Below are 144179 nucleotides of genomic sequence, written 5' to 3'. Positions count from 1 at the left end.
TCCTTCGGATCCTTTCAGATCCCATAAGGACACACAGCTTTGAAAGTGACCTTGGTCCCTCCATGTAACCCCTGTAGAAAAGTATTCACAGATTTATTTTGCAGTACAACAAAGTATGCAGACTGGTTTAATAAATCAGTTAATATGCTGTTATTGTAGAGCAGCTTACTAAGCCATCTATCATAGTTGGATGTTATCCAGAGACATCTTTAGTGTAAATTAACACGTTGGGCGAGGAGACTGTCGTTTCAACGGGAGATTTCGTTTTATGGTTATGTTCTCAAATGCTGCAGACACATGGTCCTCTAGGGTGATGGTGGACCGATGTGATTCCAGACACTCTTCTAATGGGGGCCATTACAACCCACACTGCAGGATCTATTCATTTTTTATGAGAGGGGTAGATCTGTCGGCGCCTCATATTGGTGAAAGTCATCATGTTCGTACAGGATTCAGTAAGCTGCAAGCTTTAAGCATTGTTCAGCGTTTTGGGCCGATGGATCATGAAGTCGGATCTGGGACTTGCATGAAGTTTGAGTACATTTACACAAGTACTGTACTTTTACATAGCCTACTTTGATTTGAGATGGAACTACCATACTTTTGACTCCACTACAATTATTTGACAGTTTTGTTATTAAAAAGGCTACCTGACAAATTAAGGTTTTATACGAGGATCTTAAAACACAATAGGCACTGTTAAAGATCACCATTATATAAAACAGTTAAAATTAGCTTCACCTAATCCAAATACAATGGCAAAAGGATACTTACACGTTAAAGCATCAGACATAATAGTCTTATGATTTAAGCTAATTCCCTCATGGGAACTACTTTCTTGCAAGATGAGTAGGGCCTATTTTTACTTTTGATGCTTTAAAAGGGGAAACCTCTTAAATTAATAATGGCCATAATGTCATTTCCATGGCCTATTAAAGTTGAATCAATATTCGTGAACATGATCTTCTCTCTTTCAAAGCCAGAAAGCAGAGAAGGAAGTCTTAAATTGTGATGTCATCAAGTATTAGGTCTGAAGCGGCTCCATAGATAGACAATAAATGCTGTATAGGACTGATTTTGATCACAGAATGTTTGTTTTAATTTCAATTCCAGAATGAGCTTTAATCTATTATAGTGTTCAAAGTTCTATCAAATAAACTATCCCTGTATCCTCAGAACAATTAACTGGCTGCTCTTGTGTTATCTTTACCATATTTCCAATTCATTGTTTATGCAGCATTTTCAGACCTGCATAATGAAATCCCAAATGTTTGCTATAGTGCTGTAGTTTTTGAATTTGGTAGATAGTTGTTCATGTTTACATATACAGTATTTATATTTAAGGATCTCAATCCTCCCTCAACCACTGCGGAATGATGACTATTATACTGTAGATTTCTCACTCTCCTATGGTCATTCCCCCTAAATGTACATAATTCCTTAATCAAACAAGATTGATATTATGGCTCTGCATAAAACATGCATTGTTCCGAGTGGGGGTTGTTTTATTTGGGGTCACAATAAAACCACCCGCACTCGTGTCCTCTTGGGCAGGAAAGTTCAGGTAAAGTTGAAAGAGGTTTAATTTAACACGACATCTATTGCACGTCTGTCTGTCCTGGGAGAGGGAATTCTCCCCCATTAACTTTGGGGTTTTCTTTAAAGGTTTTTTTCCTGTCCAATTTGAGGGTCCAAGGACAGAGGATGTCATATTTGTAATCATTCTGTACATACTGGTCCACTGAGACAAATGTAAAATGTGTGATATTCTGCATAAATAAACCTTGATTGATTGATTGATTGATTGAAAGTGACAATCTCAGATGCTGTGGAGCAGCAATGTGGGTTTCATTAGACTGTTAATGACCATACGTAATGATGTAAGAGTATTCATGATTCCCATCAGTGCTCCAACAGACACTGATGCTGCTCCTCCACTCATATCGACCATATAACAGCAGACAGGTCTTCCTCAGTGGAGGGGGGGGCACCTGCTGTCCCGCGTTGCACTGGCTGTGATGAGAGTAGCATACATTAAAAGTGTACAGCTGGAAGGAAAGGCAGACCTGTAACACCTGATCGGACTTATAATATTAGCACGCACGGGAGACGCAACACGTCCATTAGGCTTCTTTCCATCCCGGGAGACCCCAAAATGATCTCGTCTTGTTTGCCAGGCGGCGGCAGGATAACGTGCAGGACCACTGGCACCCTTTTGTCGGCGTGTCTGGTCTCCGCTTGTCATGCTCTCCGCACCTGCGGGGAGGTCCAGTGCGGCGATGGCCACCAGTGCTGTCCGCCCATCGCCAACGGGAACGGCAGTGCCAACTCCGCGGTGCGCTGCTGCAAGCTCCCTATCCACATATTCTTCGACAACGTAGGTTGGTTCACGCGGAAGCTGTCCGGCATCCTCATCCTGTTGCTGCTATTCGCCATGGGCTACTTCATTCAGAGGATCATCTGCCCGCGGCCCCGCCGGCCTCCGCACAATGACCGCAGCGAGGAGCCCTCCCTCTTTCACGGGCACGCATCGGCGTCCCAGGACTCCCTGCTGGACCGGTACCCCGAGTACAGCCTCGGGGACTTTGCCTCTCCGAATCTGCCAGCATACGACGAGGTCAAATATTTGCCCACGTATGAGGAAAGCATGCAGGAGATGCACAGAGACCGGTCCGACGATAACTTGCTGTCTGAAAACGAGAGTATCGGGCAGGGCAGAGAGAGAGCGGCGGGACCGAGAGCCGCGGAGCAGAGGCGGGAAGTCCTCGAGGAGGCTGCACCGCAACACAGCCCGAGGACATCCCGGAACTCTGTCTGAGCCCGGGCAAAGCTCTACAGACAATATAGCTCTCTTATTTTAATATTATCAGGGTAATTATCTTGCAGAGATATAAACTCAAGTGCAATTATAATCCTGAATGTTAAGAATAAAGAAGAAGGCTGAGAAAATGTACGTGTTTTGTAAGATTATGGCGGATTTATCGCCTTTTGTATGCAAATGACCGCCTGGGTTAAGTAAAGGGGATTATGAAGAAAGCGAAGGCGGCTGAAATTGAAGGTCTCTGTGGCAGGGACAGCTAATTTGGCTCCGGTACAATCGCATTAAGATTGACTTCAACACCTTCATTTTAAGCAGCACTGTGAGACGGTTTTATTCTTATGTCAAATTCTCGGCCTTTCTTACTCTTAATGTTAAATGTTCTGCTGAACCCGAAAGACCTGGTTTTCTTTTATATATTCTTTATTGAATGTGCAACCAAAAGGAATAATATTTAGATTTGTATTTCCCACCATACCCTGGAATGTGTGCTGAAGTAGGGAGTGAGGGGATGAATATCAATTTTAATACTTTCTGCAGTTTTCCTTATCAGCAAGCTTTAGAGCCATTTAATTTAAAATATTTCATCAGCATGAAAGCAATATTTTCCTCAAACTGCCTCACACACATGCACATTCACACAGTTCAGAGGGAAATGATAGATGAGTATTTTATCAGTGACCTGAGCCATGTCGCCTACAGCAAGATCATGATCTAGTCACAGCAGAAAAGTGCAATTTTTTTTAAATGCTCTGATGCTGTGAACCATGTGTCCGCTGCTACATATTAGTATCACCTAGGTTCTAAATGAGTAAAGCTATGGCAAATATTACAGCCGGCATGTGATATGGTGTAAGCTTCCAAAGTTGTGTTTTAATGTTAGCAAGTCAAACAAGGTCACAACTGCTGCCCCAAGCAGAACTAACACCCTACAGCTCAGACCAAACGAAGGAAAAGACAGATGAGATCTATCAGAGACAGGAGGCAGTCCATTCTTTGTTCTGGTAAAGTGGACTGAGAATACCATATCAATTTGTATGTTAACTTAAATGTGTTACTGTTACCTGCTGGTTTGCATCATGAAATGAAAATGAAATGTAATGCATCACTGTCTAATAAGAAAATATATTTTTGGGGTTCTGGAAAATTGAAAACCAAACTGACACCACACACACCTCATTACATCAAGCTAAATGGCCTGTTTACCAAGATTAAAGTTTGAAGGGTGTATTTAACTTTCCATTAAAATGCCTCATTATTGTATATTGAAAAAGCTCCTTTGTCATTGTCACTTTAATTTGACATGTGTGAATGGTCACATTTGTCTTTCGTTCTCTCAAACACAGACTTGAAAAACATTAGTACATTTCATGTCCCAGGCCAAACAAGTAGAAGTCAAGTCAATTACAATCAGACATTGTAAAACAAATGACGTAAACATTATATTCTCATCCTTAAACAATAATCAAAATAGTTGCAAATTCATTTATTCTAACTTCAGTTACATAAAACAAAATGTTTCGACCGAGGGCAAATATATACACCAACTTATTTACCTAAGTGCTGTTAGTATATAAACTGTGAAGCTTTATTAACCTATACTTTCTTTAATGTTCCTTTAACTGTGAATCACTGCGTTTAAAGCAACCAGTCACCTTATGAAATCTGCCATCAGAAAGACAAATGCATATTGTTTGGAGAGTGTAATAACTGACATTTTATCAAAGCACTCTTCTTCACCAATAAACTTCAATTTTGGCCAAGTTTAGCTATTCAAATACAGAGAAAGTTGCTGCTAAAGCATTTTTATCCGTGGTCTTCACAATTAGAGACCTTGAGCTTCTCTAATGCTCCCGACACTAGAAGTCTGAGTGGGATTGTGGTGGCGTGAGTAATCTGACACTGCCAGACCATGATGGCAAAGCCAATAGTGAACACTGATGGATTTCCTTTCCCGAGGGATATTTGTGGGTGGCTGCAGTTTGCACTTAAAAGCATAAATCCATGCCTAAAGCCCACAAATGGGTAGATCAGGTGGAGTATGTGACTTTAAGATGCATAAAGCCATATGCAAGTCCTATACTCAAACCATAAAAGGTGTGAATTTTGCACTTCAGGATGTCCTTGGAGCTATCGCAGTTCATTATGAACTAAACTGTAAAAGTGGGTTGAGGAGCAGAGGGCATGTCTCCTACAGTTCCCAGCATGAGACTTGAATCAGATATTGTACAGCTGGGACATCAACTGGCAGAGGAGAGGACAGTGATATATTTGGTTTTCTATTCCTTAAATCAAAACATATACTGCACGCACAAACATACTGAGCGACACTGACAGAGACACAGGGAAAAATACACAGGGCACAAGCAACATTGAAAACTGCGTCAGGGAGTCACTGGACCAAAGAACGGATCAACTATGAAGGTCAAATCAATGAGCATTAACCTCCTCATGAATATTATCCACTAAGTGTATTTTGTAGGTGAGCTTCATTGTTTGGCCATCAATCTAATTTCGGAGAACTTGCAAGTCATTGTACATGGATATACAGCTCAGTGGTTTAATACAAGTATAATATCTGTTTATGTTTTTGTTCTGTGTAGTTTCAAAGATATGAAATGCGGTAAAAGTCTATTTACTGTTCAGTAAATAGCACAGAGTCAAAAGTGTAAAGATTGGAAATCTAATTGGACCATTTTATTCCTAATTTACAGTTGAGGCTAAGAATGTTCATTTAGAATTGTATTCTATTTTAATGAATTCATTACCAAAATGCAAAAGAAATCGTAGTCATGCGAGGATGTATAAATACAACACATTGTTCATTTCTATTTTTCAGTGTGTGTGGCCTCTCACATGGTAATGCAAGTGAAATCTGACTCCCCGCTGATAAGTCCTTTCATAAATTAATGTTGTTTGGCCCGGAGGAGTAGGTTTATCACACAGTGAGTAGGCTTCCAAAGAAAGCGGATGGAGGGAGTAAAATATGAAGAAGAAAGTGAGTCAGAGAGAAACTTGGGCGATAAGCAGCCAAAAGTACACAGTGCTGATAAAAAAAGAAACAGCAAGAGAGAATAACCCATTGATAGATTTTCCTACATCTACCGTTTTCTCTGATGTTTTACGAGTGGCCACTCACATTTCCAGGCAATAGGACGATCAATTTCTACCACGTCGGCGCGCATCAGGGGGATATGGTTGAGCAGTTTTTTTTCGGAAAGCCCTTAGACCAGATCTTCTCCCTCATTCGTCCCTCCTGAGCGGCTAGAGGAGATGGATAGGCTATAATGGTCCGCTGATGTACTGGCCTCCTGCCAACCAGGGGGCTGAGCTTCATGCCATCACTTGGTTTCACACCTCAGCAGAAAAGGAAATACAAGAATAACTCAAAGAGAAGAACATACTGTAGATGTATTGAACTCTAAAACACACATGTACCCAGAAATACCTTGTGGGTGAAGCTGAAAAAAACACTTCAAAGATACTCTATGATCTCTGTATAAAAATCCAGTGAAGCATCAAGACATTAAAAGGGTATGAAAAATAGAGAAAGAGCAAGGTAAAAGAGGGTCATTCGGCGAAAGGTATACATTATTTCTATCAGTTTTATTTACTGAACTCTTTTTAGTGTTTACATGAGGCAAAATGTTGAATATATAAATTGTAAAAATATCTATCCATATAAAAACACACAATCAATCAATCATACATCACTGAAAAAACAAAGCAATACATCTTTGCATGACTGAGCACATCAAGTAATTCTCGACAACTGTAAAAGATAACATTCAGATTTGAACTTGACACACTGAAATCACTCTGAAGCTGATATGACGGAAAGGCCATTATGTTGTAGTATGTGCGAAGTGTATATACTCTTATCAGAAGTCAAAATCATCCACCCGGCGGTAACAGAATGCCAATGTTTTACATTACACAGCACAACCCACAAGATTTTAGTGTAAGAGCCAAAGTCAACAATATATTCATCAGAGCAATTCTAATCTTCACATCTCCAAATGATCTTGAAGTTAATGCACTTGTAACTTATCGTAGCCATGTTATGCAAGTAGAATTTTAGAAGAAAGGTCCACTGAACATTAACGTCGTGAGGCCACGCTGCTCCTCACAGAGGTGTTAGCAGCCTTCTCTCTCTCATTAGACAACTCCATCTCTATCTTCGCCTGGACTTTCTCCCAGTCCACCTCAACCTGGCAGAAATACAAGAATAGGAGAAGTAAGACACAGTACTGCATTTTGCTTTCATCAGTATAGGATCAAAACGAAAGGATGCTATTTAATTCCATTATATAATAAGACGGGTTCACACTGGACGCCTGAAAAGTGTGGTGTGTGTATAGTTTTTTTTTCCTCCTGATCATTTAATAATGCTCCACCAAAATAAACAGAGTTCGGCAGCTAACAGCAACAACTTCTAGATTTTTCGTCATTTCTGGCTAACATCCGCCGGTTTTTCCAATATGACAGCAGTGAAAAAGGCTGAAGTGATATTGAATTTTGTATCCCCTCAGAGTTAAAAGAGTGTATAAGTATAAAAAGCTGATAACACTTGAACAGCTGTAACAGTGGCTTCCAGTGTGATTAATGAATTAATGCAGTGCAGTGCTGTCCTCACTTACCCCTTCAGAGTACTGCAGGAATCTCTTGTTGGTCTCCTTCCTGCCAAATTTCTGTAGGAACTTTCCTCTATAGGCCAGCACCGTGTCAACATGGGTCTTGTGTTTCACTGCCAGCTCCAGTGCCCTGGACACAAGATGAAAAGAAGATGAAGATACACATTCAACCATCCTGCAAGGACAAACTCTCACTTAAACCTTCTATAGAAGAGACAGCCTTAAGAGGCTAAGAAAAAGCATCCTCCTAAAGACTTAAAATGTCCCTCTCCTAACACCTATACCTTCACACACAGATTCCGTAAATCCCTGAGCTGTACCTCTCCCAGTTGAAAAGGTCGATGTTGACTCGTATGGCCTGATAGATGAGACCAGCTTGTAACAATGTGGCCTCCGCCTCCTGGACCTGACCACTGAACATCAGCATGTGGGCCAAAGATGACTCCTTAGATGGCTGCTCCTTTATAAAGTTGATGTACTGCACCCTAGGTAGCTGAAAGAAGAGAGGTTGGGGGTACTTATGTTTGAGAACCTGGTTAAAAACAAGGTGTGTTCGACTGATATAGCCATTAACTAATTTGCTTACCTCTCCGATGGCAGCATAAGCCATCTCCGCTGTGGTCAACTCCCTGTGGGCCATCGCCATTCCAGCAAGACACGCCCACAATGACTGATCCTAAAGATGGGGGGAGCAAAGGTAGTGAGCATCTTTAAAACAGAAAATCTCACCATCTGAGAGAATGACCTGAAGACACATTGTTCTAAATGTTTCCCTTATTTATTGATGAACATATGTATATACCATTAATTATTTCTTATTGGTAAAGACTCCCTTGTAAACAGAGTGTTAGGAGCACAGCTTAAGGTGAGTGACAAAGTGACAGAAACTGGTTAGCTATTTTTGCCGGACTCTATATATTATATTAACATGTGACTCTTATTAAACTGTGTGCTAAATGTTTTTTTTAAATGCAAAATCATTTTCTAGCTAGCAATGATTACAAATACTATGCAAAGCATGATGGGGATAGCAGATTCAAAATAGTTAAAGGTTTGTGTATTAATGTGTGTATTACTGTGTGTGTGTGTGTGTGTGTGTGTGTGTGTGTGTGTGTGTAGTCTATGATTCTGCTTTATAGCCCCTATTATATCCTTTTGGCAGGCCTCATTGTAGTCATGCTCCAAGCCATTAGGAAAACATGCATGACACACAGAAAACCGACATAAACAAAGATGTCTGCCATTTACAACATCAATGAAGGTAAACAAATGTGTCACCACTTTTATTCCGGGCAGCTGCATTCATTCAAATGAAGCCTTAACCACCAATTGCCCAACAACAGTTGAGCAAACTTCACACTGGAGTCACCACTCTGTAAGCCTCCCTTTAATTACTGTCCATCACTATGACAAACGATTGAATCAGAAAAAACTACCCCTGGAAAAACAAACACATAACACTGTCAACCACAGCCTGACGTCAGAAACTTCATGCAAAAAGTTGACAACTTTTACCAAATCTTTCGTTGGTGTACATGTGTCAGATTTGTCATCTTGTGTATGTCACGTCTGTCTGTTTGTATACGGCTCTAAACTATTACGCGTGTCAACTCCTATCAGTTCAGGGCTTACTGGCAATGACTGTGATTCTGGGAAAAGCTGTGCTGCCACCAAACTCTTACCAGAAGTCAAGGAGGGGGGGGGGGGGGGGGGGTGCCTCTCTCTGTCCCTTTAGTCCCGCCCTCCTTTTGCTACGAGCAGTCAATTTCTCCTGAGGTTGTGGTTATTGCATCATCGCTAAAGCAAAGACCCAGTCCAACACAGCATTCAGCGCGCACACGCGTGCGAGTTTACACATGCATAGTGAAGCGTGTATTTATGAGTGAGGTCTATGGGGGCTAAATCCGGTAAATGGTGTCACCAGGCTAATTGAAGGCTAATTAAAGCCTGCTGGTCTGGGCCCATAAACCTGTCTACTACCTCCTCATTTCGGACTCTGTCTCACTCTCTTTCATACATACATGTGTGTGTGCGTGTGACACACACACACACCACAAAAACCTGGACTGTGTCACACTATGTCAAAGTCAATTATATAGGTAAAAATGCTTAACAGAAGTAATGTGTTTATTAATGCTAGGAAGAAAAGCTTGCTGTTATTGCTGTCCGGGTCAGAACCAAGCACACAGAAGCTTCTTTTAGCTTTTATCTTCCACAGATCTGGAGCAAACTTTCTCAACATCTGAGTTCTGCCGCAACACTGAGTTATTTCAAATCAAGGCCTAGAAATCTTGTCCGTCTACCACTGCTTTCCAGAGGTCATTTAACTATGATTTATTATTACACTCGTGCAGCATCATCCGTATCATCTCTTTTATGAACTGTCTTTTTTGTTTTATTTATTATGTGTTAATGCTTATGTAAAGCATTTTGAATTGCCTTTGTGTCTGAAATGTGGTTTATAAATAAACTAAACTTAACCTTATTTTTGTTTGGGTATCTACCATCTAAAGAGACATTTCAAATGGGTATACAGGAACAAAGAAGATGTAAGAAAACAATTTCTTCACAGGGACAATAAGCACACATCACCAGCATTGATGATGAAGATGATATCTAAAAATAAAACATTAATATCATCTTAATAATACACATAAGATTGTGAAAAAAAATCTAAAGAATGTTTACACTTTTGTCATAGGTTTAAGTTATGGGTACAGACTACATACACTTGTATTCTAAGTGTAACTTCTTGGCCAAAAAAGGGAGAAAAACATAAATAAACAAAGTTAAAGATGAATTTGAGTGACAGCATTGACCAGAGGCCTGTACGACGAAGCCGGTTCAACATAACCTGGAAATGTTTGAGTTACCCGGTTTACCTAATCCAAAACAAACGTGCTCTCGCCAAGCGGTCCTACGACGCTGGTTATCAACTCGTTAACTCAAGCCAGCTTTGCCCCATCTAGATAGGTGCGCGTTCACATGAAAGGGATTATATTTGGAGCATTCGACCAATCACAAACATGGACAAGTGCACTGACAGCGCAGCGCGTCATACTTCATGAATGAAAAGTCAACTATAATATTAGACAAATATGAAGACGTTAAACTTTAAACATCTATGACTTAAACACTTTATCGAGGATAAAAGCCACATAGCTGCACCTGCAAGGTGAATACAGCTGGTAAAAGAAAAAGTGTTTGAATGCGTACATTAACAGGTTTATGATATCACTAAGACACGATCTGACTTTAATTACATTTGACTCAAGTGTTTCGTCAACTTAATGTGTTGCTTAAAATAATACTTCTGCATACAGTATGTGACACTGAGTGTTGCACGGCCAGATACGGCTCAAGAAGCTGACTCAGATAAGGAAATAGGCCTATATGATTGTGATGATGTGATATGATGTGATATGAATGATAATGTCGTCTGCACTCACAGTGCCGCGGACTGTACGTAATGTTACTTTGATCCGGTTACTTATGTTGTGGCAAATATTTAAGTAAGCTTTCTTAATGCTAATGTTATAATAGTCAGATTACTATGAAGATGGGAGGTGATATTCTATAAATGTTCACGTTCACACAGTCGGGGATTTTTGACGGCCGTCTTTCCTGCAACGGCAGTTTAAACTGTATTTCCTTTCTCCTGTCATATGACTTGATCGCTTTAAACTCCGCACACTGAGCTCTGATTGGTCAGCAGGCGGTGCTTTCACTGACTTGATCTCTTAGCCTGGAACCTAACCTGCTCCGAACCAGGTTAGCCGCTCAGCATAAGTTACCATGGAGATCTAGCCCGCTAAGAAGTGAACCAGCGTTGTAGGACCGGAAACCCAGAGTTTTTCCTGAAGTTAGCTCGCTAAGCGAAAATCCGGCTTCGTCGTACAGGCCTCTGGACAATGACCTGGAAAAACGTTCAAAGTGTTCCCCTATATTCCAATTTACTACATTTATTGTTCGACATATGTATATACTATTAACAATTTCTTATTGGTAAAAACTCCCTTGTAAACAGAGTGTTGGGAGCACAGCTTATGGTGAGTGACAAAGTGACAGAAACTGGTAAGCTCTTTTTTATTTTGAGTATTTTGAGAATTTGAATGACAGCATTATATTGTTGTTTTTTATTCAAATGTGCTATGGATATTGCGATAAGATCTTTGTTTTGAATTATTTTTGCCGTGAGAATTGTGTAATGAAAATCTGATATTGCAGACCCTTACACTGTGTTGGTTTCTTACCTTTGCGAAGCGGCAGAGGCGCAGAGCATCCTCCCAGCGGGCGGAGGCACTGTATTCATGCAGGAGGGCTGGGTAGGGGGGTATATTGCTGTACACCAGTGATCCGTCTCCTTGGCGTAACGTCACCTTGGTGCCAACATAGCTCAGAATGTGGGGAGCACGGCTGAACTCACTTTGACAGGGACAAACACACACGCACACTTCAAAGTTAGAACAAATTCATGTAACCACATCCTCAGAGTTTTGCTGTCAAACGGAAAAAAACAGCAAGGAAAACTCTCAGTGTTTGCCTGCTTGTAAGAAGTGTTAGTAGGCGTGAGAAAAAAGTATGAATGCTCATGTTGGAGAAAAAGACTGATTGTTCAATAAAACACACCGGTTAATGTAATATATTATAAACAAGTTAACATTTATCATGAGGAGAATGATGAGTTCTGCCAAGAATAAGTGTGAAAATACAACAATCAACCTTTTGACCAGTTTCCATACGTGTGAATGCGTGTGTGTCAGAATTTCTGTTAGAGAGAGCAATTTGTGGCAGCCCACCACATATACAATTGTGCTGTTCTGATTATTTGACATAATGACAGTGCTGCTTTTGTAACTTGCACTGTGCTTGGTCCAAACTCCCTTCAATCTCAGATATCCTAAAAACCTAGACACATTCCTTGAAGTGGAGACTTTGTATTTATTTATTAGCCCACTTGATATCTGGTGTTCCCCATTTGTTCATAATATGAAAACAAACTCTTAATGACTGCCATGATAAAGTCGGCCTGTAGAACACCAAAAGTAAAATGTTGAAAAAATAAACTGAAAAACATCAAATCAAATTGAGGTTGTGTGAACATAAGCAACTACTTTAACCACTGGATTGGCGCAAAACATAAATGAAAACAAAACTGTGCAACCAAAGGTTCAGCGTAATGGAGCAGAGAAGTAGTGCAGGCAGGCTTTAGCACCTCCCGTAATGGTTGAAGCTGCTGGAAGAAAAAAGTGCCTGAATCAGAATGTGTTGTACCTTGTGGAATAAGGTGGGCGGTGCAAGAAAGCTGCTTCTATCTCTCTTCTTAGTAGCTATTTTGTGACACATTTTACTCTCTGGTGAAAAGTGTTGGCCGTTTTCAGTTAAAATCCAGTACATAAGTGAGGGATAGGGATGTCTACCTGCCATCCTTTATGAGTAGAGTTTTTGGCAGCAGTTCCTTGTCAGTGAAGACAACACTCGGGTAGTACCACACTGTCAACTGGTTGTCCTGGATACCACACAGGATGTTAGCAGCATCGTTCCATGCCATGCTGTGCACCATGCTGCCTACAGGACAGAGCACACACAACATGTGCATCCAGTGTTAGCAGCACTTGTGGGTAGAAACAAAGAGTCCCTACACATTTGCCACATTAGTTTCCTCCTCCCCGTCTCACCAAGTTTGCAGATTTTGGTTTCTCGCCCAAGATGACGCACAGAGGTCACGTAAAGGTCACGGTTCTTGTCTATAAGGGCAATCTTCCTTTCATTGGATGGGCCACTCTGGTCCAGAGCTATTTCCACCACCTCCAGCTGCATATCAATAAAGACACAAACAAGCACAAAGGTAAGAGGGAGTGAATGATGACAACAAAAGATCAGGAGAAGGGAAAAGGGCCCTTCAACAGCCCTTCTGCAACGTGTGTGAGCGTGTGTGTATCAGAATGAGAGGGAAGGAGTGAGAGTGTGTGTGTGTTTGGTCAGAGCCAGCTGGCTTCGGAGCTGTGTCTTGGAGCTGTGGAACTTCTGGCAGACAAAGCCACGCTGACAAACAGTAACTACTGCTACCTCCACTTCTTTTCCTTTCCTTCTCTTCTAATTATTTTCTTTTTTTGTCTATTTCCCTCTCAGTTTGAATCCAAAACCCTTCCCCCATTCTCTTACTGTGTCTTTATTGTCTCTCTCCCTTCTGAATATGGGTTAGTATACTTTAAAGCACAGACACTCACTCTGAAAATACTGCTTATACTCAGCTATATCTAGTTGGATGAAATGTGGCTTGTTAAATGATCAGGGCTAACAAATAAATGGTCACTACCTTTAGCTAAAGCTTTAAGGTTGAGGGCAAAAAGTCGGCATCATCAACAGTTGGAAAAGAAAGAAAAGAAAGAACAACTTCAATCTCAAAGTACAGGTTGGGTCTGGCAAGTATTAAACTACAAGATGTAGGGGTAAATGCTAATGATGGCTACATCAATATACAAATTGTACTACTTATTACAATTTCTCAAACCTAGTGAACACAGGCCTACATTTTTCAAGGGTTCATTTGGGCTTACAACACCACATCTACTACAGAGAGTGACACAAAAAAACATCTGGTGCAAAATTAAATTCTGCTCGAACTGGTTTACTGTGTGTTGCAGTTGCTGTGCAAACGTATCAGTTTCATGGCACAAGTTATTAATACTTATATTCTTAACAAACTACTTGATATTTGGTGTGATGAATCTGATTGCCAAACTTATAATAAATCCTCGCATTCACCCAACTGTGGAACATATAATAATTATGTATTGATTATAACATTTGAAATAATTAGCTTGTCACACAATAATGAGTCATAGCTAACTGGGCTTTGTGTCGTGTAACTAACCAAATGAGTCTCCAGTATGCATGTAGAAATATCTTGACTGGCAACAATCTGCTTCTGTCATGCCATGCTATCGTTTTCACTAATTGTAACACATAGAAAACAATGCCAACACATTCAGATATCCACAGTGATTTTGATAACAGTAACATGACCAGCTGATCCTGGGGTTGTGCCCCTATTTTCTTCCAGCATTGTCAATCCTTCATTCTTCATGTTGAATGACGGAACTGGTAAGGTATAAATCCAGGCGAAACTTGATCACAGACAGAAAATTAACTGACATAATGGAGCACATTCAGTGTAGACAGTGAGTTAAAAAAAAACATAACATAAAGTGTAATATATGGGCAAAGGATTCCCCACCTTGTGAGTCAGGGGCTTGCCATCGCCAAGGGCTTTCCCGCTCAGAGCGTCAAAGAGAAGAATGACTGGTGAGTCAAAAGGAAAGGAGAACATTGTTAAAGCAAAGTACAGGATTGTGTGGAATCATAACGGTGACAGAGGTTCTTCCCTCACCTTTTTCATCACTCTTGTCTCTGATGCCGATTGTGTCGTAACTCAGTGAAACACCCTGGGCATTTAGGATGTCAGCTCTCATACCAGGGAACTTGGGGGATGATATTAATCGACCCTCATAGGAAAATACATACAAGCCTGCTCCATCCACTAGCAGAAGATGTCTGGGTGTAGGAGACCGGAGGATACAGAAGATGAGAGCAAAGTAAGTGTACTGTATATATCAATATATCACTTTATATGTGGGATAGTGGGATGGCATTAGCAGGGAAGAAGGGTACCCTGTAAGGAGATATGATGGATGTAAAATAATGAAAGGGTCAAGAGTCTATAACAGCTAATAGACTTTCACAAGCAGGTAATGGAGACATGTTATGCACATTAACAAAGCATTGACTGACTTGACTCGGCAAGACTCATGTAACTCAACTGTGAATTCAGAATGGCCAGTAATCTGTTTAGCTCTATGCTGAGTGTCAGGGACCTAGCACTGGAGTATTGCACAAGAGCTACTCCATATTCATCTAATTTCCCCCAGTGGTTTCACTCCCAGCCTTATTGTTTGACATGGCTGGCTAATCGAGAGCACAGACCCGGTGTGTGTGTGGTTGTGTGTGTGTGTGCTTGATGAGTGGTCAATGTGAAGCAATGAAGCATTAGAGAAGCTGTTAGACGATCCAACAGTCTGTTCCCCCTCTTGTTGCTCGGCTCCTGGAATCGAGACACTCACTTCTCTGCTTGCAGGATGAGGCTCACTGTTCCCTCCTTCAGGTCAAAGATGAGCGGAGTGTTCCAGTTTCTTGAGCTGGCAGAAATACACAGAACAAACAGCACACGTCAAAATCTGTAAAAACGTACTTCTAAGATGAAAGTTCTACATCTGGCATACGTGCAGAGGCGGAAAGGCCACAGAAACATGACCAGGTAAAGAAAGTAAAAGATTAGAATTAAAGACAACTCAAAGGAAATGTCATAAAGCATGAAGAGTGCAGTGATAGAAAAGAACGGACAAAAATGACAAATAAAGAAATTAATTAGAAAAAAGGGCAGGGGCTGTCTGCGTTCTTAATCCTACCATATCCATTATGTTTAAACGTAAAAAGACAACTCAAATGAACCTGCAAAAACATACACAGAGGTCTGATAACATTACCCAAGAAGACAGACTTTAGTGATGTGGTTGTTGTTTTGTTCCCCATCAAGACTCCTTAGTTTTCCCGTGTTTTTTTAATTATTTAACCACATTTTAGGTTTAAAAATTGGAAGCTTATCAAGTTGTAGTACATGGCGTGGGATCTTAGTATATTTCGGTTACATTTGTAGGAAATCAACAAGATTTGGTCAATAGATATAGCATTTCTTTCCCAAATATCTGGTGTGTGATGGAACATCTAAAATCAGACATAAGAATTTTCAACAGGAGAGCTTCAGGCGAAAAGGAGAAGTAGGCTACTGACTTGTAGACATAGCACTGGAGGGAAGTGGCCACCACCAGGTGACCGTATGCAAGAGAGGTTTTGATGACTCGATCCCGAAACTCAAGCACATCCACCGCATCGTTCATCACATTCCTCACCTGAGGGAAACAGAAGCAAAGAAAAGACAGAGGGCGAAAAGTTCAGTAAAAAAAAGAGTTCTGTACAAGAGTACAAATTAATACATCTGACAAATTACAGAAGAGGCGTACACTTTTACATTTTTCTCTAAACAAACACTTAAAATCTGAACATGCAACAAACTGGCTTCACTAACTGAATGGAGTGTATTAATTCTTTATTTATACAGGAAACAGTCTAGTACGTCGTAGTTTGCGTAGGGCATGTGGTCAGATAAAAGCAGTTTTGACTGTTTGAGGTGTGTGCATGCAGTGGTCGGTACTCTTTTTTTCACCTGCATAGATAAATACTTCCCTCCGGCCATCTCTGTGAATGAATGAAAAGGCCTTTTCCAGCACCAGGTGAAAGGTGGGGTTATTTTTACAGCTTTACAAATCTTCCTCCTCTGCTCCTTCCAGCAAGCCAAATTTAAATGCAACACAACCAGGAATAAAAAAACATTTGACCGCAAGGTGGTAAATTTAGCTGGCTGTTTCACAAACCACTGGCAGATGTGCACTTTAGAAAAAAAAGGACTACGAGGAGAAGAAGGGGAGGAGGGAGACAGAAAAGCGTCTGCAACTCTGAAAATAAACAGCTGATGAACAAACTTTATTTAGTTTACACACACTGCACTTGGTAAAAAAAAGGTCTATGGCAAATGAGTGCACATGTATGTAGGCAACCATACACAGCAAGTGCGTGTCCTTGTTTCAGTAGGTCTGCTTGTGTATACCTGTCTGAAAATCATCCAAGTGTGTATATATGCACATTCGGGTGTGTTAACCACATGTAAACGCTACCTTGAGGTTAGCATTGGTTTAAACAGTAGAGAACGGTGGAGTGAGAGAGGCAGCTAGACAGGCTGGTCATTGTCATCGCAGCGCTGCACACTGGGAGGGTCCTACTTCAATATACAGCCACAACGAGTCAAAATCTAGGAAGCATTTGGGTTCTCTACATGGCATGTTCACTCACTCTCCCTGGCCTCACAGTGCTTTCAATTCTCTTGTTATGTAGAAAGAACTCTGGTAATGTTTGAGAATCCTTTATCTTTTCCCACAGACATGCTGGTTTTCATTTGTTGAAAAACCCTCATAGGCAGCTTTAACATGTTAAACAACAACTCTCTTTTAATTGTTCCAGCATGACTCTTTTGTAAATGCATAAAACTGTGCCACTTGTTAAGCTGAGATTTACTTAAACTTGTATTTCTCTCCTTTCTTCTGTTTCCTAGGATACATCCAAACTTAGCAATAGCAGGAGTCACTCAATTCTGAGACAAGACAATTTACTATTTAGTTTGAAGCAGAAATGTGGATTGTGCGTGGCTCATTGTATACCTGCATGGTTCTCCTCTTTGTAAGGGTGATCACAAAATTCTTCCACTCCCAATGCTGCTCCACCACATGGGCAAAGATGACATGCCCGTTGCCGCAGGCCCCGGCCAGCTGGGTGCCGTCTGCAGACCAGGCCAAGCTGAACACACTGCCTGTGTTGGGCTTCTCCAATGCATAGGACCACTGGAGGGAGGGGGAGAGAAAAGGAATAGATGGGAGATAGAGAACAATATAGTCAATGGCTACAGATATTTATTTACAATTGTAATGATTACCTGCGGGGCAGCTTAGGAACTGGAAACAATGAGGATTTTTGGGGAAGAGAAGCGGTGTGTCAGGCGTCAAGTATGAGTGAGTGCATATGCATATAATGTAAACTCTGCAAGAAAGACAGGGGCCCAGTCAGTCAGTCACTGAGCTGTGATGAACTGTGAGACACTGAAGTAGCGCTCGGGCCTGCCAAGTCCAGCACTCGCGCTCGTAAACATATACTCTGCTATCCTCATTTATTACATACACGGGGGGCAGGGATACAGGGAAGGAGCGTGAGGGTTTATATACGAGCCCCCAAACTGAAGCCAAACGCTGATTAACAAGACCTCTCCCTTCTCTTTATAAGAAAATGCTTGAAAGAGATAGAGCTTTGGGGAGGGGACTCAAAGTTCCAAAGGGAGTTGCTTTTCTCCATGTAGGCTCTGCTGTGTCAGCAAGACTCTGCTCTGTTGATGACTATTAGATTGTGAAAGACACATCTAAGGGACATCTAAAGTGTCTTTTACTCATAGTAACCCGTAAACTACTGGCATAAACTCTCAGACACAGCTAGAATTGATCAATATTCACAGATGCTCTAAATGTAGCAGTCCTGGGCCTTTTTCACACAAGCCATGGGAAAGATGAAATAGATGTGGCCAGTTAGGGTCCAGCAGATGGCGATAATGCAACACTTATGGATGCAAACCGTCAGAAAAATCAGCAGAAGAAGAAGACGCTAGGACAAGTCCCTGCAGACATGTACACAGCAGAACATTACATTTTTCTGAAAAAAAAGGTGTGTTTGGCAAAAAAAATAACTGTGTGACAAATAACCATCTGCTAAATATTAGCTTAAATTCGAAATAGTAAGCATATCACATATTCAAATATGATCTGCAATCAGTTTGCATGTCAGTTGGACGTCCTTTATTCGTTTGTCCCTGCAATGTAACTGCTTTCATTCACAACACAGCTGTACTGGCTTTTGTCTTTTTTCTTGATTTGGGAACTTGACTGTACGAATTTCCCGAAAAAATTATCCCTGCTGCTATTCACACATGACCCCATGCAGGAATGAGGTGCAAAAACATTCATGCAGTTTGATCCAACACAAATCAGTTGAGACAGTCTCGATCCACCAGCAGTTTAACGTTTTCCAAAAAGCAGAGTGTGGTACACTTCATATTTTTTTATCTCCTCCAAATATCATTTACACTGTGCACACCTGGAATCTTTCTGTTATATCTTGAATACTGCTGACTGTCTCACAAAAGACCCATCTCCAACAAACAGACCCATCAACATCTGACAGCCGACCCCAGCCCTCTGACCTCACTCTTGCTTAAAACCCAAGTGGCTGACTGATCTGAGTCAGCTGTGATCTTGCACACAAATACATGCATTCACACTGCAAACTGCTTACGAAGGGAGAAAAGGGCTAATGTTAGCCTAGCGCTGCCTGCGATTGAGGGGCAAGCGTGGTGCAGCAGGCCAAGTGCTGTGGTGGAGTTTGGAGAAAAGGCCCTCAGTGTGTTCGCTGCCTCATACACATGCAGCTGCAAGATGTGAGCTGTGGTGTGAGGTAACAGTCGGCAGGCTGCAGGTTACATGCCGCTGCTTGGATCCCTCTCCCTCTTCCTGGTCTGTCTGTTTGTCTTCCTTATGCCCACGCCATTCAGATGGTTTTGGTCAGCACCCTCCCAGCAGTTAAAGTCATATCAGGAACTTAAATAGTTGGAGGGTAAAATTAGGCCAGTACAGCTATGTGGACAAGAAACAGATACAAGTCAAATGAATTTCTATTTACCTTTGTTTCCCTCAAAAGGATTCAGCTCCACGCTTCTATCCGCTAACAGGAACAAGCGTGCCTTAATCTTTTTAATATTTATTCTTTATATGTCGATTACTTGAGAGATCTCGTCTTTTTTTCAGCTAAAGTCTTGAGATGGCTCGCTTCGTGTTAAGGCACCCCGGGGGGACAGGAGAGGGGGGATGAAGGAGAGAGGGATAGATAGATGGAGAGATGCAGCTGAATGTATACACCAGACTGTAATGAAGCAGGACATATGATATCAGCCCAAGGAGCACTGCTGGATTCATGCTTACCTAATGCTTTTAACACATTGAGCCATTTGACTCATTCTAGAGCCAGCCGGCAAGCCAGCAAGTGAGAATGGGTGTGGTGTGTGTGTGTGGGAAGGGGGGGGGGGGGGGGGGTGGTGGGGGGGGGGGTGGGGGGGGGGGGGGGGGGGGGGGGGGGGGGGGGGTGTGGTTGGTTAGTCGGGGGGGTGGGGTTTGTTGTTGTTTGTTTGTGGTTGGTGGTGGAGTGTCTTTTTCATTGAGCACCCATAAACTCTGTGGTATGTGTGTCTAAGAGATGAGATGAAGATAGTGTAATTGCACATCAGAGGAATTAATGTGTGTGCAAGACGACAGGAAAAATTGAACGTTGTTACCCCCCTCTGGTGAGTGTCCAATGTCTGTTTTGAAGGTGTGCATGTGTGTCAAAGGATTGAATTAGTTCAATTGAATTGATCCCATGGCCTGTCAAGAGTTGTCAGTCGATGTCTGAGTTTAGGACACAGTGGGATTACTGAATTTCCTTTTCAAGAAAAGCTTGCAGATACAAAATCTCTGCGTCTCTCCCCTCCATGAGCTACTTGAGGTTAGAGGTTCTGAAAGCTGGCTGCCTAACACGAAAGGAGAAAAAGTGCATCAAGAAGTTCTTCAAAGAGAAAAGAAAGAAAACAAAAAGAAACATAGAAAATGTAAACGTAGGACTGGCACAATGTAGTTACTTTGCGTACCCTCAGTGGGTTGAACTTTTTAAACATTTAACTCTATAATTAATTTTTTTTTTTGAGTCGCACAAACACAATTAAAGATTGCATTGAGACCAAATAACTAACTTTTGTTGTAACATAAATATAAATACTGATCAATCACAACACCTGTATTGTATCATTTCTAAAATGCTTATTTTTTACACTAATCCAAACTAGTGTTGGAGAAGGTTTGATGCTGGGGAAAAATTGCTGGTTGGGTTGATAATGCACTATTACTAAGACAGGAGGAATGTAGGCGAAAGCAAAAGGAGAGAGCAGCAGGGGGGGGGGGCATTCAATCAGTGGAGGTAGATTCAGCAACTGGTTTTGAAGCAGATAAAAGGGGTGGAGCTCTACTGTATACAGAGAAAGCTACTGGACAAGGCGGTAAGGTTATTTCAAATGTGTGCAGAGAGATATAGGTAATAGACAGCGAAACAAAAGAGTAAGCAGACATGCAGAAACAGTCTATAAGGGCCAAAATGAAAAGTAAGGGGGGGTCTGTAGCAGTTGGGTCTGGGCCTTCTTCTAGCTGGAGTCCACTCTCTGGTCACTGAACCCTGTCTGTTCATAATGGGCAGCATTGTGGCCGGAGAGAAGGTGGCAGACATGACGTGTAGTTCTCAGCTGAGCTCTGTGGGAGAGAGGGGGAGACCCCTCAAGCGTACAATGAGCTTATACACGCAGACTATGTACACATAGCAGCAATGTATGGCTGTGCATGGAAGTTCTAGGTGAATTAAACACACACAAACCCACACATGTACTTGTGTCAAAGAACAAGGCTGGTCATGTAACATTTGTGATGATCACTTTGAGCACCAAGCAGAACGCCCACACATGCATCCTGTGTGTGTTGACATGTGTGTGTTAATGTGACTCAGACACACAGACGTAAGTTGCATGTAGGTGACAAACTCTGGAGGGCTGAACTGGTAAAAATGACCTGGTGGGATGCTGCCAGAATATTTAATAACGCTGCTCCACCATCCTTCACCATATTTGGCTGGTGTTGCTATCTGGCTCTCTTTTGTTTCAGTGGGACCCCCAAGTGATGGTCCACAGACCCTGACTTTAAGCATGCATCCCACCATGAGCCCACACAGACATGGGGACAGCTCTGCAGGCAGCGGCACATTTGCACACACACACACATATGCATGCACGCACGAAAGAAACACAGCCAATCTCCGAACACACTGCCTCTTTAGAGCCTCTTTAAGGAGTGTGCTTGCCCTCTCCCCCTCCTCCCTACCTCCTGCTCAATCTCTCTGAATTTCTCGACATATGTTTACCATTAAGACTGGCAGGTGTTGTGTGCCTGCCCCTTCTCTCTATTGTTGCCCTGCAGCCGCAGCCAACATGGGGAGGCCTGCAAAAAGGTTACGTAAAAATATAGTAAAACGTTAGCTCAAAAGCAAGGACAATGTGACTCCCTCAAAATAAATACAGCGGATATATATCCCACACGTGTTTCTAAAAGGTACCCTCTGCCTCTATAGCATACAACTAACTCTGCCCTTTTACATTTTCAATTGTTTTGTGGCCCTTTTACTCTTCCTTTTAAAATCACAAGACAATTAAAGTGATATTAGACTGGAGTATTCCCTGTAGGCTTGAAAGGCGGCTGCTGAAAGTCAAAAGTTTGGGTTTTCCACAGAACAGCAGCTGTGTTCAACTTGAATTAAGTCACAGGCATTCCAATAATGACAACATGGCAGAAAGAAAGTATAACAATGTAAAGGTATCAAGTTTGCTTTCATGGTGAGCTTTTCTTTTGGTTGTCACAAGCATAGTATTTAGCCAACTACATAGATGCTGTGTGTTTGGTCATATTTAGCCAAAATATGAGCGTTGGAACATATTGCACATGCGGCTGGATAGTTCAGATTTGGATTTGCTGCTGGAGTAGTTTGAGAAGTTTGTATGGACCTTTTGATACGTTTTCTAATGTTTTAATTATTCAAATCTATCATAACTGACATGATGGGGAACACAGTCGATTGACTTCTTGTTTAACCTTCACCTTTAAAGCAGACAGGGTGTAAATATTTGATATAAATGATTTCATTGGAACAAGAATTTAACGCTATCAAACCCCCTTATTTAGCCGGAATACTGACTAAAATAATACACAGAACAAGCCAATGCTAACGTGAAAACAAAGCACTGAAAAAGTTACAAGCACACAGAGTGAATACTCTAGAAACAAAGTCAAAGGAGAAAAATAAAGTTTGTATCAGTGCCATTACCCCTTCCCCCTCTCTCTATCTGCACTACCTGAAACACTGCTCTGGTCTTCATGGCCCGGGCTGAGGGGAGTGGGGGTGGGCGGGGGTGCAGTTTGGGCCAGGGAAAGGGTTAATGACACATGTCTGAACTAATGGCTCCCAGTGGAGCTATCTGCTGATTCAGCCCCATTACTTCACAAGCATTAAATATGTCTGCCCTGACCGCTCTCTGCTCCCCCCCAGCCCTAATGCAAGTCAACAACATGCTAATCAGAGGGGGTGCATGAGATTTCCAGACTTTCTATGCTTTTCTAGCCCTACGTCTGACACTTCTGTCACACTGAAGCAAGCATCTTTGAAAAACTTGCACCAGCCATTAGTGTTAATGGGTCAACCCGAGTCTGTGACCCTGCTAAAAACCTGCATTTTATGCAGCTGCAACACAAGTACTGTACTGGCCCTATATTTAGTACACACACGGTACTATAGAGTACATGTTGTAGAAATGATCCTGCACTTAATATGGACTGTGGGCTGTAGATCTATCTGATTCCCCACCTCTTCATTGCAACAATTGTCTTAACATGATTGTCAACTGTATGTGACATGAGTCATGACATTACATTACAAACAAATTGATAATCTACACTGTAATGCCTGTCATTAAAATCTCAAATGCAAAAATATAATTGTGTCCGAAAATGTTAATGACATCCAAACATGACAGTTACCCACAGTGTTATCAATGGTCACAAGTGAACTGGTAAAATGACCTGGTGGGATGCTGCCAGAATATTTAATAACGCTGCTCTACCATCCTTCACCGTATTTGGCTGGTGTTACTATCTGGCTCTCTTTTGTTTCAGTGGGACCCCTAAGTGATGATCCACAGACCCTTGCTTGTGTCAGTAACTTTTAATGACATGACAGTTACCCACAGTGTTATGAATTGTCACGAGTGAGTAAAACATGTTCGACATCTTAGATCACATGAATACTCCAAGTAAAGTTTCTCGACAAAGCAGAACAAATTATAAAAACGTCTAAATGATGCTTGAATGCTGAATGACCCTTCGTACAAAGAAGGAAATTGCATAAATCTGGTAAAAAAAAAAGGTGAAAACTTTGTACATTACGTTGCAATCAGGGTGCAAAAAATAGCTAGTGAGTGATCGAATTTTACCAGCCACTCAATAGATTGTGGCTTTTTTTTTTTTGCCATGACATGACTTATTTCATTAATAGATAACAGATATTACCACGAAAAGCCACCATTTTGTTCAAGCCTATAGCACTGTGTTCACTTTGTACATTGGTGGCAGGAGGACTACCTTAGCTGGTCTATCACTGAGCTAGTGGGAGCCAACCTAGTCCAGAGTAAACTGTCTTACATAAATCAGAACAGATGGCAGACTCTCCTCAAAGCCAGCTGGCTTCAGTTTGCCTGTGTGTGTGTGTGTGTGTGTGTGTGTGTGTGTGTGTGTGTGTGTGTGTGTGTGTGTGTGTGTGTGTGTGTGTGTGTGTGTGTGTGTGTGTGTGTGTGTGTGTGTGTGTGTGTGTGTGTGTGTGTGTGTGTGTGTGTGTGTTGTGCGTGTGCAGGACCTGGCAGCGCAGGTACAGAGTGTAACTCCCTGCACATAATAAACACAACACACATGTCTGAGTGTAACGGACACTTGACATATACAGGCACGTACCTTGCCATAAACATACACTGTCCATGTATGAAAATGCTGACACAAATCTACTCTTCACTCTACTCTCCCATTCCTAAACCAATTATGTACGATTATGTAAGTGAAACTAAAAACAAAGCCATTTGTTTTGAGGAGAGGAGGAGGAGGCAGTTTATGATGAGGGTTCATCAATCTCTCAGCAGATTAGGAGGCCTTGTAAATGTCAGTTTGCAGTGACCCCTCCATGGGGGATGGGGCTGACTGTTGGTATAAGAACGAAATGGGCTTATGTCCAGGACAGGTCAGACCTGTATGTGTGGAAACTCTTCTAGCTCAGAATTGCCTTTTAAAAGAGAATACACAATTCAAATCTGCACACACAGATTTGATGATGTTGCTATGAGCCAAACTACTTTCAAACTATGTGTTTGTTAAACTATGGAGATTCAGTTTTACTTAGCTGCCAAACATCTATGAATCGTTATGCCACATTGCAATGCAGTATTACATTACTCACTATCAAAACAAGTGTGCACATAATGGTGATGTTCTATTATAAAAATTATAATTGCAAGATAAATAATAATAATAATAATAATAATAATAATAATAATAATAATAACAACAATACGGTTACAACAGTACTGTGTATTTGTGTGGCTCAAGGTTTCCACACAATCTGTCCTCTCAGCTGGTCGTGTCTCTTTACGTTGCAGATCTGTTTCCTCATGTGATTGTGTAAAATGATGTATGTATGCATGCACTGATGTACAGTGCAAGAGGGAATTTTTGTTCTTATTACATAGTTATGGCCTGTAACACAACAACGATTTACATTTCCAACTGTTAAAGTACCCAATATGCACTAAGTGAAGTTACGAGCACAGTGCTTTCTCTGCCTGCTGCACAATAAACCATTTGCATTCCCTGACTCTGCAGTTACACACAACAACTATAGCTATCGTATAAGCCCATTTCTAAATATAGGCCAGTGAGAGGAGCTCTGCAAATCTCTGTATTCAAATACCCACTTGGCTCGGCTAGAGAGATACAGAGGCCTGGGACGAGTGCAGAGTGGCACAAGTTGGAGCTTTGGCAGTGCAGGGAAAAATGGAGAGAGGGAGAGAGAGAGAGGGGAGCAAGACAAACTAGAAGATAGTGAGCGAGAGAGAGAGAGAGAGAGAGGAAGAGAGAGAGAGAGAGAGAGAGAGAGAGAGAGAGAGAGAGAGAGAGAGAGAGAGAGAGAGAGAGAGAGAGAGAGAGAGAGAGTAATGATCTACACATGGTTTCATGCTGGAGCCTCAACATAGTAACCATAGACACATGCTGGGGCCTCCTGGGACTCATCAGCAGGACACAGCTGTGAGCTGGACAGCAGAATTATATTAGCACCAACTATGCACACATGCGCTAACACACACAATCATGTACACACACAAACACACATGCACAAACACATGCCTGATGGCAGGTACAAATTAAATATACTGGAGTACTCAGATGATCGAAAGGCTTTCATACAGGTAGAAAGAATTGATGAATTGTAACCAATAGACCGGGACAACTTTCTATTGAATCCCCCCCACACAAAGACAGTGCCAAGCACAACTCAATCCTTCAAGGGTTCATGATACGCCCGTTGATAACAACTAGGCTGAACTTTATCCGTACACCTTGGCTGGTCTTCTGTACTCACTGAAACCACGCATGGCCATGAATACTGGTTTCATAGTACTTAAACAAACACAGGTATCCACATAGCCATACAAACACATACATTAAGCTAAGTGCATACATGCGTATATGTGATGACAAGTCCATTACTTCTCTGTGGAGGCAAACATATATATCAAATTATACTATATGAAGCCAGTCAATAAATTAGTCAACGTCAAAGCGCAGCACCATTATGATCTGTGTGGAAGCCAGCAGAAGGGGGGAGGAACCCCAGGGTGAAGCCAAAATGAAACCCTTTCAAATCATCCTTTTCTGGATCTCGGTCCATTGCCTCCAGCCCAGCCTTACTCCTCAATAACAGCCCTTAATGAACTCTGGGTTGGCAGTAAAGCTACAAGTGATACCCCAGTTACACACATGCTCTGTGTACGCTCATTTGTGTGCACAATCAAAGCCCTTTTTTTATGCTATTTTATCCCCATTTTCTGCTTCTTTCTCTCGATGAGTGTGACATGTTTGTCTAGCTTGTGGAGGCAGTGATTTAGTGCTGCTGAGAATGATGACTCTGCCAGAGGAGCTGGCAGGGCACTGTCTCACTGTCATATAGTTACTCCAGCGTTTTGGGGGGAGGCAAGGATGGAGGGGTGGAGAAGTAAAGGGAAAAAAAGGGAGAGGGACAAGAGCACAGTGAGAGAGAAAGAAGGAAAGAGGGAGGATTGAGGGAAGGAGAAACCACCGTCTTTTATGGAGACCAATCCTCCAAGCCTCACTGCCTAGGCCAACTTTACAGGATATATTGGACAGTTCCACACTACCCCGCCCCCCACCCCTCCAACTGCTCTCTTTTCTCAGCTCTTTTTCATGCTCCCCTCCTTTTTGGTTTCCAACAAGGCAAGCCTTTAGCCGAACTCTAGAGAGGTGTAAAAGTATTACCATGTCAACAAGTGCCTTTTACTCTAACCCACTCTACGAACACAAGCACCGGCTTACACACACATGAGCTTGCACAAAAAAAAAAAAATGGGGTCGATCATCTGCAAGAAGGACATTAGTATACAGTGTTCCGTAGAGTGTGCCAGAATAAGTTCAGCAACACAGAACACCAAAGCCTGTTCGGCACAAAGGACCTGGAATACAAAGGAGAAACCATTATCCCCACATTCTGGAGGGAAACTAATGAGCTCCTTGGGATGATAGATTAAGTCTCCATGTAAGCACTGCATCTTACAGTCATATGCTGTCCACACTCCTAACTACGCTTCAACAGGCCTGGAAAGCTCCTCAAAATGTGTTCAAACGGAACCAGTAAGAGTATTCCTATAAAAACAAGAGCGAGGCAGATCGGTCTGAAGGGTGAGATCGAGCTATGGCTCTTTGCGAAACTTGTGGTCTCTTTCTACCAGTTCGCAGTGTATGGAGGGAGCGGGCTTACGACAGAGAGGGAGCAGAAAGGAAGAGCGCAGAGAGCAAGAAATAGCATGCAAAAGCACAGATTTGTAAGGGGAAGGAGGGGTGAAGCAAGTGGAGAGAGAGAGAGGAGTAGCCCTGCCCAGTTGCCTGGGGAGAAAACTGCTCTGCTGCTGACTCAGGACTCTCTTTGTTTGACTTTACTCTTGCTCTCTCTCTTTCTCTTTCTCCCTCGCTGACACACTCACGCTCTAAAAGTTTCTCGTTTTTTCAAACACTCAGTCACCATCTTTTCTCATGCGCACATGCTCTTTTGTTTGCCAGATGCATGCCAATAATTGCTTTTTGACTATTTGTTCATATTTTCTCCTGTGTGTTATTAACCATGCCTTTTCCTTCCTTTGCTGCGTCACTTTTCTCCATCTGAACTATACTGCACAACTTCACCTTCTCATGTGATGAAAGCAGATAAAGCCTTGCCACTATAAATCCACATTGTTTTTTTTTGCCGTTTCATGCTTCACTAACAGTGGTTCACGATCAGGACCAGAGCCCTGGGCCGTTTTATTCTTTTCCAGCAGTGGCAATTTCCAGATGTTGGCGGGCCGGTTGTTGGCAGCATGTTGCCAGCACAGGCTCAGGTATATACTCCCAAATGATAGAGGGGGAAACCGGTAAAAGGACTCATTGAGAAGACAGGGAAGCCTGGAGTCGGGCAATTAGAAGATGGCATGTCATAGGGGATGAAAGTCTACAGCAGAAAAAGAACAAGACCATCAGACTAATGGATAGCCAAGAGTGATAGACTCTCTACGAGAAAATAATAGTTGGCAGCAAAAAGGATGGCTGACAAAGATCCTATAGAGAATGAGGCTGCCCGTTAAAGAGAGGAAAGGGAGGAGGAAGAAACATGGAGAGGGAGAGGAGCGATGGTGATTCCAGCTGGACGTGGACCCATTCCCAGAGTGGCAATGCTGAGCAAGGCTCACACAGACCCTAAAGGGACCCCCCCGGACTCACCCAGAAGAAAAAGGGAGGTAAAGAGGGCCTCGGGGAAGGCAGAAGTGAAAGTGAGCCAAGAGGGGGGAGCACTGATAAGCACGAGGTAGTCCAACACACCCTGACAGAGGGAGGAGGGAGGCATGGGGGAGGAAAGATAGAGTGGGATTTACACATTACGCTTTACAAAGGAAAATCTGCTTATATATCATTGAAAAAGAGGAAATGTTGAAAAGTTGCTCAATCTCCCACTTACATTCAAACAGAATAGCTGTTTGCTAGCACACTCGTGATATAGATAGATAGACATTTATTTTCCAAAGAAGGTGGAGCTTGCAAAAAACCACAGCTAAAAATAATAAATCATTGGTTGTCATGGTTGAGGGCCATTTGACAATTGTATTAAATAACAGACAGTAACCACACGTTTCACGGTTTCACACTTCTACAAACCCAGCTATGGAAACAAATTATGCCATTATTTCCTTTAACTTCGATACCTTCATTTACTCATCTCCTAAAACATAGGGAGGGTGACATATGACATCACATTGTGGAGAAAAAAACTGCAAGCATGAAGACTCCAAGGAATTAGACATTTGAGTTTTTTTACATGTCAAGAGCTTCAGTAAGAAAAAGGGCTCAGCCGAGGCCAACATTAAAACCATCTGATGATTCTTACTAGGTTTCTTATTGTTTATATAAACTACAAATCGAGAAGTAGAAAAAAGAGGCTCAGAGAGAAAAGGGATATTCGGGATATGTACACTGACTTATCGGTAAAGCAGATCAGAAGAGGGAGGGGAGGAGTAATTGCTAAGTTAAATGAGGCCTGGGTCTAAGGCCATGTTCAAATTGACATTCAATTGAATGATAAATAAAAAAGTTAAACCAGGCAAGGTTCTGCCACAACGCAATGTGATGTCATGTGGAAAGGCGCTGTGGTGGACTGCCTCACTTTAACACAAGGCTGTTTTTGGTTTGAATGCCCGCTAAGTCCCGAATGAGCGTCAAACCAAAAGGAAGGATGGTGAAATAAATATGAAATTGGACTAGATTAGAAGATTCTGCTCTGCTTATGTGAGCAAAACACCCACGCTTTGATCCTTTCTTGGGACCACGTTCTGCAGTTTATCCCTCCTGTAATACAAGTAGAATTGAATCTTCATTTAATATTAAAGTGTCTGAACTCTGAACTATTGACAATAAATCTGCAGAACTTCAGTTACATCATTAACATGATATCTTATTCGCCCCGTTTGAGTTTACAAAAAGAACGTATATTGTGCCGGATTTAGAAATGCAAAACCAAGCAGCATTGCATTTTTGTATACGATTACGAGCATGGCCTTACAGTGGAGAGAAAAAAAAACAAGCGCAGTGAAAAAGGGGGGAGGAAGGGGAGGCGCGGTGAAAGAAGCGAGAGGGTGCTCGCCTGGCACAATGAGTCCTACTTGTTAGCCAGTGACAGTGTCAGGGATCGTGACAGAGTCCAGACGCTAGACACCAGCTGCAGCGCCTCGTAAATAGACTGCTGTCTCGCAGGCACATTTGCACGGCAATGGTTGCACACACACACGCACACACACACACACAGATACACACACACAGGCATGTGGGCACATGCATATACTATGGCAGGCACACAGACAGACACTGACTTATTGTCTATCCCAAATCTTGTAAAAGGGACAGTGAACCTCTTTGTGTCTTGTGTCCTGTTAAAGCTCATGTGCAGAGAAAAAGTACTCCACACACAGGAACTCCAAACTCTCAACAAAACGCTATGAAAATAATTAAATATTTCTTAATAATTCACTATGGTATTCAAATATGACTAAATGTTGATTCTCTATGGATAAACTAAACAGAACAAACTTAGTGTTCAGTCAATGTGTGGCCTGCTAAAAATCTTTTTCCCAGTTCTTTTTGCCTGGATGTAAAGTTTTTGTGTGGGTGCAAGTTGTGTTCCGCCTCCCTCCACGGTGATAATTAGGGGTGTAACAAACTACATCTGCCCTGTGGTGCGTGGAGGAAAGAAATGCTGAAGAAAAAAAGAAAAAGAGATTAGGAGCGAGTTGAGAGTTTAAGGGGGAGAGGAGAGCCGAGCTGGACGGGAGGTGAAGGGGTTAAATGCGCGGGACTGATCCTGCTGAGCCAGCAGCAATACGTTAAAGTGCAAGGTTTCATTGTAGCAGATACAGAATGAAACTCCTTCCCATTAGTCACGCGAGTAACTGAAAAGACTCTTCGTACTGCTTAACCCTTTCTGCACCACGACAAAACCACAGCAACAACACAGGTGAAGCCCCTCTAATTGGGTAATGGCTTCTGTGTTTGTGTGTAAACTCACAAGCTCAATGGGATTACGGTAATTACAGGGACCAAGTGTGCACACGAATGCAAATAAAACATTCTCTAACTTGATGCACGAGAGGGAGTGTATGTCTGAATTTGCACATAAGGTTTTCACTTTTACCCCCCCATCCTCTTGTTGAGCAAGCCTCCCACGCCATGCTACAGAACACTCAGTCTCTGGGGGGCTTAGGGAGGAGAAGGCGAGCATACCCTTTCTCTACTTGGAGCAAGGCAGAACCATAATCATCATAATTATCATCATGATGATCACACTGTCCTAACCAAGACATACCACAGCAAAGCAAGTGGTGCACTGACAAAACAATGGAACAAACCAACCACGTAAACAAACTCATAATGCGAGGCTGTAAGGTGAATCGGGTCATTAGAAAAAATAAAGGAGCAAGTTGTACTGAGTTCTTCCTGTTTAGTTTTTATAGCACACTTTTTTACATTTGTTTACACAAAATGGAAACAAGCTGTCTTCATTTTAATGATTTAATCAGCTCAAGGCTATAGTCTGGTAATTTTCCCAAAGACAATGAAATCCCTGGATCAGGATATTAAAAGTAACGGTAAAGGATTTCCCCAGTCTTTTAATTGGATCTCCATACTACACATTATATTAATGTAACCTATCAAAAACACACACAAATGACTCCTCTGGAGGATATAAATGTGTTGACTCAGACCTCTATCCAGTCCAGTTTTTTTCAGCTCTCCAAAATAAAATAAAAGCCATTTGAACCTAATGAAATCAAAATGGAGCATGAAATGCTTGGTGATCAGCACACAAAACCCGGCCCTGGCTCTTTGTTTTCATTACAACAGGTCTGAAATGGCAATGCACTGACAGCTCCACATAAACTCAAAGAAGCCCTAAATGTCCCATGAGGGCAGAGCGAGGAGCTATTAACATTGTTCCTGGCAAAAAGCTCAGCAATAATAAAACAACTCTTACTATTCCTCATTCTCTCCTTTCTTCTTTCATTACAACTCGGGTTACCATTAGCACCAGGTAACAAGAACATGTGGAAAGCAGCTTAATGTTGTTTGAGAGTAACAGTGATATAGAAGGCCTGCAAAGAGCTACACAATATAAACCGTACTGCACTGGAAACATACCTCAGATATTGTGTGGTTCAGAAAAAAGACTTAACTGACTGCAAAGCATATTGGCAGATGAGAGAATTACAATATACAAAACAGAGAATTGCAATATATGCAGAACTTTCCAGAAAGTTATAAAATGGACACACCACCTCCTCCTAACCTAAAGGCGGAGGGGTGTATGAGGGGTGGCAAGGGTTTCCAAAGAAATTCAACCATCCAACAGGCTGATCTGACAGAGTGTATGGCCCCTTAAACCTGCATCTGCACAACTGACGAGAAGAACTTTTACCAAAATGGAAACACATACAACTGAAATGATGCCACCTTAGATGGTATAAAAATTGACATCACCATTTTGACAGTCCTCGTTCAAGTGAGTAAGACCGCGGAAGACTAATTGTTTCTGTTAATACAAGAGCACTTGTGTGTACTTATTTATATACAGTATGTAATAGTTTATACTGACAATGCCTAACGCCCTACTGTATGAGGGGACACAATTTAGAAATAAGGTTTATATATATATAATACACTTTTTTCTTACTCCAGTCTTGTCACAGAGCCGCAGGGTGTTGAAGGAGCCCACAGCGAACACCTCTCCATCTGGAGCCCAGGACAAAGAGGTGACTGGGTAGTCATGAGACGACGAGGAGTAAAGCACACGGCCAAAGCTGTCCCACACCTGATAAGGGAGTATATGGTTTGAAAAAGTAAAAAAAAAAAACATTTAACACACCCACAACACATCTTAAAATAATATAAACGCAAACACTGCCCACCTTATATTTGCAGTCTTCTCCACCTGACAGTATGAGGTCATTAACTGAATTCCAGTCCACCTTCAGAACAACCCCATCATGGGCCTTCCACTAAAGGGAGGAGAGAGAGAATGTTATTTCAACACAACATAAGGATGCTATGCATACATAACTTCTCACTTATGTTGAAGAGCAGTGGGGAGCAATGAAACCCTCTAATTTTACCGAGTCGAAAAACTTAAGATGAGCAGGATAAGCTCCAGAGAGAGTAGCATTATTGTTGTTCTTAGACTATGTGCCTTTCTTGTTCCTGTTCCCTTTCCATGCTTACGCTCTATAATTTATTTATAGTACCTTACTTGCTCATTTGATTCTTCAAAAGGAAATCCACGTGAACACATGCATTTGTTTGTTGTGTGTTTCTATGTCTTTGTAAGAGATTGCAGAGATCAAAGAAGATCCTTTGGAGAGTCCAGTTTGTCTCAACCCTATCTTATCAGATACCCAAACCAGGTCATTCTTAACCCATGTTAACCCATTTAAAATAAAGCCAACAAAGGTTGAACTAGCATCACTGGATGTGATGTGTGTGCTTGTACGAGAGAGCAAAAGGTTTAAAAGAAGCACAGAGACCCTCAACTTAAGCGCTTTGAGCACAAGGAAAAACGCTATATAAATAACATGTACTATTATTATTATTATTATTATATAAGGTCCCAGGAGGTGTCCAGAATCAAAAATAATAATTTAAAAATGTATATGTGAACAAGGAAAATCCTCACTGGTGTTCCAGGTTGTCAGTGCTGCCCCCTCTCTAGTACAACAGCACTCAAAGATCATAGATAATTTGTCTTTATTTTCTTTAATTTAGCCTTTGTAATACAAATCAATAAACCTCAAGTGTAATTTACAAAGACCTGGAAATAGGTAAAGGGTCCAGTGATGTCAGGTACTCAGGCAGGTAAAGTTATTGCTATACAAACGCGAGATTAAAAACAAGTTTCAGTAACATGGTTATATTCTAAAACCCTGACGTATAAAATCTTAAGTGAACAATTACTTAAGTCACATATCTATACCTCTTGAGAGAATACATTAAACAAATAGTGTACCTGTATGACTTTGGCACTGGGTTGCAAAGGCTTGATGACTAGCTGCCTCCCTGAGGTGTAGAGGATTCTGTCTGAGTCTGGACCCCAGGCCACAGAATACACAGGAGACCCTGAAAGATGCAAAGACAGAAGATTAACAGGGGATTCAATTGTGTGTTACTCAAACCAAGAGCAATAGATTGTGCTTCCACACACAAGGACTTTTGACTCTTCCTCAATGTAATATTTAAAAGATGAAAAAAGAAAACTGTGTGAGTATGAATATCTCCCTCCCTCTTTGACAAACTAGGAGCTGGTATGAACAACAGCTAGGGGGTACAGCAGTGCTAATTCCTCCTCAGAAGGTATCATATTCCCTCAGAGATCTCACCTCATTCAGCCGGATGGAGCGGCACTTAGCTTGCAGGCACACCAGCTGAGAAAACCTGTCTAACCTCTACAGTATAAGCCCAAACGAGGGGAAAGTGTGTGTATGAGTGTGTGTGTATGAGTTGAGTTGTGGCTATGTGCGTGTGGAGGGGAGAGGGCTTGACATTTAACCCCACTCCAGGTGCATGTGGTTTCTCACAAATGCCAACTGGTCACATGATCTGACAAAGGCGATGAGAGGGGTTGAGGCAAGTTGCTTTCTCCTCCCTCTTGCATTTCGAACTTCATCCTACAGCGCGCTCTCTCTCTCTCTCTTCAAATGGGTCATCCTGCTGCTCGATCTCTCTCTCTCTCTCTCTCGTATCTCTGATCTCTCTGCTCTCTCTGTCTCTCTCTCTCTCTCTCTCTCTCTCTCTCTCTCTCTCTCTCTCTCTCTCTCTCTCTCTCTCTCTCTCTCTCTCTCTCTCTTCAAATGGGTCATACTACCCAAGAAGAACAGCCTTCTCCTATGGTGTGTGTGTGTGTGTGTGTGTGTATATGGTGGTGAAGGCTCTGAGGAGAAGCAACACCTGCAGTGATCCGAGTGCCATGTGGAGTATGGAGTGCAACTGTGCCAATTCTACTATATCCAGGTGCTTTACAAAGCCTGTAGGTCTGCAGCTCATTCTCTAAACAACCAGCTAAGGAAACTGTTCCTAAATTCTGGGGCTGAATTGCTTTGCCCCAGCCAGGTTTTCCACAGCATCCGTCATTCAGTAGGAGTGTGCCATCCATTTCCCCAGAAGCCAAATTTCATTCACCCCCCCCCAACCCCCATCTCTTTTTCGGTCCCACAACAGAGAAAAACATTTAATAAGTCAAGCTGCATGATGAATCAATTAATAAGTACGCCATCTGTGAGGAGAACGCTGGATAGAGAAATGTATCATTAGGAGTCTTTTTTTATGGCTTTTAATAAAACTCTACTCCTATAAAAGCTTTGCAACGTCCTGGTGCTTTTTATAATAAAAAAAACAACAACATGGAGCTTTTGGTTGAACCGAGCACAGTTACGTTCTAATAGACTCAGCATGTACACACTGCACACAATCCAACAGCCAAGGAGAGGATTAAAAAAGCATTTCCTCCTTGAATGTCATTTTACCTTGAGTTTAATACAGAAGAAAATCTTGCAGAAAGCTCAGGGAGTGTGCTAATAACCCCGGCACGCGTGCATGTGAGGTGCCCATGTATGCAAAAATCACAGATAGACTTTTACAATGAAAGAAAAATATCAGTACAACATTTAAAATAACAGTATATTACAATCTGAGAACACATAAGGAGAAGGCTCCCCTGATTCACGTGTATACAACTGAAGTTCTGTGCGCCTGCTCCTCTCGTCAAGTGTCTGATTTTTGCTCTTATTCTCTCGATCACAAGATGCACTGAGCCAGAAGGTCCTAAGGCAATCAGTAGTACTATGTGCGTGTGTATGTAAGAGATACAGAGAGGCAGACAGACAGGCTGTAATTGTTGTTGGGCTATGTTGTGTTGTGTTTACTAAATGCCTGCAGCTGGTTGGTCAGAGCTTCACATGGCTTCTGATGCTGGCTGGCAGCTGTTGTGGATGTGACCTGCTTTAAAGTGTATTGGTCTAAACTCAGATTGGCTTTTTCTTCCACTGTCATTCAAATGATGAATTATAAATCATCTCTTATACCTTTAAGACTTACTTGGAGTTGTCAGTCTTGCAAGTATTGTAAAAGACGGGCATCAGAAGACATTTTGTTGACAACACAGTGCAGAGGATGCAAGCATAACAATTATGTGCTAAGCTTTGTGAATTAATTTTTGGGTTAGCGATTTTAAAAAGTGGTTAGGTGAATATGATTAATTACGGAGAGTAGTTTCACCCAAGCACTTGATACATACATTTTTTAAATCAGAAAAAGGAAAGGTCTTTAGCCTTGCCTTGGCTGGCCAGTGTTGAGCGTAGCATCCCACTTTTTGACCAGATCTTGATCTGCCCATCTTCTCCAGCTGAATAATAAGATACAGAAAGAGATATAAAGATTTTGTTTTCTTTCTTTTTGATGAATTCACAAACATTATATTTCAAGTAAAAGTTATAGCATATGTGTTATAAGCTTATTAAACCAATGTTTTTTTTTAAATCCAAATGAATATATGTATATCCCTGTAGTCTTTACCTGTAATAAGAGCAGTGCCATCATAGTTCCATCTTCCAGCCAAAACCGCTCCTTTGTGAGCTTCAACACTCTTCTCAACGCGCCCTATTTTCGAGGTGAGGTGGAACTTCCCTGTGAAGAGGCAGAACAGGCTTATATAAATATTCTATGCGTGATTTGGATGTTAGCAGTCAATAATTCAGGAATATTAACATCTGCGTTATACTCTAGCTACTATGTGGCTGCTGTTTACATAGACTATGTTTCCATAAGTCTGATTGGTTCAGGCTGCTGCATCAAGCAATGGCACAAACTGTTTGTAAATGATCAAACTAGGACTGTATAGTCCAGGACTTTAAATAAATATACAAGTGTTAATCCCTTAAAGAAAATAAGCAACAAAGCTTAATTTTCCCCTCTCAGATCATCTTAAAACATATAGCATATATGACAGCTTAAGGGTTTTAGTTGGTTGAAATGGGGCAATTTTGTATTTGCTAGACAAGAAGGGTGATCAGGCATGGAGACAGTTATTGAAAACGCTAGCCTAACATATATTTTGTGGCAGTGTGTATTAAAAAAATCTGAATGTTCTATGTAATTTCTGGTGGCCTAAAACTGCAAATCAGCATGCTGCAGCTCTCTCCCACTGCTAAATTTGGACATGCCAACAAACGTGGATGTTACTGGTCCAGCAGGTAGTGAGTATAACAGGAAAGTACAGCTGTACTTAAAGTCTCTTTTGAATGAATGACATATTAAAAAGATTTACTCACATATGCACTGACTCAGTCTCATATTTGAGTGGTCATAACATTGTCTGTGCAATGCTTCTGTTTTTGCATTGATCGTTTGCTTGTTGTTCTAAAATGTGTTTTTTGTATGATAACTTGAAGTTAAAATGTATTAACCCCTTGCTCTTTTATTTCTATTTATATAGGGTTGGTTGCAACATTCCTGATGATACATTTGTTGGAAATCATAATAACACCACATTCAGTTCAACGGGGTTAAAGTGAATGAGACTGTTGTTCCAAACAGACAGCCCAGCAATATCCTTCATGCTAAATGATTCAGCTTTAGGACAGCCTGGTACTATTCACCACAATATCCTTTCTGAAAAAAATCAGTCATGCAATCATGCTTTGCCATGAGAAAATATTAGGCAAACTAAACACTTAAGTTTACTTATTATTTTGATGTTTAGAATTTGATGTGATGTTGAATATTCTGTTTCTGAGAATATAAGATTACACACAAAATGTGAAACTAAATCCAAATGTTGTCAAAATGTGAAACTAAATCCAATTTCCCCCCGCAAAAAAACAATAGCTAATTTATATTGTATACTGTTAGAAGGTAAAAAGCAAAAGTAAGTTGCAAAAGTGAATCTTAACAGAGTGTTCACTACTCCTTTGTCTGGCAAAGAAAATTGCTGCTTCAGTCTGTGGGTGTGTTTATGCAACCCTACACTGCCATTAGTGTTGTGACCTCACATTGCCTGCCATAAAAGAACATCCATATCATGTGTGTTTATATCTAATATAGGCTGAAGAGAAATAAGAGGCCATGTGGATGCCATGACACAAACACTCTGTTGCCAAGTTTGGCATTACACATATAAAGATGAAAAACAAAAATTCACTTTTAGTGATTTGACATTGAATATCAATAAAAACTACAGCTGGTTGTAGTATTTCACTCTTTAGTGCAATACTACAATCCTCTTTTGAAGTTAAATCATGGAAATAAATATGCTTGTATGCATTATTAAACTGGTGGAGGCTATTTAATTAAACTACAAGGAAAAACTCCTGAGTCATCACACTTTTCTAATGATCAAGGAAGACCCTGGGTGTTAACTCAGAATAAAAATCAGGCTGAACAAACTCTGTAACCATTAATTATGTTTAGTTACATTAGTTCATTTAACATTTGATGACTACATTCAACATAAAGTTGTCTAACTAATTTTGCACTGACCCTTCTCGTGGGGCTGCTACTAAATAAACAACTTGTGAAACAAAACTGACTTTGATTTTATGAATACACTCAGAAACAAATCTTTGAAGCATGCTGGTCTGGTTGTAGAGATAAAATAAACTTGCCATCAGTGCTGGTAAGGACAAAGATCTCAGACTGGTTCTGTTTCTTGCCACCAACGGTCTTAGGGAACCAGTGTAGATCAATGGGGTAAATGTCATCTGGCAATTTGACAACTAGATTGGTCTCACTGGTCAGCAGGGTCCACTTAAGTATCTGATGGTCCTCACTGCATGAGTACAGCTCATCTGCTGAGGTCCAGCCAACACAACTCACAAGTTCCTTATGTGATCTGCTGTTAAGGAAAGTGTTAGAAAGGTAGGCATATGTATTTGTAATTGGTCATTCGAAATCCCATGGTTGCTTTTGCAATAAGTAGGGACTTTTGAAAATAGAATAAACAAGTTCTAGATTTAGCAGAAGTTAGGTGCTAGGTCGACCCCAACAATACAAGGCTTAAATGACTACACTTGTAAATATAATAATACTTACTGTGGGATATATATAAACGAATTGTGATTCTGATAACACGTATAGTGGTAACACTTTCAACGTGTTGACGTTGAGTTATTTGAACTGTACAGAAACGCAATGTAAGGTTGGTAAACGACATCGTAAAAAGGATATGTTTGGGTTCCTGTAGCAACGATGTTTTCAATCTCATGGTGGATGTTTGCTCTGTTGATCCCTAAACGAACAAGACATTGTCAGTTAGTGAACGCCCTCTCGTATAAAACCTCTTTATAACACAACAATGTCAAAAACAGAAAGAAACAACATAAACATTCAATCCAAAACATTGAACCGTACCCTTAATATATGGCGACTTAGCTGTTAGCATGCTCTGGTAGCTCTCTGTAACGGTGGATGAAACAAGCGTCTGCAGTTGCTACGGTCCCTGCCACCGTTGCTAACGTGAATCCTCAGATGTCCCAGAGCCTTGCCTGCTACTTGAATGCTAAAGTTAACTTGATTTTCTGCTTATAACGGACATCCTTCTGTCGTTACCGACTTTAGTTATGGGACAGCCAGCAATGTATGCGTATCACTTGGTCCAGCAAATATGCATGAACAGTTAATAAAGTATACAGAAAGCCTATCCATCACTTATTAGCAATTCCTCGCTCAAGCTATCCATGCTAACTGCTGGTAGCCATGTAAAATGGGTCATGAGCGTCATAAGCAGCTAGTTGAAACGCAAGTTATCGCGAGAGTTGTGTCATCGAAAACAGATATTTCGAATGATTTACCAGTATAAATGGCACATTTTAAATGAATGTTCGTAATGGCACTCAATAAAATGAAATAAAAATAACACAACTCGTCCATCGATCGAATAATACTTCCTCGAATGTAAAACTGTTCCTCTGGGCGGGACTTTGTTCTATTGTAACCAGGCAACCGTTTGGACACGTAGAAACTTTACGCTTTGAATATATGATAATAATCTTACTCAATATACCATTGTGAAAAGCAAATAGTTACTTTCTGCGTTTTCCAGTTTTGTAATTTGTTTCGTCTTGTTATTGTTTGTTTGGAGCGAGGCGGAGTTGGCTTCGTCCCCTTTTTTGAATTTCGTGTTTTTTTTCCCCCTGCCCTTTGAACGTTCCATGGTGCCTTGCGTCAGTTTGTAACGAATCTGGTTCGACAGCACAGTTTAGGCGCCATTTACAAGTTAGAGTTTTCAAGTAGGAGAGCGACTCGGAATGACACGGGCTATATTTTGTGGATTATATTAGCCGATTTTGGATGAACGAATACTTTTTCCGATTACGTGATTTGGGTCAGAAAGGAAGACTATTGACAGACCGTGCTTTTATCGTGGAAGGTATATTGAAACACTTTAGCTGAGAGTAAGTGAATGACTGGGTTCCGTCTATTTGCTGAAACGCATAACTAGCTCCCAACCTTAGTTAACATTAACAACACGATACGTTTCAACATTAGCTCAGATTAAAAACGTAATGACTAACAATACTGCGGTATGTAACGCGAAGTGGTCTCTTTTTTGCCTTTTATTACATTTAACGCAAGACGTGCCTTGTTGTAGTCACACACGCCCCTGGCTGAAACATAACTTTTCTAAGCTAACGTTAATGTTGCTATGCTAAACGTTAAACTGCAGAAATACTTTTGGCTGCTTAAAGTCAACCACTTTAGCGTTTGGCAATGTTATTTATGCGAATACCATATCAATTCGCCCCTTTCAATTGCGATACGGTTCACATTGAGTACAGTATACTTTACAGTGTTTCGGTAACGTTACACATCCAAGACGAAGATACGTTTGATAGTCAAAGTTTGCTATTTCATTAGCATGCTGCATTGTTTCACATCTGATAGTTAGCTACAGCTGCTAACGTTACGTTAACATTAGCCAAATCAGCGCATTAACGTGGCAAAGTTAACAATAAATACGTTTATCCTGTGGCCGAGCAAGCGTTACTAAAGTACTTATCTGCATAGGTACATGTAGTTATAACGTCAACGTAACAGTTACGTTATATTGACGTTACATTCGTTCTTTGAATGAGTTAGCGAGTTAGGTTGGTCCGTGTGCACCTCCGCCCCCAACATAACAGTGGGGGGGATTACATTTGATATTGGTGTCAGTTTAAGCTCTTCGTTTAATTTAGGACGTTGCGTCTTAACCACCGGGTAGTGAGCCAGTTTAGCTAAAGTAATAACCATACAACATAGAAAAGGTTGTGCACTTTGGGAAGAAAATGTAGCTATTTGCATATTAACAGGGTTTTCCTGTTAGCGTTACGTTAACAATATTTTCCGTTTTTCCCATCATTGCAAGGGTCATTATTCGTTCAACTTTGTGACGCAGAAATGAAAAACCTACATTTGATGCAGAGGGGTACTGAAACGAATCTGTCAAAGCATAGGAAGTTATTCATTTGTAATGTTTGCTGTTAGAATATCATCTAATTTGTTACAATCATCAGGCAGTTGTCAGCCTGATCTCTTTACTGATATTATCAGGGTGATATCCTTTTTTTAATCACACGGTCAGGTTATACACATGATTATTCATGTTGTTACTGTATGTTTTGATGTAAGTAAAAGAGGGAGCGAGAAAAAAAATCAAGCTATGGTCCAATTAAAAATATATACCGACTAACAGTTGGATAGGGAGGCAGGGGGATCTGACTGTGGAAATGATTAAAGCCTGGTAGCTGCGTGTGACCGACTAAAAGTGGAGTTGGGAGATTGACAGGCACAAAAACCACTCATGGATAATCCTTCTTTTTTTTACCAATGACCCCTTTAGATTTAAAATCATGCCATCTAAAACGGCAAAGAGCTCAACTGCCTCCTCCAAGTCAAAAGGGAAAGGGTCGCAGCCCCGGGATGACTCCGAAGACGAGCTGGATGTACCCCCTCCACAGACCAAGTCCAATGGCCAAGAGGAGGCACCGCCGACAACTGGCAAGTAACAAAGGCTGTTTTGGTGTCTGTGAATCTAAATAAGTTGTGTTCACTCAATGGCGTTGCGTGTACTGCCGTTCTGTTAGTGGCCAATTGCCACAGCTGTGAAGCATTTTTTCTTACTTAAATCTCAACACGTAGTTATAATGGCTGATCATTTTTTAAATAAAGTGTCAGTCATCAATACTTGTCTTATGATTTTTGAGATGATTTTAATATCGTCGAGTTTACTTCTTCCCCGGATCTTCTCAACAAACGAGGTAAATTATATCGGGTTATGGAGGGTTTTATGTTGTAGATCAAAAGTATGTTTTACGTTTTTCTTATAACTTATAACTTGCAATTTGTAAAATAAATGGTATGACAAGATTTAGATACATAACGGCATTAAGTGATGTGTGTATTCTTTGGAATACGTTGAAATTGTTCACTGTGTGTCTGACTGCATGCATTTAATTTAAAAACATCGACCCCTCAGCTTGTTTATGCTTATGTGAGCACAATAGATTTTGGACAGGTCGTTGTGGCTTGGTGTGATGGCAACGTAATCGGTTTAACGTTATACATTATTATAAATAAATAAAACGATTGCCTCCCTGCGTTTGGCGTGCAGTTCAGCATGAGTGAATGTGTAACGTTGATGATAGAAATGTGGAATTGACTTATTTATTATCGACGAAATGAATGTGGCGCATCTACGTTCTCGTATGAACGCTTCTCTTGAAGAGCGTTTGTATTTTAAAGTGGGTTTGTTCATAAGCGGCCATGGTCTTTTTTCTTTTATGGCTTGGCTCTTGTTTTCAGAACAAAGAAAAAATAACGCCTGTCAACTTTCTCGGAGTGTCTGTTTGACTGCGGTTGTAACTTGCTGCCTGTGTTTTGTTTGTTTGTTTTTTTGGCTCCTCCACCCCTCCCCCACGCGCCACTGTCCCCCACCTGAAACGACACGCACAGGGGAATAAAAATTGTACTTTTTCTGTGCCACAGATGCGTCTCAGGGGGAAGCTGCCGAGGCGGCTGATAATCGGAGTTTGGAGGAGATTCTCGGCAGCATCCCTCCACCCCCGCCCCCAGCGATGACCAATGAACCGGGCGCTCCACGCCTGATGATAACGCATTTAGTTAATCGCAACTTTAAATCTTACTCAGGAGAGCAGATTCTGGGGCCTTTTCACAAGGTATGACCAAACATGGTTACAAATGTCATCCCATTGTGGGAAATACTTTGTTAATGTGTTGTTTTAAGCTCCCAGATTTACCATCATTCTAGTGTTTCTCAATTTTATTTAAATTGTCATATTGCACAACTATACTGCCTGTGTACATGTTGTCTGGAAATACATACAAAATAAATAAATAATTGTTTATACTACATTATAACATTTAATTGAGTTAAAAAAAAAAATAGGTAGGAAAAGTCACATTCCTCCATTTTGATTTAGTGAGTGTATCGTGCAAGGGGTAGTGATGTGCTGACATATCCCATAAATTATATATGTTGTTAAACTTTGTCTTTTGACCATTTTCTGATCCCCCTGTGCGCTGCGAAAATAAGTGTATTAAAGTAAATCTTCACTACACCCTTTTGAAAAACATTCACTATCACAAACTAACTATGTTTAAATTGTAACGTATAGCCTGTATGACATTTACAGTATTTACTTGTGGCTGCAGTATATTTTTATATAATTGATTTACCTGTTTTTTTCTCTCCCCCACCTTTCTCTCAGCGCTTTTCCTGCATCATTGGTCCAAATGGGAGTGGGAAGTCCAATGTGATAGATTCAATGCTCTTTGTGTTTGGATACAGAGCTCAAAAAATCAGATCAAAAAAGCTCTCGGTGCTGATTCACAGCTCTGATCAACATAAGGATGTGCAAAGCTGTACTGTGGAAGTCCATTTTCAAAAGATAATTGATAAGGTATATATCTGTCACACAGATGTAAATTACACTCACTCTGTATCAATTTAGGAGAGAACACAATTCATTTGGCCTGGGGGGGGTGAAAATTCATATTTCCTTGTAGTTAGATGTTGTTTTTTTGTATTATATTTTGTTACTCCTTGATCATGATATAATATTGCCACACAATGATCAGACCCCTGATTAAACCGAGACTCAAAGCAGTCATGAAAGTTCCAACTGCCACCTACACATGTCATAGTCAATTCACAAAGGGGCTAGGATTGAGTCCTCTATCTTTGAAAACTTTTTAAACGTTCAATACAGTAGCTAAGCTGTATTTATTTGATGGTACTGTGAATTTCAATAACATGGGTGTTAGTTATGACCATTTATTATTAGCATTGGATCACACATTAGTTAACCTTGTCAACATTCCTGACAAAGGTGTAATGAATTCAAAGTTAAAAAAAAATCTAAATTTGATCTGCCACAGGGAGTGTTAGTTTTGTCTTGACCCCTGTAACATTTCTGATTTTTCTCATTTTCTAAGCCTTTCTTTATGGTTAAGCAGTTCCGATTAAATTAAAAATCAAATTACTAAACTGATGCTAGATTTCTATACATTCTGCTGACTTTACAATCTGCTCTTTTTTTTAATTAAAATTATTGTTAGATGTGATGTAGACAATTTAGATTATTTGACCTGTTCTTTAAATTATTACTTTTTTAGCCAAATAATCGATGTGTTTGCAATGCGTTTATAATCTCATTGTATCTGACACATTTTGAAAATGTGGTACATGTGGTACACTGGATATAATACACTACACTGATGTGGTTTAACCTGTAATTGTATCTGCCCTAGATCTGTTTTGTGCTTTTTAAACAAGCCTTTTTGTTGATTGTTTTTAATATTGAGTGTTTTTGTCTCACCACTCTCAGTGGATTTGCCAGTATTAGGGGCATGATCATTTTATGAGTAGAGCTGTTAGAGTTTCTCCTCAAACTGTTCTGCACTAAGCTGCTCTCTGTCTTTTGCTCCCCCCCCTCTGAGCCAGGAAGGAGATGACTACGAAGTCATCCCCAACAGCAAGTTCTATGTTCCAGGACGGCCAACAAAGACAACTCCTCAGCCTATCATATCGGTGACAAAAAAACCACATTCAAAGAAGTGGGGGTTTTACTCCGAAGCCATGGCATTGACCTCGACCACAACAGATTTCTGATCTTACAGGTAATTGTGCTTTTATTTTTATTTGTCTTTAACTCTGCTTTTTTATTCTTGCTCTGACCATCCCATTCTGTCAGAGATGTTCTGCTCTTCCTTCTTTGCCCATTTCACAGTCCTCTGTGGGTCAAATGTTTCATGGTGACCTTACAGCCATGCCTGTCTGCGGGGATAACCTGTTGCCCTGGAATTGGAAAGGAGAGGATGTGCTCTCTAAGAGTCCTTAGACTGCTATAGCAGCGCATCATGGTTTGAAACAGTGTGGAAAAGGTGCGAACCATTATTTGCTGCTTTAGAATTTTAAGGAATAAATTCAATTGTACCCATATATGGACCGGTTTGTGAGTGGCTGTATTTGAAAATGAACTCTGGTTTTGTAGTGGGGGAGCCTTTTTATGGGTTTTGCGTTCCAGTGGGTACAGGTTGGACGACCTCCTTCCCCCCCCCCCCCCCCCCCCCCTTCCCATGTACCTGCCACGCTTTAGCAGCACGTAAATATTGGCGTGTGAGACCCCAACCCCAATATTGGCAGTGCTGCTTCAGTGTGGCTGGATCAAACACCCTCCATTACCAAGACTTTTATTGGTTCAACATTTTGTTTATTTTTTACCTCCATGGCAAATGTACTGCATTCCTGTTTATTTTGTATTATTTGTGTTTTTAGATGATTTTGAACATTTGATTTAGCATTGTGTTGCTGAGTTTGTACCAGTTCTCTTGTTGCATCCCTTTCCCTCCTGATTGTATTACATGTGTAACCTACCCATTATTACTGATTAACCCATGGCTTATGGGGTGATGCAATAGGTCGGAACAAAACAAAAAGGCTGATCTAATCTTGGTTGTCCCATTTCTTACATTTTATTTTATTATTTTTGCTGTGTGCGTTGTAGTTTAATGTGAACACTTGGTGTCTACTATCCTCTTGTTTATGGTTAGGTTGATTACATGTGTTCTGCTTGACTTTGTTCTATGTAGATTTGTGTTTGTGTGTGTGCATGTCTACTCTCCCTGTTAGATGTTCAGCTCTCTGTCCATGACATGATTGCATGAGTATTGGAAGAGGCTTTAGCTTTTCTCCAAAGTCACTTTTCCAGGCCTCTGGCTAAGAGGAAGCTGTCTGTTCACTGGTGAGAGCAGAGGTTGACGTGGGAACTCCCCTACCTCTGCTGGCTTCTCTTTTCTTTCATACATAAGTTGTACCCGAGCTGCTTTTTTTCTATACCTATAAAGGATATATCATTTTGGAATAAGATGTTTCTATATTTGCAGTTAACATCAAATATTTAACGTAGATATAGTTTTATTCAAAGCCATCATGCTTAAAAATAACATGTTCAGACCAGTATGATTACTCCTTAGAGCTTTGCCTAACTCGGTGACAACTAGAATACACTGTGGGAAATTAACCCACGGTGCAGATAAAAGAAGTCCGCAATCCTAAAAAGGTGGGGAAAAAGAAAAGTGTGTAATGAGCCATAATTATTGGTGGGGTTGGGATAATGTGTAAATAAGCATTTTCATGGTATACTTGTTTTATCTAATTGAACCATATCTATTATTTTTAACATTTTTTTTTAATTATTTTAATTTGATGTCCTCTTTTTATTTAGCTCAGTGTAATATTTGTGTTTTTTGCGGAGAGCCATCGTGTTCTCAAACTGTACATGACTGTGTATCTGCCATTGTGTGTGTGTAGCAGATATAAAAAAAAATTGAAGTATAGAGGTCTAAATTCAATTGACCACTTCTTAATAGTCTAATACAATATTATTTAATTATAAGAGTGTTTTATTAGAACTCTTGGCTCCATGTTGAAATGAAAGTATATTTTTCCTTGTGATCTGGACTGTATTTAGGGTGAGGTGGAGCAGATAGCCATGATGAAGCCCAAAGGTCAGACGCAGCATGACGAGGGCATGCTGGAGTACCTGGAGGACATCATCGGGTCCTGCCGCCTCAAGCAGCCCATCCTGACCCTGGCCCACGGCATCGAGCTGCTCAATGAGCAGAGGGGAGAGAAGGTGACACTCACACACCATCTGCTCACACACTCATGAGATAACAAACTTGACTTCCTGTGTCTGGACTTCATATGCTGTGCCTTTTATACAGTAGAGGTTTAAATGTGCATAGTTTGTAAGCTTTTTATGCAAATATCAGGGATGAAAATAAATGTTTTTTAATAGTTGTGTACTGTGAAATGTAAGATAACTTGGTCTTTGGTTTGGCAGACTGCCCAAGACATGATTCATCATGTTTCACAAAAGACACACACACTTGAACACACATACATTGATGAAAGTTGTGCTATATTAGTATTTCAACATATGTATTTTCATTTTGTCCAAGTCAGACGATACTCGAGTGATTAGAAACAAATGAATGCTATTGTAGCTCTTATCAAAATATTTATGTGGGATCAGAATGATGGAGATGCTATAAAACATTAATTCTGTATGTTTTAATTAGTCTAATGCATATTATTTTCTGTCTATAAATGTTATTACAGTTTTGTCACATGATATTAAGTACAGCAATATGTTTACTGTCCTAGCTTAACCGAGTGAAGCTGGTGGAAAAGGAGAAGAATGCGTTGGAGGGAGAAAAGAACAAAGCTGTGGAGTTCCTCACCCTGGAGAACGACATCTTCAAACACAAGAGTCGGCTCTGCCAGTATTATGTGTGAGTGCACCAGCAACATGTCCCTGTTTTCTCCAAGACTAATTCAAAAAGAAAACATCCTCATTACATTTCAATGTTACCCTAGCATAGGAATGGCATTGTTATCCTCTCATTCTGAGCCTCACAGGGGCAACACGACCCTTCTCTGGGGTCAGATGCCGGTTTCTTTGGTTTATGTGTAAACTACTACGTTTTACTCACCTTTTCTCCGGATCTCTCTTTGCCATCAGCAATGATCTGCAGAAGCGTGTTTTGGATAAAGATCAGGAGAAGCAGAAGATCATGGAGGACACCAAGGAACTCACTGAGAAGAATGCAAAGATATCAGAGGAAATGGAGAAAATGAACCAGGAGCTCAAAAATGTAGAAAAGTAAGAAATGTTTGTGCTTCCCCTCTAACCAATGTAACATGCTTCAAAGGTTACAATCTGTTGGACTCATCCAATCATTTGGTGGTGGTCGTCAGTTTCTCTCTTTCCCTGTCCAGTTTGGATTCAGGAAAGCTGTTGCGTATGTGTCCTAAATTGTTTTGTTCTGTTAGGAGTTGGCCCTATTCATATTATTTATCATCATTCTTATTGTTTTATAATGGAAACATTTCTGCATTCATATTATTTTAATTGTAGTATTTCAAGACATTTTCTCCATGATTGACTAAAGTGAAATTGCTGTTTCTCCACCAGGAAACAAAATAAGCTGAACAAGTACATAGAGAATCGGAAGGAGAAGTTCACCCAGCTGGACCTGCAGGACGTTGAAGTGCGTGAGAAAATCAAACACTCCAAGAGCAAGAGCAAGAAACTGCAGAAGCAGCTGGAAAAGGACAAAGAAAAGGTATGTTGCTCTTTAGAAGGTGCTCCACTACAGGCTGTTAAAGGACTTCATTCCACTTGGTATCACCGTGTGCTACTCTGCAATAGTGATTACTCCACTTTCTCACAGGTTTCCCACTGTCGCATGATATGTCAGGAGAGCATAATTGTTGCCATTTCCTCCTAATTTACAATGCATAACCATAAACAAACACATGGTTGTACTAAATCAAGGCAAGCTAGAACCAGCGGGATGACACTCCAGTGTTGCTCTGTTTATTCTGTACCGCGGCCAAGAAAGAAACATGGGCACTAAAAATACAATTTCCCGTTTCTTATAAAAAAAACAAGGGGATGTTGTTTTGAAGCCTGGAGAGAAATACATTCATTTCAGTCCTTACAGGAACCTTCATGTATTGCAGCATTTAACAACATTGTAACTTGTTCTTCTGAGTCTAACTCACTGGAGCAAACATTAACAAGTAGGTTAGGAAGGTTTTTATTTTTCACATTTTCCCCCTCTCTAATTTCAGAGGCTCGTGTTTAACTGCACAGACAGAACAGCGTGCTGTTTATTTTTGTATTGTTCATTATTTGTTGTCTGTATTTCAGTATTTTAAGAGATATTAGCCATAATTAATGTGGGATCTAAAGTGATTCATTTCTTAAATGTAAAGAATTTAATGTTTCTGGATCATTGTGAAAATGAAGCCTTGTTTAAGTTTCAAAGATAATGTTAATTTGTGTAACAATGTATCAGGCTGTGTAGTGTTTTAATCAAAGTGCCTGGCTAATGGGAGAGTGACAGTTTCCAGAGAAAGAACTGACGTCATTCTGCCTGAAAGCTACACAAAGCAAGGGTTAAATACATTCACAGATATTTCTCTTTACCTATGTAACAAAACAAATATGTTTTCTCAGTTGCAAAATTGTGTCCAGGCCTTGCTTTATTTTTTCCTCTCCTTGGACAAAGGGAAACCCCCTGGATTTCTTCTAGATTATTTGTCATTATGCATTAAATAAACTCTTCAATAAATTGTAAATCCAATGTAATGGCAGGAAGGACAATGTGCCGTAAAGTAGCCACTAGAGGGCTTGAAGTTTGATAGCCAACTCGTGCTCTGTTTCACTTTTAATGGTGGACTAATGTTTCTCTTGCACACTTACTGAGCCTTTTCTAGAGAATTCTGTTGTAAATGTAGGTCTAGCTTCCCATCTCCTTCTCTGCTCTTTCTCTGCTCCACCTACATGGCCGTGCTCTGGAAACATGTTGGGCAGAGGCAGGCCGGGCTCCGGGGAGCAGTGTTCTGCTGTGTGGTACTCAACTATGGCCAGGCTTGTGTAACACTCCCAGCCGCCACACTCACATTTCACCCGCAGTTAACCCTACAAAACACACACAGCACTCCGCCTTGCCTGGTTTCAGCTCTGCCACGCGGCTTACTGTTGTGCCGGTCCCAACCAGGGCCTGCTCAGTAGGGCTGTGCATCTTCACTGGTCTCACTATTCGATTCGATTACGATTATCCTGTCAACGATTCGATTCAATTCGATATCCCGATGCATCACGATTCATACCAATGCGTTGCATCCTCAATTTTCTATATTACTGCACATGGCTTATTTTTCATCAATGCATACATGCAGTAAATACATATGAACTCTCTTTTTATTATTTAGAAAGTGCTTCAGAAATCAATAACATAAATGTCTTGACATTAATTTATAAACCAAAATAAATTAATTGTATATGTCTAGCCTCCCTATATCTGTGTGTGAAGTTGTTCCATCCTCAAAAACAAAAAACTAATGCTTCTGCAGTCTAGCTGCAGCTTCTAGCAACGGTCTTCTGTTAAAAAAAGGACACTGAATATCCTGAATGTGGCATCACACACAGGACTTGAGTCTGAACACAGCAGACAACAGGAGTATTTACAATAGCATATACAAACAAAAATACTGCATGTGGGTGCACACTTACATTCTCTGTCTTACTGTTACATACATCCCATGAATGTATGAGATTAAGTTAGCTTCATTATATCTCAATCAGTGATTAAGTGAATAATAAAGTTTCTATCGGGTCACTATCAGCCTGTCACTCATTATTTTCAGGGAGGGGGCGGGGTTTGGAGGAACGGAGAGGAGACGGTGATCGCGGAAGCTTTTTTCCTCCTGCCTTCACAAACTTTACACACGTGTATATAATAATAATATCGTCTGAAAATTGCTAGAGGACATTCATACTCTGCAATCTAAGACTTAATTAAATCCACCAAAAACCTGACATGATTGTAACGCGATTCTTTTTGAAAAACATAAATCCTTGTGTCTCTGAGCCGCAGCGACACGGAGTGATTCAGAGCGGGTCCTTCTGCTGTTGGTTCTGGACTGGTGTTCTTGTGTTGGTGGATAAAGCAGACTGCTCCGTGTTTGGTGCCGCTGTCACGTCTGTTCCCTGATCTCTGCGTCACCGACCGATTTGATATTAAAGTGACAGAAAAAAAAAAACATAGTAAAGCCGCGGCCGGAAAATCAGGAAGCAACGTTACTACGCTATAATCGGTTATCTTCCGTCACTGCATCGAGACCGAATCGTCCGCATCGCAATGCATCGTAGAAACGATTATTTTCATACCTCTACTGCTCAGTCCGGAGTGTGTGTTTATAGTTGATTACAGTTGGCCTGCTTCTGAATGTGTAGCTCTCACAGATAGCGTATTCAATCAATTCACTTTATAACTCTTGTCTTCCCTGATCCCTTAATCTCGTCATCTAATTTCAGACTTAAAGGGCTATCCCTCTGTGGTCGCTCCAAGTGTGTTTTGATGAGTTATGTCCTCAGGTTGAACTCAGACAGGTGTTGTAGCCTCTGTTGCTTAGACTCCAGAGTCTGACACATCTCATCTGTTTGTGTCTGCAGCTGGAGGAAGTGCGCGGGGTGCCTGCCAGCAGTGAAAAGGCCATCTCTGAGGCAACCGCTCGCAAGGAGGAGATGGAAAAGCAGAAAGTGAAAGAAGAGAAAAAACTTGAGGAGGTGATGGAGAGTCTGAAGGAAGAGACCAGCGGCTTGCAACAGGACAAAGAGGTGTGTGTATTAATCATGGTGTTAGTTTGTTGCATGCTTCGTTTCACTCTAGATAGTAAACTCTGCGCTATAACTGTAAAAACGTATTTGTCTTCAAACCTTAAATCTGCTCTTCCTGTGTTCTCCAGACCAAAGAGAAGGAGCTGATGGAGCTCAGCAAGGCTGTGAATGAGACCCGGTCTCGTATGGACCTGGCTCAGTCGGAGCTCGCCATCTACCTGAGCCGCCACAACACGGCGCTGACTCAGCTCAACACGGCCAAGCAGACGCTGCAGACGACCTCTGACACGCTGCGGGAGCGCCGCGCCGCCATCAAGGACCTGGAAGTGAAAATCCCTCAGAAAGAACAGGAGCTCAAGAAGGTAAAACCAACATAGTTATTATAGTTAGGCAGCATTATATGGGCCGGTTCGCATCTAGGCCAGTCTAGGCTTACTATTTCTATTGACTACTGCTGCCACACGTATGGCGCCATTTGTTTAAGCTTTTGTTTAATTGCTTCTTTCTTTTTTTCTCTACAGGACGGGGAAGCGCTGGAGCAGCTGATGAAGACGGATAATGAGACCAGGGAAGTGGTGAGGGAAATGAGGCAGAAGGTGGACGAAGCCAAGAGCTCTCTGACCTCCAACCGCAGCCGAGGAAGAGTCCTGGACGCCCTCATGCAGCAGAAGAAGAGTGGCAAAATCCCTGGCATCTTCGGAAGATTGGTAAAAATAAAAAAAAGTTTGGTTTCTAGTTATTGTGAGCTCAAAACATTTGAATGAAATGTAAGCATTGGATGTTGTCTCATCATTTATTTGTGTGCTTGCAGGGAGACCTGGGAGCCATAGAGGAGAAGTACGATGTGGCCATTTCCTCTAGTTGTGGCGCCCTGGACAACATCGTGGTGGATACCATCGATACCGCCCAGAAATGTGTGATGTTCCTTAAAGAGCAGAACATCGGCTTTGCAACCTTCATTGGTCTGGACAAGGTAAAGATCAATACATTTTGACTTGATTAGCCGATCAAGACAGTAGTTCGGGGTTTCTGATTAAACATAACATCTCCTCATACCTCCTCATTTCCTCCCCCAGATGAAGGTGTGGGAGAGAAACATGGCTCCCATCCGCACTCCAGAGGAAACCCCTCGTCTCTTCGACATGGTGCGTGTGAAGGAGGAGAGTGTGCGGACAGCTTTCTACTTCGCCCTGAGGGACACCCTGGTGGCCCAGGACATGGAGCAGGCCACCAGGATGGCCTTCCAGAAGGACAAGCGTTGGAGGGTGGTCACCCTGAAGGGACAGATCATCGAGATGGCTGGTGGGTGCCCCCCCCACTTCTCCTGTCACAACTTTGTTTTGGTTAATCATTCTCTAGCTAGTTCTTAGTGAAGATTATACTTTCTTCTGTTATTTATTTGTCTAAATCTCCCTGTGGGGTATGTGCTTCACAGGAACCATGACTGGAGGAGGAAGAGCGATGAAGGGCAGGATGGGCTCCTCTCTCGGTACCGAGGTCTCTCAGGAGGAGGTGAGAGTGCATCCTACTTCCTGAGTGGACCAAATTCAAAGTGATGCATGTTAGCTGCTACTTTCACTTTTTCAAGACGGGAGAAGATTAAAAAAAAAAGTTTTGGATTGAATTATAATAACAAGAAACCGTTTTGTCACAATTATGTACATTCGAACTTGTTGATAGTGACGTCTGATACATTGAAGTCTACATTTAACCTACAGAGCCTTCTGTGCAAATGCTTTACTTAATATACTTTTTGTACCAAGGCATGCTCACATTTAATTCTCTCTTATTCTGCTACATAAGATGCAATACAACAACTCAAAAAGCAGATTAGATGTAATCAAATCTAGTTCAATGCAAGTAAAACATGAACATCATTTACATGAACTGATAATACAAGTGACACTTTTGCTGGAATGAAGTTGAATCTATTGGTGCGGTCAGTCTTCCTGACATGTGACTCTAACCCAGAGCTGCGGAGGCAAAGTTGAAGATATGAAGTTCCCAGAATCCCAGAGCTGGGATATGACTCCCTTTATTCTCACAACTCCAAGTGGGTGAAGCAAGTTTGATAAATAACTCCTGATTGAAGTTTTACTTTAAGAATGTTTCCTGGAAGTAGTTCCTAGATGCTGGATGAAAATTGAACTTGTCGTCTTAATGAAGATTTTCTTTCTTCTTCTTTGTGTGCAGCTTGACCGTATGGAGAGCCAGCTGACGGAGAAAGTGTCAAAGCTGCAGAACTGCCAGGAGAAAAGGCTGCAGCTGGAGGAGAGCGTGCAGCGGCTGAGGACTCTGCTCCGAGACATGAAGAACACTCTGGAGAAATACTCCAACAGCATGACCGTACGCACACACACATCTTTCTTTTCATTCACTGGCAATGTCTCTCAATTTGATGTTGTATTTTTAAAATAAGCCCTACTATTAATAGCCCAAAATGAAATTGTTAAAGTATATGTGACCCGCTCTATCGAAATCAGTCGGAAGTCGCAACGGCTCATTTCAAAATAAACGTGGATTTGCGTAAGAAATTAGTTTTTCGGGCTTCGGGAGAAAGCTATGAATCTCCTCTTTCCAACAGTGTATACAACTCAAAATGTGTCTTCGGGTCAATGCGACTGATTTCGATAGAGCAAGTCACATATTTGCTTTTTGCTCTTAGCACGACAGTGTCCCTGACATGCATATGTCCTTCTCTCCTTCCTTCAGAGTCTGGCTGATCAGGAAACTCACCTGAAGCTTCAGATGAAGGAGCTGGAGGCCAACGTGCTGGCTGCTGCCCCCGACAAGGCCAGACAGAAACAGCTGGAGAAGAGCCTGGCCGCCTTCAAGAAAGGTGGAGCTCTTCTCTAAACTGTAGAGAGACATATTATTATCAACCTACTGATTATTTCCTGCTAGTCTGAGTTGCAATTTGTGGAAAAGCTGTCCCTCTACATAATGAAATGGTGACAAAAGGTTCATATTGAGTTGTGGTTTTTAGTTCTAATATCTAAATGCCAGTCATATTTATGAAAATGGTATTAATGTTTATTCCTCTGTGTATTGTGATCAGACCTTGCATATTGAAATAATACCCTCCTCTCTGTTCTGCCCCTCTTTCTCTCCTTCAGACTTTGACGCAGCGTCCAGTAAGGCTGGGAAGGTGGAGACGGAGGTGAAGCGGCTCCACACCCTCATCGTAGACATCAACAGCCACAAGCTGAAGGCGCAGCAGGACAAGCTGGACAAGATCAACAAGGAGTTAGACGACTGCTCCTCCATCATCACCAAGGCTAAGGTGGCCATAAAGACCGCCGACCGGTGAGGACATCATGGCTTTAGGTCTTTCACTTACACTTCTTTCCAAGTCCAATGGATCAACTGAAATATCTTGAATTCCCCTGGTGGTTCATTGAAGTTGCTTATTATGTGAGACAAGGAAGTAACTCTAGTGTTATGTTTAATATAGATTTATTAGTGAATCATCCATTATAAGTAGGCGGCCGATCGATCGGAGCATCCCTAATAAGTAGCATTAGCTTACAGGAACACTCAGCGACTCCTCTCCTCTTATAGTTGTCTAGAATAGGCATCTAGTCGTCAGTATCTGAAGCTGTAACACAAAGATTGATGCTGTGGTCAAAAGGAGATACTGACGCCTGCATGCGAGGTGTTTTTGTTCCGCTGAAGAAGCTGTTCAGAACACAGCGTAACTTAGAGGCCGAGACGCCAAGGCTTCCTGTGTGAGCGCTCTTCTTCCTTCATGTGTTCAGACTGGCAGTGAGGGAACTGCTGCAGATGTTTTCTCTTCGCACAAACATTGCCGTTGTAGCAATAACTGCCCTGTGAAGTTTAACGGAGTCCTAAGAGAACTTTTTTTTAACTGGAGAAGCATTTTGAAGTTATAGATCTCAGGTCTGAAAAAGGTTTGAATCTTTCAGGAGCTTTGCTGCTTCAGTGCAAGAAGATCTTTCTGATGTTGTGGCGCACACCTTTCTAACATAGTAGTGTTCGAATGTTGGCATTGCCTTGTAACCGTACTATCATTTCCCTAGCCCTCATTTAGCAAAATACACCTGAACTGTTATCATTATTATTTTCAGTTTTTCACAGACACATAGTAACCAGTCTGACAGAGGCTAATACCGTCTCCCTTTGCTCTCCTGTCCCCTCTGCAGCAACCTGAAGAAGTGTGAGGAGAGCGTGAGCCGGGTGCAGAAGGAGCTGGAGGACAACGACAAGTCCATGGCAGAGCTCACTGAGCAGCTGAAGAAGCTGGAGGACGAGGCGGGGGACGTGATGAAGGCCTGCCAGGAGGCCGAGGTTAGACCCCCTTATTCACTATTCCTGCTCCCAGAGACACTCAGGACATCATAAACATGGTCTCTTCTAACTGTAGGTTACAAAAGTGCCTTGTAAATTGAAAATTGAAGAAACTAAGTGAGTAAGGAATGAAGAGTACATTGAATAGTCCTTTCCATCAGAAGTCACAGTGATTAAATCCACAATCCCTATTACAGTTTGACATGAAGTGAAATGAGTAGTTCAAGGTGTTGCGGTCCTGATTTGAATGAGGGGAAACCTGATCATTCGGGACACTTTCTGGAATAAATAATAGTATTTATTTGAAAGTGATATTGTTTATTGCCCTGCAGGCGGTGCTCCCCGAGGTGCAGGAGCAGTACCAGGCGGTGGTGAAGGAGATCAAGGTGCTGCAGCAGCAGGAGCACGCCATGCAGCAGGAGTCTCTGAGCGTGCGGCTGCAAATCGAGCAGATCGACACCACCATCACCGAGCAGAACAACAAGATCAAGCACTGGCAGAAAGAGGTGGGGGGGGGGTCATTGTGATTATAACTTCATACTCAGAGTGAGAGCTGAGCCCTGCCATGTTACTGAGAATTGGTCCAATGGGGGGGGGGGGGTTTAAACAACCAATAAGGGGCTCTGCTTTTATATTGCAATGTGAGCATTGTTATACTCCTAATATGCCCACAATGAATGGTAAACATTTTGAAGTTCCTCATATCTTTTAGTTTTTTCTAAAATGAAGGGCGGATTTAGGTATTAGCTTATTTATTGTCTGGTTGGAAGAAATATTTTGTGTGTTGAATTTTAATCTTGGATATCATTTTCCAGGCCACCAAGCTGTCCCTTCATACGGTGGAGGGCCAGCCCGCAGAGGAGCTTCCTGTTCTCACCTCGGCTCAACTGGAAGAAATCCCCAATCCCAGCGTCATCATCAACAAGATGTTCCCCTTGGAGACCAAGTGTGCTCAAATAAAGCCGAACCTCGGGGCCATCGCGGAGTACAAGAAGAAGGTATGCAAACATTTGAACATTAACAACAGACATCCTGTTGTCTAACCCCAGCAGAGGTTCACATGTGCTCATAATAAACCCAACAACTACATTTGAATTGTGAATGAAAGTCATTTATTGACTTTATTGTTCTTAACTTCCAAAGTTCAGGTGAGTTGTGGTGATGTTTCTGAAGTCCTGTTCAGAGATGTATTGACAAAGGAAACGGTGTGCCTGTGTTCAGGAGGATCTGTACCTGCAGCGCGTGGCTCAGCTGGACCAGATCACCACGGAGAGGGACCGCTTCAAACACGGCTACGAGGACCTGAGGAAACAGCGCCTCAACGAGTTCATGACCGGGTTCAACATCATCACCAACAAGCTGAAGGAGAACTACCAGATGCTCACACTGGGTGGCGACGCAGAGCTGGAGCTCGTCGACAGCTTGGACCCCTTCTCTGAGGGGATCATGTTCAGGTGGGAGGACAGATGCACTGACGGAAGACCAAAGACACCTTTTGGTTATTACCTTTCTGTACATCGATTCTGACCTTCTGTTTGAGCTGTGGTGTTCTGTCTCTCCGTCCAGTGTGCGTCCTCCAAAGAAGAGCTGGAAGAAGATCTTTAACCTGTCAGGAGGAGAGAAGACCCTCAGCTCGTTGGCGCTGGTGTTCGCTCTGCACCACTACAAACCCACCCCCCTCTACTTCATGGACGAGATCGATGCTGCGCTCGATTTCAAGAACGTCTCCATCGTGGCCTGTTACATTTATGTGAGTATGGATGTGTGTTAGGAGATAAAAGTACATTTTTAGTAGGGATGTAGTGGATTAGCAAGTCGGGATGCACTTCCGTAGTTCAGTGATGCTTCAACAATGAAACATGTTAGCCAGCTCATTCAGAACTGTGGAGCTAATCTCTGCGGTGGTGTCCCCCTGGTTTGATGGAGGTCAGAGAAAAGTGCCTGCTTTTAGGAGCGCAAACACAATTCACCACGAGGCAGTTAACTATCGGACTCTAAGAAGTCCTATTCACTTCCTGCTTCAGTGTACGATCTGACGGAACCTCTGCAGCAGTTGTATGCTCTAAAGCAGTCTCAATCTCTCTATATCAATACTTTTTCTCTTTTCTGTCGTGTCCGTGCAGGAGCAAACAAAGAACGCTCAGTTCATCATCATCTCGCTGAGGAACAACATGTTCGAGATCGCTGACCGTCTCATCGGCATCTACAAAACTCACAACACCACCAAGAGCGTGGGAATCAACCCCAAGACCATCGTGTTCAAAGAGCACGACGCAGTCACGGCCTAACCCTCACGCTTATTCTCCCTGTTTTACTTTCCTTCTTCCACACCATGTACATATTACATCTTTTTAACCTTACAAAATGCTGCTATTCTTTTTACTATTTTTTACTCTGAACCAATAAATGTTTCCCAATCGCAGACACTTATTGTGCATAAACATGACTTAGTGGGTATATTTTGACCAAGTTGTATTCTAAGTGTCTTTTAACCCTTCTGTTCACTCAATGAACTGATAAACCATGAAAGAATGTGTAAATTGTACACAATAGTTTTTTGTGATGAAAATGTAATAAAATCTTTTGACTTGCTGTATATTTCTAAAATATTGTCACCTTAAATACTCTAATGAAACAAACTGTCGACTTTATAATTTTAAACCTTTTTAAATATAATCTGACCAGCAGTCATGATTTGTCTGAGGTCATGTGATGGTTGGATGCCACAGATAGATTTCACATGACAGACAGATGTAGCAAGCGGCTGTTAATTGTGCTCACGACATCACTTTGAGACATACTGCAACACTCATTGACTTCTACCCCATCTTACACTGGCACATGGACAGATGTAGAAAAAGATAAATACTACACAAAACAATATACATATTCAAACTTTTATTATAACTTACATAATACAGTAACCAAAAAGTTATACAAATACAGGTTGGGGTGACATTTGTGGAAAACGCCTGACATTAACCAAAATGTCTTTGAGTGTGTGTGTGATGCTTGTAACAGCATACCGTTGTGATATAATTTTAACAATACATGAGATTATAATATTTAGGAATGCAGCTTGGCATACTGGCTCACTGGTGTTTCAGTGAGGGTCTGCCTGAGCAAAAAAACGTAACAATTATTTGATGCAAAATTGCAACGGTAAAGCTTTTATAAAGGCTATAATACAATTTATATATTTGCCCACCGCTGGAGTAAAAAAAGAGGGTTGAGCTTTTGGTCCTGGTGAAACTACAAGCCAGTACAAAAAGGCGATTAAGTTGGGCGAGATAAGAGCGTGATGGTTAAAGGCACTCTGAGTCGTGTGTGTTCACCATCAGCTCTAAAGTCCACACACAGCTGCGTCCCTGTGAGGATATACAGGAGCAGCTGTTCTGAGGTCAGCAGCTCTGACACCAGGAGAGCTGCTGAAATGCCCCGATATTTACATTCCTTTATGCCAAGCTTCAAAACTGTTTGATTAGTGTTGGGTATGATAAATGCTTAATTGCGAGGCAGTGTGAACCATACCTAGAAAAACACACCCCAAAGAGGAACATAACACTTGACAGTTACACAATTCAATACATACAAATATTTAACGTAAACTGCTCACATTTTGAACTTGCAAGAACTTGAACATAAATACCCGAGACGTAACTCGGGTTTTTCCCCAGGTCTGCATAAGAGGGAACAGGGAATCTTGAAGGGGACTAAAGCTTGATAAGGTCATGTGATATATTTCAGTGAATGAGTTATATTCAATGATTATTTCTGTAGTATCAATTATCCCTGCCTTGTGTTTATTCATTTACTCATTGCCTTTATCGGGACAAAAGCAGATGGCAGAAGGTTTTTCAGTTGGATTTTACCCGCTGTACTACAGGAGTGCTTCAGTGAGACTCGGTGTGTGTCAGTGTGATGTCAGAGTCCAGAAGAAGGCGGCCAGCTGCTCGAAGGCCTTCTCTCCCACAGAGGAGAAATGAGCGCTCCATCTCGCCACAGCAGCCTCTATCACCGTGAACCCTGACCCCGCCGAGTCCCACACAGATGTGATGACATCACCGCTCAGACCTTGGACCAACTGACTGAACTGGGAGAGAAGAGAGAAACTGAGCGAGGGCCCCCACAGCGCTGCCAGCAGCAGCAGCAGCGGCAGCAGCACCACAGAAGAAGTCGACTGCAGCGCACGCCACAAGTTCTCCCCGTGGAGCTGATCCCCCCCAGCCTCAGATTCCACGCCGGCCTCCACGCCGCCACATCTGGTGCAGCAGCACACCTTGGGGACGGGGGCTTCCTCCAGGCTGCCGATAGTCACGGCGGGCCAGTTCTGCTGGAGGTGCTCCGCTGCCCTCGGGGTGACGGAGAGGTTTATCGCCGAGGGCAAAGGCGTTTTGATGAACTCCTCCACCCTCTCTCTGAACAGATGCACCTGCTCCAGGAACACCAGCGGGTTAGGCTCCTCCTCCACCGAGGAGCCCATTGACACCAGGTCCAGCTGTTCCTCCTGCAGGGATAAGGCGGTTAGCGGTACTTTTCAACATGTGCTCGTTCCTGCTTCCTTTGGGCCGTGATCAATCAGGGAGAATGTGAAATTGGGGCAGCCTTTTTTCACGACAACTCGCCCAGATCAATATTTAAGTTTATACATAGTGATGTTGTCAACACCCAAGTGGAAATTATGACACATAACCCTAGGTTTCTCTGACATATCTGCAATGGCATTAAATCATTTTTGAGGCGCTTGAAGCTAAACCAGCAAAATCCGTCACTGGAAACAGCTTAATCCAGATACAATGGATAGCGGCAGTTAGTCCTGAGACTCACCTGCAGCTCCTTCACTTTGAGGATGAGCGGGTCGTAGGCGCGCGACACCTCTGCAGCGGCTGTATCCAGCGCCTCTAGGTAGGCCTGCCTCTTCCTGGCCAGCACCACCTCCAGGGTCTGAAAATACTCGTTGACCTCCTGGCGGTCCTGCCTCACCAGAGCCTCGCAGCGGGCCTTCTCCTGCTCCAGCTGCTCCCCCAGCTCACACACCTGACAGAGGAGGAACAGAAAGGATTTTTACTCCTACATGCATTTACATTGAGTTTAGTGAAACAGATTTCCACAGTCCGTACTTAGAGGATTCCCCACCTGCGCCCATCTCTGCTCAGAGAGTTTGGCTAGCAGGAGAGAAGGCGTCTGTTTTTCTCTGATGAACGCCGCCTGCAGGTCGTCTATGGGATGGCCCTGGTGCTGCCCGATGGTCAGACACAGACCACAGATCAGCTGCCGGTCCTGGATGCAGTACATGTTCAGAGGCTGCCTGAGGTGCTGCTCACAGGAAGGGTGTCGCGGCGAGCTGTCACTCTGGTACTGAAACAGCAGATGAGCAAACACGTAAGTCAAACTGAAGCAGCAAAGTTTAGAAACCATTAAGAGGATTTCATTCGTAAAGGTCGCCAAAGGGTAAAAGTTGTGTTCTTTCCTACTTTTTCAATGATGGCGCGCAGTGATACATTGGTGGGCAGAGCTTCTACACCCATCGGAGGCAGCTCCACCACGCCGCGGCAATTGGGGCATTTTAGTGGGACTCGGAGCGGCCTCCAGACGGAATAGTTGGTGGACACCTGGAGCAAGTTTTCCAGGCAGCTCTTACAGAAGGTGTGTGAGCAGGGCAGGACCCGGGGGTCCGAGAACAGAGAGTAGCACACGGAGCACGTCAGGTCCTCCTCCAGGTTGTCCATGGTGGAGACTAGAGGCCGGGCTCAGGGGGAAGGTAAGGGGGGTGGAGAAGATCTGGCAGCCAGGACAGCAGGACGGAGGAAAAGCTACGGGCCGCACCTGTTTAGCAAAACACATTTTGTTTCTATATCAGTAGAATTCGAAAAATGGGACAGAATGTGATTGAGTTTAGGGAGTTAAACCTAAAATGAAACTATTTTGATCATCAAATATTGTTGTGTTTTATTTTCCAAACACTGGTTGAAAGTTTCAGCTTCCTAAATGTGTCAGGATTCGATGTTTCTTTCGGTTTTGGACTGTAAACGGGATTTAACAGGATATTCGAAGAGAAGACCATTCAACAGATTAATTAGTTATAAAAAATTATCTTTAGTAGTTCACTGCACTCAGCTACTGTATTTTCATGATTGTAAAAAGCCCTTTTTCATCACAGTCTCCAGTACTACATTCTGTGACTGAGTGCACTACTGAGTTATAGACTCAAGAGTGCAACTTTGTTCATCTGTAACAATCAAATACAACAGCTATGCCATCAATTCGACAAACATTACCACAATGTTCAGTTTTAAAGTGTTTACATTGGTTTATTACTAATCAGTGACCACTGCCTATATTTCAAACAAATCTCATAAGACTAATAAAAGAGACAGTAAGGAATGCCTTAGACAGAAAAACAGCAACAAGGTCGCTATTCGTGTGTTCCTCTCGTTACAGCTGGCACCACAGTGACAATAGGAGGCCCTCTGCCAGCACACACCCAGTTCCCCCCCCCCCCCACCACACACACACACACAGTTCAGTTGTGTAACTGACCCCACAAACCTGATCCATATTTAGAGTAATTCTGCAGCCGTGTGAGCAACCAGGTGCAAACTTGCAACAGGTGTCCTGTTGCAGCCCGATCACCAATATATATATATATTAGTTAAATGTGCCATATTACAACATGTAATGAGTGCATTAAAAAGTTGCTTTATCTTTTCACTCTCGAATCTGTATGGTAAACTATTTCGCGAAGTTAATCGGACATGTGAAGTTTGCATAGTTAACCAACCGCATCGTTTTCTTTCACAGGAAAAGAAGCACATGATAACGGCATATGTGGGTTCATAAAGCATCAAATGAAAACAGACCATGTATCCGCATAATTGATTTGGTTTAGATTAACATTTCCTAAACTACATCAACTTCGCCCTCAAATGCTAATGGCTTCGTAAGCCAAATTTAAGTTATTTCGATTACCTTCTCAGCGACCTGTCAACCATTTGTTTTCATCATGTAATGGATTTAGGGTTGGTGACACAAGGTAGACAGTTTTAAGAAGATGTTGAGCGTTAAATCTTAACTCACCGTCTGCTCGTGCTCAGAGCAAAGGGTCTGTCCAAAATAAAGCTCTCATTTCCTGTTCCTTCTCATGATGCCTTCAAGCGCGTATGTACAAATCTTGTTATTAAATGTTTGTTTCCAGACGTTGCTTTAAATCGGCTCTTCTTTCCAAAAATAAAATAATGTTACGCATATATATTTCACTCTTGTAATGTCTTGGCTAGTTCCCTAGTACTGCAAGTTTGAAATGAACCATGGCACATGTTCTTCATATGGATGTAACAACTCCGCCCGTCATAACTGCGACCTTTCCGGCAGTCCTGAAGGCATCATTTGTTTTGTTTCTTTTAGTACGCATGCGTTGAAACGGTCTTCCTGGCCAATCAGGGCCCGCTTTTCCTCGATTTGAATTTCAAGCAACATCAGCATTTCAAAATAGTGTAAAAACAGTGATTATTCACACATCTTCACAACAGACCACACACACACACAGTCTCTCGATTTGGGTTTCACTATTTATTTTCTTGAAGACAACCTATCCTGTAGCCTATCTCCCAAAAAGGTTTTTGGGCAAACCACCTTTTTATACCTTCCATATCATAAATTCAGATTTGAAACCACATGTTTGCTAACAAGGAATGCTGCAAAAAAAAAAGACCCCTATGTTCAACAGAAGGTTTATGAGCACAATGTGTAATCATTTACTACAGTGTTTGAAGTTAACACAAAAAATGGAAAGGGTAAGCTTGTACACCTAGCTGGTATAAGAGGGAAGAGTAGTATGGGGCTAATGACTCTGCAAGGTACTAAAAAGGTACAGCAAACTTGTTCATGGGTTATTTATTACTCAGGAGAACCCACTTTGGACAACTCCAGTCTGACGTGTGGGACACCTTTTGACCTTGAGAAAAAGGAGGCTAAATCCTCTCTTTGTCTAGCTGAGATACATTAGCAGATCCTTTCCTGCTGCTCCTGAAATAAAGTCCTTATTTTTTTCTCAAGTATCACTAAAAAGCATCATTGGATTACTCTAGAAAGACAACAGATTGTGGTTGAGTGATGCATATTGTAGGATGTTGTTGGCAGGTCAAAACCTATGAAACCCACCAACATGCCTTCAGGCCTCACTTTGCAGTACATGTGCAAAACCATAGATTATTTAGCAAATCGGACACTAGTGAGGGATAAGGGAAAGGGAAACATGTAACATTTAAGCACAGTTTTACTTAAAATAAAAATTACACTGTATCCACAGCCTAAGGAAACTAAAATACCCTAAAAAATAACTGTGCTATAGTTTAGTACATGCAAAGGTTATGATTCACAATCCTACGTGAAATGGCCATTGTTCTCTTCTCCCTTTGTGATAAGTCAAAGCTATGGCAACGATACTGCAAAGCAGTGGTTTTGCTGTAGATTGAGGGGAGAATAATGAGGTGACAGGGGAACAGGTCGTTTGATTATAGTGATGGTGTCAGTTTCACAGCATCAAGCCCATGTCTGGTGCCTAGGTTAGGGTTCAGGTGTGAGGGTGGATTACCATCGTCGTCAATTACCTTTACAGAAGCAATGAAACTAAAAGCTGAAAATAAAAAATATCATAAAAAGGAACACACTGGAGGCAAAAAGAAAAAGCCCAAAAGCCACCAAATGCATCTTAATACAATGCACTGCTGCTCCACACCTGCCAATAGCATTGTCCAGTGTCAATTAATACTAACTTAACAATAATTCAAAACAGAAAAAGAATCCTTGTGATGACGATGATTTTTTTTTTTCATTTCCAAAGTTCTTCCTTTCAGGGTTTTGTGGATCAGCCTCTCTTTCAAAGGCAGAATTTCTTTTCCTGAAACCTTTGCTAACTTCATTGTTGCAATTTTGTTTCTCTTCAGATGTTGTAATTGAATTTCTCTGCATGCGCTCTCACCCAGTCTTGCATACTCCCAGTCACGCACGCAGCCAAGCACACAACTCATCCGTCCATTCTCTCGCACATGCGACACGCGCAGCCGGACTCCTGGCCCCGCCCACCAGAGGGAGAGGATGGTGCCCTGTCGGGGCGTTTCATTGGAGGAGATGAACCTGGCTCCTCAGCACTGAGTCCAGACATTCATACACAATGGGTCCATTCACACACATGTCTGATAGCGTGGCCGATTGGGGGAGGGGCACGTTGAGGGTGGCACCCTCTCTTTTCGGAGGACCGTAGAATTGTGATGGTTCGTGGTTCATCTCAGTTCAAAATTAGTTATTTTCGGTTGTATCGTAATATGTCAAGATCTCTTGATTTGTTATTTTTGGATGTCCTTGGTTCTCCCCGGGCAGACATCAAGTTTTTTTGTTGTCGTTTGAAGTAGTTTTCCGAAGGCGACAGCTCCAATAACACAGAAGTTATGTCGGCATGTCTCTCAACGCATTCGATGTAGATGTTTTGCTTTTTTTGCAACATGTAGCCACTCATTCTCACTCGCACCCACTCGCCATCTCAACCTTCATTTGGGCTGGTTCCCCTGGAAGGCCAAATGAAATCCACACATTTTTCTCTCAGATAAGATGCAGCCATGGATCCCACGAGCCAAGCACAATGGATCAAATTTCTCACACTCGCTCTCTTTCGCTCTTTCTCTCCTAATTTTTTTATGTTGAACAGAGTGCTGCATCGTGAACAAAACTCCAGAATACCCCAGATGCCGTCTAGAACTGGAATCCCTCGGCTGGCACGTTGGCAGAGTTGAAGCCGTAAGTTCCACCTTGGATGGCTTCTGGGACCAGGCTGGTGTCTTCATCAATCTGAAGGGTTTGAGAGAGAGCGTTAACAAGGTGCAGCAGACATGACAGTAGTTTAAACACTAATGGTGCCGCTACAGCATAAGATTGACCAAAAGCAAACTCTAACTTGTGAGTCATTATTAGATCTTCACTGTTTATCTTCAACACGTTTGTCAATCAACTTAAATGTGGTGGAACCTTTTCTTTTTACATTCAAATATAAAATGTGATAGTCTAAGGCTTCAACTTTACTTCATAGCAAATCTATTGATAACCAACACTGGATTGATACTTTGAACTTTAGTGAAATCATCTTTGACACTGGATTCACTTACATCATCAGAAGAGAAGAATTGATCAATAATTTCGTATGCCAATTTGTAGATATCTTCATTTTCGTGATTCTGCAGTTGCTCTACTTTTTCCAAACCTGAGGAACCAAAGAAAACAACAAGTCAGACACCACACAATCACGCATGAAACCTAATGTTAAGAAACACACAGATAATAATCAAACATTGATGGGACTTACCGCCGCATTCCTCAATAAGGTTAGCAATGGTTTCAGCCTCATCGTCTGCCATCTTGAGGATGTTGCTGAGGCCGTCGAGGACGACCTGCACCACCTGAGCGTCCTTCACCACCAGCAGGTTGCAGAACGGAGGGATCACCTGCTTCTCGATCAGGTGCGCCACCTGCAGACAGAAGAGGAGCGGTGAGGAACATCAACATGGTATTCACTTTCATACTTTCTACTTTTACTAGTCATTTTGAAAAATGCCAATGACTGGTTTCAAAACAACATTTCACATGTCTGTTGTCAAAAGGAATAATTTCACAAACTAAACGAAATTGAGAGAACATCTTTTTTAACTTCTCCCTTTACTCAAACACACTTCAGCCTCTTTTGAATTATAAAAAATCCATTTGTGAAAGCTTTAGGAAATGTTTAGTTTGTTTTATTATAACTAAATTGTTCATGTGTTAGTTCTAACTCTGTGCTTATGTATTCTGCTTTATTCACATTTTATCTGGATTGTTTGTTTTATTTTCTTCTGTAAAAGTACTTTTTAAAATAAAAATCTAACCCCAAGGACAGAGCTACATAAATCAAGTGTATTCATATTCCCACAGTTTTTCATGACTACATCTCATTCCTTTAAAACTTGAATTGTTTAGAAGATTCTTACCTGATCTTTCCTGCCACTTATTGTCAAGTTGCTGATGGCCCAGGCTGCTTCCTTCTGAGTGCCAAAGTCACCCTAAAAACAAAAATACATTAATAACACATATTTCCCCCACAAGCTCATTAAACAGAACCCTTCACGATCCTCTTGCTCTTTGCACAGCTTCTAAAGACAGACGGACACACACCTTGTCGAGCAGGTGGATGATCATGGGGACGAGCTTGGCGTCGATGACAGCCTGCACCTGCTGCTGGTTGCCGGCTGTGATGTTGGACAGGAACCACACTGCCTCCTACAGGACAAACAACACAAATACATTGTTAAGGAAATAGAAACATAGACGGGTTTTATCCTAACCAGAGAAGCCAGAAGATTATAATCGTGTCAAACCTTTAACTAGAGGAGGAACCTGACTGCATGGGGCCATGATTAGCAGCCAAAAGGATAGAATAGCACTCCCTCTTTTTAAAGACTTATGAGTTTGTGTTTAAACTGGATCAGAATCCAGAGGTCCGCGCTGAGGGGTGGGACCTCTGGGCGAGACAGAGTGCTGTGGGCGGGGCGAAGGCGTTTCTTGAGGCTCTAATCATCGTCCAGGTCACAGTGGGCCTCTGTTTTAAAGTGACTGGTCTCAGATGCACTCCGATATCAGCAGAGACTCGTGGTCTTCAGCACCCTCTGGCCACCAACCCAAGGAATCACTCATTCAATCACATCCACACCAACAACCCTTCCCCCAACCCCCCCGATCTGACTGACTAACTTCAACTGAGGTCTTCTTCTTCATCCTGGAGGTTCTTCATGTTGCGAATCCCTACGAATGACTATCTGCCCCATCTATGACTTTCACACAGCATTCACACAAGCACCAAGTCTCTGATTTCATCACGTCCAGGCAGACAACACCTGCCAGGGGGGGCATGTATATGTGCAGGAGGAGGAAGATGGAGGTAGTTTTACCTTGTTGATTTTCTCCTTCGGGTGTGTGAGGAGTGCGGGGAAGTGGCTGAGAGCGTCACAGTTGAGCACCACCTGGGTCTGTTCATCTGTGCCGGTCACTATGTTCCCCACGGCCCTCAGAGCAGCAGTCTGGGTGTGAAGAGGAAGCGTTACATTTGTTAAGAGAATAATAACCGTTAAACCATGAGATTATCAATCTCTAGAGTCCATGCTTGATGTCTTATAGATGTGATCCTTCACATAATCATCGTCATGCCTGGCGTCTCTTCATACCTGAACTTTGACCTCCTGGTGACTGAGCAGAGGCACCAGATGAGGGACGATGCCAGAGTCGATGACCATTTGGATCTGCTCGTTCCCAGCGTCCGTCAGATAGGACAGAGCCCACACGGTGTCTACCAAGATCTGGAGGCAGCAAAGAAGAAAGGAAACTCATTATTACACTTTGCAACCTGAACAACTTCCTCCAACAGTGAAGCATTTATTGAATTTGCTCTGTTAATAGTTAAGAGAGGCCAAGGCACCACAGCCTGTGTAACAAAACTGGGGGAAACCTCAGACTACTTACGCTGACATCAGTGTGGTGGATCAGCACGCAGAGCGCCGGCAGAATCTGAGAACAGAAGAGAACACAGGAGGGATGACTATGGGGAGAAAAAGACAAACATGGCTTTTTTCTTTTTTTATGTAAACCAGCTTTATATTTGCCTTCATTCTCAGGCCTAACAACAAGAAACCAAGAAGTCCACATTTATGATTTTTGATTTATTCCCATATTCTTTTAATATACATGTTCCACATCTGACGTGACTGGTATGGAAAGGTTTTTCCTGTATCATAAACGATACTCTGTTAGTGTCGGACTGCATGAAGCATCCTCTTGTTTTTTAACTTGATGGTTTTTAAAATAAACTGATCACGATTCAGGATATTTTGCTCCTGGAACCGTATGAACTGAAGACTGGATGATTAATGCCTCACTGGAAGCTTCTCGCTCATAAACACTGAATCATTGCTTTTACACAAACACCCATGTAACCGTGCATCCAGCACACACATGTACAGCTCCCTCATTCTGGCATACACACCTCCTGGATGGTCTCCATGGGTGGTGGAGGGTCCTTATGGCGGCACAGATTGACCATGACCCAGGTGACATTGCGCAGGAAGGTGATGGGGATGGAGGGACTGATGAAAGAGAGCAGGGGCTTCACCACGCCCAAGCTGATCACGTAGTCTCTGCATTGAGGGCCGTCACCTGGAGAGAACACACACAGATGGTTCACATGCCGTCCAGGGACTCGCGGTATTTTTTTCCAACACACACACACACACCAACAGCGACTCACCTATGATGTTGCCCAGGGCCCAGACCGCCTGTTCACACACGTTCTGGTGAGGGGAGTGAAGCAGCCTCAGGAACAGAGGCACAGCATCTACACCAAGAGACAGATAAGTATCAATCATAGGAGGAATCTTGTACTCGGCTGCAGGGCTTTAACTCAGAAACAGCTCCACAAAGAGGACTTTCATCATCTGTTCAGAATCTTTAAATGACCACTTGGACACATCTACACTTAAAAAGGAATAGGACACAACATGCTTAGAAATAAAAAGAAGAGCAAAAGTAGGAAAATATCAAAGTAACTTCACTGTATATCACTTAAAGATGTGGCATTCAGATCCTTTGAATCTTATTATTAAAGTATTTAAAGCCAGAGATACTTAAACACTGCTGTTCTGCATAATTAAATCATAGATAAAGATGTCGTGCATTGTCAAGATTAATAAATCAATCATTTAAGTGTTTTCATTTTCTCATGTTGCAGCTCGCTTTATGATGATTTATCACATCCACCATTTAAATGTTTTTGACTAATGGGAATAAATAAATAATACTTATACAAAAATGTCTCCATTAAATACATGAATCCCCGTTGATGCATTTGACTAAAGCAAATGCAATAACATGCCAAAACGTGTGGATGTCACACCTACTATAATAAATAAAAGCACATTTGTTTATAAAGTGAAAGGTAATAGATTGAGGTTTATATTGAGATGTTGTACACTACAGACATGAGAAAATAAGGTGTTGTGTTGAGATGAAAGGGCTCTTACTGGACTGGACCACGGCCTGGGTCTGCTCCGAGGTCCCAGACGCGATGTTGGTGAGAGCCCAGGCTGCCTCGAACTGGAGAGACGGGCTGTGAAGAGGTGAGAGAGAAAGAGAAGGCTGAGTTGAAGTCACTGCGACTGGGCAGTGGCGTAACAGTCAGAGCCTGCTGATGAGTCATTTATATTTCTGTCATCCCTGGAAGGTGAAACTAGAACACATTTACATAAGTGCTTCAGATGCAGGCACGGATAAAACCCTGCTTGTGCATTTGAATACATTTGAAGTGTGCATAAACTCAACATGATCTGGATAATGCTACTAATATCATCACACATGAAAGAGCATTATGCGCTGCCACAAGCACAAAGAAACATTCGCAGCCTGCTTACTTATCATCTCTGTCCAGACAGTGGACCAGTATAGGAAGGATCCCAGATTTAATCAGGTCATCAATGGGAGGGTTACGGTCACTGGACAACAACTTCCTACAAAAACAAAAGAGAGCACAAAAGACCATTACTCATACTGATGGCTTTACAGAGAAATGCAAACAAGAAGAACCAATGACACACAGAGAGAAACAGCTAAAGAATGTCAAGAATCCACACAGTGTCAATCACAATCTCAGTGACCGCCCGGCTCATGACCTCAACGTTAAGTCAGGACACGTTTGAAGGCATCTTTGGTGTCAAAAAAGCTGCATGGTAGCCGTGAATAGATGAAAGAATAAAAATAACTAGCTGTAAAATAATAAAGAAACATGTTTTCGACTACCTCATGCAGCATTTTCTTCATCTTAAACAGGGCTGCACTACTGAGCCGCAGTGCCATTTACTATGTCCATTAATCAGACCGGGCTGGCTTACTGTAAATCACCGCTGTCTAACAGAGCTGGAAAAACATTCAGTCCTTGAAATTTCAACACTGGAACTGTATTTTGCAAGAGGCCATCAATTTTAATCAAAGAACCTTTTCAGACAAAGTATTGGTGCAGCGTCTCTGGCTCACAAACACCCGATGAACCAGATGTGAATCTGGATCACATTTAAAGTACTACTTTGTTAATAGTGAACAGCCATTTTATTTTGGCTTAATCCAAATGTGTCTTTGACAGGTTAATAATCAGCAGAGTACATAGTAGCGCTCTATAGTCCTCTGTGAACATCAATATGACAACATGAGAAATGTGACCCTAAATGTTTATAAAGAAAGTATAATAATATAAAACGAGATGCCAGCTGCTGGTGTAAACTGAAGAGATAATCAGTAGAATAGAAGAGTGTGAGGGTGTGGTTTCCTACCTGGCAGCCTGAACAGCACTCAGCTGGACGCCCTGATTATCACTGGTGGCATTCTGTAACGCAAGAACACAAGTTAAATTCTGCATTATATACACAGCCCATAAGAGGAGATAAATGACAAAGAATAACAAATTAATGTAACATCCTACTTACTTGTACTATTGCTTCAAGGGAGGTGTTTTGCTGAAAAGGAAAGTAAAGAGTCATTAGTCAAAAGTACAAGATGATAAGATCCAAGTACATTTTTATCCAGTGGTTGATCAAGGAAAATACCCCAAAGAGTTTATTTCCTGGCAGTACTACGGGAGGCTGAGCAGGTCAGCTTCTAGCTTCACATTTAAACAAGTATTTCCTAGAATTGCTTTTGTCTGTAAAGTTGACACAGCAGGGAATAGAGCCACCAAAGCAACTACGAGAAACAGGACATTAGGAATCAGGAAATACCACCAGGACAAAGCAGTGACTTGCATTCTCACAGCCAATCTGGTGTTCTGTTGGAACAGTCAGCAGGCCGGACGTGAAGGCCAGCATTCAACGTGAAAATGTGCCAACTGGCACCCTCACCTGACTGCCTCTACAGGGAGCTGAAGGCCCAGTGTAGAATCAAGTGTGCAGAGTATCGTTCTTACTTTTAATTAAGCCCTGACCATGAAAGCAGGCCCAGTTAAATAAGAGTCGGCTGGTGCCTCCAATAACCAGCCGATTACTGTGCACTGTTAAATAAACGGGGTGGAGTAACGTGCAACAAAAAACTAACTAGAAAAGAAAAACACTCAAACACAACCCTGAATACACAACATGAAGGTGACCACTGGAACATTGAAAACAGCGAAGGCTGGAACTCAGGTGGTGCTGGTTGAGTATTTAAACCAGATTGGTCAGTACACACAAAAGCCACTAATGTCTTGCAGTGAGTCAGAGCAGCATGTCATTGTTGATATATTGCTAAGCAGCCTGTTTAAAGTCAGCCTTTTCAATGACACTAGGCAGTTACTGTGATTGAATTTCTGAACTGCTGAGTGGCTTTTTATTCCAGCAATACCACACGACCTAGAGCCCCTCAGTGATGGTGGGATTCTCGATCCATCGATTTTTGGGAGATTTTACGTTGTTACCCTAAAACGTGTAGGTGACGTGTGCCAAAACTACTTATATGAAGGGATGTAACATTCACTGTGAGCCCTTAAGCTTAAATATAATGAGCACATGGCCTAATGTTTTGGCTTATCAATGATGGTAAGATTAATGCTAACCTGAAAATAAAGTGCCTCAAATTGGCACAATCCAAGGACTATTTGCATTATAAATAGTTATTTTATGTATCACAAATTATTACCACACCCATATCTATAACTTTGAATACTTGTTATGAGAGTAGTCATTTATTCTCTTTATACCTGCACGTTTGATCTGAAATTGAAATGCTGCATAACATGAATTTCGGTCCCAAAGATGAAGTATTGGGCAACAAAAGCACAGAAGGTATTTAGAAAATACTAAAATCCTGATGACGGATAGCTTTACAAAGTACAATTTTGTGATTCTACAAAGGATGCTGCACTGAAACCGGTCTCTTACTTGAAGATAATGAGACACTACCTAGCATGGAGAACGTTTGTTGACTGTATATTTGTCACACTTCTGCCCCACCCAACTGAGATTGAGCAAGAACACAGCATCATAGGGACACAATGTTATCGTATCCTAAACCTCTGGACTGTATTGCCAGGGAGAGGAACCTAATGTGGGCCACCCTTAGAAGAAGCAGTTGACTAGTATCGTACCGATCTGAAGTCTCCGTCAACGTCAGAGTCCTCACAGATGTCCTCATGGGGCACATTTCGTCTCTTCAGAAGGTGCTCATCTCTTTTGTTCTGTAGTGGAGGGAAACAGAAATATTACTTCATGCACATTTCAGAAGAAATTCATCATGATAAGAAGACAAGATAATACAAATGTACCAACCTTTCTGAGTTCCACCACTACCTCAGTCCTCTGTCTTCTCATAGTCTGTGGGTGAGATAGCATAAGAACATTTAGGAACTATTTTCTAGAGCGGCACAGATTAGTACATCTGCATACAAATAACCAGCAACCATTTTGATCAATAGATCGGCAGTGAAAATAGTTCCAGCCATACATCAATCCCAACATGCCATTGCCAAACCTGGGCAAATGATCAAGTTTAAGTTTATGAAAGCAGGGTCAATCTGTAGTATCAGTCATACCTGGAGCATTAGGTCAACATCCCACAATCTGCATGTGACTGCCTAACACCCTAAACCCGAGCCTGAACTAATTCGCTTTAGCTTAAGTTACTGTAAGATGTGCCTCAACAATACCTCTAACTTACATATTCTTCAATATACAATTTAAATTCATGTTATCTTTTTTTTTTAAAGACTATAGTTACAAGTATGTTGCAGATATATTATAGGGCATACTTATTCAGCAAAAACTGCAGTCCCACAGTGAGTCTTTCATGAAGGTTTTACTGTTCAGTTTCTTTGTTGAAGCTGGTTTAAAGAGGTGCTGATTCTGTCTTTTATACAGACTGTACTGTGTGCTGTTGTTGAATAGTATCGTTTAGTGATCTACAATGAATCTCCAAAACATCCATGCAGGTGATTCAACACCTATCTAATGCAGTTTCAACACAAACAGGGACATGTATTATTGTGTTCATTGGAATTATAACGCCCTAGGTGTAACTATGCCTGATAAACAGGTAACTGAGTATAAAGGTTTTAGTATACACCTCACATTAAGTGATGGTATTTGTTGGTAATGCTTGTGTTCATCACTGACAGACCACCAAGTGATTATCAAGTAGCTAGTCGTATGTCTAGAGGCCTAGACCGCTTCGGTAGCTACTTGTCAAACAGGATGTGTGATTATATCCTGCTCATATAGTTACGTCTTGAGTGAGGGCGCCTGAAAACAACACCCCTGCGAACACTAACGAAGCAAAGGCATGTTGAGCCGACTATAAATCAAGTGGTAACTTATGGATGCAACGTTAGCTAACGTGTAGCTTTGATCTAACAGTCATGTGATCGTGTTAACTAGCTGGTCGTGTTAACCTCGTTTTCTAAGCATGTGTAACGTTGGTAAAACACCTAATACCGCAATAACACTACGCCACAATTTAAAAATGTCTAGATAACTGGCCAGTTTAAAGGCTAACTGGTTTCCGCCATTGTTTTTGGTGGTAAAGACGGGGGATGGGTGGAACTGCAGCCACCATCAAGCTCTACCAGCAAGCTTAACGGTGGCTAGCAAATCAGTTAGCACATAGGTTAGCTAACTGCAGTACCAAAATAACGCTAATCTGCCGCTCTGTTAGCTTTCCAAACATGCAAATATACGGCTAATAAAACATATAAGTCAGTTACATGTACTTTTAGAGGCACGTGTATCAGTTTTCCTAGCCAACACATCGACCTAAACCGATCCGGCGGCCGATATGCCTGAGTAGCGCTAGCATGTCCCCCGTGGGCCTCACTAGCATCGAGCTAGCAGAGAACATACAGCGGAGGCGATGAACTCTGACTAGCGTTTCTGACATGTTTTATAACCACCGCGCTCTCACGGTGAAGCGAAACCAGCGAAAGCAAATGGAGTTAGCACAGCCAAGGCCAGCGACATATAACTGATTATATTCTGAGGCCCTGGCCAAGGATTAAGGTAAAAAAGTTCCCGATGGTAGAAATTAGAAACGACGTCACAAGGAAGCCAGAAGGCGAAGCTGTCTGTGAACAGAGCGGCGCCGAGAAAAGGAAGAGATCCTCGACACCAATCTGCATAACTTTTACCTCCAAATCACGGCCCTTATTCTTGAAATTCTTCAGCCGCTGGTTGTCCAGTTTCTCGTTGTCAGCCATGTTCGCAGTTGTGGTTGCGGTAAATACAATCTAAATCGTGAATTTAGCTTGTGAGCTATCCTTTTCTGGTTCCCTTTTCTCAGCCTTTCGTTAGCGGACTATTTTTTGCTGCTCTGTCCGCGGTGCATACTGGGATTGCCGGTGGTGGAGGGCAGCCTCGCTGTGGCGTAGAGGAAGGGTGGGGAAATCCCCTTCACTCTCATTGGTTTCACTGTGAACGTGTCTCTGCGGGGCGCGCCACTTTACAAGATACAAACCCAGATTACCATGGATAAATGCTCACATAAATATAAGAGAAATAGCATCCAAAGTGTAACTCTGCCCTCAGGGAGATTCTTCTGGGCTTCACTTTATGAAGTTATCAATTGGAAAGAAATGTGGCTAGTTGGAAATACATTTTTACTCAATAAAAGTTTAAGAGTTTTCAGTCAACATTTTTCATACAATATATTTTGTTAAAAAAGACACTAGAGGGATTTAACATTGATATTGACTATTCTTGTGATTTCTGTCATTTACATGAAGATACCATTTTTCATTTATTCAATCACTGTTTATACTCACACTCACACTTTTGGTCTGATGTTGAGTAAGAAAAACGGGACAAACGTTACAACTTCAAGATGAGGACATTTTTTATAAACTTTAAAGGTGATGGAATTTATACAAATGTTTTATTTGTACAACAAATTAGATTTTTGGGAAAATGTGCACATTTTTAGAGTAACAACAATATTGCACCATGAATAAAAATAGTAAAAACAAGAAGGAACTCAAAACCAAATGTGTATTTTATTCATATTAACTTGAGATGTTACCTTTTGTTTTTATCACTTTTTTCTTAATATTGATTTTATTTTTATTTTTTAACTGTACCCTGATGTCAATGAATCACATATTTATGGTTGATGTACATATATTTTTTTCTTGAATAAAGGTGTGGGGGGGGGGAAAGACACACCCTTTTGTCTAGTGGTGGTCTAATGGATAGTGAGGTGGGCTGAAGATCGGAAGGTTGTGAGTTCAAATCCCGCCAGGAACACCACCACTGGTGTGCCCTTGAGTAGGGCACTTAGCCCTGAGTTACTCCAGGGGGAATGTCTCTTTAATTGGTAATTGTAAGTCGCTTTGGATAAAAAGCGTCAGCTAAAGGAAATGTAATGTAACGTGTCTGATCATTGTATTTAATGACAATTAACACAGACTACTAATATCATAATTTAGAAAACTCTTTCTTACAATTAAAGTCCCACATTCTTTAGTTAAAGTTTGTAATGATAGTAAAACAAATACTTGAATTTAAAAGTAGAAGTAATCACTATTCAGCCAGAGGAGCTTTCATTGCACCATATTTTATATTCGATTATTATTCTTGACGCATTACAATGTAAGATGCATTTTAATTTTGGTCTTTGCTGCAATATTTTTAATTAATCTTTATCGTGAAGGTGTTTTGATTTAAATAAATGCAAGGCAATGTATTTCATATACCTCGTTAGAGGTTAATAAAGATCTGAATTTGCAAAGTGTCGAGTAACTAAAGTGTGTGAAGTAGAAAGCTGCATTACATTTAAGTACCTCAACATTGTAAGCCTAAGTACAGCACTTAAATAAATGTAGCTACTTATTATTTTCTACCACTGCATCCATAATATCTATTTCTTTCTAGTTTTACAGTCATTTATTTTAGCTTACAGCTATAGATACTTTGCTTTACTTTAATTTATACTATCAGTAGGCTATAATAGCCAACGGCCGGTTTACCAATCCGGGGCCAAACAGACAAGATAAAATAAAGAACATCTTTATTTATCCTAAGGGAAATTGTTGTGCAGCAGTTGCAATAAAAAAATAAGCATGTAAGTATGTTTTAAGACATACCTTTAAAAACGCCTGGTATAACCCTTTATATATACAGTCTATGGGTATAACCCATATGTGAAAATCTAAGAATTTGAATTTCAGGACTTTAACATGAATTATTCTTTATTTAATTGCAACATTAGACAAAACAACACTGACATATTGTAAGCATGATAATAAACACATATTGAAAACACGCCTTGAGTTGACAGATTTTACAGTTTTGTCATGGCTTTAATTTGTATGATGTAGCAACATCTATATTTTACATCAATGTCACAAATAGGCCTTTGTTTAAGTCAAATTTGTGTTGTACAAACCCAATAGTTATACAAAACAACAAGTCTTTATATTTCATAAAAATTGATAAAAATATAAATATAAAACTAAACATAAATAAAACAAACAAACAAAAGTTGCACAATTGGAGAACCAAATTGTTTTGACCCACAGACCAATATATATTTGGTTTGTATTTCCATGTATAGAGACAACTCTTAGATTGAATCATTGCAAATACTCTGTTTTGCAAAAGGTTCAGTTTCTCTCTCAGGCTCAGCTCAAATATCAGTTTTTGACACACCAGCTGTCTTAACCCAAGATCACAGCACCCTCATGGGATATCACCATGGTCCAAGGACACTTTGTCTTTATCAGCACTGAATAAAGCTTCTCTCTGTCACGTAGATTAACAATCAAAACTGAGATAATCTCATCCCTTTTCTCATCACCTCCTATACTCTGATCCTATAGACGCCACAGTGAGGCCATTTGCTGCTGAATTACACAGGCAGACAACAAGGACTCCTGCAAATCACTTGAATGATTCTCAAACCAGATTTTCCCCCATCATCTGCTGCAGAGACAAACTACTTTTTTCATAGCTGTGACACTGAACCCTTTGGACTTCATCTTAACCTTAATGTCCTCTTGAGTCTGTTTGAATGGAGTCTTCATCAGATAGACGATCCTCCTGAAGCCCTCCTCCAGCCCCACGCCGGTGGTGGCTGAGCAGGGCTGGATGAACCAGGTCCTGCCCTCGCACAATCTTCTCAAGTCCAGTGTCACACAAAGAGCCTCTGGGCTTTGAGCGCCCTGGAGGTCCTGTTTGTTGGCAAGGACCACGAGAGGGACTCCTTTGAGACTCTCATGCCTCAGGACCTAAAAGTGGAGAAGAAAGCAAACAAAAAAACGTCAACTTGTGTACAAAATATTTTAGTTAACTGGTTTATTGTGTTTAACCAATATCTATCAAGCATTGAGCAGTTGAACACATATACTGCACACTGTAATGTAGTTTTAAACAGAGATAAGGGTATTTATTATGTTTGCGAACAATTGTTATTTTGTTCTGTTTGGCATGCTGTACTGGTGCATAAGCAGATGACAGACAAAAAAAACTGTTGTAATGAAATATGATTTAGTTACTCGTAAATGTTTTCACTAATAGAGCATGTGTTCTATTTTATCTGTTTTATTTGTTCTATGTCCTATATGTATTCATGTTGCACTGTTGGAGGAGCCTGTGACTTAAGTTTTCCATTGCCATATCTACACTGTAGCTACTGTGCACGTGACAATAAAGCCTTGAATCTTGAATCTTGAATTTAGTCATAGTGAAATGTTCTTCATACTACATATAAACTAAGCAAAGTTCAAGTGTTATTGCAGGGTGAATTGTCCTCATTCATTAAAATATTATACACAGTTTTGGACAAATTGGTTTAGTATAGTATAGTTGTTGACAAGACATTAATAAGCATGTGCAAATGTTCTTATATCTGCTTAAAGGTAGGGTAGGTAAGTTTGAGAAACCGGCTCGAGATACACTTGTTATATTCCATGGAATGCTCTTAACATCTCGATAGCAATGAATATCTTAAGTGCTTTGACAAAAAATCCATAAAAAAATTTCATCTGTGGAAGCCGTAGTACTGTAAAAAGTACGACCAATCATTTTAGCCGGCCTGGCTAAAGTAACTGGATGGCCTACCTGCCTGTCAGCCTTCCATCGGGGCACAAACTTATCTCGTGCCCTCATTGGTCATGTGCGCGTTCGTGTGTGTTGGAGGAGGGGCTCTATAAGGAAGTGGCAGATTTTCTCCGGTTGTGTATTTTCAAATTCTAGCGATCTCGAGCCGGTTTCTCAAATGTGCCTACCCTACCTTTAACTTCTGCTATGAGACATTTATTAAAGAGTACAACTCTGACTGCATACATCACTCTGCTCAAATAGCTCAAACATCCAATTGAAGTAACAAAAACACAATTCTTACTGAAGGAAGAATATGTGCAATTAAGAGTATAAAAGTATCTGTTTACCCGATTAAGTTCCTTGCGGGCCTCATCCAGATGCTTTTGATCCCAGCTGTCCACCACAAACACCAGTCCGGCTGTATCAGTATAGAAATGTTTCCAATAGGGCCTCATCTTCCTCTGGCCCCCCACATCCCACACCGTCAGGCCCGGGCTGCTCCTGTCCGTCTCAAGCGTCTCCACGTTGAAGCCCACAGTGGGCACGGTCAGCACACTCTCGTTGTACTTCAGCCTGTAGAGCAGTGTGGTCTTTCCAGATCCAGTCAGACCCAGCATCAGGACCTGTGCTTGTTTTCGAGGCTTGGATCCATGCAGGCCCATGTCCTCACAGTGCAGCTCGTGACTATAAAGTAAGCGTCTTCTTCTTTTTGTATAGCTGTGTGAAATAAGCTGTACCCAATGGCTCCCTTTGTACTGACTATCTATAGGCTTAGTGTGTCCCGTCTCTTATAGAGACTGGCTGCAGTCAGTATGCTTTATGTGCGCAGAGTGATCCCTCCCCTCTGTTGTGATGGGATTCCTCTTGTGTCTGCGTAGCTTTCAGTAATGCTATTTATATCCAAAGTGATGGTGCAACTAACTGCGTACAGTTCTCTGGTTACCACTGCACAGTTAGTAGAGGAGTCACATCACACCTGCTACAGATCATCAGATACCAACCAGGAAGTCCATTTTGGTACACCGGTAAGATTATGTTTCTTCCTGGCTAGATGTCCCTGAGCAATGTCATCACAGGAACATTTAGCTGGGGGATAACTCGCCCTGGGCTGGGTAAATGTAGTTGTATCTTTAGACTGAGATTATGTAGGCAAAATGTGAGCCTTTGAGAAACCTGTCAGCAAAAATGGTTTCTGGGAATCTGTTATTGATCCCAAATAAATACGCATACATTAAACATTTTGAATTACTGAAACAGACTTTAGCATTACACAATAGTGTACAACATCAGCACTGGACAATATGATTGGAATTATACATTGTCACAATTAGTACGCTAGATTTAATATTAGTGCATTTTATTTCATTTCTAATTCTGGCTGATTTATGATTGTTTGCCCAATTCATTCTGTATGACATCTTAAAGCTAGGGTGAGTTATTTTTGTTATATCTGTTGAAATATTCTTTACTTTCTAGTAACAATCAGCCGAATCACCTGACATACTAAATGTGGATTGCTGTGACGAATATATTCTCATCGCCCAGCAGGTGGCATAACCTGACTAAAATCAGCTCTTCATTACCCATTGTTTAATTTATTTCGCTGGAAAAAACAAACATGTAAGAGAACTTTAGGGAAATACTTGAGAAAAGATTAGGTATTCATGTTTCTGTTTAGTGCCCTATATATTTAACCCAAGTGCAAATATGTCAATCATACAGGGAAAAGATGCGTCTTATATTTACTATCAATTGAAGTATTACCTTTATTGATATTAATCCCCAGAGTCCCCATACATAATGTACGGGTACTGTTTTCAATTTTTGTTGAAGATCTCCATGTTTTTTTTTCTTTCCGGTTATTGTCTCTATGTATGAGTTACTTTTACTGAATAATTTCTAAATAAAAAACACACAAAATGATCATATATCATTTTTAATGTTCACTTTTAGATTTACAATTTGAAATGTCAGAATAATTGTTATTGTATTTTTGTACAGTTTATTAAAGTCAACAAAAACAAGTACAGATGCCACATAAACACTCTGTAAGGTACATATTTTAGGAAGAATGTGAACTGAAAAAGCACAAACAGACAGTTTTCTCTGATATATATATATATCTCTGAAGTTAAACAATCCAGAAACAGGCGCACTGCTTTATTCATTGATGCATGAACAGTGGAGGGGTGATACTAACATGAGGACAGTATGTACATTCATCTTACAATTCCATGTCTCTTAGAGACATTTCTTCCCATAATGCTATTTTACATGTGAGTTAACATGGTACGACTTCAGGGTCGAGCAGTGTGCATGGCATGATCGACGGCAATACATTAAACTGAAAGTAGTTTTGGCAGCAGACTTCATAACAGGAAATCAACAGTTTAAAAAAGAAGGCAACAATAACACAATTCATTCAAAGGCTTGTTACATTTTGAGTTACAGTTCAGGAAAATGTTAATGATCAATAGCAGGATGTAGAGGACATGGCATTAAAGGCTGAAATTGTAACGTTAATTTGTCATGTGATAATTTAAGAAACCTCAGATAAAGGACTAGCACGTCAATAATTATGTAGAAAAGAAGCCTAAGGGTGGTAAATCTTTCTTGATAATTTAAATTGCTAAATCATTCACAATTGTAACTGCCTGTGATACCTTAATTATTACCTCCTTCCTCAAGTTTAAAATGATTTTTATTTTTAAGTTGTAAGAGAGATTTTCTTTTAACAATCTGCAGCATTACATTATCAGTAGTTACATAAATGCTGATAAGGTGGGGATCATACCAGAGTCTCAGCTTTAACAAATGTAATATGTATCAACAATCAAAACAGAATTGAGACTTTATCAGCACAAAAACAGCAATCAATTTAAGTGAACTTAGACATTCAACATCTAAAATTATAAAATTCAAGACAAAACACTTTCATCCTTACATCAAATTCCCATGATCAGCAAGTGTGATGCGACCATTGTAATTGGTTGTATTGCTGTACAATATCGATGGTGATATTTAAACAAGCATAGTATCATTTGTGTTGTTCCTGTATAAAGGGAATACAATCATATTTGCACCAGTGACATGTAATTGATCCAGGAAAAAAATACTTTTTCAGTGCAGTCACTTGGTAGACACAAGTCTACAATTAAATGATGTGACAACAGAGTTAGACAACTAAAAGCATAAACATTAGTGGTCACATAGTGGAAGACCTCACCTCTGAAATAACGTGGAAGTCAAACTCCATGCTAGCTTGTTTACTGTCATTTTCTCATTATTGGACAGGCAATGCATTGGTTGTTAACGTGAAATATATCAATTATTTTCATATTCTCAAGCATACACACGCACGCACACACACAGCTCAATCTGTTGTTGCATAACTAAATGAAAGCAATTTCTTACAAGTAACGCTTTTTCATTTGTAAAAGTAAAGGAGGGGAACTGCAAATATCTGTGATAGAAATTGTTCTCACCCAAAATGTTGTTTTGAGTTTTTAAATCTCTCATCTTAACCCTATTACTTCTCACTAATATTCAAACATGATATAGATGTTGTGTGTTGTTGATGCGTGTCTACTTCTCGCTGGCCTTGCCTTTAAACTTGACTACCATGACGGTGATGTTGTCAGGGCAACCACGATAAAAGGATTGGAGGACGATGCTCTTTGCGCCGAAATGAGGCTCGGCCAGTCGTTCCCTGATGAAGCGAACCGCCTCCTCGTTGCTGAAGGTGTCCCACAGGCCGTCCGAGGCCAGGATCATGAACTCCGGCTGCAGCTTGTTCAGGTCAAACGTCATGATGTCCGGATTGGGAATGACCACGTTGAGGTTCTTCAGCGGGTAATCGCCCAGAGAACGGGACATGGCCAGGATGCCCTGCACACGCCACGAGCCGTTGAAGCTGATGAACCCACCTGAGGAGGAAGACAGAGGGGAAATAGTTGGAAAGTGCCAAAGCAAAAAGTTGAGGGTAAATTACAAGATGGAGGGGGGGAGGTGGGAGAGAGAATGAGAGGAAGTGAGAGTATAGAGGAAAACAAAGGTAGAGGGAACAGTAGAGAAACGGATGTTTTCCATGTTACTGACGTGAAACTGCAAAACAAAAGACTATTTTTGTTTCTCTGAACCAACTGGCAACATGTCTATTCATCTATGAGACTACTATGTTCACATCAAATAAGCAAATAATATTTTGGATTAGTACCCTTCACATGTTTTCACTCAGTGCTCATTGTTTACGCTCATGGAACGCAATTGTTTATGTTGGATTGATTTCAATTTATGTCACATCCTGCAAGTGCAGCTGCGTGTCCTCTATGGCTTCAACAGATTTGCAAGGAGGGAATTGTACTGGAACTGATAGGATGAGGAATTCCATATGAGGTCAAGATGCCTCCCTAGTTCCTGGTGAGCAAGGCCATAGCAAGGATTTAAAAAAACAATCTGAGTTTAGGCTATAAAAACAAATCCCATTATGTGCAACTTTCTGTTACTATTATTAGTTTGCTAAACTCCCCATTTCCCAGCAAAGCAGAGGACATGAACTCTGTGTCCTCATGTTTGCTCATGTAGTTAACTGCTTTAATATAACCAGGGAATAGAATGTACAAATTGCTTTCAGAAGCAAGGGAGACATTAGTCATTGAAGTATTACCCTAAGCAGTTAGCGGCTGAGAGCAGCAGTTAGCTTAATAAATGCATTAATTAGTTATGCCCTGAAATTATCATGGGACTATATTTATTTATGCTCACCACTATTACCAATGACTTGTATTTATTTCAAATCAATTTAATTATTAATCAGTTAGATTTCATTACTAAAGTCAGCACTAAGTTTCTTGAAATTGCAATTTGTCAGTCAGAGGACTATTCAAATGACTTTTTTTACGTTTTTGTATGAGAGCCACAGACAGTTAAACCTTTAGTAATGGATTTGCAAAAATCCTAAAATGACACAATAATTACAATGTATCCTAAGATCTACAGATTACAATAAAACAACTGTTGAAGTAAAATAAAGAAAGATACAAAAATAGATAATGACTAATTACTATAATTATTAGTTAAGGAAATATAAAGTCAACAGTCTGATACATCATAATAAATATTATAAGTGAACCATTTCCTAAAAATCTTATTAATTGAATACTTCCATTATTTTTTGAAAAATGCTGTTTGTGGTTTGACTGTTTTGTAAATGGTTGTTGCAATTTGAGGTTCTAGTATCAAGTGTCATTGTTTACTTTTTCTAGTGCAGAGACTTAATTTACCATTTAGTACTTGAAACAGATTCCAGAAAATCTGGTTTCACGAATGAAAATGTAGATGTATGGTACTCTAAAAACAAATTAGATCACCAGCTCTACCTGTGGAGCCTGTGGTTTTGGTATTGAGTTTCTATCAGTAATTGTTCTGGAGTATCAGTGTTTACAGGACTGTGTCACAGAGACAGATAAACACCACCTTAACAAAATAAAATGCCGCCCCAGGAGAGAGGACTAGTGTCTATGCTGTTATTTTATTAGTATAGCACTGGTTCCTGTTTATGAGAAACTATAATTATTATGATCATTAGATTCTGCCCCCTCACTGAAGTTAAAACAGTAGGAACTCAAGTGTAGTATTATAATTGCAAGTATGTCACATGAATAAGTAAACAGCAACACAATGCAAACTAAATCTGAGAGCTTTCTTTTAGTACCCAAGTAGACCATTAGATGGAGATGGTGGGCTTTCCTGACAGTGACCACGCTGTGACATCTGGCAAACTGCCATCAAACTCTCTTCAGCATGGAGAGTATGCAGATAGGGTAGATGGGAGAAGTATGCCTTCAAATACTGTGCACTGTCTGGCTGCATTTGATAACATGCTGCGTTAGAGGCAGATTGGGTTATCAGTCACTAGGGTTTGATGTCAGCCTCAGCACAGACACGCACAAAGTGGAGAAAAAGGATAATGGTGCTCAGCTTTGATCATAAGAAGACTATTTTATGCTCTTTATGACAACAATCTGTGTGTTGATGTGGCTTTAAGTTTGAACTAAAGCCTTGTTCTGCTTAGAATTGCTGGAGAAAGGTCTACTGGTCTGGACTGCAGCTGTTTCCTCACCAGCCTTCTTGATCCTCTTGCGTTCTTTTAGCTGGTAAGGTTTGTGGTCATGCGACAGAGGAATAGCATTTCCGTCTTTGTCACAAAGAACTCCACGCGAGTCTCCAACGTTGGCCACCGTCAACTCCTTTTCAGAGAGCAGGGCCACCAGACACGTAGTACCTGAGACAGATGGAGGAGAGAGGCGAGCGGGAGGGAACAGAGGAAGAGAGAAAGAGCAGGAAAGGGAGGGGGAGAAGAAAGTGGATTATATCAGAGTTAGAATGGGCAGTTAAAAGGAACAGTTTCTGTCAGTAACGATTGTAATATAGTGCATTTATAAGGGGTAAGATGCCACTTCCAAGGCATTGCACTGCCATAACAATAGTGCATCCTTGCATTTGGCCACATTGGCACTGCTTAGGAAGTGGACCGGCAACCCTCCTGTTTCCAAATTAAGTTCCTACGGACTGAGCTTCTGCCTGTGAATACAACTATTCATGGTTAAAATAACCAAGAAAATACGATTTTTGGCATAGAGCAAACTAAAACCCATGACAAATAAAGGTATTTTTACATTCATAAACCATAAGAGTAACATCTATTGCAATGCAGGGTGTAATACAACATCACATAATGACAACGCTAACCTGCTGATGTTCAGAAGGCTTACCATCTCATTTACGTGTGACAGCAGGATCGCTAATAACAAATCATTCTGATGGATGCATGAATCTCTTTACCAAATATCATCATTTTAGTTTCATTTGAATAGCTGTCAAGACATTTTCAATAATCATTGAGTGGTGGGCCAAAGCACATAACTACATCCCCATGACTAGAGTCACAGTGCTAGCAATGTTAAAACAATTATGGAAAATTGTAATTTACAGTCCTGGTTAAAAATGATGTAACATACAAATGTATGTTCTTTCATATAAAGCTACTCTGAATTTAGGAACACTAATGAACAACTTCAGTAAAAATAATGAGAACAATTGTTCCCTTCCCTCATGCACAAACACTGCAAACACTCTTTGAAGTCACTTTTTTCCTTGTACTACTCTCTGAAATGCTTTTATTTCTTCTCCTCCTTCCTCTCTTTGTTTAGTTTCCCAGCCAGGCAAAGCAGAGTCTGGACTCCGAATCTGAGGCCTATTGTGTGAGATCTAAAGTCCTGCAGAGAAAGAACAGATCTGCCTGTTTGGCCATCTGCTCACACAGAGCAAAGAAAACTGGAGAGAGAGAGAGAGAGAGAGAGAGAGAGGGGAAGTGAGGATAAAAAAAGAAGAGAATGTAGGGGGTCCTACTTGTTCTGGACCACCCGGACAGATATACAGAGAGGGGAGGGTGATACATTGAGATTTAAAGTACAGTCATCCTCAAAATGTAAGTGTAAAATGCTACAAGAGGTAGATGAAAGCTGGATTCAATGACATTGTAAGAATATGGATAACCTCTAATTTATGGGAAATCTCTTTAAAGTTCCTCGTCTTGTTATGATTTGATTGAGTTTAGTTTCCTAGACGTTTGACATTGAGTTGAATAAAAAAAAGGATCTCTCCTCAAAGGGTCCTCATATTAAGTTAACTCTGTGCTAAACCTGATGCAGTCACAATATGTGAGGATGGGGGACGAGTTAACACAGTGGATGCAGAGGAGAGGAAGAGTTGAGGAGGGTTGGTGAGATACGAGACAAATAAGAAATGAGATTACTTCTCAGCAGGACAATGGTTTTATTACTCCCATTTATAGCTTTGGGTGAGAAAAAGAGATAAACAGTAGAGAAAAATGAGACAGAAAATAACTATGCACCAGCTGGAAGCGCAGTGCAGATGAATGTAGTGAATATTGCCACTTTATTGTCAATGACTTACTAAATCTTTTACACAGTTTGTGCAAAATCCATTTCTATTAGTTTCATCATTGTATGCATCCCTAATCCTGCTGCTCGTGCCCAGAGCTGCCGCTGCACTGTACCATGCTGTCCAGCTAATTATCCTCATCCAGTTCCCATGACGATGGAGATAATGGACTGAGGTGCATTGCTAGCACACCCTTCCCCAATTAGCCCGGCCATGCCAGGCACACGTTCAGCATTCCATATTAAAATGGCACCATGTCTTGCATTTGAGCTCATGCTAATTATTGGCTTTGCTTGGCCTGGCACACTCCAATCAAATTAACATCTCAGCCCCAGTTAGTCTCACACTCCAAATGGTATCATTGCACTGATTCACTCTCTCAGAGTTAGCGAAAGACTCTGGAGAGTATAAATGACCAGCACCAGCAATCTTCCCATGGATTTATGTCCTAACGGTTCTGCTTGGCATTTAGGCGAACAAATGAGAGCAGGACTGCCAACACCCTGCTCACACTGGCCCAAAACCTTTCCAAAAAATAAAACGACCTGCCCATTAGTCCAGCTACAACATAATTTTTGTCCCTTGAGAGCTGCCATCCCGTCTTACCTGCCCTCCTTGCCTTAACTTTTAACGATTTATAGCAACACTATTTTAGCATTTGGCATTGAATAAAGCAATTTAAATCACTTTGTAAAGTCTGTGAAGCACTCTAAATATCACTATGAAGCTTTATTCAAGCCCTGCTTTCTATAGTGTATTGTTTTAAGTGTATTTAATGAGTAATACTTTTGTCCTTTTTGCCTTCATTAAATAGACAGGACAGATACACTGGAAAGGAGACGACTTGCAAACCCATTCACTTCGGTAAAGACTCAGCCTTGGTACATATGAAGTATTTATTTTTCTTTACTATTCAATCCTTTCCATTCTTAATAACTAGCTGCCGTAGGGCCAACCTCAGCCTCTTTAAAGCCCTATCAATTTTGTTTTGCTTTGAGCTCCCGTTTACATTTCAACCAATTATTTCTCCAGTGTTTGTGGTTTCCTTTATAATTCTTATCATACAACATATTAAGTAGATCATTATGTAGCATACATGTCAGTGGCATTGATCTGACAGCCCAATAGATCTCCTATAATCAAGCAAGGCGTCAATAGCAACTGTGTGGGTCAGGAAGTAATTGACTAGTTTAGCATTGCGTCAGACTCTTGATAGACAGTTATTAAAAGATCAAAACTGATAAAGCTGAAAACAGAGATATTTTTACATTAGTTTTATTCCATATTCTTCTTCTTTGTTAAGACCTCTAATACTCACAATTTAACCCAACCACGGACAGTTCAGAGTGTTTTTTAGGTGTTATGCTTGTAGCGTAGCCTCGAGCCGCTAGCCTCAAACAGAGATCAGGAGCCTGGGGGCTTCGGGGGTCTGGTAAGATCACTTCTTTGAACCTCCCAGATAATTTTTCAAACACTGCCAAATCTGCTTCAAAACACTCAATAGTCCCCAAAGTACTGTGGTAGAGTTCTCCTTTAAGATTAACACTCTTTTTTTTCTCCAACCAACTGGTTACAGAAAAATAAAAAGCTCTATGCCTGGAGTCCTTACACAATTAAACCACTTTAAACAAAGATCTTATTTGAGTTTTCCACGCGTAGGTCAGACAGTCATAGCACAACATCAAACTTGCAAAAGCCTGGAACTCACTTGGGATGATAGATAATTCATCACTACATTACATTGCATTTAGCTGACGCTTTTATCCAAAGCGACTTACAATAAGTGCATTCGACCAAGAAGATACAAACTTGAAGAAAACAGAATCATATAAGTACATCAGGTTTCATAGAGCCAAAACATTTCAAGTGCTACTCAACTAGCTTTAGATAAGCCAGTCCTTTATTAGTATATAAGTGCTTTGTTAGAAATGTTATTGCTCGAAGTGGAGTCGAAAGAGATGAGTTTTTAGTCTGCGCCTGAAGATGTGTAAGCTTTCTGCTGTCCTGATGTCAATGGGGAGCTCATTCCACCATTTTGGAGCCAGGATAGCAAACCGACGTGTTTTTGCTGATGGGAACTTGGGTCCCCCTCGCAGTGCGGGTGCAGCGAGCCGTTTGGCCAATGCAGAGCGGAGTGCACGTGCTGGGGTGTATGGTTTAACCATGACTTGGATGTAGGAAGGGCCAGATCCATTCACAGCATGGTACGCTAGTACCAGTGACTTGAAGTGGATTCTAGCAGTTACTGGAAGCCAGTGAAGGGAGCAGAGGAGCGGTGTGGTGTGGGAACATTTAGGAAGGTTGAAGACCAGACGAGCTGCTGCATTCTGGATGAGCTGCAGAGGTCGGATGGCACATGCAGGTAGACCAGCCAGGAGGGAGTTGCAGTAGTCAAGGCGTGAGATGACGAGAGCCTGGACCAGAAGTTGCGTCGCTTTCTGGGTCAGGAGGGGACGTATCCTCCTGATGTTGTAAAGAGTGTATCTGCAGCAGCGGGTTGTGGCAGCGATGTTTGCAGTGAAGGACAGTTTGTTATCTAGGGTCACACCCAGATTCCTTGCAGTCTGAGTCGGGGCAACAACAGAGGGGCCGATGTTGATTGTTAGGTCAAGAGTGGGACACTCTTTTCCCGGAAGAAAAAGCAGTTCAGTCTTGTCAAGGTTGAGCTTGAGGTGGTGAGCAGACGTCCACCGAGAGATGTCTGCTAGACAAGCAGAGATGTGTGCGACGACCTGGGTTTCAGAACGGGGAAAAGACAGAATTAATTGGGTGTTGTCAGCATAGCAATGGTATGAAAAACCATGCGGGCTAATGACTGATCCGAGCGAGTTTGTGTAGAGAGAGAAGAGGAGGGGACCAAGGACAGAGCCCTGAGGGACCCCTGTAGTTAATTGACAAGGGTCAGACTCGGACCCTCTCCAAGTTACCCTGTAGGTGCGGTCTTTGAGGTAGGAGGTGAGGAGGGAAAATGCAGAGCCTGAAACTCCAAGTTCTTGGAGAGTGCGAAGGAGGATCTGATGGTTCACCGTGTCGAATGCAGCAGACAGGTCCAAAAGGATGATGACAGAGGAGAGGGAGGCTGCTTTGTGGGGGTCCAGGATGGTGGAGAATATAGAAAATAGTTTTTTGGGATTGGAATAGGAAGAATGGATCTTATCTTGAAAGAAAGTGCTTTTTGCCAGAGAGATCGAAGAAGAGAAAGAGGAGAGGAGAGCTTGATAGGTTAGGAGGTCGTCAGGGTGTCATCACAATGAACGAAATCCTCTCTAATGGTTGTGCAGTCATAGAGTGAGCAAAGAACAGCTTTAAAATAGTCTCTTTTGTGAGTTCAGGAAACGTAGCCAGTGGAATCTGAACGCGAGCTGACAACTTCTGCAAGGATGAGCTGTTGTTATATAACTATAACGGTTGGATGTCAGAGCCTGTTAAACCTGATTGGTTTGTATCAAATATTTATTTAATGATCATATCCCGAGGCTACACATTTCCAAGTGTACTTTTATCTATAACACACACTAACAAACCTTCAAATGGGATGCTATTGTCTTTGTCTTTAGTGTAACCTAAGTTAATTACAGAAAACATTTTGGCTTTTGCCTTTTGCTGATAGTTACATACTTTTATGTTTTCCATCTGTAAGTTAATAGTTTATCCAAGTATTGCCACAGGCTGTAGCATTTGGGCACTTATTATGTAAAGCAGAGCCAAATACATAATGTCCTGCTCCAATACTGTAAATATTTTTTACATTATTCAGGCACTTCACAGAGAAAAACAACAGTTCAAACAAAGATGAACATCATTGGATTCAGGGTAGAAAAATGAAGATACTCTAAGCATAACAAAACCAACGGCATCAACATTCAGCTCAAAATAATCACAACAGCAAACAAATGCAAGGCTTAGGAAATCAAAAACTAAATGAATGGTATTTTATGGAATTGAGATGCACTCAGAAGATCATTTTGAGAAACTTGAATTGATTTTAAAACTTGAAAATGTCACTTATAGGAAGCCTCTATTTTGCATATTGACACAGTTAAACACATTCACATAAGCTAACCAACAAGTCTGATCTGCTGGCTCCCCTGTTAAGGTTGGGCTTTAAGCCTGCTTAATGCTCGCTGTGGTGTTCATGGCGCGATGCTGCATGAGTGAAAAGTGACGACGTCATCGTGTATTTTACATGATGCGCAAAGACTTTTAAAGGTTGTTTTTTTCAGATCTATCCTGCCAGTCTGGGAATTTAACCGACGACCCCAGTTGCAAACTCGCTTTTCTAACCTGTAGGCCACCAGTTATGCCAGAGACATTATTCTGTCTATGGCACTTCAGGAAAGCCTAATTAACATTTGTAACTACCTAAAATGCATTAGTTATCATATATAATGTGACACATTTTAATGCAATGTTATATCAAAAGCCTGGCCCCAGTCATACGAACACATTCTTCTGCATTACTGAGGCAAGATATTTCCTTCCTTCCTGCAAAAATTTGATTTATTTTGCTAGTTTGACATTGAAATGATGCCGTATGCATTCATTTTCTTGTATTTAGATGACTCGGTGTCCTGTACTAACTCACTGTTTTTGTATCACCTGTCCGTACATGACACGAAAGATAGATGAAAATGTTCTCCCCAAATGATTTCTTAAAATATATCTAAAAATGTTCTAATCTTAACCATTTGTATAGCTTTATACAGCTGCTTGCAACAATAACTACTGACTATTGAACTGATACACCATTTGACACTGTTGTGTGCTTGTGTGGGTTCAAACGTGTGCTGAGAGTCATGCCACACAGCCACACAGAGGTTAGTACTAATAGGATACCAAACCGCATTAAGGAAGCTGTTTCCATAATAGACTCAAGCTCTTGGCCATTCCATCAGAGTCCCATCTCCCTTATCTGTCTTTCAAAGGCTTTTGTTGGCTGATAAACAACAAAGGGATGAATGAACAGGGGGATAAATCTGATACGCTGTTGTCCTCCTGACTGCTGAATTGAGAGTGTGTCTCTCTATTCCCCCCCTCTCTGCCAGCTTCATTTAGGCCCTGATTGTGGCAGAAAGCAGGGAGCAGTCTACCCTAAATGATGCGATTGTTGAATCAGATACAGGGACAAGAATGCACAACAATTACCTGATCAGCAGATCCCCCCCGAGACGCTGACAAGAAGGGTCGGATAAATTCTGCAGCAAATTCAATCCCTGACTGTCTAATGCTTGGATTAGACAACACACGAGCCTTTGCATTGTAATGGAGCTTGACTGTAAATGTATCTATACGCTCAGTGTCAGTACTTCTTGCTGTGGTGCCCAAATAAAGGATGATGAAAATTTAGAGGGATAAGAAAATAAATATATATATTCAGATCTGTTGAGCCTGGATGCAACAGGTGATGTATCTTGAGAAACAGAAGCAGGCTGATGGATCAGGAAAGGAGATTGACTTGTTGAGGAGGTTAAGATCAGGTGAGTGTTAGAAAAACACTATGGCTGCCAGAATAGGTGCTTCAGGTCGCGCTCCAGAGGGCGTGAGGCCTTCTCCATGGCACTTGCATGCTGTCTGGGGTTGTCATTTAGGCTACACACTGCATTCATGTGTTGTCAAAAAAAGAGACGTTTTTCAAATGGGATAATTCATGCATGTCGGAAACAGATATCATTATGTTGTCAAAATGACCTGTGAAATAAAAAACACAATGCATCCCCTCTGTAGCGTCCATATTGTTACGACATTATGACTTAAAGCTCATGGAATAAGACCTTCAGAGGATGCACCTTTGGCCTTGGTGGAGGTCTGTGCTCTCCAAGTGCCATTTTAGTTAGTTGTGTCTATGTTCCAAAACACTCTCAGCAATAGACTCCGCAAGAATATCATTGGTACTTTTATCTATGGGCACGACTGAGAGTTTAGTTCTTCCCTAACACCAAAACCTTTTTCACTGTATTTCTCTGACGTTTACTCTGCTTCTCACAGAGCTGAAAGTTGAATCAGAGGGACAGGAAGGAAAAGTGATCCTCCAAAAGGAAAGCTTGAAGTTCTTGAAGTTGAAGCATCTCATCACAGGAAGTCCATGTAATCATCCTATTAGCTGTATTTCAACTCTCTCTCCTGCGTGTTCAATAAACCAATAAGGATTTTGCCGCAGAATAAAAAGATGAACCTCCAGTGTAGATCGTCTTATTAATCAAATGTCTCCCTTTAGACTTGAAGTTAAATTAACAGAGGTGGTTTAGAAACCCAGTGAAACTCATTACTCGGCTGTGCCTCCCTTACTGTTACTAATTCTCTGATGTCTCCAAAACTTGTTTTACCTTTGATATAATCATAAAAACAAGGCTTTCATTGAATGTAGGACAATGATGCTGACAGATGAAGCCCATATGTCTCTGCATTGGACTGTATGACTCTGCTCTCAGTATTTTCTCTTCCTATTGTCTCTGCCAAAGGTTTTGTTGAATTCATGTCAGACTTTATCATCACCCTTTGTATCCATACTCTCATTCTCCCGCATTCTCCTCACCCTTTGAACGCCCCTGTTGTCCCTTTCCTGTCTGTCCTTAGCATTTCTCCTCCCTTCATCTCAACAGCAAAATGTCCTCCTTCCCTCTGACCCTTCTCCTACCTCTTTCCATCCATCACACTCTCTCTTTTGCATCACCACACCCTCCCTGCCTCTCTCCAGAGATAATTACTACAAGCCCTGTGAAGATCAGCTTGTATTTTAACAGCTGAATAAGCAAGGCTTAGGGGGTGCTGACGGTCACTATTCAACAACAGACAAGTGAAAACAGTGGAGTGGAAAAAATAGTTTGGGTGCAGCTATATAGGGAACATTTAAAAACATCACCCTTGACTAACTGGTGCTTTCTTATTGTGTCCCCAGTAATGAGCAACACTTGTGGTTTAAATCCATCTGTATATGGCCTCTGCCCTTTATTGTGGCCACATTAAAGCTGAAATACTGTATGCACACATTTAGATATCTGCTATTTAATGAACTGCAGGGGAAATATCCCCAACTTGTTTTACATGCAAGAACTTGCACACGTTTGCATTGATAAAGTTGAACATATATTGTACATACAGTAGTTATGGTTGTCTCTTTTTAAAGAGTCGGGGATTTTTCTCCAGGTTCTTTTATTCTATAACAAACCAATTCACTCACCTGCTTCATTGTAAGTGGCAGAGAGCTTCTCAAGCATTTCTCTGTCCAGATTCAATATCTGCTGCTCCAGTATGGAAGGATAGGACAGGCCGCCCCTTTCCTTTTTTTCTTCTTTCTCCTTGTCTTTTTCTTTGTCTCGCTCTCTCTCACGTTCGTAGGTCAGTAGCTGCTGGCGGAGTGCCCCAGACAGGTGGGCCTTGGCGAAGTCAGCCGCAGCCTGATAATAGAGAGCAGAGGGAGAGAGTTAGACGGCTGCAGATACAAAAAAAATCTTCTGTCAATTAAATAAATATATATATATATTCTCACTTACATATTGATGAGCATAATTTTCTTTCCAATTGACAATTTTCAAGCAGTGTTATCAATTCAAAATTGATAAATTCAATACAGATAACTCAATCAACAATATTCTTTTAAATAATGAATAATTAGATAATTCTTTAAAGCATTAACAAACAAATATGCCGAACAGTCTCTGTTTTCAGATGATCGAATATTAACATTTGCTTCCCCACTTTGTTTATGTACTTTAACTGTGATTTGAATATTTTTGGCTTTTGGATAGTTGGTTTAATTTTAACATTTAATAGACTAATCATAAAAATGTTGCAATTAGCAGGCCCAATGCTGATGTCACTGCAACTAAAGACAGGCTGGAACAAGTCAAAGTTTTGGCATTAATGACTTAAAAACAAAAAGAAACAAATCAATCAATCAATCAAAAACGATTGCGAGTTGATTTTGTGTTAAATATAATTATTATTTAAGGCTTCAGAGGTGTAAAGGCAAGGCCAATTGGTTTAGAAGAATCAATTCTTCTTGGAGAGAGACCAAATAAATGCCTTGGAACATTATTAATACAAAGGATTGTAACAGTGTGCCAATGATTTACAAAAGAACCCCTTATATATCTCCATTAAATACCCTCTGGGTGCATCTTGCAGGTGGCATACAAATCAGGTATAGAGGCAGTAACCTGATTGTCCTTTCTGCCTGGCCGCAGCAGATGAATCATCGATAAACAGAGATAAAGAAAGAAAAAGTGCATCGCCAATCAAACGCACACAAGCTCACACTCACACCCCGCTGTGGGATAGAGCTGAGCCGGAGAAACTGTATCCTTACCTCTATCCATTTTACTCAACGGATAACACCAACTAAACCTTTTCTCACACATTCCCACCGGCGTTTCAGAGAAAATAATGCCTCCCTCCCCTGGCTCAGTGCCAAACAGGCAAGACGAGCCAGTCCAAGGTCGCAAAGTGAAAAGAATTCCAAGTACAAATGCCAGATAATATTCTGCTGACTGCATGTAGCTCATTTTAAAACATGGTACAGTTGTAGAAAAGCAGTGGATCAGATACAATTTAAGACAGAAAAAGGTTTGCAATTTCCTGCCAGTTAACATAATGATGTAGGTCATATGACAGAGGCCCCTACATGAACCTTATGTCTCAAGTGCTGGCACACTGTTCCCATTTATCTCTCTCTTTCTATACCTCACTTTCTTTCTCTCACTGTCTTTCTCTCACTCTGCTCTGGGAAATTGCTTTCAAGAACTCAGATAACCCTGTCTTTCTGCTCCTTCTCTAGACATGAAAACAACTCATACTTTTTGTATCTTTTCAGTGTTATTGAGGCGAGGCTTTCCTCTGCAAGCTCTATCACTCTTCCCCATCTTCTTCAGTGAAACTTTAACACTTCCAGTTTTCCATTTCCAAAAGTCCCTTCTCTTGGCTTCCATGGTGATGTTTAGTCCAACATCCCCATGGATCTCTCTGACATGTTCCTTTATCTTGTCTGAAGACAGGTGACATACCTTCATCCTGCGGTTACCATGCAGAAAGCAAGGGTCATAAACGGAGTTTGAAGGTCCTACATAGAACAAAAAGACCTTTGTATGCTAGGGTTATTACTGTGCCAATTACTGAGCAGTTTAATTGTCTGCCTGTCAGTCCTTCACAAAGCACAGGGGCCACAAAAAACTTTTTTTCAGCTACATTCCTCCTGACTATTCTGGATGCATGTGTCTCAGCATGGGAACAGCAGACAGCCTTGATAGAAGAGGAAGTGCAGTCCAAATCTTGATTATCTGACAATCTAACCGGCTGGCTAACTGGGTCAACACATCGAATACCTGGCTGAAGCCTCTGCATCGGCTTAGTGGATACAAAGGTGGATGAGGGAGGGATGAATGAAGGTGAAGACTGTAGGATAGGGGGATGAAGACAAGATGGCAAGGATCATGGATAATAATACAGATGGGAACAAAATGGAGGATGAGCTTAGCGTTTGGCAAAGAGCACAATGGAGGAATGCAGGAAGAGCTAAAGGATGAGAAAGTAGAAGCAGAATGAATGGAGTATATCAGGCTCGATATGGGAGAGTTAACTGAGCTGAAAGAGACAGAGAGGGGTCAAAGCAGCAGAGGTCAAGAAACAAAAGGTCTAAGCTTTCCAACAGCAGTGGAAGAAGTTCAAATTTGAAAGTAGTGTGAAAGAACAAATACAAAAATTATATTTCATTCTAGTCACCGAAACACACCAGAACTCATGCAGAAAACAATGAAAACTATTTTTTTGTCTGTATCCATGATTTGTTCTTATGTATCCATGATTTGACAAGTGTTTGAGAGACCATGAAAAGAAAAAAACATCACAATTTCACAGTAAACTAATTGTTGGTCCAATACAATGAAAACAAAGTTTGACATTTAAGTAACATGTAAAATACATGAATGATGTAATCAAATTTAGATTATTATACATTTTAGAAAAATTGTATTGATGCAATTAAAAGAATAAGAAAATGTTTGTCTGTCTATAAAACCCTACTCCCTCTGTTTATCTTGTTTAGATTAATCAATGGTTGAGCTTATGAATTTCAAGGAGAAAAGTAAAACATGTTTAACAATGCCAATGCTTTTGCATGATAATTGACTCCAACCATAATTATTAAGGTTTAAAATGTTCTCTGGAGAAACTCTTTGATTTATTAACTGATAATATTTGCACTGAAGACATCATTGTGACTCCCAGTCCCAAAACGGTGGGTTACGCATTGTAACCCTAGTCCTATAAGCACAGGCTCCGCCCTCTACTGGACTCTATGGGTACTACTCTCATCAATGATACGCGAGCGTTCACACACTGAAGTTGTATAAAAGTAGCCGGCCAATCAGGGCGAGCCTACCTGAATGCGCGCGCAGCTCACAGTATATAAGGCGGCTACGCCTCCTGACTGTCATCCTACACCCTCTTCAGCGAGCGGCATAGGAAAGACAGGGCCCCTAGGTAGAGGGCTCCGCCTGTGCTTATAGAACTAGGGTTACAATACGTAACCCACCGTTCTATCTCACACAGGCTCCGCCCTCTACTGGACTCTATGGGTACAGTGGGTGGAGTCTTCCAGCCCTGTATGGGGCTTACTGCGCACCACGTTTCCCAGGTCCCTAAGGAGCATGGGACAACGTAAGTGCATTATGTCCAAGGGGGTCAGATACAGCTTACTGACCCACAGCCCTCCTCCTTTCACCAGTCCTGTGTTGCCCCAGCAAGCACCGACGAGGAAAAAGGAGCCAGACATGTCTAAGAGATACTTACCTTATGAACGGGCCTGGCGTAGACCAAGACGTCGCCGTGCATAGGTGGACGACTAAAGCCGTCTAGCTGTATAACCCTCGACCTGGAAGAACTCCTTAGGTTCTTGGGAACAGAGGAGGGGTTTGGTCTGAGTGTCGCCCTGCTACGGTCACCATGAACCAGAAGGCAACTCGGGTGCACCGATAGAGCGGTTAGTTCGCATACTCTCTTGGCAGAAGTCAAAGCAAGCAGCAAAGCTGTTTCCTTTTGCTTCTCTCTCTCAATGATAGCGCCTCTAAACCGGTGCCTTTCCCTCCTTCTCACCGTGACGCCGCGCTCTCCTCTTTGTGGAAGAGCCAGCGGCAGCATACGGCTAAGCTGCAACTTTTCTACCTCCAAGCATCTGAAACGCTGTGTGACCGATGAGATCGATCCAAAGAGCCCTTCCGTGGATACGGGGGCCCCTAGGAGATCATCACGGTCCTTCCTGGAGAGAGCCGTGAGTCCCAGCCAGACGTGGCGTGATCCCACTGTGGCCAGGGACATTACACTGCCAGCTGCGGCGGCCACACCATGAATCAGATTATTCATCTGCCCGATGCTGCGGTCCAAATAATCACTCCGATCCTGAGATGGAGAGGCGGGGGCGTCCTGCTGAGGAGTAATCAGAGACACGCCCAACACACCCAGATTATTCGCCGCTGCCACCATCTGTGCTCCGAGCCGGAATATTTTATCGAAATATTCCAGCGTCTCTCGGTCACGAGGCAGAAGCTTTTTACCCTCCGCCCATCCTGCTGACTGTGGGAGCAGATGGGCTGCCAGGCTCTCATCAAGGGGGGGCATGCCGGGACACGCTGTGTCCATGCGGACCTGCACCCTGAGGATCCCCACCATACCAGCCACTGGAGCCTTCGTCTTCAGTGGCTGTCGCCACGATGCCTCCACACACTGCCAGATATCTGGCAACGGGGGCGAAACGAAGGCTGGCTGCGCCGGACGGACCGGGCCGTAGAACCCCTGGCGGAGGCGGCTCACCGGCAGTGGTGGGGGGAGCGGTAGCCCTACACGCTCCACCGCCATGGTCATCACCAGGGGGAAGTCCTGGCGGACAGACCTGCGTGGTGGACTTCCAAAGTCGCCGGACCCGGAAGTGCCCGACAACGAGAAGTCCTCGTCATCCTCCTCCCCGGCAAACGGAGCCATCCGCCCCGCTGGAATGGCGAACGTGAATGGCACCGCCTCGGCCATATCCTGGTCCCCCATCTCCACCACATCGAGCTCAACCTGGTCATCTGTCTCATCACCACGCGGTGAGACGTAGTGGGTCTGGAAATGATCCCACCGGTGCTGGCGTCTGAGCCGTGGGAGCACCCGGCAGGCAGTGCAGGACGGAGAAGGCTTCACGCCGTCCACGGCGTGGTCAGGCCCCAAACACTTGATGCAGAGGTGGTGGGGATCGGCGCAAGCTATTAAGCCAGGGCATGCAGGACAGGCCCGGGTCTCTAGAAGTGGCGACTCCATGAAGGTACGATAACTTATTTCTTCTTCTTTCAAACGTTTTATTTTTCTCTGTCAGGTGTTCCCGCTCGCTGAAGAGAAAAGGATGACAGTCAGGAGGCGTAGCCGCCTTATATACTGTGAGCTGCGCGCGCATTCAGGTAGGCTCGCCCTGATTGGCCGGCTACGTTTATACAACTTCAGTGTGTGAACGCTCACGTATCATTGATGAGAGTAGTACCCATAGAGTCCAGTAGAGGGCGGAGCCTGTGTGAGATAGAACAGGAGAGTTGGCTCAGAGTGCCATCAGTCATGGCTGTGCAGAGCGTCACATTGGGCTCTCCTTCACACAACACTTCACTAGCAACAAACAGGAGGTACAAAGGCTTGTATGCTCATACAGTGAATACACTAACCCCCGCCAGCTTTCTATCTGAACAGGGCCACCTACACACTTTCACCCGTTCTATCATCTACCCAAACACTCCCTCCTGACTGCTAACTGTGAGCCACTCCGATGGACAGCCCAACAGAAATAGTGGGGCCCTTTAAACACTTCCATCCATCACATCGTCAGGCCGAGGAAAGTTATCGCAGCTTTCTCATAGTCACCCGGGGGGAGTTTCATAACTGAAGTAGAACAATCTCTTTCTGCTTTCTCTCTGACAGATCTAGCAGGCAGATGGAGTACAAAAAGAGGAATAGAGGGGGGAGAGACTGAAGAGGAGTGTAAGAACTATTCATTAGCATCACTCAGGCACATCATTAAAGAAAGAGAAAGAGACACAGTACCTACAGTTTAAAGACTGATATAAGTGACAGAAAACCATCAAAGATTTGTCTGAAGAGGGGGGTCTGGAGAAAGAATATTTTAAAATATTTTTCTTTTAAATTATTAGAAAAAGAGTGATCTCTGAGGAGACTATATTGGCAATTTCTACCTCCAGTATGCAATGATTATTAACTGAGATGTGCTTAATGCTGCAGACAGAGAGGATATCGTTGGCCTTTACCTTAAATAAACCAGGAAACAATAGCTAGGGCAAACTACGCTGGTGCTCACACGTGCTCACTGCAGAGTTGTAGTAGGTTTCTCCTCAGGATGACATTGCAGGGCTCAGGCTGTCCACAGGGCCGTGGAGAGCACAAGCATGGAGCATGGAGCCCTAATTTAATTATGTCACACCTGAGCCTTGTATGTGTCAAGGCTATGCCAAGTACAGGCTGTAACAGAAATAGAAGCCCTCTTATTTGTACTTGAAGAGGAATTTGAATTGCATGCAAAAACACATTGGTGCATTACTTTTAAAACCACATATTCATTTGACATTTCTGACATTGAAACAGCAAAAAGAATGTAATAATGTCCATCTAGTAGCTGTTTTGGGGCTAAGCTTTCAAGTAAACCGAGAGGAAAGATAAAGTCCATAACATTATTAAAAGAAAAGTTTAATTTTGACATCTGTCATTTTGTAATAACTGAGCAACTGCAGTGCAGTGCAATTTTTTTATTTAAATTTTTTTTATTTGGATGGAATGAATACCTATGGTGATAATTCAATGTAATACACCATTTTTATAGTCTGGTACCTGAAAAAGGTCAAATGGCACTGATGGAACCAGATGTACCCAAATGTGCCGAAAGCTTATTCCGCCTGGAACCTTTTTTTGCTAAACCTCTCTAAAAAGGTCAAATTTAACTTGTTTTGCCTCAATCTTGATACAGGGTACTTATTATATGTTATAGTTTGGATTCCTAAAGCTTTTAGTCTACCATCCCATCATTCAACGGTGGTTTTCACTATAAGTAATGTTTTTTCTTTAGGCGGAGGTAAGAATTTACCTTTTTTTGCTATGTTCCATCGGAATTTACTCTGACTGAGAAAAATCTATATTGATTCTGACACTTCTACATCCAACTCACAGATGTAACCTTGCTTTGATAAAATAAATCATTCATATAACCCTTTTAGAAGTGAAGTTGTAGTCATTTGTTTTGGGCATGTCATTTTCGAGCCTGAAACCTGAAAAACAGGCTCGGGGCTTAACAGGTTAACACTTGAGCATGACAGGTTACTCTTGACCTTGGATATATAAGTTTAGTAGTTTGATAAAAAACATCCCCAAAATAACTTAACTTAGAGTTCCACTTACTAGTTTACTTAATGTGGAGATTTAACCTCATCTTACAAGATACATCTCATGAGAGGAGTGTAATTTACCTGGTTTTACAATATTGATTTTCTGCTTTATTCAACATTAAGAACATAGGAAACCAATGTTTAGATTTTTATTTTTTATAAATGAACTCACTTTCTATTTGGTGAAATACATTTACCCATTTGTATATTAGTACTTTCATATATGGACCAACTGAACAAAAATAATTGATGTTTCCATTGTCTTTATTTAAAACATTTGTGAGGCCTTCAGAAATCAGCCCACTGCACAATTGATAGAACGGGTGAAAGTGTGTCGGTGGCCCTGTTCAGATAGAAAGCTGGCGGGGGTCAGTGTATTCACTGTATGAGCATACAAGCCTTTGTACCTCCTGTTTGTTGCTAGTGAAGTGTTGTGTGAAGGAGAGCCCAATGTGATGCTCTGCACAGCCATGACTGATGGCACTCTGAGCCAACTCTCCTGTTCTATCTCACACAGGCTCCGCCCTCTACTGGACTCTATGGGTACTACTCTCATCAATGATACGCGAGCGTTCACACACTGAAGTTGTATAAACGTAGCCGGCCAATCAGGGCGAGCCTACCTGAATGCGCGCGCAGCTCACAGTATATAAGGCGGCTACGCCTCCTGACTGTCATCCTACACCCTCTTCAGCGAGCGGCATAGGAAAGACAGGGCCCCTAGGTAGAGGGCTCCGCCTGTGCTTATAGAACTAGGGTTACAATACGTAACCCACCGTTCTATCTCACACAGGCTCCGCCCTCTACTGGACTCTATGGGTACAGTGGGTGGAGTCTTCCAGCCCTGTATGGGGCTTACTGCGCACCACGTTTCCCAGGTCCCTAAGGAGCATGGGACAACGTAAGTGCATTATGTCCAAGGGGGTCATATACAGCTTACTGACCCACAGCCCTCCTCCTTTCACCAGTCCTGTGTTGCCACAGCAAGCACCGACGAGGAAAAAGGAGCCAGACATGTCTAAGAGATACTTACCTTATGAACGGGCCTGGCGTAGACCAAGACGCCGCCGTGCATAGGTGGACGACTAAAGCCGCCTAGCTGTATAACAATTAGCTCAAGAAACATTAACAAATAAACCACTCTGAGCAATAATCATATTCAAATACCAGCCATGTCTCGGAGGGTATGTGTAATGGCCAACACTGCGCTGCATGGCTGACAGTGTAAAGCGATCATAAATGACTTCTGTAAAGTGAATGAGGATTTCAGAAGTGAAGAGCGGAGCTATAAAAGTAGATCAGCGCTGGGAAGTTGAATAGAAGTCCATTAAAAGTGCCAGGAAATGCTTCAGTGCCTTTAGCCTTCACAGAGAGGGCGAGAGAGGGCGAGAGAGAGAGAGAGAGAGAGAGAGAGAGAGAGAGCCCAACATGACATACTGCCTCTCGGCTAAACACAGTCAGCCCCAGATCCTTTCTCTCTCTCTCTCTCTATGACTGTGAAAGATTAGAGAACGGGAGGTGTAGGACTGGGATGATAAGAACATCTGGTAACCATGGTTACGGCTGCCAAAGCCTCCGATTGCGTCTCATTCAAAGTCCCCTATAACTTGCGTAAACACACAAAGACCTGCCCCCGAGGACAACAGACTGCAGGTTCTTGGCTCATTCCGTTGCCAATAAAGAAGATTTTACAGCGAAGGTGACCGTCTAGCGACTCCAAATCTACCACTGTAAACACACACAGACAGGTACACACTCAAAATACACAAACAGAGAGAGATCCTGCCCCTCCTCACTCATAAACTGAAAGGAACTATTACAGAGTTGATTCACATTCAGGCTGTGAACCTGCTCTGAACCGTCAGCCTGCATTTCCATTTACAATACACACAACTTTGAGAGAGATCTCAGCGAGTGTCCTTGCAGAGGGAGCGTGTTCCATTAGAGGAGGTGAAAACTCATATTAAACCTAAACAGTCTATTAGAAGGAGGACGTCTGGCTGATCCATGGCTTCCTGCAGCCTAACCTCGTAGTAAGAGCACACTGTCGGTGTCTACGGCCTGGACACCGACTCAATAATAGACGGATGTTTAGTTTATAGAAAAGAGGCTCAGCATCATTTCCAAGGCTCTGTGGTGCCAGACCATGATTCATATAACTGCTGGAGCGTGCCAGGATTTAAGCAGCTCATATTACAGCCGGAGCAATGCTGCTTATTTGCTGATGATCCCGACATTGATATCGGAGTAAAGAAAAGGTTACAATACATGGCTGATTTAATAAGTTTAACATACAGTAAACATTTATGATGAAGCATTTGTTTTGTAATACCTACAAATAAATGAACATTTTGAATGTATTTATGTACCTTGTGTAATTGTGTCATTTTTCGGACATGGCTGATGCATTCAGTAGTTTAACAAAATCCCTGAGGACTTTTATGTCATCTAGATCTGCAGTAATTAGTCAAATAATCTAATAAACAACTATTTATGATACTTGATTAAGTTATTTTTCAGGCAAAAGATTAATCGCTTAATAATTGGCAGACATATAAATAATAATAAAACAATATTTAAATGCAGCCCTATTGTTATTGTCTGTCTCGCTCTCTCTCTCTCTGGCAGCTCTCTACTACCACTGCTGTGCTGTATAATGGAAGTCTTAGTTAGGTTCAGATATAGAAGAATATATACATAAGAAGCAGTAAAACAACACTAGCCTATCTTTTAAGTAATACACTTCACAAGGCAGAAATGAGCACCTTACCTAAAATGCAGCCGAAATCAACAGACCCACAAACTCTTTACACCGTCACTAGAACGCTCGCCTGGGATGTGTAATGCCATCTCCAACGGTTCAGTGTTTTAAAAACTAGTGTTGCAGTGCTTTAACATTGTTTCCTTCTATATTCACCTAATAGAGGCAAGAAAACTGCTGCCACCTAAACTGCAAACAAAAAACGGTCATGGGAAATGTTAGGCAAACATTTTCCAAGGCGCTGAAGCTCCCACATCTCTAGCATGGCAGTAAATAACCTTTCAGACTTTATTAAATAACATTCAGACTTCATTTTCCATCTTGACTTCCACTCAAACACAGCCCTGCTGCAGTAAATGTGGCACCCATGAAATGAACTGCTCGGCGTTAAGCACTACTGCCCTGAAATGTCTTTGGTAATAATCTACACATGGCTTGAGTAGCAGCAGTATTGCAGAGGAATATATGTGGTGTGTGGGCATGTGTGCAGATAATGTGTGCCAATATCCATGTCTTTTTGTGTCATGGACAGATAAACAGAAACAGGTATTACACTTGGGCCTGGGCGGTGCACACATCACAAACATGTCTCACAGAGCGGAGGGGCTGCAATTAGAATAATTCCAACTGGCATAAACCAGCAAGGGCCATAAACACCATAGTGAGAGCAAAAGAGAGTGATGGAAGAAACAAGACAAAATAATTCAGAAGGAGGTGAGAGGGAGAGGTGACAAAACCATCTTGGATGAGCACTCGGGTGAGAAAATAGACAAGGAGAAAAGATGGAGAGAAAAGGACAAGAATAGAAGATTGCTACTCAGCTTCAAAGTGTCTGAGAGGTGTACAACTGATTAGAAAACAGACTGGTAGTGCTTCACTTTCAAGCTTTATATATATATATATATATATATATATATATATATATATATATATATATATATATATATATATATATATATATATATATATATATATGCTTTCTACGTACAGCTGCCGTCCTAAGAATAATGACTATTTCGCTAAGCAAGAGGCCCTTTGTTACTTCCATCTTGTGAGAATGAATAACAGATGTATAACCAGAAGGAGCCGCAACAAATACCGAGGTTAGGTTTTACAAGTCGGGACAACAACAGTCACTTTCTTTACAAAATGATAGCTCATTTTTAGGTTTCATTTCAAAGAGGTTTTCTGCAAAGCAACACTTCAGCCCTGATTAGGGGGTATTCATGCTAGAACATGATGTTACCGCGAGAAGGTGGTGTTTTCGTGTTGTGACCTCAGTGTAGACTATGCTTTGGATACTTTCTCATCCTCCTCCAGTAAGTCTATTATTACCAACAGCTACTAACAACAAAGCATAATCTTACTCCTTTACTCCCGCTGAAAGGAAAAACAAAAGATCATTCTGAAGACATATTACACATTCCTACTCTCATCTTCCAAGACTCATTTTGAAAACTACAGACTCTGATCATATTGGTTGAAAAGTAGGGAGGAGGGGTTTAGGTAACAAATGGAGCAATGTCACCAAGTTGCAGGGTCAACATTTCCACTGCACAGATCAGCCTCTGTCCTTTATGCAGGAAAAATGCATTATTGATTGTTTAGTGCAAGCCAAGGCATTATATACCCTGAGTGATGGCCCCATCCTTCTTTCTCGTACAACGGATTATATCATGTGACGATAGTTTATTGATCAGTGCGGCGCGAAAACGTTTGAGTAGTTAATAAATTAGAACAGAAAACTAGTTGAAAACTGATGAGGTCTGAATAATACCAAACCCCAGCTGATAAACAGTTAAGTTTGCTTCTTATCACACATAATGATGACAGGAGGCAGACCATTACACACTAGCATGTTCTTTAAATGAGCAGATGCAAGGCTAGAACGATGACTGTTTTTGTTCAGGACCCAGAGGGTTTGACTAAGCACTTCTCTGATATCTATCAGCTCACAGACATCTTTGTCCTGAGGACAGGGCCAGCACTATTACAAGTTTCTCAAACACAATGGTACATAACAATAGGTTTTGATCAAAATACTATGAAAGTGCTGACATATAGCTAAAAGCAAGAGAAGAGCAGAGGATTGAGACACTAATCTAATATAGATGCTTTGTGTCTCCATAGGCCTGTCCTTTGGGATCTATTAGAATTTCACTTGTCCTTCAGACCCCAACACTTACCTCTGGTCTATTGATATACACACAGTATATGCACCATTCCTGTGTGTGTGTCTGTGGAGTATACTGCTGACATTAACTGGTCTTCTGTCTGTCTTTTGCTTTGTAGGAAAGGAAACATTTCAGGGAGTTTATGTATATTCTATAAATAAATACATATATATATATATACATATATATACACTAATCAGCAGCCATACTCTTCACATGCAGAGGCAAAATGCTGTATTCTCTTTGTTGTATGTTTTTCTGCGGTCATGGGGGATCTTCCACAGCCAGACAGGGGCTGATAATTATTTGTTGAACACATGACAAAGTTAGACTGTCAATTCCTCCTTTAAATCAAATAATCTTCATTGATGACATTACGTAACATTATTCCAATGCCTAGTTGACTGAATGATCAGCTGGTATGCATGCCGTTGCTATTTTAAAAAGTTCCTAAAATAGTAGTGTTTCACAGTCTTTCATATCATTTCACTGTGTTGTCACACATTGAGTTCATGTTCATTTACCCATGTGGTCAGAACAAACAGCAGTGTCTAATATGGTGACGGAGTTGTGAAGACAGCAGGGAAAACTTCCAAAAAACAAGAGTGAGTGTTCCTCTGCTCCCTTTGAATGTGGGGCACACAAAGCCTAGAGCAGATGAGCTAAGTAAATGTCAGCTATGCCTCTTTCTCTCCCTGACATACACACACCTATCTCAATCTTACACCCTCCCAATTGCTCATGCACTCCAGGGCCTATAATCTCCCTCTGCACCCACACACAGATAACACACACATATATGCACACACTTGGCAAATGTTCTTATTTGTATTCCTGCAATCTGGGGCCTCCGTTCTCTGGCAGACACTGATATATCAACGGCATGAATATTCATTCAGTATAGTCAGGGTGGCAAGCTCCCGCAGCCCCTTCTCTTCCTGAAAACTGGCACACACTCACACACAAACACACACACTATGGGAATGTACACTGCTACCCTTCCACATGCACATACAGTATGTCAACACTGAACAGTTGAGGGCTGCCACAGCGGGGTCTTTCACCATGAGCTAATAGACCATGTCAGAATCTGTCTATCACTCCATGCATGCACACAGAAAACGGTGTCTAAAAAAGAAGTTTATCTCAGTCTCTATCTGCTGTGATTGAAGCCGCTTATCAATCATTTCCTGGTTGATTTATTGGTGCAGCAGATCTCCCCTGGTAGATTAATCACATCTGTCTAAAAGTATTTTCTTATGTTTGATTAGCTTCTCAGAGGAGACTGAAACCTGTGAATGTGCGCCCACACACACACAAAATGCACAAGGAGCATCAGTCAGTCCTTAGATGCCCTTCTTCAGCCATTAAAGAGGGGATTCGCTAGAATCCAATCTGATAAAGAAATCAGTCAATAATTGAAAAGCTGCATTACTCCACAATGATGTTGTTGACTTCACGAGTTGATCACGGCTCCCCCTCGCTGTGTGTGGGTGGAAAGCTATTAAAGGTTCTGGTGGAGGAGAGACAATGAAAGACTTCTGTCATTTTGCTTCTGTCATCTCCGCTCACCAACTTCTTCACGCTTCATTAGTCTGTGCTGGTTTTCTCTCTCTCTCTCAAATATCCTTTACATTTCTCTCAACTTCACTGCAAGCACAATGCACACAAATGCAGTTATACCATAAAGCTTGTTTTCAGTTAAACTTGTCCTTGTTCTTTAAAGCCTGATTTTCTTTAGCTCAAACTGAAAATGTGTATGTGTAAACGCAACCTCCTCTCTTCAGGTGGATACATCCTCTGCTGTTGGTAAAAGAGATAAAAAACAATACAAGCAAGAAACTGAAATAAATAGAGACGGAGCACAAAGCTTGCACTCCAGGTTAGATCTAGAGGACGGACAAAATTCAAAGATTGAGAGATTAAAGGAGCGAAATGTGAGATAAAAGAATTTCCAGTGTTCGTACCAAAGCTGTAGTTTGAGAGGAAAGCAAACCCAGTTTCCTGTTTACAGATTACCACCTCTGTTGGGCTTGTGTGTTTTATCACACCACAATGCCTTCACTGCGGGCCCGAGAGACAGCAAGATAGGAAGGAAAGAAGGCTGGAGTGTAAACACACACTGGCCTACTCCAAAGGCCCCCTTTCCCTGTATTACTCCTTCCTGCTGTAGGTCAACGCCTTTTACCAAAGGCAACTAATATCAAATTGTGAAAATAACCATTATGCTTGGCAGACAACATTATTTCATCAATGTATTAGGTTTCTTTAACTCTTATTTGGCCTGATCAACCTTTTTCTGAAGTGCCAAATCTTTGAAAGCTATACGCACTGTATGGTTTGATGAATGGGCGCTCGCGCTGAACAAACTCTGCTTCGAAACCCGAAAAAGCTCAGTTTAACATCCTCACATTTTAGTAGCTTTTACACCTGATGCTTATAGAAATGCAGATTGTGTCGTTTTTGCAGTCGTTGACGTTCTCAAAAGACTCCACAAGGCACATTGCAGCCCTTTCTGCCAAGTGCCGCTTCCACCGTCCTGAGTGCAGCTTCCTGGACTCCATTCATCCCTTCCTGTGTCCATCCATTCATGGTCGCTCTCATCCCCATTCAGCTGGTTTCTTTGGCACAACAACTCTTTCAATTAAACAACGTTGCACACATGAAAAATATCCCCACAGCTGGCATATGGTGCAAAGTAACTATTCCATATGTCACATGCACATGCACCTCATTTCCATATACACATACAGCATGTTGAGCAGCAGCAGCAGCAGCAGGCGGCCGGCCCATAATTGGGGCACCAATAAATAAGAAACATTGCAAAGCCTGGGTTTGTGCTGATTTGTTTTGCAGGAGATGCATGTGTGAATAAATTGATGGCTTTTCATTTTAATAGCACCGCACTACGCTGGTGTCATCTTGATTACTAACAACCTCTCTTTCTCTCACACCTTACGTTCTCCTCCTGCATCACTACCACATCATTAGACTTCTCATCATCTCCCTTTTCATTTACGATCCCCCCCCCCCCCTGCTTTTTTCCGGTGCTTCAATCTATATCCTCGTCCTTTTTCTTAACCTCACCCCCTTTTCCTTGCTGTCACTCTGGAGACAGATGTTGCATTTATCACGTTAATTACAAACTGCCTGCCTCTTCTCTCCGGCTGATTAGTGAAAAAAAAAAAAAAAAAAAAAGGCCTTCATCGACGTGTGAGTTCATCATAAGGTTATCCAACAACAATCCTGGTGTGAAATATGCAATCCAAATTTGTAATTTTCTTCAAAAGTCCACTCACTAATTCCTGACCGAACTGCATAGCTGATAAACATACACACATTCATGAAAATCAATTCTCATCTACTCCATCCACTGCTGCCGGTTTGGTAGAGCTTGCTGAGGAAAATTAAGGCTTTTGTATATGTATTGATTACTTGGTGGGGAAGAAACATTGATTAGATTCAATGGACAGAGTCTGGGTACGAGGTAGGTTTATGAGTGTGCATGAGGACAAGGCTTTGCATTACGAAGCTGTGATTACAGGAACCACACAGTAGAATAGGACTGGGAGATCTAAGCAAGAGTAAACAAAAAAGAATAAGACACATGCATGTAAGTGATGCCAGATACAAGCACAGCGACAGAGGTAGATCCTGCACAACGTCAGTCGGTGTGACACGCTTGTCCTTTCCCACACTTGCTGGGAGTAACGGATGTCTCTGGAAAATATCTGAGCTAAGATGATCTCTGCGAACACTCTCAAATCAGCAAAACAGAACAAGGCAATGGCTGTCACTTAACCTATTTCAGTTACGTTCCAGAAGCAGAGCAATGAAAAATATTTTTTCCTCAAACTTAACTTAGGTTGGATTAATTGACATGGTAAACAGCATTATGACAGATGATGAGGTGGTGATGATGACACATGCTGCTTCATGACGGTTCAAATCTTAAGCATAGCCAAGTTCCCATACAACATAATGAGGACACGATGTGTAGCCAAAGACTAAACCAAGTGCCCGCTTCCCAAATCAATCACAAATGTTGCCCAATACAGCTCAGAAATAGACTGTGGGCATTTGGGCTGGCCACGTTCAATAAGATTTACGTGGAATGCATCCAACGACTCTGCTTTTAGTACGGTCCAGCTAATAAATATAATTGCTGGTTATATGCGGAATAAGCTTGCCCACGTTGGGAATCATTTGGGATTTAAATGGTTCTAATCATTTCAATTTTGGTGTGCAAACTCTTGACAGCTTCTACATTTGTTGTTGTGCCTGCATGGTGAGGGGGGGTTGCAGGCCCAGTGGCAGAGCCAGCAGGCCTCAGGCCACGGCTCTCCAGCCCACTTTCCACAGCAGGTGCCTCATGGAGCAGACCCAGTCCACTTTGGCCTGCTCACTATTTCCAACCTTAAAACACCACTGCTCCCCCAAGGGACAGACTGCTAAGAATAGAAGAAGGATACCTCGGCCTTTGCTGCAGACATTTTTTTTATAATTCTTTTATTTTCAAATTGACCTCTCGCTGATCTCCAAACTCCATGGAGGTGCTTAATGTGATTCTTTCCCTACTAGAAGGTGAGTTTTTCCTCTTCAAATCTAAGGGTCTTTGGATAAAGCTTGTTGTATGTTGTACAGGTTGGGAAGCAACTCAAATTCAAGCACAAATTCAGCTAATTTGTGATTTAACTTGGCAGTACTCTTAACTTATCAAGCAGCTACTAGAGTAACGGCAGTGCTGACAGAGCAACTCGTAATTATTTTCATAACCAATTCTGCTGAATATTTGCACAATTATTCATTTTAAAACTATCAAGTGAAAGAAGGAAATGTGGGTAACAGTTTCCAACAGTGTAAGGTGAGGTCTACAAATGTTAGTCGTTTTCCTCCCAGCAGTCCAAAGCACAAGGCCATTCAGTTGGCTATGAAATGTATATCTGAGGACAGCAGCAAATCCTCACATTGGAGAAGCTAGAGCCATTGATGTGTTGGCATTTTTGCGTGAAGAATTATTAAAGGTCACCTATTACACAAAATCCACTTTTTCATGTATTTTATACATAAACATGTGTCCCCTCTGTGTATAGAGATTCTGAAAGTTTCAGGAAAAAAGCTTTCCGCACTTTTTGTCCTGATCCATTTATATAAAAACCTGTCTGAAAATGAGCTGATCAGATTTTGGCCACTTTATGATGTCATAACGATTTTTTTGGCTTGTGTAACCATTAGCCAATAACCAACCAAGGTAACAACCGCCCACCTTATCACCTGAATCTCCTCCTAGAGCACAGTGTGTTCTTTTTAACCAAATATCTCTGAGGGGCGTGGGGAGTGGTTCCTTATTTTCATCTAAAGTAACAGACAGAGAATCAGCACTTTGGAAACAGGGCTGAAACAGAGAGGATTGTGGGATGCTACAATGCATGATCTGTTTGGTATTTCGAGCCAAACACTTCAGAGACATGTTTTGTATACATCTTAGAACTATAATATATTGATGAAATACAGTATAATAGGGGACCTTTAAAGTAATTACTCAATTACCAAAACTTCTGCCATCAATGTACGCCATTGTTTTGTAAGACAAACTAATGTTAACTGGTGTCATGATACTGGCTTGTGTACAGCAGACTGACACTGTCACTCAGACATACATTTTGACAGTATACATGCATCTGCACACTCCCAAAGGAGCAGCTCTGTCAGGACGCTGTGTTCAGTCTGTGTGAACCAGGAGATGAAAGGTAGTGTGTGTAGTGCTGCAGAGTGTGTGCCATCTTCAGAAGACATTATGATTTAGGTTGAGTGTGTATGTGTATGTGTTTGCATGGGTGTGTGTGTTGTAAGTAAAAGTGGTGGACTTCCCCCAGGACTGGAGGCAGCAGACTCTTTAATATTTCAGAGCAGTGATAAATAAGTCAGACAGACTGCAGAGAGATAAGGTGACTCAGTGGGAAAGGGTGAGGACGGGTGGGGTGAGGGAGATGGAGGTAGCAAAGGAGAAGGGGGGGGAATAGATATAGTGAGGTGAAAGGAGAGATAAGAAAAAGGTAATAGAGCAAAAGGTCAGAGAAGACGTGGAGAAATGGGGGGAAACAGAAATGACTTCTTGTTCCTCAAAAAGGCACGACAGTCAGACACCTCTGGCAAAAAGGGACATTTCTTACACACAGACAGTAGGTTACCATAAACATTTTAACACACCAGGAACAGTAAGCAAAGTATTTACTTAGAAACCCCTAAAAGGTGCTCCCTTGCCAACATTGACCAGGACACACTAAGGGGGAAAGATGGATTTTGATATTTCAAACTGAGAGATCAGAGATAGAGAAACACAGAGAAGAGATGAGTAGGTAAGGTGGAGGAAGGGGAGTGCGTGAAGGGGTAGGAAGGAGGAGAAGAGACGGAGAGAAAACAGAGACAGTTACTGTGTGGAAAAGGTCAACAGAGACAGAGAGCAAGTAATAATAATAATAATAAATCTAATTTATATAGCGCTTCTCATCTGCCAAGACAAATCTCGAAGCGCTTGTTATGTTTCCTCGGGGGAGGAACTGCCCCATGGTGCCGGGGCTTTTAGCCTGACAGACTTATGATCAGAAGATGAAAAAACCTCCACAGGCACTTCATACACAATCTTTTCCAGTGTACATTTACAGTATGTTTAGCCTCTATCTGTCGAGTCCTTGCTTCACACAGACTCTCTAAGCCTCTGAATCTATACAAACGTTCTGTATAACACGAGTTATGCTGCAAGCCTGGGAAATCTCAAAGCTATGGGCATTCTCCTCTAAAGGAAATAAATTCTTCCCTAGCTTTTCTCCACTCCCAAACAGCAGCTTCAAGCTTTCACTATCTTCATACTTCTGTAAGCCTGTAGCATTTTCATGTTTCTAGCTGCTTTATCAATCGCTCTCCTCTTTTCTCCTCTCCTGCCCTCTCAGCATCTTTCCCCCCCCCCATGTCCTCATCTCGCCTGACCCCACTGAGGGCACTTATCATCCATGCCATCATTTCCCTCTCCACTCAACCTGAATGAAGCATCTCTCTTCCTCTGAGCAGATAGCTGCCAGCTATGCTGCTGGATAAGCTCATTCAATCAACTCAGGAATAGGGCAGAAAGGCAGACTTCTCAGGATAACAAAACAAGCCGGTACTGGATATGTGAACCATATACAGTCTATGGTGTGAACACATGGAAAGAGGAGGAATCTAAACATATCTCTAAGTCCAACAGGAGGGGAAGTGGAATTCATTGTGGAAATAAATAAATAAATACAGACAAGTGGGAAAGGGGTGAAAAGTACAAAAAGTGAATCCATGGAGAGAACGTATAGTCCCAATCTCCCCAGTGGGATTAGTGTAAATCTAATCTGCCCCGCTGTCTCTTTTACTCCTTTTAGCCTCGGTTTAGAGAGACGCTCTCAGGAAGAGAGCAGGGATCATGAGAGCCTTGAGCTGTTAGCATTAGCTCACATCACCGTAAGCTTCCTCTGCACCACACTAATCAATTACCAGCCTTGCTTATCTGCCTCTAAACTTCCCTTACACACCTAGCCTTCACCAGCCCGTGACCCCAAGCACACACACACACAGCAAATCTCCTTTAACTGAAAACCATTTCCAAATACACTTTAATGCGTTCTGTGTATCTGCTCTCCTAATGAGTAATGCACCAGTGTTGGTGTCAGTTTGAAGTCGACATATTATTCCAATAACCCTCTTTAGCGCGATAACCTGCCATGGCTATATGGGAAAAGCTCTAAGCGATTTGTCGATAAATGTTTTTATTATTCATAGGCGATTAGATGTCAGGGTTACTTTTTAATCAAAAACATAAACCACTCTCCAGTTCAAGATTTGATTCTGTCTCTTCCTAAAACGATGGCAAAATATATATCTTTTGAGTTTGACTGTTCATAGAACAAAATAAGGAATCAGAAGACATCACATTGGATGGAAACCGGCCTTTTTACAGTTTCAAAGATATTTGATACTCAAGCAGTTAATCATGAAAATGATATGAAGAATAATTAATACAAAATAGTCTTTAGCTGTCGCCCTAGTATCAGATACTGCATGACGTACTTCATCACAATTGACATGCTCTATGCAACCAAAACGGTGGGTTACGTATTGTAACCCTAGTTCTATAAGCACAGGCGGAGCCCTCTACTGGACTCTATGGGTACTACTCTTCATCAATGATACGCGAGCGTTCACACTCTGAATTTGCATAAACGTAGCCGGCCAATCAGGGCGAGCCTACCTGAATGCACGCTCAGACCGCACAGTATATAAGGCAGCTACACCTCCTGACTGTCATCCTACAACCTCTTCAGCGAGCGGCATAGGAAAGACAGGGCCCCTAGGTAGAGGGCTCCGCCTGTGCTTATAGAACTAGGGTTACAATACATAACCCACCGTTCTATCTCACACAGGCTCCGCCCTCTACTGGACTCTATGGGTACAGTGGGTGGAGCCCTGATGGATAAACGCCCTGTCACTCCCACAACATCGACCCACCACACTGCTCCTGACCGGCCTTCGGTTGACATCCATCGCACCCCAACTTCCTATCACCCGGTTGTGACTGTGGAGAAGTCGGGGCTGCAGCTTACCTGGCTGGGTAGAGCCTAATCAGTCTGAATAAGCCCATAGCTCAACCCCGCAGATGTCAGCGCAAGTGACTACACACTGCGCACCACGTTTCCCAGGTCCCTAAAGAGCATGGGAAAACGCAAGTGTATTATGTCCCAGGTGGCCAGATACAGCTTACTAACCCACAGCCCCCCTCTTTTCACCAGTCCTGTGTTGCCCCAGCAAGCACAGACGATGAGAAGGAGCCAGACATGTCCAAGAGATAGAACCTTATGAACGGTCTTGGCGTAGACCAAGACGCCGCCGTACATATGTCCTCCACACTCACGCCGTCGAACAAGGCTGTCGACACAGTCACACCATGTGTAGAGTGTGCACGGACCCCAGTGGGGAACGCTCTCCCCTGTATGGGGTGGAAGGCTAAAGCCGTCTGTATAACCCCTTCAGGGAGGAGAGCTCCAGAGGCTCAAACGGTTCTGTAACCAAAGCCTCGAGCACCAATGGCAGTTCTCATTGCGGGGTGGCGACCTGCACCACTGGGCGCTGTCTCCTGATCCCCTGCAAAAAACGCTTCATAAAGCGGTTGGCTAAGACTGGTCTGCCGCCAAATCCCTCATGACAGGACGAGATGGCTGCTGATGGATACACCTTGACTGTGGCATGAGCAAGTCCCTTGTCCACCAGTAGCTGTAGATAGGATAGAATAGAGCCCAATGTACCGGACAGAGGCTCTAGACTCCTTTCCTCGCACCAACGTTCAGTCTGAAAACTGCCTGAAGCAGGGACATCTGTCTGTTCTCCGACAGAGAGGCACGTAGCCTGCCCTCCTTCTCGATAGGGGCGTACACCTCGCTCTCGATGGGGGCGTACTCGATGGGGGCTGCATCGAGCAAAATCCCCAGATAACCCAGGTGAGGTATGGGACTGCTCTTCTTACACCTAACCAAGTTGGGGGTCAATTGTAAGATAAATTGGGCTGTGTGGAACATCTGCCCATTCCCTGGACCTGGCCATGACTATGAGGTCGTTGAGATAAAATAAAACCCTCATGCCATGGTCGCGAAGCGGCTGAAGCGCTGTGGCCACACATTTGCTGAACGTGCGTGGGGACAGGGAGTAGCCGAACGGTAGTCTGTTGTACTCGTAGGCTATCCCCTGGAAGGCAAAACACAAATACTTCCTGTGTTTTGGAGCAATTTCAACATGAAAGTAAGCGTCCTTCAGGTCGATGGTTGTGAACCAATTGCCCGGCTGCACCAGTTCCAGTAACTGGTGCAGTCCAGTAACATGTGGAACTTTTTGCAGGCAACGTGCTGATTCAGGATGCAAAGATCTAAAATGGGTCTGAAGTCCCCTGTCTTCCTGGGAACCAGGAAGTACATGGAGAAAAAGCCCCTTTTCTCTGTCCTGAGAGTGCACGACAGACCAGAGGTCGCGTTAACCGAATATTTTCCGTCTATGACGGAATTTTTTTAACAATGATGGAAAAATCTGAAAGCCGTCCGTCATTTTGACAGATTAGAATAAACTCAGAACAGCGCCAAAGTTTCCCCGCAGCGGGGCTCTGGTATAATGCTGTGTTATGCATGGAAATTATATTGTTTCCAAACCTAACTTTGCCAAACAGATCAACAAAAGTATTTGCTTAACGCTGTGCACAGTCCCGCGAGGAGTGCATAACACGGCGCTAACAGTTCACGAGCGAGCTGGGATGGCGAACGTTGGTGGCATCGCCTCGGCCATATCCTGGTCTCCCACGTCCACCACCTCGAGCTCGTCTTCGGCGTGGTCTGGTCCCAGGCATCCGAACAGAGCTGGTGGGGATCCGCGCCCGCTATTAAGCCGGGCATGAGGGACAGGCCCGGGTTTCCTGCAGTGGCTACTTGCTTTTATCAGGTGTTGTCCCGCTCGCTGAAGAGAAAAGGATGACAGTCAGGAGGTGTAGCTGCCTTATATACTGTGTGGCCTGCGCGTGCATTCAGGTTGGCTCGCCTTGATTGGCCAGCTACGTTTATGCAAAGTGTGAACGCTCGCGTATCATTGATGAAGAGTAGTACCCATAGAGTCCAGTAGAGGGCGGAGCCTGTGTGAGATAGAACAATAGCCGCGTTCACACCGGAGTACTTTTCCCACAATAGTTAACCAGAACTCAGATATATTTGCGTTCACACCAAAAAGCCCCCTGAACTAAATTAGTTCATCAGAACCATTTTTACCCCCTTTTCAGTCCCTGCTAGAGAGCAGGGACTTTCGTGGGAGAAAAAGGTTCCTATGTCTGATTGGCTGGGCGGAATGCAAACCACGCCCCGTAAAACTCCCAAAAAGTTTTGTGAAGCTGCCATTTTGGGAGTCCCAGCAGCTTCTACTGAAGCCAGTCCCCAATTCCGGGGACTTCCGGCCGGGGACTCCGGGTGGCAGTATACGCCGTGAAGTGGTTTGCGGCCTGCCAGTAAACCCAAAGCAGAAGAAGAAGAAGTGACGTCAGCGGCTTCATTTGCCTAATCCACCCCCAGGAACTCATTGCGGTGTGAACGCGATCTGCTTTAGTTCATCAAAACTAAAAGAGTTCTCATGAACTGAGTTCTCATGAACTATTGTGGGAAAAGAACTTGGTGTGAACGCCCCTATAGGTTCCATAAAAGTGTGTATAACATTTTTACATAGTCAGTAAATTGACTGGTATGAATAGAGATATGAAATACGTAAATATAACATGTTAAGTGTGAGTGAGTACTAGGTTGCTACTGTTGCTGTTTGTCCGTCTTTGTTTGTTTTATTATGTTTTGTTGTGTTGTCCTGTCCCTAATGTTTTTTTTGTATTGTCTCACCTGAAAATAAAATAAAAAATAATGAAAAAGAGATATGAAATGATCATATTAAATGAGATAACTGCACTAAAAAATGTCACATCAGCATATGCTTAAAGCTAATGTAAGACTTGGATGTTAACAGGAAAAATGTGTGTCAGATGTCACAGGGGTCAGAGCATGTGAACAACCCGTTTCTGATTTTCTGAACGAGGCCATACCTCCAGAGGCCTCAGACATTAAGCTCTGGCAGCCAGCAGATAGCCACGTCCCAGTAAGTAAGAGGCTGTGTGAGATTTACAACCCACTTGCTTGTTGTGGCCTTTAACCACTGTTGATTTTATTCAGGATGACAAACCTAGATTGGGATTAATTTTAAATCCCATTGGAAGATTATGTTTATTTACTGCAGTTAAACAACCCTGATGAACATGTGGGCTTCGTCTGATTCTGCAAATTACTCTAATCCGCTTCTCGATCCCTCTTCAATGTTTTGTCTTTTGTATGTTTTTTTCCTCCAACCTAATTTGTTTTCTCCTTTGAATCAGCAACTTTATCTAACCCTTACGCAGCAGATGGTTCACCAGAAAAGCCTTACCAGTGTTAAATTGCCCCGGCACCACCATTCTCAATAAATACCCTGAAAAAGAGGGAGGCTCTGAGGAAAACAACAGGGGGAAAACAACTCAAAGGGTCATAAATCTCAAAAGGGCCGTAATCAACAGTACATGGCAGAGATCCAGCAAGACCCTGGTACACAAACAATCACACAATCCCTACAAATGCATGCAGAACACACACACACACACACACACACACACACACAGCTGTTTGCACATTACATCCCTCTTCCTCCCAATTTTAATCAGGAGCACTAATTAATGACATGCTTATCGTCTCTCTTCCTGTAAGCCTTCCTTACGATTTGAATTAAAGATAACCTGGCTCAGGGTTGGGTCGCAAAAAGGGTGTAATTGAAGGTTTGTAGTTCACAGTGAATAGAAACCATGTGCAAATATCAAACATTCATATCGGTTGCATTCCTCCTGTCTGGATGTTTTGATGTCTGGAAGGCTGTGCAGCACATGTGTGCGGCAGACGGAGTGCAACTTAACATTAGAAAAAGGACGTTATATCTGAGAGAACTTAGATATTTAATGAATCTAATCGGTTGTGTCTAACTTGTAGATATCTAAAGTGACAAACAGACACAACCAGGAGGCCTGTATCCATTTACCAGGATGCACCTGCCCTGCCCACAGGCCCATCTGGCCAACGAGAAGAGGGAAAGAGTCACAACTGTGACCGTTATAGAAAAAACCCGTCCCCGTCTCTTTTTTGCACACAATCACACCAATGTTGCTTGCTCTGAGCAGCTGCGACTTGCTACCTCCCCTCAGCCAACATTTTTCTCCTGCCTTCCTTCACTGCCAAGACAGCGAGCAGGCAAACTCCAACTGACTCATCTATTTTCTAAATTATAGACAGACAAACAATTGTGGAGCTGGCGCTGACATGCAGACTGAGGCTCCTATAGTCAGATTGACATTTTAGAATATACTCAAAAGTAGTGCAACATTGTTTGAATTCGGCATTTTACATAACTGCCTTCCATGTGAAGAATGTCTCGCTTTCAAAACCAATAGTAGATTAGACCGAGCAGCCCATGCAATTCCACCCATGTGATTTGATTTAGGGGCTGCTAATCAGCTACAAGCCAAAAACACACATACGATTGTACAATCTAATAGCTGTGTATTGGACAAATATAGTACTGCTGTGGGCGAGCATTGTGCATTCAGGGCAAGACTTGTAGCTTTGCAATGTCTAGAATTGGATTTCAAACCTACACTTCCAACACAATCAGCATGCTTGGCATCTAGGGAACTCACAACATGGGCTGAGTGTTGCAGCCAAGGCAAGTGTGGACACAGTGGGGTCTGGGGACAGGCTATAATGGGGGGGCAGCAGGTTGACACAGCCTCAAAGATGGCATTTATGTGGCCCATTCATTCTCTGCCAACCCCCTAAGAGAATGGAGGAGATGGAAGTAGGAGGTAAAAATAAGTGAAAAGAGAAAACGGGGTGATGATGGGTGACAAGAGGGGGATTTAGCAACCAAACAAAACAGCTCCGACCAAACCCACCTTTCATCCCCACGTCAGCTCAAACCACCCCACAGGGAGGAGAAGGAGGAGGAGGACTAAGAGCAGCCAAACAGCATGAAGCTCCAACTTTGCAGACAACTTTCCAAACAAGACCTCCTCCAAAGATACTCAACATACACATATATGAAGTGAACAATGACCTTGTGGCTTCCTTCTCCCGGGAGGTGCGTGTATATTTAGTCAGGGGAGGTTAGCAGGAGGGTTTGACAGAGAGGGAGTTAAATTATTAAGCAGGCTCTGCCGGCAGGGAGGGACGGCACGCTGAGTCTAAAGAAGGAGTTCTTATCTGGCACTGCATCCCGTCGGAAAACACACATAATCCTGTCACACCGACACAAACGCGTATAAAACCAGAGAAGTGCATGTTCTCTCTAACCTCCTAAATGTTCTAATCTTAAAAAAGGAGAAGATATTTACACAATAAGACACAGATTATTAAAATGGAAAAATGAGGGCAGTGGAAAATAAGTAATTACAGATGCTAACTCCAGAGCTAAACATTTGGTTGCTTGACAGGCAGCAGCCCCATTCGTCTGTTTATTTGGCGTTTCACTCCTCAGTCGCTCCCAGACTGTCCTCTCGCTGCAAGGAAAACAAACCTCACCACTGGGGACAGATTACTAAAAGGTCAAAAGACTTTTCGGGAGAGTCCTCAAGCTTTGCGGTCTCTTCTGTGCAGCTTTAGTATTTTCCAGCAAAACATGGCCTGCTGTGTGCTTTCCAATTTCTGCTCAACTTGACTTCAAGGAAAGGCCAAAACGTTGAGCCTCAGCTTTTTCCACAAGTGACAAAAGTAGGTACAGAAGGACAGTATAAATTAGGATTGTTTTCTGATTCTCATTAGATTAATTCCTCTTGCTTTCCCAGTACACTCAGCGCAGAGGTGTAAACTGCTGGAGCTCACAGAATTCAGACTAACTTAAGGACGTTTCAGTGTATAACTAAAACCTTGCTGCTGTACCAACCTGCTGAGAAAATGTACCAGTTACAGTCATGCCAGTGAAACCGCGTAAGCAAAGTGATTTATATCCTTAAACCATGAATACATTATTTATTGGCCACTGGGGGTGTATCAGAAACAAGCTAGTAAACACTGCACGGACATATTACCATCCTCTAAGTTGATGGCAAACTTGATTAGCAAACTATTGCTTTTTTCCACATCCTTCAGATACAAAGCATCATTAAAAGTAATACCTGTGACCACCTGATGAATGCAAGTCCAACGTATATTCTCCTTTTAGCTCCGTTTGGGATTTCACCAGACACCTGAGCCAAATATCTGTCTCTTTAGCCGCTAAATTCTCCACTATGTTTAAGAACTGCTTGCTTACTTACTTACTTACTTTCTTACTTTCTTTTTCCCTGGATGTTTTTTTAAGATAGGGAGAGTGTACAGTGCGTGTTTGAAGCTATTATTGCTGAAAACAGCTGCCTGCTGTGGCTGAAAACAAATCACAAAAGTTAAAGGTACAGGATGTAATACCATACAATGAGCCAAAATACACTATAAGGCATTGCCAAGCTGAGGGAAACTGCAGATAAACCGAGTGATAATTATATTTATTCATCATTAGGGCTGTGCCCTTTTACATATAAGTAGTTACATAAATATTTATGATTGAAGCCGCTCTTATAATTCTAAAGCTGCATGCATTTAGTTTTTCTCAATAAGCGCCTGTTGTGTCTTTTTATACATTCGCTGAGAATTGGATTGACAACGTGATGTAAAAGGTCTGTAGCAGGTGTCTAGTCCTGATAGGCCTTTGGCATTTCAGTCTCTCACAGTGAAGTCCTCTCTCCCTCAGAGAACAGATAACACCGAACTCCCCTCTCATCTCTGTGTGGGTCCTCAACATCCATGAAGGAGAAGAGGTACATCATCCTGTGCAAGCTTGCAACACACACATACATATTCATGCACTCGCACACAATGCTGTCCTTAGTTTTCACTCCCTCTCTTCGTTTGCACTCTCTCTCCCTCTCTCTCTCTAATCCTGTAATGCCAACACTGCAATTAGTGACATACTGGCTCTTTCTTTCATCACACTAGGGAGAGTGAACTCTGGAAGAATTCAAACTGTTTACTAAACTACGTAACTACGTAACCCACGTGAGTAAAACACAAACATGCATATAAAAACGTTAAAAAGAAAGCCAACTTGTGCTTTTCTGACTTAAAAATGTCCTTCATTGTAAAAGTGACAGGCACCACTGCTTTAATTGCTCTCAAAAGTCCCGTCTGCTTTGAAAGAAATGATTAGCGACGTTGAAAATGAAAAGGCCATTCAGCCTGAATGTGAAGTAAAGGTGAACGAAGGACAAGCTCAGAGCTGACTAAAGAGAATCCATCTAAAAATGATAGTCCCTTAGTGCTTCTTTATGTGCTCTTCCATGGCCTTCTAAATAAGTGTCTATATCAAAACCCACTCACAAACAACCGCAAATCCAAACTACATGAAAGTGAGCTGTGATAGAGACTTGAATGAGAACAAAAGCTGATAGGATGGCAAAACAGAGAGAGAAAAGCCGCCCCCACACTCAAGTTAAACAGCCATGTTGTGAATTTGAATGTATTTTCTGCACTCTACAGTTAAAGTAATTTTGCAGCGCCTGAAGCGACAACCTGACAGTGAGCAGCTGATTCTATACATGCCAGTACGGAATAAATGGTGCATGTTGCCGTTATATGGATGGAGAGCCCAGGGTTATCACTTTCATGCAGGTTATCCTGTGTGTCAGCTAAAAATCAATCTCCTTTTATCAAATAAATCCCCTCCCGGAGATATCACCTAATACGACTGGGACCACCGATGAATATGTCCACATTAAACACTGATTTTCAACACTGTCGAATTGAATTTGCATTGGTGTGTGCAAGTGGGTGTGTGACAGACAGAGAAAGAGAAAGAAAATGTACATGTAATTCAGCACTGACTGAGGGTGTATCTGGTAATAAAATGACTGGCTTTCTCAACTTTTTTTATCTTCTAACATGCTGGACTTAAACAAACCCCATCATGTTGCAAAGCAGATTTAAGCTGTTATGTAGGACATTTATGGAGATACGAATATTAGATTCACTGAAGAAAGAGATGTGAAAATCGATATCACTCATGTTTGCATGCTTGGTACAATGCTTAGATTATCAAGCATAAAGATTGAGAGCAAGGGGGGAAAAGCTGGCTTGTCTCTACATGAAAAAAACACCCAACACTCATTGTCATACCATGTTAGTTATCTGTACACATGTCACTCGCTCCATAATGAATGCACAGACACGAGACTGAAATAGCAAATAAAAGGGCATTTGCCAAAACGTTAAACCATATCTGAAACCTCACCTTGCATTATAGATGCATTAAGTGAGATACAATATTAACATCATTTAAACAAGTGTGATTGCTTTGGCAGTCAGTACTAATGAAACAATGATTATGTCAGGTGCTGAGTTTCCTACTTTTCAAAAGCTTAAATTTGAGGCATTTCACAGTCATTTGCATTTACTAAAACAAAAGTACCTATGTGCTACCCTGAGGAAACACATGCAATCTAAATCCACTCAAGCGGAAGGATGATGCGTTATTATGTTGTGATCAATAATGCCAGACAGAACATGTTATTACTTACGGTCCATTTTTAAACAGAAATGACACACACACACACACATAATAATAATTATGAATATGTGTTGCTTTTCTTGGTTTGATGTTATAGTAAGGTGAATATCTTGTGAAGCCACATTGAGCTTCAGGAAATTGTGACAGGCATTATACTTCTTTCTTACATTTTATATAATCATCATGAATATAATCTGCAAATTATTGATAGGAACACATAATTTATTGCAGACATATTGCATTTCACTATCCTTTCCCTTGATGTTTATGTTGAATCTCTGCTCTAATTAGCTGGAACATTTATACCCCAGTGAAAGTTACTGTTCTGTCCATTACAGAATTTGTATCCCAGAGCCATTGATGTTGATTGAAAGTCTTTGGTGATTGATAGAATTTCACACAAGACGAACATTTCTTTAATGACTGTGTAAGTGCTTTGGATAAGCAGTGTGTGTGCACGCGTGTGTGTGTTCGTTCAGAGTAAAGAAAGCGGCTGACACCTGACTAATTAGCCAGCTGAGGCAGCCAGTATTCCTGGTGTAGCCTTGGGCCACAGTGCACTGCATCCCTCTGCTTTATTCAATGCCCTCTGGCTAAAAACAACAACAACAACAACAAAATCTCAATTCGCAAAAGAGAGGAAGTTGTTTCTGGAGGCTGCTGTCTGGCAACCATTTCATGCACTTCAAAAGAGGGCGTGGGAATAAAAACAGACCAAATTGTTGCCCATGGACATGCAGTGATAAAACAGCTTCTCGCCTACATGGGCAAATCTGAACCCTCTCTTCCTGCTCTTACTCTCACCATAGATTTTCTCCCACTCATTTTCATATTTTTCTGTCACATAATACACAAACATATATCTGCTATTCACAATGTATTTCTCCTGCTCTTCAAACCATGTGTGGTAGCTGCAGCAGGGCTCACAGGTTAGGCCACCGTTCTCTAAAAAGAAACTCCACAGAGAGAAGCAGCACGAGGAAAAGGGCCGCAGGGAAAAACAAGCCAATGACCACTTTTGGTCAAAAGCTGCAGCAGTCAGCACCGCAGCCTAAAATTTAATTTCCCCTAAAAAACAGCTATCCTCTATGCCTTTGGCTGCCTATTTATAGCATGTTATCGTTCAGCCTCAATCAGAACTGAAGACAGTCATTGCTAGAAAACAGCATGGAGCTCCTAAGAAACCAGAAGTAGCTCATCAGATGTGTAATGTACAAGCTGATGTATTGAGGAGGACAGAGAGGAGACAGAGGAAAATGGCCTGTCTCTTACAGTTTATGCATTTTTCCTTCTATATATCTCCATCAAATCAATACTGTCAGATGAGGTCATGGTTTAAGTCCAGAGAAACAATGCCAGTGTTCAAGCATGCCATGACTTCATGATAACATCAGAGTTTTCATTTTCCCGTTACACCATGGCCTCTTCTCAAATGCTCTTTGTCCCTTTAACTGACAACTTTTATTTTCTAGGGTCTAGTTGTGCTTTGCAAACCTGTTCCCTGAACGTAGGCCTACTGCATTGTTTATGCTGAAAAACAACATAAGTGAGCACAAAAGAAGCAGAAAGAAAGGAGTTCTTGCAACTGCAAACAAGTCTTGACTGTGGGTGGCCAGTGACCAGCAAATCATGTATATAATGTGCCACTTCAGTTATGCTTTGCTCATGGCATTGAGCTCAGCTAGCTGTGGAGATGTCACTGGAAAAACTGATAGAAAATACGGGGTCTTGTGCAGAGTTGGGTATGTTGGGCACCTGCTCCACTTATCCACAAATACTCTATGACAATTTAATACCCAAGCCTGGATTACCTCAAATGGCTGTGTGTCACCTGGTTTGTCCTTGCATGGGAATATGAAAAATGAACACAGAATATCAACTGACATGATGAGGGCCTTAAGTACAGTAGTTTGAAGACCACAATAATAGTATTGAGATTATTTGTAACATCTCTCTAATTGTCATTCAGCAAATCTGGGTCAAGTAGAGAAAAAAACTAACAAAATGTGGAGGGAATGTATCACAAGTCACTACCACACATAACTCTAATTTACAATAATTACATTTTTTTCTTTTCTTTTTAAGATTCATCACTTATTCATTAGCTTACAAAAACAAGCTGCTCCAGCCGCTTCAACAAGCCTCCCTCTGCTGCTCATTCTGACAAAAGTCAATACCTCAATGCTCTACGATAGTGCCAAGTTCTTAAAAGTTGTCTGATAATTAAAATGTATTTGCTGTCTTTAACTGCGTAGCAGGCTGATATCTTGAGTTGAAGAACATCGTATCAGTAGCCTGTTTATAAGACTTCAAGGGAACATCAGTGTGCACAATGGTAAAGGCGAAGCCTTCATTATGATACACACAACACCCTCACTCACCTCTCCTCCATGGCCATCAAAAATCCCAAAAATAGAGGGGTGACTCTTGTTGACGATGTCGCTGAGCACCTCGAACCGGTCCTCCATGTGCTCTCGCCGGCCTTGGATGGAGTACACGGCCACGTTGCTGCTCTTGAACTCCCATGTCTTGGAGAACTCCGCGTCCAGGACGTCCAGCCCTCCGAACCGCTCGTTCTGCATCATCTCCGCCACTTTCCCCTTGACCATCTTGACCGCATCCCGGCTGGACTTGACGATGGTCTTCACTTCGTCCGTGTGGAAGAAGTAACTCCACAGAGCCAGGCTGATGCACAGCAGGAACAAGGTCTCCGGTCTGAGCAGAAAATAACGCATGATCCGACCTAACAGAGACAACAGGGTCATTGTATCCTCTATCATCTATTTATTTACATGTAGGAAATCTGCGGCAGGTTGTGTGTCGCTCGCCCCCGCTGCAGGTTCAGTCCATTGTCGTTGGTGTAAGTGTTTTGGTATCGGCAAAACAGACGCATAACCCAGCGTTTGAAACCTGGACTCGTAAAGAGTATACTGTCAAGGGACACCTTAATTCGTTTTGTAACCGGACACAGCAGGCAGGAGGTAAGGTGTACACAAACCGGGGGACGAACACGGTGCTCCGGCGGTTCTCCCTCTAGCTTGCAGCCCTGCAGTGAGCCACCAGCGGCTCTCCGTGCACCATCTGATGCGGTCCGAGAGCACCGACTACCCCGGGCAGACAATGCAAGTCCTCCGTTCAGAGTTCAATTTAAGCCCGTGTGCTGGCTGGAGTAGGGCCGTGGGCAGAGTCTCTTCTTGGCCAGCGCCGCTACTGCTCCTCGTCCTGAAATAGCGGTCTGTGTTGAAACCAACACATTCCCAGCTGCCACACTGGCTGCGACTCTCTGCTTCTGACTGACTATTAAAGCGGAGTGATGCCTTCAGGTGCAGCTCGGAATCTCCCAAAAACAAAAGAACTTCAGAGGTGCCACTTTAATTTAAATATCTTGTATTATGTGGTGATAAACAGAGCAGGGAAGTAATCAAGTATATTTACTCAAGTAGGCTACTGTACTTAAGTACAATTTTGATGGACTTGTACTTTGCTTGTGTGATTACATTTTTTGCTACTTTGTACTTCTACCCTACTCAAATTCTGAAGTTAAAAGTGTAATTTTACTCCACTACATTTATTAATACATTTAGTAATTTAGCAGATTTGGAATGAATTAATTAAATTTAATCAACACTTAACCACTCTTCCATAAGTGAGTCAAAAAGGACCTGTATTAGAATAATATGTGTTTGTATGCCATTTTTGTCATTTTGGTTAAGAAAAATCACTTGTATAATATATAGTATTATATTTTGGTTCACACTAGAAATATTTTATATTTAATTTTTCACTATTTATAATTTTAGACATTTTTTTTACATTTTGAACAAAAAACGAAATTCCATAGAAAATGCATGCGGGTCATTTTTGACCCACTTGTGGAAGCTTGGGGTAGTAATACAAAAACTACAATGTAAATGTAAATTAAAAATTTGAATGGCATGATATCCAAAACATGTTTTTTGAGGAATAGCTGGAATATGAAATGATAAAAAAATGTAATTACAAAGATACTCTAAGAAAGCCACCTCACCGGGTCAAAAAATACCCACTTATGCATCTAAGGGTTAAATAACACTTTAGTTACATCTGGAGTAACATTCACAATCTAACCTGCAGTATACAAAGTCATTCAAATTAGTTCCACCTTTAAAAGCTGTGATAAACACATTATTCTATCAATAATTATAATGAAAACATGTAATATAAATAATTCGGAAATGGGCCAATCTGCATAAGGATTACTTTACTTACTTTTGGAACTTTAATTAGATTTTGATGCCAATATTTTTGTGCTTTTACTTAAGTAAGATAATACAGGTATTTTACTTGTACAAGAGTATTCCTGCTCTTTGGTATTTCTACTTTTACTTTAGTACAAACTCCACCTATGTGAATATATGAGATGTGTTTATAAAGAATCTCCTTTGTCTCCATCGGGTGTTATTTAAATAACACAATTTACCACGGGTGGAAGTAATAAAATACATAAATACAATGTAAACATACGTTGTTTTAAGCAACAGCCATGCATTTAAAACCTTCACTACTGCTTAAGTAAAAGTACTAAACTATTAGATCAAAATGTACTAAGGAATCAAAAAGAATATACTCATACTCATTATGCAGAAGGGCCCATTTCATATACTTTATATGATATTATTTGAATCAAATTATGATGCTCAATGTGTTCATCCCTTTTTTATGTTGCAATTGTTAGAGATGGAACTAACTTTAATGTCTCTTCTGCTGGGTAATCTTTGATAATGCCATACATAAAGAGGTATCTAATTGTTTGTTAACAGACAATAATACTTTAACCATACATGTAAGACACATCTTTCATGCATATTGTAGATTAACAGTCACATCCTGCTGTGCCTGCTGGTGTAGCTGTAAGTATTCCCACGTTTCCTTTATTTCATGCACTGAATACATGAGCATTAAAGTACGCTCGTTTTAGTTTAGATATTTCCGACAGCACTTGAAGACATCCAGAGAGCTGGGTTACCACAGGTGCGCACCGAGTGAAGGGATTCTTTCTAAAAAGCAAAGGCCCAATTTTGCAAATGTCCTTGAATAATTGGCATTGTCAAATAAATAATCCCCCTGAGTGCTAAATTATTAAAAGTGTGACTTCACTGGATCCCCGGACATTCACGCTTGGTGCCTTTATGTTTTTTCATAATATTATTGACAAATCAACGTCTTTTTTAAGATGGTGCTTTAAAAGCTGATCTTAAAATGCTGTTTGCATAAGTGTCCGTTAAAGACTTCACATCTTCATTATTTCATCTGGTTTTGAATTTAAATGATACATTTTAAAACTATGTTCTATATAATCTACACATCACACTGCAAACCTCATCTCATGTGATTTCTACCACAAGCATAGTGCTCCATTATCAGAGAGTGTGAGGACTCATGGGTTAGGGGCCAGCAGCTAATTTTTGCTCCATAAACCCCAAGTACCTAGAATTGTTAAGATTAACAGATCTGTAATGTGAATTGAGAGGTGTCATAGATGATGAAACAGTAACTTTATTAAATCCAATATGATGAATTAAGTCAAATAGATGCTCGACTCACATTACAATGATATTGTTGCTGAAACGATTTGCAAAAAGGTCCAGGTGGTGAGCTTTCAAACTAAGCGACCTTGGGTCTCATGAAAGGCGCTATATACATCCAAGTTATTATTATTATTAAGCTAAATGAAATGTTACACCAATCTTTTGTCTGTCCTCCTCGTAATGGTTATATAGCCTAATATGGTATGCATTTCTCGAAAATGTATATTATTATGTTTTATTTATTTAAGGGTAGGCTATACCTTTATATCTAAATAAAACATTCAAAAATAATTTTCTCTCCCTTTTTCCTTCCGTTTTCTTAATTGTCTTTATTTATTTTTTATTTTGTTTCTGATATTGAATAATTGTATGTGGGCCCTCACTGTTGTTGGCTGGAATAATTAATGCCATCATTTAATGTTTTTTTAAGGAAATGTGTTCAGGCAAACAAAGACAGCCCGGGGTCCTCTCGTTCTGCGTGACGTCACCAAGCCTCTCGGTCCTCGGTAAGGAAAACGTGGACGACTTCACTTCACGCTGTGTTGTGGATATACCATCAAAAACACTTCAGTAAGTGTTGTCATCCCAGGTTTGCAGTTGTTGTAGTTATCAAATACGTTTGTTTGACATGTTGTGCTTGTTTTTCACGAATATCTTTTAGAATTACTCGTAAAAACGGGCAAATTAGCCCCGAATGCTAACCGTGTGATACTGGATGTGTAGCATCAGCTAGCAGCTTTAGCTTCAGAGCGTGCACAGCATCTCTTTAATGATCTAATGTCGCTGTCTATGTTTTTACAAGTGTTTACAACAAACTAATAGTATTATGTACCTGCTGTAATGAATAATGTACGTAGTTGGTACACACTGCTCGCTTCTTGCTACTGTTGGCTATTCTCCAGATGTGTTACTGTTAAAGCTGTGCCAGTATAATCTTTCCTGTTTCTGTCCTCAGACATCATAAAGATCCACTGAACTACACTGATCTGTGAAGTTGACAAGAATGGAGTACGTTGAAGCCCCTGCCACAATCAGCCAGGCAAATATGTAAGTGAATAAATATAAATAGTCTTCTAATCACAATGTTCACAATGTGTAAACTAAGTGCATCACATCTTTGCCTTATTGACAGATGTTGTCTTTGGTGCTTACTAAGACTGACATCTCGAATGTGTACATTTACAATAAGTTTATAGTGGTGAATTTCCATTTTTGGGATAATTGTCTAATTATCTTTACATGTGTTACTGAAAGAGCTGTCAGTTCACTAAGATGGTAGAGCCTGATTTAAATACTTACAGGAATTATAAAGCAAGAAAGATCAGACGCACACAATGTTACTATTTGCAAGTTATTTATCTTGAATTTATGCAGCTGATTCATGTTAACGTTATTTTAGCTAGTTACATTGTTTATTTTGTATTAAAAAGGATGTTCACTAAAAATGGATGTCTGATTCATGTTAACGTTATTTTAGCTAGTTACATTGTTTATTTTGTATTAAAAAGGATGTTCACTAAAAATGGATGTCTGATTCTTTACTTAATTTTAGGTAAATTGTTTGCAGTGTGTTTCATTGCCATATTAAGAGCTTTAGTCATATTTTATGTTAATCAGGATAATATTGTGAATTGCAATTCTTTAGGCCAGGAAAATTTGTTTTCACATTGTTTTATTGGCACACTATTTCAGTTGACAATAATAATTTAAAGAGTCAACCTGAGTGAGTTTGAATTTCGCTATCTTAATTTTGGGGGGTTTTCAACACCGAACAGTAGTGAATTCCTGTACAATCTTTCTGCATCAGGAGAAATGTAGCACAATCAGCAGGAATGTCAACATTTCTGGGAGACAATAAAAACTGATTTTCCTAGAGGTGTAAAATGCCATGTCATTTGTTTATTTCATTACGTTTTACCAACGTTGCCTTTCCCCCCCCCCAGCCTGTGCTGTACCTGTGGCGTCCCCATCCCTCCCAACCCAGCCAACATGTGTGTGGCCTGCCTGCGCACTCAGGTGGACATCTCAGAGGGGATTCCCAAGCAAGTCACTGTGAACTTCTGCAAGCAGTGTGAAAGGTTTGTTTAATCCTCTCTTCTTCTTTTTTTAAACCACAAATCAAACGGACATTTAACTACATGATACACAGATAACATCAATGCTTCTCTCTAGAAAGAAATATATATACGGGTACAATTGTTTTTGAGTAAGTTGAGGCTTAAACACTCATCTTCCTCTATCATGCAGGTACTTGCAGCCTCCGGCCACCTGGATGTCGTGTGCCCTCGAGTCCAGGGAGTTGCTCTCTCTTTGCCTGAAGAAAATCAAGAGCTCTATGACCAAAGTAAGTGTGCTTCACAATCGACAATAGTATATTTGCACTTAAATTAAAGAGACAAAAGGTTGCATGAATAGTCTAGGTATAAGTTCGAGGTTGTCCTTTCCTTTGTCATTCAATTGTAGTTTTAATTGTAATGCTCTCAATTCCATCTTGCTACTGAGCAATGAGCATACTTATTTTATGGTTAAAAATAAATAAATAAAACCTTGCCATATATTTCATCAGAGCCTCTCGTATGATGCTGCCTAAAACAATATAAGAATTTATGGCCTTGAAAACAGTTAACATTGTAGTCTCTTTTGTCATGGATAATATTGTCCAAATATTGTTTTCAGAACATGTACAGTATCTGACTTTTCACAATGATGTGCACCATGTTCACTAAAGTATTTGTACATTTTCATTTTGGGGCTCGTGCTATTTTTAAACAACATATCTCTTCTCACAGGTGCGTCTTATTGATGCTGGCTTTCTGTGGACAGAGCCACATTCCAAAAGAATTAAGATGAAAGTGACTATCCAGAAAGAGGTAAGAGAACAGAGTGGAAGTGATGACTGTGGGAGACTGACATTCAGACTAATGGATTAAAACGGACCCGAGAGGGGCAACACGTGTTACATCTAAAGGTCATCTGGTTTACTGTCCAGTGAGATAACACCTTAAAATGAAGTGGTCTGTTTTTGAATGAGTTATGTGTGTTTGAGAGGAGTGTTTTTTTGCCGGTGGCTGTCATCTCATCTCATTGACATTTAGTGAGAACCTGAGTCCTCTGTTCTCAGTACTAACTCTTTTGTTTCCTCTGTTCGAGGGTCTGTATAAAACTGTCTCTAGATCCCACTGGTCAGATGTATCAAAATTACTGAGAAATGGCAACGTGTTGTTTTTTCCCCCAGAAATTAATAACCTAGAGTTTTTATCACTATTTGCCATGTAGTGGGAGCATATTTTCTAACTCTTCCTGTCTTTGCCTCTTCAGGTGATGAACGGTGCGATCCTACAGCAGGTGTTTGTGGTGGAGTTTGTCATCCAGTACCAGATGTGTGACGACTGCCATCGTGTGGAAGCCAAGGACTTCTGGAAGGCCGTGGTTCAAGTCAGACAGAAGGTACGGCTCTGTTGTTCCATGACATATAAATATTTTGTTTCTGTTCTTTTGTTATACCTGAACTCTTCTCACATTTTAAACCTTTTGACAATGTTATAAATACAGTGTGCATGCATTGCTACATGCACAGTTTAATGAAAAGTATATTGATTATTCAAAACATTATACATGCTTAAGGACAACAGAGGAGAATTAGCATTATGCTATATATGGAGAAATATATTATAGAACAGTGTGCCTGTTTTAAAATAAACCAAAAAATAAACATAGTTTTTTTTTTGGCAATGTATATTGTCTGAATCTGGTTGTCCAGGTTTGAAAAAGGGCTTCAAAAGCTGCTGGGCAAAAAACAAAGTCTGTTTACACTGGCATTCCCCAGAAAGTTGGCCATTTGCAGGTTTACTTTTGCACTCTTTAATTGTCATTCTGTATTTCCCTCTGATTAAAATTCTGTTCATTTCTTCCCTCAATTTTCTGTTTTAGTGTTTCCAGTATACTCTTTCTTTTAACAATCCTGTCATTTTGTGCTGAAGCTGTGTCTGTTTATTGTAAGAAAACGTTGAGGGCTGGAATGTATCCTTCTTATCACTGATGTTTTGTGGTAAACAAAGCTCAGCTACAGAGCTACAGAGCTGTGACATCCCAGGTATGGGGTTGGAAGGAATTGAAATAATGATGCTGAAGAAAAAGAATTCTTATTTTTACAGACCAGTCATAAAAAGACGTTCTACTATCTGGAGCAGCTGATCCTCAAGCACAAACTCCACCAGAATGCCCTCAACATCAAAGAAATGAATGGTAGGTCAATGAAATATGATTATACGTAGTTCATTGTTGCTTGTTTGTTAATTGATGTATCCTAAAAGGGAGGAGCTGTATTTACGGCCTCCTATGGTATGACAATGTGAAAGAGGGAAACTTGTCTCATTCATCATCAGTGTAACTGATGTGGATTCAAGCTAAGCAGAACTTAATGATGTGTCGAGTGTTAATTACCTCGTACCAGACAGCAAGCCATGCATGCATATCACTGGCGCCAATCAGTCCGTACAGCTGTCCCCGTGTGGGCCTCAGAGGAGGGCACGCGTTGTGCATCTAATCAGTGCGCTGTAATCGGAACAGGCATGCCATATCCAGAATTCCTGCCATTCAGGCTTGATTCGTAACCTATTTAGAGCTGCTTACTGCCACGTCACACACACACAAAGACCTCCACACACTCAGGCGCTCTTGCTGTGCCCTGAGTGACAGCTCAGCAGCAGCTTTCTCTCTCTGCTCTTGGATTGTGAAGTGAAGTTTTGGCTGGTGGTGTAATTTAAATTGTCTCCATATCTTGGCAGGACTTAAAAGGCTTTATTGAAGTTACAACATGTGGCTGCCATATTTCTCTCCAGCTTATCAGCTCTCTTGTGTTTTTGCATGCATGTGTGTTCTGTATGGGGAATGACTAGTGAAGGGGGCCTGTTCTGGATTTATTGGATGAGGTGTTTGATGGTATTTTCTCCTCTCAGATGGGATAGATTTCTACTATAGCACCAAGCAGCACGCTCAGAAGATGACGGACTTCCTCCAGTGCACTGTGCCCTGCAGGTAAGCATCGCCTCAGTCTGTGCTTATGAAATCATCTTCGTCATAAGTGTCAGTATTAGAACAACCTTCCTCTTCTTTGGAAATGCTAATCATAAAAGCATTCAGACTGATTTTGAGTAAAAAATTTAAAATGTTAGTAGCTTAGTATTAACTTGTGTTTTCTATATGCCTAAAATCTCAAAAATCACATCGTCATTACCGAGATGTTGTCATGACTTTCAAAAAGTTTAGATGAGTCTGACTGCACTTTTTCATGTGTCTGGAACCTCGTGATTTGTTCAGGCCCTACTGCGATGATTATTCCAGCTGGAACAATGTGAACTATGCTGGGCCTCTGACAAAAAAAACATTATTTTCTATTTTAAAGGTCAAAGACATCCCAACGCCTCATCTCTCACGATATCCACTCAAACACGTTCAACTACAAGAGCACCTACTCCATGGAGATTGTACCTGTCTGCAAGGTATAAATGTGAAAAAAAACAACGGATTTCATTTAAGTCAAATGTTGTTTCGCTCAACTGATCCCCTGTTGGAGTTGAGATCTGTTCAGCACTTCAGTCAAGTCCCAGCTGATCACTGCCCCACTGAAGCCCTCAGTTTGTTATTTTAGTAAAAAATTTGTGTTAGAAAGCTATTCATTTGATCTGTTGATGTGCCGGAAATCCAAGGATCCTTCATGTTGTTTTTGTTCCTGAAACTTAATATACATTCACAGTAAAACTACGGTAGGGATATCATCTTGGCAGGTGTGTAATCATCACTTTCAATAGCTGCTAAATCCCATTTGACATGAAGCTTTAGTTTGTTTATATTAGCTATAAATACATTTGGGTGTACTCCATAATATGTTTAAATGACTGGGCTGATAAAGGGTTATTTCAATAAAGGAAAACAGGAATCTAAATAGTGCTAGATACCCCCAGGTGAATTGGATCATTGTGTTTAAACTAAGTCTAGCCTCCAGTTCTTAGAAATACTTTTTTATGTCCATTTTTTGGGCACTTCTAGAGCTCTCGGTTTGACCCCAGGCTGTCTGTTTTTTGTCTGCTTTCCAGGACAACGTAATATGTCTTTCACCAAAGCTGGCGCAGAGCTTGGGCAACATGGGTCAAGTGTGTGTGTGCGTCCGTGTCACCAGCACCATCCACCTGATCGACCCCAACACCCTGCAGAGTGAGTATTCCTGCTGTCACAGTTCAGGTCACACTGACACCCAGTCCAACTTCACCAAAACACAGCTTGTCAAATATATCTGCAGTCTGGTGTAGATGGTTATCGTCAGTACGTGTGATTTTGTTATTTCTCTTTTTTTTTCTGTTAGTCAGAGAAAGTGCTTAATTTGAACATGTCACTTTTTTTATTTCAAAACATATTGTAGTCGTGTTGTCTGTTAAAATTCACACATTTTTCATCACTGCCACAAGTTCTGCGTATTCATGCATTTGTGTCTTTGAGTGATTTACAAGACGCATCACTTCCTGTATGTTACCATGGTGATATAACTGAGTCATAACTTGAGTGAAACCCTCAGAGCTGCACTAAGCTGACCCCCGGTCTGCTGACCACATGTTCGACACATCCGTCTTACTCAACAGCTTCCCTCTGCGTTCAGTCACGACACAGAACGAGACTCAACAAAATCAACTTATATGGAGGGAATCATAATCAATACAAGAATGCAAAACACAAACAGAGAGACAGAAACATTTACACAATGCGTTTCTTTGGTTACTGTAATCGCGATGCGAGAGGCTGTGAAGCTCCTCAATAGAATTCTGACATTTTGTCAGCAGCACACACGTCTTTAATTATTCTTCAAAGAGCAGGCTATTTTTGTTGCAAATAGTTTTTGATCAGGCTGGAACCGCCTCCAGGCAGAGGTCTGTTCAGCAGATTTTGGCTGCAGCAGGCAATTAAACTGAGTATTACAAATATTTGTCTTGCTGTTTTTCTGCTTCATTTGACTTAAAATACAGACAGAAAGACGTCCCTTTGTCTGTTTTGTTTGAAATATGTAGAGATAGAAAAACGCATCGGTACATCTGATTCATGTTTCTTTTAGAACCCATGTGGATTTTTGATAAAAAGGACTTTAAAAAACAATCATGCCTACCTATCTGTGACGTAACGTTAGCTCTTTTTTCCCAAGTTCTTTAACTGTCTAGTAAAAATGAAAGGAACTTTATAATTTGCGCCTCCATTTTTTGCTTTTTGTTTAAATGACTATAGAATTGTCAGTAATAAATAAAGAAATAATCTCTCTAACTCCCTAGTTGCTGAGGTGGATGGGGGCACCTTCTGGCGTTACCCCTTCAGCAGTCTCTGTAGCCCACGGCAACTGGAGGAGTTCATCGTCATGGACATTGACGTCCTCAGGAACCAGAAGCTGGGAGCTGGAGCCGGCATACGGTCCAATAAGGTGAGGGTGTGTCTGTGTGTGTGTATTCTTGGAGAACAGATTGCATTATGGGAGGACGTTGCTTTTTCTTTTTAAAAATCGATAGCGAAGCATTGTCCCCCACTCTGTGGGATTCAAGCCAAACTCACAGGAGTGTTTGTTTCAATAGCGCAGTCAGGGGAGGATGTTTGTGGCTTTCCTTCCTGTCTCTGAATCATTATTGATGCTACCTTCTGAACTAATTGGAGAAAAAGAAAATAATAATTTCGTTTTAATGGCTTGACACTAATTTATATTTATATTCCCCTGTGTGTATTTGTGTGTGTGTGCGTGTTACAGCACCTGCTGGCTGAGCTGTGGGTCCAGAAAACATCAGAGATGGATGGTCAGCAGTATCACTGCCGCACATACCTGGGCCACCTACTGAACATCGGAGACCTGGTGCAGGGGTGAGTACCAGGAACTGATGGGAGGTTGAGATGTGAGTCGAGATGCAGTGAAGACTGATGGCTCATATACTTTTCACACAGATATGACTTTGTCAATTCCAACATCAATGATGAACACCTGAATAAGATGAAGCCTCACGCCATTCCTGATGTGGTAAGACTCCTCCGTGAATAAAAGCTTTTTATATACAAAATACTGTCAGTAGATACAATCAAATGATTTGGAAAACACCACATTGCATTGGTTATGGGGTTTTAATTTCACAACCTGAATGTGGACCCTCTAAGGTGCTGATCAAGAAGTGCTACGACCGCAACAGGAGGTCGAAGCGCAGGAACTGGAAACTGCATGAGATGGATAGAGACCGTGAAGGCATGGCCCCAAATGATGAGAGGTGGGTTTCTGAATTATTTTATTTTATTTTATTTAGAGCAGCAAAACAATGTCTGTTGGATTGATTCAATGCAACAACAATAGAGCTCTGGCACAAATGAATAAGCTACATCATTCTCTTGGTACACATACTATACTGTTCTTAGGATCAATTCATGTTGGTTTAGATATTTTTCATATGTTAACATAAATGTAGATAATCCCCAAACGTATAATTGAAAGTGTGTTCTTGGATATGTGCTTTTTTAAATACCCTTACATTAAATGACGTACATACATTAAGGGTCCTGAGAGAATACCTACCTAAATACCCATTTTATATCCTCAAGAACATTTTGAGGCTATGAGAAAAGTTTGTTTTCAGCACAAACGTCCAACGCACAGAAAATAAGGGGCAACACTTGAGGCCTGGCCTTGTTTTGGTTATTTAAAGGGGACCTATCATGCAAAATGCACTTTTTGATGTCTTTTATACATAAATATGTGTCCCCAGTGTGTCGGGGAACTCACGCAGCGTCAGAAAAATAAAACCCTCTCTCTTTTCCTCCGTACCCAAATCTCTAAAAACGGGGGTACAACGGAGCTGATCCAGATTTGCGTCCAATATGACGTAATATCGGTAATGTGGGCTGGCTTTACACCCGCGGCCCTATCAGAACCGTTGCTATCAAAAACAATGCCCGACTGTTTTGGATATAATATGGTCTTTGTTTACATTAGCAAGCATCGCTAACACTCAGAGCTAACCTGTACTGGAGAGCATGTGTGTAAAGAAGCAGTATATAAAAAGGTACTCACCTTGTGGTGTGGTCTGGTATGGCAAGAGAGAAAGCCTTTGAGCTCCATACTGTTTCAGAAATAATCCTTGATAATCCATGATATGGCGTTTCATCACGGCAGTGTTTAGCTGACAATCTGCCGGTAGAATCTCCCGCATGAGCAGGCATAAGCTCCGCCCCCTCTTTTTTTTCTTTCAAAAAACTTCATAGACATGTTTTTTATATATTTTTATATCTGAGACCTATACTGTTGCCTAAAATTAGCATGATAGGTGACCTTTAATAGTTTGACACTGACAAGAATTCCAAGGATTGTGTAAATATATGTTTTTCTCTGTAATGTCTTACCACATTGATTTGCCTCTAACTTGGTTTTCTGTCCTCAGACAATACGAGGACTTCCTGGAGGACCTGGAGGAGGATGAGGCTCTGAGGAAGAACATTAACATCTACAGAGGTGAGGAGCCGAACACCGACAATCTCTAGACACATGAGCAATTCTGTTGTTTCCTATTTTGCAGCTTAAATAGTTTAGATATGGCTCATTTGCTATTGGTGCTGCTTAAGCTCCCAATAGACGTAATGTCACAAGTTTATTGATGTGTTGGATAGTTAATGAAAAGAGGTTGATTTTGAATTTCAGATGCATCCAAGGTGGCAGTGGAGAGCGACACTGACGAGGAAGGAGCACCTCGTGTTTCGCTGGCGGAGATGCTGGAGGAGCTCAGCCTGACGGATGCAACAGGAGAGGATGGTGCCGAAATGATGACGGAGTAGCCGTCCTACTCTGTCACCAACAGGACCGCTGATAATACAGTCACACACAGAGCTGGAATAACAGCAGATTGAATTGGAACATCGACAACAAATGTGTCACAGAAAAATGAACAGCTCATCAGACTGATTTAATACAACAGTTAAATCCCATATCTGTGGGTTATAATGGCGCCACCTACTGTGGTAACAAATATATTTCTGAAGTACTCTTTCTTCATTTGTCATGAAATATTTTGAAGTGATATGGAAATGGCGTGCTTGTTCACTATATCAAAAATAAATATTTGTCCTAATGCTGACTTTTCATCGATTTTTTCCGGTTGGGGATTTAATAGACATTAGCTGGGTCCTGTGTTTAGTCGGATGGCAAAACACGTTATCAGCTGTGAACATCTCCTTTGTGCATCCAAAAGCACACATTTAAAAATCACTGCATACTCTGCTGTGATTATACTTTTTTTGTCACATGAATACCCTTCATTATTTATACCTGTGTAGACTGGTATGTATCAAGTTCTCTGCTCTACATATCCACCAGAGGGAGCTCTATCAAAAGAGAGGTAATGCATTCAAATAGCCACACTTGTAGTAAGCCAGGCCGGGGTTTTAATCATTTGGCTACGATGGGCATTATTCAAATACTTACCCAGCTGCACCATCTGTTCAGTGCTGTTTGTGCGGTCTCTGATGTTGGCTGATGCGAGAGAAACAAATTAGAGTCGAGGCTGCTCTGAGCAACAATGATGTCCTCAAATAATCTGACATGATGTGCAACTTGTTGCAGCCTAAGAGCTCATGTGAAAGTAGTTCCCAACTCCAAAAAGTCCCAAACACTGATATGCAAAGTTAAGATTCAGAATTTTCAAAATTACAGATTTAGATATGGACATGAATATCCTTCCAAAGACAAATTACCTCACATTACAATTATGAAAAGGGGCTTTTGAATGTGTAAAAAGTTGTTTATTCATGATAGTTACTATAGCAGAAATGTTTTTGAATGTTTTTTTTTGCTCTGGTAGTAGTTATGACATCGTGACCCTTAATATTTCAAGCTCATGAAGTGATTGGAGAATTGATTTTGAGGGTCCATACACATTTTGTTAGTACATTTGCATGGCGGTGCCTACAAATACAGATATGAGGCCGTGTGTAACTAAAGACACCAGAGGAATGTGTGTTCCCCCAGAGAGAGAGAGTAAGCTGTTGGTCTGTGTGACATGTCTCACGTTCTAAATTAAAGAGGTAGAAAGTGGCACGGTTTTGTTTTTTACAAACCTGAGCTGGTTGTTCACAGTAATCAGATCTACTTGGGAAAATGAATTAGTTGAATCCCCTCTGGGTATGTGTGCGTGGGTCAGGGTAACTAGAACATAGGGGTTCTCATGTTTTCAGATCACCCCTCTGTTGACCTAATTTTCTCACCATATTGCCACCGTAATGCTTATGATTGGGTCTTTGATTCCCAATACTACCTCAGCTTCCAGGACCTGAGGAGACCTTGTCGGATTTGCATACACATTTCCAAAGTACATGTAGCGGAGCAGGACAGGATGGCTCATTCAAACACATTCAGGTGTCTGCGAGGGGAACATTTTTCCTTTCAAATGTGTCTGGCTTTTTTTATCCAGTCTTCCTCTAAGAGATGCTGACAAAAATGCAGAGTGCATCCATGTGTAATCCTCAGCAGCACTTCCTGTGTTTACACATCAATAATACATAGTGCTGTCAAGTGCAAGAACTAGCCAGTTCAGCAAACCTTGAGCAGATAGGAGATTACCAACTTTGTCTCTGATGGTCCCAAAACACAAGGACACATTTTCAGCTCATATTGCATTTCTTTTGCAGGGGTCTTTTCATTGTTAGTTTGCCTTATTGAATGGGTCAGTTTTTCCCAACACTTCTTTGGGCGGGACATTTTAAAAGAATAGAGTAAAGGTTAATATTTAATTGACAATGTTTTCTTTAATCCAACTGTGCATTGACTTCTGATGATCTTCAAGCTATACAGCTGCTGTGAGTTAGTCAAATCAGTGGTTTGTGCGTAGCCTATAATCTGTTAATGGATTGAGCAACTGGTCAGATGCACACCTCAGTCACTTCTCTGCTCCTGAGCTGTTCTCAATATAGCATTATCATTCATCACTGTCATACATAGTGATATATCTACCAACAGCATTTTAACTTTTTGTGCACAATTCCATATTCAATCAAAATGTGGTGTCTAAAAACTATTGTAAACTAAAACATCTCTGGGCTGCAGGATGAGTGGATGCCAGTGTGATGTCTGGTCTGTTTTCACCCTGCTGCCTACGTCAGAGCTCAGAGGTGCTGCTGCGGCGCAGTGTCCGGCTGCAGGCAGCAGCATGGTGAAACACAAGGATGTGACACGGTCCACACACACACACACACACACACACACACACACACACACACACACACACACACACACACACACACACACACTCACACTCAGACACACACACACACTCAGACACACACACACTCAGACAGACAGACAGTGCTTTAGTCCTCGGTCACTCCACCTGCATGGTGTGTGGGCCAGGTGAGTGTAAGCAAAGGCAGTGGGTGTGGTGTTATTCTCACAGTCTGTATGACATGCTACATATAGGCCAGAGGGGAACTGTGGAGACAGCTTTCAGTTTACACAAAGCAGCGGAGGGAATCGGGCTGCAGCTCTTCCTGTAATTGTCTCTGACAGTAGGGAGTCTCACGTCGCCTGCTAAGGTGAGTCAATATGGATTCAGTTATACACAATAAAAACTACACACTCAAGAGCTGATACATCCCCTTTAATATTCTGTATTACAACAACAAATCATATGAGGAATAGTAAAGGAATGTCTGTGTCATTGTGTAAAATCAAATAATTTTACCTTAGATATCTTAATAAAGGCAGGTCATTACTCAGATGAAATTATCATCAAACTCGTTTTTTATTCTAATATTTATATTAAGGAGGATCATTTGGTTGGCAAAAGGGCATATCGGTTTATTCGAGGTAAATACACCTGCACTGCGCACCTGTTGGTCCCGCCCACTTCCTTAGGGATCTGTTAGTGCCTGCAGCTATGCAAAGCTTCAATTAAACAAATAGAACTGAACAGATTCAGAACATGGAAAAGGATTAATTTGTACACTAATTTATATCACAAAAAGTGAGTGTTTTTTTTTCTTCTTCCTTTTCGCCTGTGCATTTAATTTGTGTGGGTGATGGAGAAGTGTTGCTTCTCCTCAGATAGCATAAACTCATTTGCAAGGTCCCAAGGTGTGTGGTAACACCTGTTATGACCGTTAAAAGTTCATATGGGAACATTACGTTATATTGAACTTTTTCTTTTAAATATACCATACTATCCTATTGCTTTATTTTGACTTTTGTATGGCATATTTTATGGTATACTTAACGTTTTATGACATAGTATACCCTCATATGTATACAGAAAAGTGTATTATCAAAAGTTTATTCATGGTGTGCTATTTCTTTTAAGACAATTACATTATTTATTTTTTTATAATCGTTTTTATTACAAATTATTCTATGTATTTTTATGGTACACTTCACTATGACATTCTTTATTGACATACCATACTATGACTATTGAATGTCATAATATACTAGGTTTTTGTGATACTATGACTCATACTATATATATGTGCTTTTACTTTTTTAGGGCGTAAAAGGCGACTATTCTTGTATTCACTCTCCTCCAAATCTGCTTCACCACTGTGTTTTTATCCTCCTTCACATCTCTTTCTTACGGCCTGAATCTCACAACATTCCTACTCCATTTCTCTTCCGTCCATCTTGCAAGATGAACTTCAAGAACTTAAGGGAGTACCTGGCCTGGCTGTACTACCAGTACCTGCTCATCACCGGCATCTATGTCCTGGAGCCCTGGGAAAAGTCCATATTTAACTCCATCCTCTTCTCCGTCATTACCATGGTGAGCTACACCTCATATGTCTTTGTGCCCATCCACGTGCGGCTTGCGCTGGAGTTCTTCTCCGGGATCTTTGCCGGGCAACCTGAGAGCACCATGGCACTCATGAGTTAAAACATAAAAAGAGGTTGCGACTGGGTGGATTAGAAATAATTCCTTACAACTCAACTCCTTATCTCCCAGAGCCCCTTGAGCACCACGTTCACCCTGAACCTCAGCAAGACTGAAAGCAATGAAATCATCTGGAAATCATAGCCTTAGTATCTTCTTTACATCCCAAATCCTCCGTACCCCATGGTATTAGACAAACGACTGTACATCACTTTCACACCCTCCCTGTGAAATGTCTTGTGAAATGTTGTTTGTCCTGTCTGTTTTTTTTGTCAAATGTTTTTGTTTGAGTGTATGCCACCTCTGTGTTTTGCATGATAGGGTCATACATGGGTCGGGTAGTATATTTGCATGCTCGTTTCACTATTAAATACCACTCGACTCTTTTCCTTCCATCATGACTTTAGGGCTAGTCTTTAAACAGATATTATGGAAATTAAGTTGGTCACTTCCATAAAAAAAGACAGAGTGGTTGTAATTGAAGCAGCATAGACCAAGATATCCTGAGTTTTAGTCTCAAGTTAAAACACTTGATCCCACACAACCCAAAATGCAACTCAATAGGGTCTTATGGTAGACCTTCCCTGGCTGTCTAATACCCACATCTTTTTAAATCCAACATTGCAAGTTTGAGTTAATTTTCAGAGTTTTGATGTGTCCACTCTCTGCCGTTTGATAGTGTCTGCATTTAGAGTGTGAAATATATGCACTATTACCGTTCCAACAGTGAATCAAAGAAAGTAAACTTGACCATTTCAACACTTTATTGTTCATTACATTAGGAGTAATGAAAAGTAGGCATTGGGGTAATTTCAGACACACCCTTTAAGAGCCACAGAAAACAT

At 41.5% G+C, this 144179-nt stretch overlaps 9 protein-coding genes across 9 annotated transcripts; 4 read left to right on the top strand and 5 right to left on the bottom strand.

Annotated features, from left to right (window-relative positions):
• The first annotated feature begins 1894 nt into the window (after positions 1-1894).
• LOC117470543 (uncharacterized membrane protein C3orf80 homolog) lies at positions 1895-4040 on the top strand. Its single transcript, XM_034115352.1, has one exon. The coding sequence runs from the start codon at positions 2156-2158 to the stop codon at positions 2816-2818; it is 663 nt and encodes a 220-aa protein (XP_033971243.1). The 5' UTR covers positions 1895-2155; the 3' UTR covers positions 2819-4040.
• Positions 4041-6408: 2368 nt separating this feature from the next.
• ift80 (intraflagellar transport 80 homolog (Chlamydomonas)) lies at positions 6409-40621 on the bottom strand. Its single transcript, XM_034115135.1, has 20 exons — positions 39585-40621; positions 39402-39462; positions 38840-39061; positions 36753-36863; positions 36514-36582; positions 34192-34301; positions 33101-33190; positions 32866-33003; positions 17784-17963; positions 16303-16421; positions 15576-15650; positions 14846-15009; positions 14693-14757; positions 13131-13266; positions 12873-13020; positions 11706-11877; positions 8039-8128; positions 7773-7945; positions 7459-7582; positions 6409-7029 (listed from the first exon to the last, which is right to left on the bottom strand). Exons 2-20 carry the CDS (start codon positions 39436-39438, stop codon positions 6919-6921), a joined length of 2334 nt encoding a protein of 777 aa, XP_033971026.1. The 5' UTR covers positions 39439-39462; positions 39585-40621; the 3' UTR covers positions 6409-6918.
• A 1443-nt stretch (positions 40622-42064) lies between these two features.
• Positions 42065-58831, top strand: smc4 (structural maintenance of chromosomes 4). The gene is given in 24 exon segments (XM_034115134.1): positions 42065-42212; positions 43200-43390; positions 43943-44134; positions 45178-45220; positions 45223-45353; positions 47207-47371; positions 47905-48032; positions 48263-48403; positions 48716-48866; positions 51767-51931; positions 52060-52293; positions 52453-52638; positions 52743-52904; positions 53008-53233; positions 53367-53443; positions 54125-54277; positions 54644-54770; positions 55048-55237; positions 56095-56239; positions 56572-56745; positions 57055-57237; positions 57461-57693; positions 57806-57989; positions 58363-58831. Coding segments are annotated over 24 exon segments (3894 nt in total). The 3' UTR covers positions 58528-58831.
• Positions 58832-59122: 291 nt separating this feature from the next.
• trim59 (tripartite motif containing 59) lies at positions 59123-63353 on the bottom strand. The gene is made up of 5 exons (XM_034115137.1): positions 63209-63353; positions 61714-62065; positions 61376-61597; positions 61067-61276; positions 59123-60746 (listed from the first exon to the last, which is right to left on the bottom strand). Exons 2-5 carry the CDS (start codon positions 61966-61968, stop codon positions 60153-60155), a joined length of 1281 nt encoding a protein of 426 aa, XP_033971028.1. The 5' UTR covers positions 61969-62065; positions 63209-63353; the 3' UTR covers positions 59123-60152.
• A 434-nt stretch (positions 63354-63787) lies between these two features.
• On the bottom strand, positions 63788-75724 carry kpna4 (karyopherin alpha 4 (importin alpha 3)). The gene is made up of 17 exons (XM_034115136.1): positions 75444-75724; positions 73594-73638; positions 73413-73502; positions 71782-71811; positions 71629-71681; positions 70717-70812; positions 70330-70415; positions 69558-69644; positions 69297-69466; positions 68777-68821; positions 68482-68613; positions 68209-68337; positions 67436-67540; positions 67252-67323; positions 66594-66756; positions 66397-66491; positions 63788-66082 (listed from the first exon to the last, which is right to left on the bottom strand). The coding sequence occupies exons 1-17, from the start codon at positions 75510-75512 to the stop codon at positions 65987-65989; spliced, it is 1563 nt and encodes a 520-aa protein (XP_033971027.1). The 5' UTR covers positions 75513-75724; the 3' UTR covers positions 63788-65986.
• Positions 75725-77480: 1756 nt separating this feature from the next.
• LOC117470494 (ADP-ribosylation factor-like protein 14) lies at positions 77481-80287 on the bottom strand. Its single transcript, XM_034115291.1, has 2 exons — positions 79698-80287; positions 77481-78536 (listed from the first exon to the last, which is right to left on the bottom strand). The coding sequence occupies exons 1-2, from the start codon at positions 80010-80012 to the stop codon at positions 78225-78227; spliced, it is 627 nt and encodes a 208-aa protein (XP_033971182.1). The 5' UTR covers positions 80013-80287; the 3' UTR covers positions 77481-78224.
• Positions 80288-81285: 998 nt separating this feature from the next.
• On the bottom strand, positions 81286-127126 carry ppm1lb (protein phosphatase, Mg2+/Mn2+ dependent, 1Lb). Its single transcript, XM_034115290.1, has 4 exons — positions 126236-127126; positions 94493-94709; positions 85472-85633; positions 81286-83276 (listed from the first exon to the last, which is right to left on the bottom strand). The coding sequence occupies exons 1-4, from the start codon at positions 126632-126634 to the stop codon at positions 82936-82938; spliced, it is 1119 nt and encodes a 372-aa protein (XP_033971181.1). The 5' UTR covers positions 126635-127126; the 3' UTR covers positions 81286-82935.
• A 2745-nt stretch (positions 127127-129871) lies between these two features.
• On the top strand, positions 129872-139557 carry nmd3 (NMD3 ribosome export adaptor). Its single transcript, XM_034115298.1, has 16 exons — positions 129872-129991; positions 130377-130468; positions 131365-131499; positions 131669-131765; positions 132211-132291; positions 132740-132868; positions 133576-133666; positions 134380-134458; positions 134826-134922; positions 135517-135634; positions 136735-136880; positions 137199-137308; positions 137390-137462; positions 137597-137703; positions 138868-138938; positions 139125-139557. Exons 2-16 carry the CDS (start codon positions 130425-130427, stop codon positions 139256-139258), a joined length of 1512 nt encoding a protein of 503 aa, XP_033971189.1. The 5' UTR covers positions 129872-129991; positions 130377-130424; the 3' UTR covers positions 139259-139557.
• Positions 139558-143094: 3537 nt separating this feature from the next.
• Positions 143095-143337, top strand: sptssb (serine palmitoyltransferase, small subunit B). The gene has a single exon (XM_034115342.1). It carries the CDS (start codon positions 143095-143097, stop codon positions 143335-143337), a length of 243 nt encoding a protein of 80 aa, XP_033971233.1.
• Positions 143338-144179: the final 842 nt, after the last annotated feature.

Source organism: Trematomus bernacchii, unplaced genomic scaffold (assembly GCF_902827165.1).
Source record: "Trematomus bernacchii unplaced genomic scaffold, fTreBer1.1, whole genome shotgun sequence".
Lineage (NCBI taxonomy): Eukaryota > Metazoa > Chordata > Actinopteri > Perciformes > Nototheniidae > Trematomus > Trematomus bernacchii.
Note: the sequence above shows the minus strand (reverse complement) of the source record. Positions and strands in the feature narration are given on the sequence as shown.

What these genes read in the sequence shown, in the direction of transcription:
- LOC117470543 (XM_034115352.1), top strand. Translation starts at nt 2,156, where the DNA reads ATGATCTCGTCTTGTTTGCCAGGCGGCGGCAGGATAACGTGCAGGACC.
- ift80 (XM_034115135.1), bottom strand. Translation starts at nt 39,438, where the DNA reads ATGAGATTGAAAACATCGTTGCTACAGGAACCCAAAC. An exon ending in TGTCCTTACCAGCACTGATG is followed by an intron (nt 36,864 to 38,839) that starts GCAAGTTTATTT and finishes GCCTCTTCACAG; the next exon opens with GGAAGTTCCACCTCACCTCG. An exon ending in CCAGTGCCAAAGTCATACAG is followed by an intron (nt 33,191 to 34,191) that starts GTACACTATTTG and finishes TCCTCCCTTTAG; the next exon opens with TGGAAGGCCCATGATGGGGT.
- trim59 (XM_034115137.1), bottom strand. Translation starts at nt 61,968, where the DNA reads ATGGACAACCTGGAGGAGGACCTGACGTGCTCCGTGTGCTACTCTCTG. An exon ending in TGCGCGCCATCATTGAAAAA is followed by an intron (nt 61,598 to 61,713) that starts GTAGGAAAGAAC and finishes CTGCTGTTTCAG; the next exon opens with TACCAGAGTGACAGCTCGCC. An exon ending in TCAAAGTGAAGGAGCTGCAG is followed by an intron (nt 60,747 to 61,066) that starts GTGAGTCTCAGG and finishes TTATCCCTGCAG; the next exon opens with GAGGAACAGCTGGACCTGGT.
- kpna4 (XM_034115136.1), bottom strand. Translation starts at nt 75,512, where the DNA reads ATGGCTGACAACGAGAAACTGGACAACCAGCGGCTGAAGAATTTCAAG. An exon ending in TAGTGGTGGAACTCAGAAAG is followed by an intron (nt 73,503 to 73,593) that starts GTTGGTACATTT and finishes CCTCCACTACAG; the next exon opens with AACAAAAGAGATGAGCACCT. An exon ending in CCATGGAGACCATCCAGGAG is followed by an intron (nt 68,822 to 69,296) that starts GTGTGTATGCCA and finishes TTCTGTTCTCAG; the next exon opens with ATTCTGCCGGCGCTCTGCGT.
- LOC117470494 (XM_034115291.1), bottom strand. Translation starts at nt 80,012, where the DNA reads ATGGGCCTGCATGGATCCAAGCCTCGAAAACAAGCACAGGTCCTGATG. An exon ending in CCCGCAAGGAACTTAATCGG is followed by an intron (nt 78,537 to 79,697) that starts GTAAACAGATAC and finishes CTCCACTTTTAG; the next exon opens with GTCCTGAGGCATGAGAGTCT.
- ppm1lb (XM_034115290.1), bottom strand. Translation starts at nt 126,634, where the DNA reads ATGATAGAGGATACAATGACCCTGTTGTCTCTGTTAGGTCGGATCATG. An exon ending in TTGATGGCCATGGAGGAGAG is followed by an intron (nt 94,710 to 126,235) that starts GTGAGTGAGGGT and finishes CTCTATTATCAG; the next exon opens with GCTGCGGCTGACTTCGCCAA. An exon ending in CAAGAGGATCAAGAAGGCTG is followed by an intron (nt 83,277 to 85,471) that starts GTGAGGAAACAG and finishes CTTCCTCCTCAG; the next exon opens with GTGGGTTCATCAGCTTCAAC.
- nmd3 (XM_034115298.1), top strand. Translation starts at nt 130,425, where the DNA reads ATGGAGTACGTTGAAGCCCCTGCCACAATCAGCCAGGCAAATAT. An exon ending in CAACATCAAAGAAATGAATG is followed by an intron (nt 133,667 to 134,379) that starts GTAGGTCAATGA and finishes TTCTCCTCTCAG; the next exon opens with ATGGGATAGATTTCTACTAT. An exon ending in CAGTGCACTGTGCCCTGCAG is followed by an intron (nt 134,459 to 134,825) that starts GTAAGCATCGCC and finishes TCTATTTTAAAG; the next exon opens with GTCAAAGACATCCCAACGCC.
- sptssb (XM_034115342.1), top strand. Translation starts at nt 143,095, where the DNA reads ATGAACTTCAAGAACTTAAGGGAGTACCTGGCCTGGCTGTACTACCAG.